This window comes from Nicotiana sylvestris, chromosome 12 (assembly GCF_000393655.2).
Source record: "Nicotiana sylvestris chromosome 12, ASM39365v2, whole genome shotgun sequence".
In the NCBI taxonomy this organism is placed as follows: domain Eukaryota; kingdom Viridiplantae; phylum Streptophyta; class Magnoliopsida; order Solanales; family Solanaceae; genus Nicotiana; species Nicotiana sylvestris.
This window is the reverse complement of record NC_091068.1, coordinates 92026373-92170551: the sequence shown is the minus strand read 5'-3', so window position 1 is coordinate 92170551 and position 144179 is coordinate 92026373. Positions and strand designations below refer to the sequence as shown.

The 144179-nt window shown below is 37.8% G+C and overlaps 1 protein-coding gene, 1 long non-coding RNA gene and 1 pseudogene across 2 annotated transcripts; all 3 read left to right on the top strand.

The window, feature by feature from the left end:
* Positions 1 to 32342: 32342 nt before the first annotated feature.
* On the top strand, positions 32343 to 32954 carry LOC138883376 (uncharacterized). The gene has a single exon (XM_070164058.1). The coding sequence runs from the start codon at positions 32343 to 32345 to the stop codon at positions 32952 to 32954; it is 612 nt and encodes a 203-aa protein (XP_070020159.1).
* A 9392-nt stretch (positions 32955 to 42346) lies between these two features.
* On the top strand, positions 42347 to 44187 carry LOC104215642 (uncharacterized). The gene is made up of 2 exons (XR_708260.2): positions 42347 to 42704; positions 43867 to 44187. It is a non-coding gene; the product is annotated as an uncharacterized lncRNA (long non-coding RNA).
* Positions 44188 to 61657: 17470 nt separating this feature from the next.
* On the top strand, positions 61658 to 120734 carry LOC104245189 (tRNAse Z TRZ4, mitochondrial-like; annotated as a pseudogene).
* Positions 120735 to 144179: the final 23445 nt, after the last annotated feature.

Below are 144179 nucleotides of genomic sequence, written 5' to 3'. Positions count from 1 at the left end.
GTTTTATGCTCAACTAAAATAAGCATCAAGTGTATCGTAACTGTGCGAGCTATTTGCTGTGGTGTAGCAGTAACATAATGAACAGATTGTTTACATTAGCTTACATTTTATTGAGGTTCTCAACACACACTGATGATGTCTTTAACCATGGCACCGGAAGAGCTAATTCAAGTCTAGTTTACCTGTGTAGATATAGTGCAGCTTGTTTTGCAAATTCAGTTATAGTGCAGTTATAGGCCTTCCAGGATATTAATGGAAGGCCAGTATTTACACACCTCCCTGTGTAGATACCTGTGTAGATATCTGCACTATTTGGTATTTTCATTCTTGAAGTTATGTACTCAGTTCCTCAACTGTATATGGTGGAATCTATCATAGCATACCATATTGTTCTTTGTCTCGTTTACTTGTAACTACTATGCATCTGTTGAGATATTGTAAATGACCACTTTGACGTTAGCTTCCTGTGGTTGGATTAATAACCAAAAATGGGTTTGCTTAGGCTGCTAGTTGATTCGATTTAATAGTTCGGTGTGTGTCGTGCCGAATAAAATCCCAACACTCATGGCCCTCATTTATTTATATCTTTCAAATCCTTAGAATTTGAGGCGTACCATTTAGCGAATTTTCCATGGCCCTCACAAAGTTGAAAATGCGTAGTTTCTTTGGGCGTGTTATTAAAAATTAATCTCCTTAAACTCGGGTGCGCATTGATGCGACCCAAATCCAAATCTCGATAAAGTCGAAATGTGTTGACAATCACGGGTGCATTGATTGCGACGGGGTTCGAAACGCGTTTTCATGACATCGTAATTCTTATAAAATAAATAATGATAGAAAAGAGGTTCACAGATTGAGATGAGCCTCACCACACAAAAATGAATAAATGTGCGTCCCTCAATAAATGGTTATTAAAAATGATTAGAATTTGGGATGGTCATTTAGCGAACTTCACGGTCTTGCCCAAAATAATATTACGTTAGAATCTTTAGGCGCGATTTTAATTACCTTCTTATACTCGGGTGCGCATTGATGCGACCCAAATCCAAATCTCGACAAAGTCAAAATGTGTTGACAACCACGGGTGCGTTGATTGCGACGTGGTTCGAAACGCATTTTCATGACGTTACAATTCTTTTTTTAAAAATAATTATAATAAAAGCAGTTCAAAATTAAATAAAAGGCACATAAGTTAACATGTATTAAAATCAAATAAAAATCAAATACAACAGTTAAGCGACCGTGCTAGAACCACGGAGCCCGGGAATGCCTAACACCTTTTCCCGGGTTAAGAGAATTCCTTACTCGGATTTCTGGTTCGCGGACTGTTAACAGAGTCATAAATATCCTCGGTTCGGGATTCAACCGGTGACTTGGGACACCATTAATCTCCCAAGTGGCGACTCTGAATAATTAATAATTAAATCCCGTTCCGATTGTCCTTTAAATGGAAAAACGCATTTACGCCCTTACAGGTGTAGTGAAAAAGGAGGTGTGACAATAACAGAATGAAATATAAGATAGAGGAGACGCCGGACCTGCGGACGCCTGCAAGGCTACCTCGGTGTCTCGGTGGACTGAAGGCTAGCTCCCGCGCTACTGCTGTTGTCCAATACATGGATCTGTGCAAAAGAGCATAGAGTATAGTATCAGCACAATCGACCCCATGTGCTGGTAAGTGCCTAGCCTAACCTCGGCGAAGTAGTGACGAGGCTAGGACCAGACTACCAAATAACCTGTGCAGTTCAAATATCTATATGTACAGCGGAAAAGAAATACCGGAGATAATCAGTCAATGTGGGAAGGGGAAACATGTTGGGGGGAGGTAACAGTTTCAAATAGAAAACCTCAATAAAAGAAAGAAACAACAAAGCCAGAATATCAACAAGAATCAGAATTCAACGATTTGCACGGCATCACCCTTCATGATTTTACTCTCGTCCTCACCCAAACAATATTTATAATAAAAATGTGCACGACATCACCCTTCGTGCTTTTACTCTCGTTCTCACCAAATCAATCATATCAAAATAATGTGCACGGTATCACCCTTCGTGATTTTACTCTCGTCCTTACCCAAACAATATTTATAATAAAAATGTGCACGGCATCACCCTTCGTGCTTTTACTCTCGTTCTCACCAAATCAATCATATCAAAATAATGTGCACGGCATCACCCTTCGTGATTTTACTCTTTTTCGTCACCACATAGTCAATTAATATCGGTGCGGAATGGTACATCGTACGGCACGACATCACCCTTCGTGCTTTACACTCCTTCCTCACAATAGCAAACAATGCACGGCATCATCCTTTGTGCTATAACACTCTTCCTCACCCAAACAACAATCACAAATAAAGGGGCAAGGGAATAGACAAATAATGGTAGAAATCCCAGCAAGGGAATACAATTAAACAGCTAAATCCCGGCAAGGGAACAATATCAATAAATCTCAACATCCTGGCAAGGGAGATAATCAACAAAGCAACAAACATCCCGGCGAGGGAACAATTCAATAACTCTTTCTCTTTCTTTCACTTCTGACATTATAAGTCATTTTACCACTTGAGTCAATGCTCCAAAGGGTTCAGTTATCTCATATACTTTCACAATTCGTATTATAACTTGAGCCAATGCTCCTCGAAGTTCAAAGATCACAATTTCATTCACATGCTTTTTACAACATATAGAAATCATCATTATGGCATGAAAGATACAAAAAAAATCAGAATATCCGCAATATAAAGACTCACGTCATGCTAGACACCAACGTATAGATACTCGTCACCATGCCTATACGTCGTACTCGAAAATTAGCACGTAGCAAATAAGACTCAACTCCTAATCCCTCAAGCTAAGTTTAGACCAAACACTTACCTCAAACTTCCACGGCCAAATCAATCCTCAATTTCCGCTTTTCCTCTCGAATTTGGCTCCAAATCGATTGTATCTATAAAATAATGACTTCAATACATCAATAAATGCTAAACAATGCGAACTCAATGCCTAATTATAGCTTTCCAAGCATTCCTCCCAAAATTTCAAAAATCGATCCCGGACCCGCTTGGTCAAAACACGAGGTTCGGACCAAAATCAAATCACCCATTCACCCACAAGCCCGAATATATAATTTATTTTTAAATTCGACCCCAAAACGAGGTCTAAATCAAGAAAAATAAAAAAAACCCTAACTCTACCCAATTCCCTAAGTTCTACCCTTAATTACATGTTTTAGTCCTAGAATTTCAATAGATGTTGATGAAAAAATGAAGGAACGAGTTAAAGATTACTAACCCACGAGTTAATGGTGAAAAGATGCTTCAAAAGTCACCCTAGAACTTTGGAGAAGAAGGAGTTTGTGAAGGTTTGTGAAAATCCCGTAATAGTTCTGTTTTGGGGTTTTTAAAATAATTGGGCAAAATTGCCCTTCGCGTTCGCGATGGTCCAGATCTGAAGACCTTCGTGTTCGTGACACAGGGGCTCTCATTCGCGGAGAGTAATCTCCTTGAGCCTCGCGTTCGCGTGCCATGAGTCGCGTTCGCGTTGAACAAATTTGTTGGCCCTTCCCCCTACACCCTACGCGTTTTCGAGAGAAGGGACGCGTTCGCGAAGGCTCTACCCCCCTCAGCATCGCGTTCGCGAAGAAGAAGATGAACTCCTGAGAATTTTGCCTTACGCGTTCACGAGTGAGGTCATGCAAACGCGAAGAACAAATTCCCTGTGCACAACAGCAGAAAATCTGCAACACTTCTAAGGCCAAAAACCATTCCGAAACACTCCCGAGCCCTCGGGACTCCTAACCAAACATATGTACTAACTCAACAACATCATACAAACTTATCCATGCGATCAAATCTCCAAACTATCCTCAAAAACAATAAATCAAACCTCAAAATCAAGAGTTTTTCCAAAAACTTCATCAAGTTCAAATTTAAGATTTCAAGTCCGAAACACATCAAACGACGTCCGATTTTAACCAAACTTTACAAAAACATCTTAAACATATATAAGACCTGTACCGGGCGCCGGAACCATAATACGGGCCCGATACCAACATGTTCTAATCAAATTTCATTTCAATTTTCCTTAATAATTTCAGAAAAATAATTTCCTTTAAAAAATTCACTTCTCTTGCTCCGGAACTCGGAATTTGATTCCGGGCATACGCTCGAGTCCCATATTTTCCTACGGACATTTCGGGACCGTCAAATCATGGGTCCGGATCCGTTTACCTAAAATATTGACCGAAGTCTAATTTATTCATTTTAAACTCAACACTTAGCAATTTTCACAGAATTTCATATTTAAGTTTTCCGGCTACGCACCCGGACTATGCATGCAAATCGAGGTGACTCTAAATGAGGTTTTCAAGGACTCGGAAGCACAGAATGGATAAGGAAAATAGGTGATGACCCCTTTGGGTCGTCACATTCTTATTCCCTTAAGAGAATATGATAACAATATGTGATAAGTCTGAAAGAAGACAAAATTATTACCGTGAAGTTATCAATGGATGTGGACGTGGCAATAGACGAAATTATAATCGTCATCATTGTGTAGTGAGAATAATAAGGATTCTCAAATAATCCTTCACTCTGTGAAAGTAATATTTGTTTGAGATGATATAAGAAAACAATGTCATTATTATGGCATGAATGATCATTGGTCACATACTTATTGTACGCCAAAATATTTTGGCGATGTAATTATTAAAGGGCAACAATAATGCAAGGAACAGATCTTGTATAGAATTTTGACCATGACCATAATGGTATAACTTTCTCTTTAAAAGAGATATTCACCATATGGATGTTGATGAATATGTGGTAGTACCAAATTAATTAAGACCTTTGGAAAAGCCAATTATTACTATTTTGGAGGAATAAAATTGATTTATCAATAAGGCATTATGTTGTAGTAACTAGTAAGTCTCAACAAAAACTTAATTGAGTTTCTAAGGTATTTGCGAAAGCGGTTGGTTATATTGAGACTATGAAAAAGAAAAGATTTAATATCTTCTATTGATACAATTTATAACGGGGTAATATGTATACAAAAAGCTACCCACTTTATTCTCCCGTTTGTAATACACAAATAAAAGAATGCCACAATAAGTGGAAGTTTATTGATATAAAAACTCATATCATAATAAACTTGGAGTTTATTGATAATTGCACACGTCATGGTATAAACCTGAACTTTATCAATATTGATAATTTATTCAGTTGGTATAATTGGTTAAGCCATGTTAATTTATATATGATGTGTAAAAATAAAACAGAATTTACATGGGTAAATATTAAAGAACTAGAAAATTCTGTACGAATTCTCTTGTGTTGTTCTCATTATTGGGATTGAATCCTATGAATACTGAAAATATCAAAGGTAAATATGAGCTCATTCACCTGCCATGTATACCACATAAGATGCATCTATGAGATGGTTACATGTGAGATTATTATTAACCCGCAATCCAGTCTTTGCGAGGTAACTTGCTCAATAATTTAATTTAGAGCATAATTTCCAGATTTTCTATTCAAGATAGTTTATCTTGATAAGTTGGTTTACATCACAACTGGTTTAGCAAGATAATTTATTGAGTGCTGCCACTTAATACTCAAATTATTACTTATGAGAACAAAGTTATCTCTATCAGTTTGATATACATTATATATGAAAGTATATTACATTCTTCCCTCACAAGTGATTCAGGGTTAGGAACCAAATAATTTCATCGTATTATTATTAATATGCAATGTGTATTTTGATTAGCACCATAACGCACAAAGATGGGTTTTCAAAATTGAGGAAGCAAATTAGTTTTTCTAACATGAGGGGGAGACAGGATAAACAGTTGAGAAAAAGTTACGTGGAATGAATTATCATTTGTACATCTAGATCCTCGAATAAGATAATATGAACTTGAAGTTCATAAAAAGATAATTCATCTGCAATATATTGCAAAGCATACCAAACGCATTTGCTGACCTAAAGAAAGTAATTATATTCCCACTGAAAATGCTCCTATTAGAATAAGTTCTAGAGGACAAAGTCTATGGTACGCTTAAAGCGTATAGATAAATCAGTTTCAAATAAAATTCTTGATAAAGAAGATGAGCAAATGATCATAATAAGGAGGCAAGTGATCTGGAAGATCACATGACATAACACTTCATAGAATCTCAAGAGAGGTTCAGGTACCTGAAAATATAAATGAAGAAATCTCTATGTTATGTCTTTATGAAAAAAAAGGTTGGAACCGATATAGAATATTCGTTGATGACATCTATGATAGTGCTAAGAATAGATGAGGATCTTAAGTCTGTCGAATACAGACATGTCGAATACAGACACAAAAATATTGGTCAAATGAAAGAAATAAAATTCGAATAGAATTGGCTTCATATGAAAGACATGTAGTTTTGGCCATATAGTTCACACACTTGAAAGTATAAAGTCAATGGTGTGTGCAATCACTTTTATCTATCTTATATGTCTAGCATGACATAAAAACTTGATATGCATCTAAAGTATATTATATGGCTTATATGACTTAACTTATATGACAATCCATGAAGAATTTAAATTGCTTAAAGCATATAAAATTCTTGGTCATGAAGTACTACATCCCAAGTACAATTTGTGCACATTTGTATTTTGATATAAGTATAAGCATGATAATGTGATAGCGAAAATTTTCAAGGTACAACATATTCATTGAAGTAAATGTCACGCCCCAAAACCGAGGGGCGCGACCGGCGCTCGACCGGGTAACCCCAGTTAAGCGGACCTGGGTGCCTTTCCTATCCCACGTGTTACCCCGCATTTTCATTATTCGTTAACCAAGTGAAATAGCCATTTATGATTTAAACACATTATTAGGAGATTTACATAATATACATGGTTACTTAGCGTGGTTTACAAGTTACACTGCCCCAATACAAAATACATAACTACATAACCCACATTTTCTGTCTACGGAGCCTCGGGGGATACAAAAGAGTGTTACAATACTTGCCGGCAACAAGGCCTGGCTATACCTTACGCAAATAACAAAATAAGACTTCCGGGAGAAAAAGCGGCATAAGCCACGCAGGGCCCCGAAAGGAAAAAGGGGCTCACCAATACAGCTGACGGAAAGTGAAGGAGTGCTACTGTTGGTGGACTGGAGTACCTGCTATAAAACCACCTGCAATCATAACACGAATGTAGCGCCCCAGGCAAAAGGGACATCAGTACATTTGAATTGTACTGGTATGTATGAACAGACTTTACCCCAAGTAAAATCAAGAAATACACAGGTAACAAACAGTAATAGAATCAAAAATCCAATGCACATGAAAGGAACAACCAAAGCCAAACAAGTTCCACAATCTCTCCTTTCCCCTTTCAACATTATTTCATCACATCAATGGTTTCACAACTTTCACATATTTTCATTTTAATAGTGATTTCAATCACTTTTCCACCCTTATTACCTCGGCCACCCTTATCACTACAACCCACACCTTATAACTTCGTGTTGCGACGCACAACCCGATCCTATTGGACAATCAAATTTCACACGACAACAACAATAATTCACAAATAATTTTCATAACATCAATACCATTTCCATCATATGCAACAACCCGTATACAATTTAAGTCACAACGATAATTGCTCGCGACAAGTCACGTATGATATTACCACAGTTGTTTCAATTGCATCAATTACAATTTCTTTCCATCATTTGTTACCCAGTTCTTACCACATGAACACATTCACACACACACACTTGGTTTGTTGCCATTTACTTACACCATTATATCGCGAGACTTAACCAACAACATTCAAAGCATAATAATCACAAGAATCATCATTTCAAGGAAGCACAAGTTCATATCAACAATTCATACATTTGGGCCAAAGACACCATAGATGTCACCAAACAGTAATTCATGTACAAGGTGTTGTCGTAATCGTTCAACTCATTTACGTCATTTCACAATACCATCTTTCATTACTTACCACGCAGGGTTTTAGCCATTATACACATTCCCACATTTGGACACATTAATGTTCTTTCATTCGTTAACACATACTCCCATATCGTCATCCTCAAGCATTTACAAGCTTAGCACATAATAAGGTAGGCACATCAAATCACTTTTCACAATCACATATAACACGGTGGTGTGGAAATCAACTAAGACAATCAATACACATATTTTCATACAAGGTACACATACCGTATGCTCGTCACAACAAGGGGATTTTACAAGAGTTAAAGTTAGCCATACATACCTCAAAGAACTTTTCCTTAAGTTACTACAACGTTCCGAAAATTCTAGCAATGCCAATCTATTTCGAGACATAACAAAATTTAAAACAAATTAGGAAGATATTCATAATTCTAGCTCATTTGAGCATTTTATCAAACACCATATGTGCGTTAAATCTTTATGGTCCTTTTATAGGGGATTTCATCAACCCACAACCCATACTTTACCATTTTTAGCTAAACAATGTTTCTACAACCTTTGACAACACATGCAAGCAAGATAACAACTCCAATACCCACAAATATTTTTTATAATTACCCATCTTTAGCTAAATTTGAAATTAAAGGTTAGGGTATAGAATATTACCTCAAGGATGAAGGCCTAATGTGGTTTTTCTTGTTAATCCTTTAAGATTTGAGCAAGAGTTGTAGAAGAATTGATGAGGGGTACTTTCTCACTCTAGGACACTCTCTCACTCTAAAAATATCTGATTTTTGCTCAAGAAATGGTCCGATTTTTGCACAGCCGCGCCGCATGGGGCGCCACATAATGGAAAATGTGTTTAGAAACAAAACTGGAGGTGCTCTGATAATTTACACAGCCGCGCCGCATGGAGCGGCGCATGGGGCGGCGCGGTAGTGTAAAATTCTGCGCTGCCTTTGGTAATTTGGTCATAATTTTTGGTAGGAGTGTCCGAATGACGAACGGTTTGAAGAGTTGGAAACTAGACTCAAAGAACTTGTATTTGATAGGTTGTGCATCACACAAATCGTTATATAACTGGAGATATGATTGTCCAAATTGAGGTCTTGTGCGCACTCATTTGCAACTTTCGTCTCTTATGAAATTTTTCATCTTGGCTTAGACTTAGGCTTCTCCTTAGACCCCAATTAACTTCTACTATGACTTATACACTTATTAACATATCCAATTAATATCCATAATCTCCTTAATCCTCATTTGCATGCAAGATAAAATATTTGGCTTACCTTGGCACCACGAAATCTTAAATTACTAAGCAAAATTTTCTGGGGCTTTACAGTTAATATGAGTGATTTATTCACCAAATCTCTGCCGACGTCAACCTTTAAGAAGCTAGTGCACAAAATTGAGATACGAAGGCTCAAAGATGTGAATTGATGCTCTCATCAGGGGGATAATACGCGTTGTGCTCTTTTTCCCGTACAAAGTTTTATCCCACTGGGTTTTTCTTGCAAGGTTTTTAGTGAAGCAACCAAAAGGTGTATTCTTAGATATGTGTACTCTTTCTCCTTCTCTAGATTTTTTTTCCACCGGGTTTAATTTTAGTTAAGGTTTTAACGAAGCACATTATTTATTGGATAGACATTCAGGGGGGGGTTATAAATAGAATTATATTTAAGGTGAATGTATATATTTAGAGAGATTTTAGGGCTTGTTACTTGGTGGCTAAGTCATTTTTTCCCTATAAATAGAGAGGTTCTATTTTATTGTAATTCTTTCCAAATAAATAAGAATTCTCTCTCCCCACTTTTCTCTGCAATATTCTTCTTCTTCTTTTATTATTTCATAACAAAAATAAAGTTTTGACGTAGCTAAACAATATAATTTGACACCACTTAGCATAAGGTGGCTCCAGTCACTGCTTACCAACGAACTCAAGATCTTCAAATCCCTAGTTTGACATGTGAATTCCGGTGGACCTAAGGTATTGAATATGTGGGTAAATCTCAATATATACGCAATTTTAATTTAATCTTTTATTCTACCATCCGAAAGGAAGTCTTGGTGTAACTGGTAAAGTTGTTGTCATGTGACCAGGAGGTCATGGGTTCAAGCCGTGGAAATAGACTCTTGTAGAAATACAGAGTAAGGCTGCATACAATAGACCCTTGTGGTCCGGCCCTTTCCCGGATCACGTGCATAGCGGGAGCTTAGTGCACCGGACAGCCCTTTTATTCTAACGTCTTAAATTAATTAGTTGTTTTTTCAATTTAAATAAATAAAGTATAAATAAGAGATTAACAATTTAAAAATGAACTAATCATAGAAAGAGCAAGATCTTAAGCTGGACGCCTTACCCAGCGACTGGATCTGTATGTCGAGAAAAATTAGGAGAAACAAGAAAGTTGGGAAGGAGCCAAGGCCGGCTCTAACATTATAAGCCTGCTCCTAAATTTGGGGGAGCCATTTTTTAAAAATAATAGGTTTATAGGTATTAAAAACTAATATTTAATACTCTTAGTACAAAAGTAGAATTTTTAATATAAAAGGAAAGAAAGCTTTTTATATATATAAATAAAGTAATAATTTGACTTAATAAAGTAATAATTTGACTTACTTAAAAATGGGTAGATGAATAATTCTTCCAATGTTTCAAATTTTTACTTTTTACTCATTCATCAGACAACATGTAAAATTCTTACTCTCCCTTTCTTAATTTGCTCAAGTCAATCTTTCATTTTCCCAACATCTTCGTATTTCAAAAACCCTACATATTTTTTATCTTTCTCTTTAATATTCTTACGCACATTCTTTCCCCAAGATTTTATTAGTTTAAGTGTTCAACAATACTTTTAAGCTTTCAATAATTGTATGCTTCTATCGCTCTATAATATCTTATCTAAAATCAATAATATCTCAAGAAAGACTAAATGGATATGCTATAATATTAATTGAAAAATATTTATTAGAATCGATTATAAAAAAGATTATTAACAATTTTATATCTCAAAAGGCTAGAAGAATAGATTTCAAATAAAAATATATTTTATAACTTCCTTTTAAAAATTTAGGCCTCATATTAAATTTTGGTTTTAGGCCCCACATGTGTTTGAGCCACCCCGGAAGGAGCAAATGGAGTAAAAATTACGTGAGGTAGCCACTTTTTAAAGTGGTATTTACTTTTTATCCAGCATTGTGGTGAGCAAAATTAGCAACTAGTCTATTAAAATTAATATGAAAAGACGGTATTACCCTTTCTTCTATCTCTTGACTCCGCCTTGGCCCAACACATCTTCTTCGCTTCAGTGTCAAAAGTCCTTGCTCTTTGTTCCTTTTCTCCTCCTCAAGATCGACCAGATGAGCCCATCTCACTAGCCAACCCAGTTCCCTCTCTCTCTTTCTTTCTTGGGGATTAGGTGACAGACTATATAACTCAACATCGACCAAATGAGAGATACTATACTCTTAAGAAATCTCAAGCTTTTCTATCTGGTTTGCTACTTGGTTTGTAGTTTATGTGTTTTTTGGTCTAGAACAGACTCTAAAGTAGAGTCATAATTAGTAGCAATTAAAAAAGAAATAAGATAAACAAGAGATCTTAATTAAGAACTAGAAGTTTCCTAAATTTCAAAATGAAAGTTAAGGACAATAGGTTCTGAACTTACAATTACAAGTTTAAAAGTTAAAGACAATAGGGTCTGAAGTCCTGAATTTAAAATAACAAGCTCAAAAGTTAAGGACAATAGGTCGTGAACTTGGGCTAAGAAGCCCAAAAGTTAAGGACAATAGGTCTTGAACTTAGACTAACAAGCTCAAAAGTTAAGGACACTTGGTCCTCAACGTAGACTAACAAGCTCAAAAGTTAAGGAAAATAGGTCCTGAACTTAGACTTACAAGTTCAAAAGTTAAGGATAAGTAGTCCTTAACTTAGAGTTACAAGCACAGAAATTAAGGACATGTGGTCCTGAACTTCGAGTTCCAAGTTCAAAAGTTAAGGACATGTAGTCCTGAAATCCTGAACTTAGAGTTGCAAGTTCAAAAGTTAAGGACACTTGGTCCTGAACTTTTATGAGCAAAAGGGTGTTTTCGTCCGGGCAGGTAAAGTTTATTAAAGCAGTGGCTAAAGACTAAAGACATTTTAAATAGTGGCTTAAAAATAAATACAGGTGTTATTAGTGGCTAACGGTGCACTTCCCCGCAAATGGAATGACAAAACAAATTACCAGGGAAAGCATAACGACCCAACTCGTTGTAGGACCAAGGGGGCAAGTGCATAGATAGTCGATTATGAGACCTCATATAAGTCGTAGCCCAAGTTTATAAATTTTTGTAAGTTTAGCTACATCATAATCAATTTCTCACATATGTGATCGAAGTTTCAAAATTTCGCATCCGAATTTACAATTTTTGCCTAAAATTGGGCATATTGGTGGTGCAAATGATCTTCAAACATTTGTTTTCATGACTTCGCATATATATCTCAAATAATTATACATGAACTTGTGATGATCCGATAGGTCATCTAGAACTTTATCCTTAATTCTGTATTTTGAAACCTCAAATATCTCCTTTTAGCCTTCCTCATTTTGCGTGCGCAATCCATGTCTTTTTCTAAAAGGCTTTTATGTGAAAAATTGATTAAAACGTGAATTCGTGCCTTAAAATTCATTTGAGTTGATATTGGTCGACATTTTGAGAAAACAGACCTAAATTCGTATTTTGACAGTCCTGATGGGTCCGTATCGTGATTTGAGACTTGAGCGCATGCTCAAAATTGAATTTGGAGGTCCCTAGCTCGAGTTATCACGATTTGTTAAAAATTTGAAGTTTAAAGAATTTATAAATTTGACCGAATTTTGACTTTATTGCTACTGGGTCCGACTTTTAGTTTCGAAACTTGGTATATGTTCATTACCGTGTTTAAGACTTGACAACAAAATGTGATGTAAAACGGAGTTGATTTGAGGTGATTCAAATGTCCGGTTGTTAAAATGGATGTTCTTAAGTTTCTTTGAAAAATTCATTTCCTTTTGGTGTCTGATTCGTAGTTCTAAGTGCATGTTTGGTTTGGAGCACCGATGGCTTGGGTGAGTTTCGAATAGTCCACGGAGTGATTTCGGACTTGGTAGAATAGTTGATGCCTCATTTGTTACGGGTGTTTTGTTGCAAGTCTCGCATTTGCGAGATCTGGCTCGCATTTGCAAGATCTGGCTCGCATTTGCGATTGCAGAGTCGCATTTGCGACTCAGCATGTTTCTTGGCAATCTTCGCATCTGGGAAGGGGTGGTCCGCATTTGTGAGGGCTTGGGGTTCACATTTGCGATCAAAATATTGCATTTGCAATGACTGGGTTTCTGAGAGGAGTTCGTATTTGCGACCTCTTTCTCGCAATTGTGAGCAAAATATTGCAATTGCAACATTCGCAGCAGGGTAAAAGCTGAGATAGACTAGATTTTAGCTCATTCTTTCAAATTCTCAACCCTAAACATCTAGAGGTGATTTTTCCAAGAAATTTTCTTCCTAATTTCTTTGGTAAGTGACCTTAATCTACTTTATTTCAATTGCCCATTATATTTCCTGAGTTTTCATCATTAAATCTAAGAGTTTCATGATAGAAATTGTGGTTTTGGATAGAATTAGGGATTTATATAAATTTGGAATTTAGACCTCGAATTGAGGTTGGATTTTGAAATAAATTACATAACCGGGCTCGGGGGTGAATGGGTAACCGGATTTTGGTCCGAATTTCGGGTTTTGACCAAGCATGCTCGGGGTTGAATTTTGTGGACTTTTTCAATAACGATCTAAATTGAACCTCTTTTATTCGTAGGTAGTTCCTAAGGCGTATTTTGAATCGTTTGGTTAATAATTTTCTATATTTGGTTGGTTCAGAGGCTTGTCCAAAAGGCAAGCCCATGCAAAGGCAAGGTCATGGTTGAACTTTGAGTGAATTGCGGAGTGAGGTAAGTGTCATGGTTAACCTTGACTTGAGGGATTAAGATTTGTTTGCTTATTTTTTTCATGTTTAAATGTGTGGGTACAATGTATATGTGAGGTGACGAGTACTTATGCGTTGTAATTATAATAACTTGAATATATTGCAAAGTATGCCAAACGCATTTGCTGACCTAAAGAAAGTAATTATATTCTCACTGAAAATGCTCCTATTAGAATAAGTTCTAGAGGACAAAGTCTATGGTACGCTTAAGCGTATAGATAAATCAGTTTCAAATAAAATTCTTCATAAAGAAGATGAGCAAATGATCATAATAAGGAGGCAAGTGATCTAGAAGATCACATGACATAACACTTCATAGAATCTCAAGAGAGGTTCAGGTACCTGAAAATATAAATGAAGAAATCTCTATGTTATGTCTTTATGAAAAAAAAGGCTGGAACTGATATAGAATATTCGTTGATGACATCTATGATAGTGCTAAGTATAGATGAGGATCTTAAGTGTGTCGAATACAGACATGTCGAATACAGACACAAAAATATTGGTCAAATAAAAGAAACAAAATTCGAATAGAATTGACTTCATATGAAAGACATGTAGTTTTGGCCATATAGTTCAAACACTTGAAAGTATAAAGTCAATGGTGTGTGCAATCACCTTTATCTATCTTATATGTCTAGCATGACATAAAAACTTGATATGCATCTAAAGTATATTATATGGCTTATATGACTTAACTTATATGATAATCCATGAAGAATTTAAATTGCTTAAAGGATATAAAATTCTTGGTCATGAAGTACTACATCCCAAGTACAATTTGTGCACATTTGTATCTTGATATAAGTATAAGCATGATAATGTGATAGCGAAAATTTTCAAGGTGCAACATATTCATTGGAGTTAATGTCACGCCCCAAAACCGAGGGGCGCGACCAGCACTCGACCGGGTAACCCCAGTTAAGTGGACCTAGGTGCCTTTCCTATCCCACGTGTTACCCCGCGTTTTCATTATCCGTTAACCAAGTGAAATAGCCATTTATGATTTAAACACATTCTTACGAGATTTACATAATATACATGGTTACTTAGCGTGGTTTACAAGTTACACTGCCCAAATACAAAATACATAACTACATAACCCACATTTCCTGTCTACAGAGCCTCGAGGGATACAAAAGAGTGTTACAATACTTGCCGGAAACAAGGCCTGGCTATACCTTACGCAAATACCAAAATAAGACTTCCGGGAGGAAAAGCGGCATGAGCCACGTAGGGCCCCGAAAGGAAAAAGGGGCTCACCAATACAGCTGACGGAAAGTGAAGGAGTGCTACTGTTGGTGGACTGGAGTACCTGCTATAAAACCACCTGCAATCATAACACGAATGTAGCGCCCCCGGCAAAAGGGACATCAGTACATTTGAATTGTACTGGTATGTATGAACAGACTTTACCCCAAGTAAAATCAAGAAATACACAGGTAACAAACAGTAATAGAATCAACAATCCAATGCACATGAAAGGAACAACTAAAGCCAAACAAGTTCCACAATCTCTCCTTTCCCCTTTCAACATTATTTCATCATATCAATGGTTTCACAACTTTCACATATTTTCATTTTAATAGTGATTTCGATCACTTTTCCACCCTTATTACCTCAGCCACCCTTATCACCACAACTCACACCTTATAACTTCATGTTGCGACGCGCAACCCGATCCTATCGGACAATCAAATTTCACACGACAACAATAATAATTCACAAAGAATTTTCATAACATCAATACCATTTCCATCTTATGCAACAGCCCGTAAACAATTTAAGTCACAACAATAATTGCCCGCGACAAGTCACGTATGATATTACCACAGTTGTTTCAATTGTATCAATTACGATTTCTTTCCATCATTTGTTACCCAGTTCTTACCACATGAACACATGAACACACACACACTTGGTTTGTTGCCATTTACTTATATCATTATATTGCGAGACTTAACCAACAACATTCAAAGCATAATAATCACAAGAATCATCATTTCAAGGAAGCACAAGTTCATATCAACAATTCATACATTTGGGCCCAAGACACCATAGATGTCACCAAGAAGTAGTCATGTACAAGGTATTGTTGTAATCGTTCAACTCATTTACGTCATTTCACAATACCATCTTTCATTACTTACCACGCATGGTTTTAGCCATTATACGCATTCCCACATTTGAACACATTAACGTTCTTTCATTCGTTAACACATACTCCCATATCGTCATCCTCAAGCATTTACAAGATTAGCACATAATAAGGTAGGCACATCAAATCACTTTTCACAATCACATATAACACGGTGGTGTGGAAATCAACTAAGACAGTCAATACACATATTTTCATACAAGGTACACATACCGTATGCTCGTCACAACAAGGGGATTCTACAAGAGTTAAAGTTAGCCATACATACCTCAAAGAGCTTTTCCTTAAGTTACTACAACGTTCTGGAAATTCTAGCAATGCCAATCTACTTCGAGACATAACAAAATTTAACACAAATTAGGAAGATATTCATAATTCTAGCTCATTTGAGCATTTTATCAAACACCATAAGTGCGTTAAAACTTTATGGTCCTTTTATAGAGGATTTCATCAACCCACAACCCATATTTTACCATCTATAGCTCAACAATGTTTCTACAACCTTTGACAACACATGCAAGCAAGATAACAACTCCAATACCCACAAACATTCTTTATAATTACCCATCTTTAGCTAAATTTGAAATTAAAGGTTAGGGTATAGAATCTTACCTCAAGGATGAAGGCCTAGTGTGGTTTTCCTTGTTAATCCTTTAAGATTTGAGCAAGAGTTGTAGAATAATTGATGAGGTGTACTTTCTCACTCTAGGGCACTCTCTCACTCTAAAAATATCTGATTTTGGCTCAAGAAATGGTCCCTTGAATCTATTTGACGAAATAAGGTCGTTTTATAACAAAAGCCCGATTTTTGCATAGCCGCGCCGCATGGGGCGCCACATGGAGCGGCGTGGTAATTGAAAATGTGTTTAGAAATGAAACTGGAGGTGTTGTGATAATTTACACAGCCGCGCCGCATGGGGCGGTGCATGGGGCGGCGCAGTAGTGTAAAATTCTTCGCTGCATTTGGTAATTTAGTCATAACTTTTGGTAGGAGTGTCCGAATGACGAACGGTTTGAAGTGTTGGAAACTAGACTCAAAGAACTTTTATTTGATAGGTTGTGTATCACACAAATCCTTATATAACTGGAGATATGATTGTCCAAATTGAGGTCTTGTGCGCACTCATTTGCAACTTTCGTCTCTTATGAAATTTTCCAACTTGGCTTAGACTTAGGCCTCTTTAGACCCCAATTCACTTCTACTATGACTTATACACTTATTAACATATCCAATTGATATCCATAATCTCCTTAATCCTCATTTGCATGCAAGATAAAATATTTGGCCTACCTTGGCACCATCTTAAATTACTAAGCAAAATTTTCTGGGGCTTTACATTCTCCCTCGCTTAAGATCATTCGTCCTCGAATGAGGATCAGGTTTCATTCATTAGCCATCCTTATGTAACTTCTGCTTTTTCACAGTATGAAATATATCATCAGGCCCGAATTTGGCTAACTCCTTAAATTTTCGAAAATTTCGCCAGAGTTTCCTTTGTAACTAGACCTATCCACCTGTCATAGGGCCCCAGATACATATCCTAACAGCATATACATGTTTCATAGACATAACATAACTTGTACAACACCAACCATGGCCGCATAGGCAACATACATAGTCAAAATGGAATAGTTTAACATAGATCAAATCAATAGATAAGAGTTAATAGGAATCAAATGCATGAAAGCTATTACATAACTATTCAAACAAATGTGGGTACTTCTTTCTCATTTCTTCCTCGGTTTCCCAAATGGCTTCCTCAATCTTCTGGTTCCGCCATAACACTTTTACAGAGGCAATTTCCTTAGTTCTCAATTTCCGGACTTGCCTATCAAGAATGGCAACTGGAATTTCTTCATAAGATAGTTCTTCATTAACCTCAATAGCTTCAATCGGCACAATAACGGACGGATCTCCTACTACCTTCTTCAACATAGATACATGGAAGACCGGATGTACCAACGACATCTCGGGTGGCAGCTCGAGCTTGTATGCCACCTGACCGATCCTCTGAATGATTCTATACGGTCCGACATACCTCGGACTTAACTCCCCTTTTCTTCCCGAATCGTATGACTCCCTTCATGGGAGATACTTTCAAGAACCCCCAATCATCTACTTTGAATTCCAATTCTCTTCGACGCACGTCTGCATAGGATTTCTGATGACTCTAAGCAGTTTTCATCCTCTCCTGAATGACTTTAACTTTTTCCATAGCATGATGCACAAGATCTGTCCCTAACAGTTCTGCTTCACCAACCTTGAACCACCCAATCAGAGATCTATACCTCCTTCCATACAATGCCTCAAATGGGGCTATCTAAATACTAGCGTGAAAGTTGTTACTGTAAGCAAACTCAACAAGCGGCAAATGGTCATCCCAACTACCTTTGAAAGCTAGAACACAAGCTTGCAACATATCTTCAAGCGCCTAAATAGTCCTCTTTGCCTGACCATCAGTCTACGGATGGAAGGCCGTACTGAGATTTACTTGAGTACCCAAACCTTGCTAGAATTTTGTCCAAAAGTTTGCTATGAACTGAGCCCCTCAATCCGAGATAACAGAAACTGGAGTGCCGTGAAGTCTGACTACTTCCTTAATGTATAACTGAGCATACTGTTCTGCAGTATCGGTGGACTTGACTGGCAAGAAGTGTGCTGATTTCGTGAGCCTGTCCACAATCACCTAAATTGAGTCAAACTTGTGCATGGTGCGAGGTAATCCTACCACAAAATCCATATTGATCATTTCCCATTTCCATGTTAAAATTTCTATGCTTTGTAACAATCCTCCAGGCCTTTGATGTTCAGCCTTCACTTGCTGATAGTTCGGACATTTGCCACAAAGTCCACCACATCTCTTTTCATGTTATTCCACCAATAAACTTCTTTGAGATCATGATACATTTTAGTAGAACCTGGGTGTACGGAATACCTAGGAGTGTGAGCTTTTGCCAACATCCTTTCCCGAAGACTATCAATATCTAGAACACATAGGCGCTCTTGGCACCGTAGGGTACCATCATCAATGCCAAAAGAAAAGATGTGATATTGTGTATATGAATTCCCTCCTTCAGATGTACCAACAATGGATCATTGTATTGCTTTTCTTTGACCTCCGCTACAAGCAACGATTTAGCCTTATTCTACACAATTACTCTCCCTTCACTAGAGTTTGCAAGACGAACTCCTAGACTAGCCAACTGGTGAACCTCCCCGGCCAACGGCCTTTGATATATCTCCAAGTGAGCTAACTACCCATAGATTTTTGTCTAAGAGCATCCGCCACAACACCGGCCTTTGATATATCTCCAAGTGAGCTAACTACCCATAGATTTTTGTCTAAGAGCATCCGCCACAACACTGGCCTTTCCCAGGTGATAGAGAATCTCAATATCATAGTCCTTGAGTAACCCGAGCCATCCTCTATGTCTCAGATTTAACTCCTTTTGTTTAAAAATATATTGAAGGCTCTTGTGGTTCATAAATACATCAACGTGGACCCCATACACATAATGTCGCCAAATCTTTATACAAAAACTACCACTGCAAGTTCTAAACCATGTGTCGGATAGTTCTTTTCATGATTCTTGGGTTTCCCAGAGGTATAAGTGATCACCTGGCCATGTTCCATCAATAGTGAACCATCTATATCACATTTCTCTAGCAACTTGCTCTTCCAAATTCTCAACAAAAGACATTACTGGATGAGTTTTCTTATAGAACCTTCTATTTCAAAGGAATAACATCTTCTAGCATGCGCACACACCTTAATATCATTAACATGCACGACATTGCATCAAGTGTAATGTAACATTGTGCTCAGACCTTTCCTGGTCAACCTTTCCTCCTTGTGTGCCTTACAGGATTTAAGAAACCACTCCACTTTCCCTTGTAAACATTCTCGTGATCTCTCTTTATTGTTCAACACCACCCAAAACGCATATCAACACCCTTCGTACATATTCAATTTAGAAAGCACCACTGGCCCGAACAATATATTGGTACCATCTTTTCTTTCTAAATGGAATATTCATTCCCATTCTATTTTGCTCATAGTGCATAATTGATAGCCTTAATTTGCCACACACTTGTCTACCTCCCGTGAACTTGTAATATCATTGTGCCCGGTTTAATGGGTTTATCATATCGCAACTTCACCACCAGTAGTCTTACTTTCCATTATATGTAGACATGAATTATCTCTAGCTCTTTAGTTACCATTCAGTGTCACCCAAGTCGATAGCATTACGGTTAGTCCTTTATACCTTCTATTAACACTTGTGCTCCAGGCGAGTCCACCATTCTGATATGAACTGTTTTGTGATAACCATGGACATCTCAATTTATAGATTTTCTCCCCATTTCTTATCACCTCATTCATCCTAGCTAATGAATAGCCATGCACTCCTCAATGTGCTACATGGTCTTTTTCCTTAGTTATTTCATCATGCTCACCTCATAACTCTTGTGAGGATATCCGTAGGAAAGTGTGTTCATCCACATATCACTTAACACTTATTTGCTTGTAAGGTTTCCATCAAGCCCAAATACTATCTTGGGTTATTATAGCATCACATTGATTTCTCCCACTCATTACACCTTTCTTAATGTCTTGGAACTTTAGTTGAATCGCAATTCCATAATTAACCCATTCTAAAACTTCGCAAAACTTTCACCTTTGATCTATAGTACTTCTTTGGAATGCATTGTCCCAAGCCCTCTAACAAGTATAGAACCCCTTTACAAACCTACTCTTAGTTTCTAGGATCGTTGACCCTATCATTCACATTGCCATGTATGAAGAATTTACCTTCCTTAACCTTCTACCTTTTTGGAGGTACTAGTGGTCTATCATTAGCATATCCTTTCAGATACCATTATCACTTTTCTAGACTACGCCTGTCTTCAACAAAAATATTCAAACATCAAAGCTACATGGTCTTACTCTTGTTTCATTGTATTTAAGTGGACTTGCTATGGCCCTTCCTCCCCCACTTAGGGCGAATGTCCCGGATTTTGACACAAGTCTTGAATTTAGCAACTTCATGGACATATGTTTCATTTCTCTATCCCTCACATATATATTCGAGTATTAGGGGAGATTGAAGTCACAATGGTATTAACCTCATAAGTCTTTTGCTCTTATTCAGCCACACGGGCTTGGGATTCCAATTCCTCATACCAATATCCTTTAGGAGTGTAACAAAACTTCATACACTTATTGGGTTCTTATAATATTTGTAGCATAAGGGTCTTCTCATTATGGGTTCAATTGACTCTCATTTCATAACTTCTTGTCTCCTAGGAGAGACTTGCACTCCCATCATCAATCTCCTGGTCATGTCTCCCATATATTACGTGCTTATATAACCAGTTTTCTTTCATACCTTAGGATCATTTACATACTTCTCACACTACCCACATGTGTTATTCAAGCTTATATAGCACTTGTCAATTCAATGTTTCTTTGGAGGTTACAATCATTTTTAACACTTTCTCGAATAGAGTATGCTTCTGGTACTATGTACGTACCTCATATATTTGTACGATTCGTTCAACATAACACATATGCCATCTCCTTAATATTCAGGCCTTTTCCCACTGGTCATTCCGTATGACAACATTACTTGAAATAGACGAAAGAGCATCTAAACTTACCTTGAATCTCAACGCATGAGTTATAAGACAATCTTATAGTAAAGTTTTATCGCACGATCTGGAGTGTTGAAGAAGGGTAACATTCCTAAATGTCCATGTAGCCTCCAACTTATAGAAGTGGTCGACAACACACCGATAAGAAGGACTCTACTAGACATGGCTCCGAGACATCCTGAGACACTATAAAGCTTAGGCTCTGATACCAAGTTTGTCACGCCCCAAAACCGAGGGGCGCGACCGGCGCTCGACCGGGTAACCCCAGTCAAGCAGAAATGGGTGCCTTTCCTATCCCACGTGTTACCCTGCGTTTTCATTAGCCGTTAACCAAGTGAAATAGCCATTTATGATTTAAACATATTCTTACGAGATTTACATAATATACATGGTTACTTAGCGTGGTTTACAAGTTACACTGCCCAAATACAAAATACATAAGTACATAACCCACATTTCTTCTCTACGGAGCCTCTAGGGATACAAAAGAGTGTTACAATACTTGCCGGAAATATGGCTCCGGCTATACCTTACGCAAATAATAAAATAAGACTTCCGGGATGAAAAGCGGCATGAGTCACGCAGGGCCCCGAGAGGAAAAAGGGGCTCACTAATATAGCTGACGGAAAGTGAAGGAGTGCTACTCTTGGTGGACTGGAGTACCTGCTATAGAACCACCTACAATTATAACACGAATGTAGCGCCCCCGGCAAAAGGGACGTCAGTACATTTGAATTGTACTGGTATGTATGAACAAACTTTACCCCAAGTAAAATCAAGAAATACACAGGTAACAAACAGTAATAGAATCAACAATCCAATGCACATGAAAGGAACAACCAAAGCCAAACAAGTTCCAGAATCTCTCATTTTCCCCTTTCAACATTATTCCATCACATCAATGGTTTCACAACTTTCACATATTTTCATTTTAATAGTGATTTCGATCACTTTTCCACCCTTATTACCTCGGCCACCCTTATTACCTCGGCCACCCTTATCACCATAACCTACACCTTATAACTTCGTGTTGCGGCACGCAACCCGATCCCACCGGACAATCAAATTTCACACGACAACAACAATAATTCACAGAGAATTTTCATAACATCAATACCATTTCCATCATATGCAACAACCCGTGTACAATTTAAGTCACAACGATAATTGCCCGCGACAAGTCACGTATGATATTACCACAGTTGTTTCAATTGCATCAATTACTATTTCTTTCCATCATTTGTTACCCAGTTCTTACCACATGAACACATTCACACACACACACACACTTGGTTTGTTGCCATTTACTTACACCATTATATCGCGAGACTTAACCAACAACATTCAAAGCATAATAATCACAAGAATCATCATTTCAAGGAAGCACAAGTTCATATCAACAATTCATACATTGCCAAAGACACCACAGATGTCACCAAACAGTAATTCATGTACAAGGTGTTGTCGTAATCGTTCAACTCATTTACGTCATTTCACAATACCATCTTTCATTACTTACCACGCAGGGTTTTAGCCATTATACACATTCCCACATTTGGACACATTAACGTCCTTTCATTCGTTAACACATACTCCCATATCGTCATCCTCAAGTATTTACAAGCTTAGCACATAATAAGGTAGGCACATCAAATCACTTTTCACAATCACATATAACACGGTGGTGTAGAAATCAACTAAGACAATCAATACACATATTTTCATACAAGGTACACATACCGTATGCTCGTCACAACAAGGGGATTCTACAAAAGTTAAAGTTATCCATACATACCTCAAAGAGCTTTTCCTTAAGTTACTACAACGTTCCGAAAATTCTAGCAATGCCAATCTACTTCGAGACATAACAAAATTTAACACAAATTAGGAAGATATTCATAATTCTAGCTCATTTGAGCATTTTATCAAATACCATATGTGCGTTAAATCTTTATGGTCCTTTTATAGAGGATTTCATCAACCCACAACCCATACTTTACCATCTTTAGCTTAATAATGTTTCTACAACCTTTGACAACACATGCAAGCAAGATAACAACTCCAATACCCACAAACATTCTTTATAATTACCCATCTTTAGTTAAATTCGAAATTAAAGGTTAGGGTATAGAATCTTACCTCAAGGATGAAGGCCTAGTGTGGTTTTCCTTGTTAATCCTTTAAGATTTGAGCAAGAGTTGTAGAAGAATTGATGAGGGGTACTTTCTCACTCTAGGGCACTCTCTCACTCTAAAAATATCTGATTTTTGCTCAAGAAATGGTCCGATTTTTTCACAGTCGCGCCGCATGGGGCGCCACATGGGGCAGCGTGGTAATAAAAAATGTGTTTAGAAACAAAACTGGAAGTGCTCTGATAATTTACACAGCCGCGCCACAGCCGCGCGGTAGTGTAAAATTCTGCGCTGCTTTTGGTAATTTGGTTATAACTTTTGGTAGGAGTGTCCGAATGACGAACGGTTTGAAGAGTTGGAAACTAGACTCAAAGATCTTTTATTTGATAAGTTGTGCATCACAAAAATCCTAATATAACTGGAGATATGATTTTCCAAATTGAGATTTTGTGCGTACTCATTTGCAACTTTCGTCTCTTATGAAATTTTCCAACTTGCCTTAGACTTAGGCTTCTCCTTAGACCCCAATTAACTTCTACTATGACTTATACACTTATTAACATATCCAATTGATATTCATAATCTCCTTAATCCTCATTTGCACGCAAGATAAAATATTTGGCTTACCTTGGCACCACGAAATCTTAAATTACTAAGCAAAATTTTCTGGGGCTTTGCAGTTAATATGGGTGATTTATTCACCAAATCTCTGCCGACGTCAACCTTTAAGAAGATAGTGCACAAAATTGAGATACGAAGGCTCAAATATGTGAATTGATGCTCTCATCAGGGGGATAATACGCGTTGTGCTCTTTTTCCCGTACAAAGTTTTATCCCACTGGGTTTTTCTTGCAAGGTTTTTAGTGAAGCAACCAAAAGGTGTATTCTTAGATATGTGTACTCTTTCTCCTTCTCTAGATTTTTTTTCCACCGGGTTTAATTTTAGTTAAGGTTTTAACGAAGCACATTATTTATTGGATAGACATTCAAGGGGGGGTTATAAATAGAATTATATTTAAGGTGAATGTCTATATTTAGAGAGATTTTAGGGCTTGTTACTTGGTGGCTAAGTCACTTTTCCCCTATAAATAGAGGGGTCCTATTTCATTGTAATTCTTTCCAAATAAATAAGATTTCTCTCTCCCTACTTTTTTCTTCAATACTCTTCTTCTTCTTTTATTATTTCATAACAAAAGTAAAGTTTTGACGTAAATAAACAATGTAATTTGATACCACTTAGCATAAGGTGCCGTCACTGCTTACCAACGAACTCAAGATCTTCAAATCCCTAGTTTGACATGCGAATTCTGGTGGACCTAAGGTATTGAATATGTGGGTAAATCTCAATATATACGCAATTTTAATTTAATCTTTTATTCTACCGTCCGAAAGGAAGTCTTGGTGTAACTGTAAAGTTGTTGTCATCTGACCAGGAGGTCATGGGTTCAAGCCGTGAAAATAGACTCTTGTAGAAATACAGAGTAAGTCTGCATACAATAGACCCTTGTGGTCCGGCCTTTTCCCGAATCACGTGCATAGCGGGAGCTTAGTGCACCAGATAGCCCTTTTATTCCAACGTCTTAAATTAATTAGTTGTTTATTCAATTTAAATAAATAAAGTATAAATAAGAGATTAATAATTTAAAAATGAACTAATCATAGAAAGAGCAAGATCTTAAGCAGGACGCCTTACCCAGCGACTGGATCTGTATGTAGAGAAAAATTAGGAGAAACAAGAAAGTTGGGAAGGAGCCAAGGCCGACTCTAACATTATAAGCCTGCTCCTAAATTTGGGGAAGCCATTTTTTAAAAATAATAGGTTTATAGGTATTAAAAACTAATATTTAATACTCTTAGTACAAAAGTAGAATTTTTAATATAAAAGGAAAGAAAGCTTTTTATATATATAAATAAAGTAATAATTTGACTTACTTAAAAATGGGTAGATGAATAATTTTTCCAATGTTTCAATTTTTTACTTTTTATTCATCAGACAACATGTAAAATTTTTACTCTCCCTTTCTTAATTTGCTCAAGTCAATCTTTCATTTTCCCAACCTCTTCGTATTTCAAAAACCCTACATATTTTTTATCTTTCTCTTTAATATTCTTACGCACATTCTTTCCCCAAGATTTTATTAGTTTAAGTGTTCAACAATACTTTTAAGCTTTCAATAATTGTATACTTCTATTGCTCTATAATATCTTATCTAAAATCAATAATATCTCAAGAAAGACTAAATGGATATGCTATAATATTAATTGAAAAACATTTATTAAAATCGATTATAAAAAAGATTATTAACAATTTTATATCTCAAAAGGCTAGAAGAATAGATTTCAAATAAAAATATATCTTATAACTTCCTTTTAAAAATTTAGGTCTCATATTAAATTTTGGTTTTAGGCCCCACATGTGCTTGAGCCACCCCGGAAGGAGCAAATGGACTAAAAATTGCGTGGGGTAGTCACTTTTTAAAGTGGTATTTACTTTTTATCCAGCATTGTGCTGAGCAAAATTAGCAACTAGTCTATTAAAATTAATATGAAAAGACGGTATTACCCTTTCTTCTATCTCTTGACTCCGCCTTGGCCCAGCACATCTTCTTCGCTTCAGTGTCAAAAGTCCTTGCTCTTTGTTCCTTTTCTCCTGCTCAAGATCGACCAGGTGAGCCCATCTCACTAGCCAACCCAGTTCCCTCTCTCTCTCTCTCTTTCTTGGGGATTAGGTGACAGACTATACAACTCAACATCGACCAAATGAGAGATACTGTACTCTTAAGAAATCTCAAGCTTTTCTATCTGGTTTGCTACTTGGTTTGTAGTTTATGTGTTTTTTGGTCTAGAACAGACTCTAAAGTAGAGTCTTAATTAATAGCAATTAAAAAAAGAAATAAGATAAACAAGAGATCTTAATTAAGAACTAGAAGTTTCCTAAATTTCAAAATGAAAGTTAAGGACAATAGGTTCTGAACTTACAGTTACAAGTTCAAAAGTTAAAGACAATAGGGCCTGAAGTCCTGAATTTAGAATAATAAGCTCAAAAGTTAAGGACAATAGGTCCTGAACTTGGGCTAAGAAGCCCAAAAGTTAAGGACAATAGGTCCTGAACTTAGACTAACAAGCTCAAAAGTTAAGGACACTTGGTCCTGAACTTATAGTTACAAGTTCAAAAGTTAAGGACACTTGGTCCTCAACGTAGACTAACAAGCTCAAAAGTTAAGGACAATAGGTCCTGAACTTAGACTTACAAGTTCAAAAGTTAAGGATAAGTAGTCCTTAACTTAGAGTTACAAGCACAGAAATTAAGGACATGTGGTCCTGAACTTCGAGTTCCAAGTTCAAAAGTTAAGGACATGTAGTCCTGAAATCCTGAACTTAGAGTTGCAAGTTCAAAAGTTAAGGACACTTGGTCCTGAATTTTATGAGCAAAAGGGTGTTTTCGTCCGGGCAGGTAAAGTTTATTAAAGCAGTGGCTAAAGACTAAAGACATTTTAAATAGTGGCTTAAAAATAAATACAGGTATTATTAGTGGCTAACGGTGCACTTCCCCACAAATGGAATGACAAAACAAATTACCAGGGAAAGCATAACGACCCAACTCGTTGTAGGACCAAGGGGGCAAGTGCATAGATAGTCGATTATGAGACCTCATATAAGTTGCAGCCCAAGTTTATAAATTTTTGTAAGTTTAGCTACATCATAATCAATTTCTCACATATGTGATCGAAGTTTCAAAATTTCGGATCCGAATTTACAATTTTTGCCTAAAATTGGGCATATTGGTGGTGCAAATGATCTTCAAACATTTGTTTTCATGACTTCGCATATATATCTCAAACAATTATACATGAACTTGTGATGATCCGATAGGTCATCTAGAACTTTATCCTTAATTCTGTATTTTGAAACCTCAAATAGCTCCTTTTAGTCTTTCTCGTTTTGCGTGCGCAGTCCATGTCTTTTTCTGAAAGGCTTTTATGTAAAAAAATTGATTAAAACGTGAATTTGTGCCTTAAAATTCATTTGAGTTGACATTGGTCAATATTTTGAGCAAACAGACCTGAATTCGTATTTTGACAGTCCTGATGGGTCCGTATTGTGATTTAAGACTTGAGCGCATGCTCAAAATTGAATTTGGAGGTCCCTAGCTCGAGTTATCACAATTTGTTAAAAATTTGAAGTTTAAAGAATTTATAAATTTGACCGAATTTTGACTTTATTGCTACTGGGTCCGACTTTTAGTTTCGAAACTTGGTATATGTTCATTACTATGTTTAAGACTTGACAACAAAATGTGATGTAAAACGGAGTTGATTTGAGGTGATTCGAATGTCCGGTTGTTAAAATGGAAGTTCTTAGCTTTCTTTGAAAAATTCATTTCCTTTTGGTGTTTGATTCGTAATTCTAAGTGTTATTTAGGTATTTTAATCGCGCAAGCGACTTCGTATATTATTTTTGGACTTTGTGCATGTTTGGTTTGGAGCACCGATGACTTGGGTGAGTTTCGAATAGTCCACGGAGTGATTTCGGACTTGGTAGAATAGTTGATGCCTCATTTGTTACGGGTGTTTTGTTGCAAGTCTCGCATTTGTGAGATCTGGCTCGCATTTGCGATTGCAGAGTCGCATTTGCGACTCAGCATGTTTCTTGGCAATCTTCGCATCTGGGAAGGGGTGGTCCACATTTGTGAGGGCTTGGGGTTCATATTTGCGATCAAAATATTGCATTTGCAATTACTGGGTTTCTGAGAGGAGTTCGTATTTGCGACTTCTTTCTCGCATTTGCTAGCAAAATATTGCAATTGCAACATTCGCAGCAGGGTAAAAGCTGAGATAGACTAGATTTTAGCTCATTCTTTCAAATTCTCAACCCTAAACATTTAGAGGTGATTTTTCCAAGAAATTTTCTTCATAATTTCTTTGGTAAGTGACCTTAATCTACTTTATTTCAATTGCCCATTATATTTCTTGAGTTTTCATCATTAAATCTAAGAGTTTCATGGTAGAAATTGTGGTTTTGGATAGAATTAGGGATTTATATAAATTTAGAATTTAGACCTCAAATTGAGGTTGGATTTTGAAATAAATTACATAACCGGGCTCGGGGGTGAATGGGTAACCGGATTTTGGTCCGAATTTCGGGTTTTGACCAAGCATGCTCGGGGTTGAATTTTGTGGACTTTTTCAATAACGATCTAAATTGAACCTCTTTTATTTGTAGGTAGTTCCTAAGGCGTATTTTGAATCGTTTGGTTAATAATTTTCTATATTTGGTTGGTTCAGAGGCTTGTCCAAAAGGCAAGCCCATGCAAAGGCAAGGTCATGGTTGAACTTTGAGTGAATTGCGGAGCGAGGTAAGTGTCGTGGTTAACCTTGACTTGAGGGATTAGGATTTGTTTTCTTATTTGCTTCGTGTTTAAATGTGTGGGTACAATGTATATGTGAGGTGACGAGTACTTATACGTTGTTGCCGGGTTAAATCATGCGGGTGAGACTTATTTTCTTGTAATTTATTATCTTCTTTACTTATGATATCCATGCTTAGATTAGTTTATTTCTTATTTGATCGTTCTTTCCGCATTTATGAATTAATTGTGATGGTTGAGTATATTTGGAAGTTGAGGTTTAACATCTTGGAACCATTATTGACGTAAGGTTTATTATTGTATTATCTATCTCCCAATATTTTATATTCATTATTACATGGTAAGGGAGAGTATTAAAGCACAAAAGGTGATGTCGTGCCGTATTTATTATTTTATGAACAGGCTGAGGGTAAAAGCACGGAGGGTGATGTTGTGCCATTGCTATTCATTATGTTTATCCATTTTCAATGGTTGATAATTTATTTGACTGTCTTATGTTGTCATTCTTATTGTAGTTATTGTATCTTGTTCCCCATTCACATGTCCCCTCTCAATCATACGTATTAAATCTCTATTTGTTGTTATATTGCACGTATATCTACGTTTGTATAGGTTTAATTACGCGAGTGTCCTGTCATTGCCTCGTCACTACCTCTTTGAGGTTAGACTCGACATTTATGGAGTACACTGGGTCGGTTGTACTCATACTACACTATGCACTTCTTGTGCAGATTTTAGTACTGGTCCCAGTTGTACGTGAGGTGCATCAGCTCATATTATCACCTTTGGAGAATCGAGATAGATCTGCTGGTATCTGCAGACCTTGAAGTCCCCTTCCTCTTTCCTCATTTACTGTTCATTTCATCTGAAATAGTTGTATTTATTTTAGACTGTATTTGTAGAACTTCTAGAATCTCGTGCATTTGTTACTCTAGATCCAGGTTGTACTTAGATATGTAGGTTATTATTCCACTTCGTACTTTATTCTAGTTTCATTTTAGTTTAATTGGTTTATTTATTTGAATTGTTTAAAAATTGGCTTAAGAATTACTTTAACGTTGGCTTGCCTATCGAGTGAAATGTTAGGCGTCATCACGGTCCCTGAAGGTGGGAATACTGGATCGTGACATGTTGGTATCAGATCACTAGGTTACCTAGGTCTCATAAGTCACGAGCAAGCTTAGTAGAGTCTGGAGGATTGATACGGAAACGTCTATACTTATCTTCTAGAGGCTATGAAGTCTAGGAACAATTTCACTTCTATTCTTCTCTGTCGTGCAATTTTATTCTATCATTTATGATTGAACTCTTCAATTCTTTTTCTCTCGCAGATGGTGAGAACACGTACTATATCTACAGCTAGACAATAGCTGAAGCACCTAGTGGTAGCTCCTACTAGGGGCAAAGGTCGAGGTGGAGGTCGCGCCAGAGGCCTAGGTAGAGGCAGAGCTTAGCCTAGAGCTCGAGCAGCAACACCAGCGCCATCAGTGGAGCCTAAAGTAGATTTTGATGAGGAGGTTCCAGCTCAGACCGTTCCTGTTGGATCAGCTCAGGTCCCAGAGGGGTTTATCACCACTTTAGTGCTTCAGGACACTTTAGTCCGTTTAATGGGCCTTATGGCGTGTGTGACCCAGGACGATAAACTTTCGGTGGCACCAGCCGTCTCTTAGGCTGGGGAAGGAGCAAAGACTCTTGTTACTCACATTCCGGAGCAGATGGCTCCCTAGTATCAGATTCCAGCAGCCCCGCCAGTTGGGTAGTTCAGCCAGTTGTTGCGTCACAAGCCGGTGACAGGCCCGCCATGTCTTCTGAGGCTTTATTGATATTGGACAAGTTTACTAAGCTCTTTCCAGTTCACTTCAGTGGCCTTCTGAGGACCCATAATATTATCTTGATCGCTGCCATGAGGTGCTGCGGAACATGGGTATAGTTGAGACCAATAGGGTCGATTTTGCTGTGTTTCAGATGATGGGTTCTGTCAAGAGGTAGTGGAGAGATTATATGTTTACCAGACAAGCTGGGTCACTTGTACTTATTTGATATCAATTCTCACAACTATTTCTAGAGAAGTTCTTCCCTATTACACTGAGAAAGGATTACCGCAGGCAGTTTGAGCGTCTTCAGCAAGGCAGTATGCCTGTAACTAAGGTACGAGACCCGTTTTGTGGATCTAGTGCGTTTTGTCCTTATCTTGCTTCCTACTGAGAGGGAGAGCATGAGGAGATTTATCGATGGACTCACCTACACTATCAGGCTACAGATGGCCAAGGAGACCGGTGGTGATATTTCCTTTCAGATGACTGCCAATGTTGCTAGGCAGATCCAGATGGTTCTTGCTTAAGAGATGAGGTAGGGGTCTGATAAGAGGACTCATCATTTCAGTGGGTTCAATGGTGCCTCGTCTGTAAGCATGGGTACTTTTGGTAGAGTCCATCCTTTCAGGCCGTTTCAGTCAGCGCTCTAGGCATCTCATAGTGCATCAGGGAGTCGCGACCCTTATGGGTCTCATCATAGTGCACCACTAGCTCCTATTAGTGAACCTCCACTCTAGAGTTTCAGGGTGGTTACCCAGGTCGACAGAGTCAGTTCTAGGGTAAGCAGACACAACAACCGAGGGCCTGTTATACTTGTGGTGATCCGAGGCACATTGTTAGATTTTGCCCACGGGCACCGGGCAGCACACAATAGTAGGGTTGTCGTGCCATGGTTCCTGCACCAGTTGCTTCACTGCTCGCTCAGCCAGCTAGAGGCAGGGGTCATGCAGCCAGAGGTAGAGGTCAGACCATTAGAGGTGGAGGTCAAGCTATGCTAGCAAGTTAAAGGTTGTCCCAAAGACGTGGTTCAGAGTGGTGGGGCCCAGGCCCAGTGTTATACTTTCTCAGTTAGGCCTGAGGCTGAGTCATCTGATACTGTTATCACAGGTATTGTTCCAGCTTGCCATAGAGATGCTTCAGATCTATTTGATCCAGGCTCAATTTATTCCTACGTGTCATCCTATTTTGCTTCATATCTGGTTGTGCCTCGTGATTCTTTGAGTGATCCAGTATATGTGTCCACACTTATGGGAGATTCTATTATAGTAGATCGTGTCCATCACTCGTGTGTGGTTACTATTAGGAGTCTTGAGAGTAGCATAGACCTCCTACTTCTTGATATGGTAGATTTTGATATCATCTTGGGTATGGATTGGTTGTCATCTTATCATGCTATATTGGATTGTCACGCCAAGACGGTGACCTTAGCCTTGATGGAGTTGCCTCGATTAGAGTGGAGAAGAACTCATGTCCATTCTACCAGCAGGGTTATCTTTTATGTGAAGGCTCGGCGTATGGTCGAGAAAGGGTGTCTAGCTTATTTGGCTTATGTCCGCGATTCTAGTGCAGATGTTCCTTCCATGGATTTAGTACCAGTTGTTCGTGAGTTTCTAGAGGTGTTTCCTGCAGATCTGTCGGGGATGTCACCCGATAGAGATATTGACTTCTGTATTGATTTGGCTATAGGAATTCAGCCCATTTCTATTCTGATATATCCAGAGTTGAAAGAATTGAAGGAGGAGTTGCAAGATTTGCTTAATAATGGCTTCATTAAACCTAGTGTCTCGCCCTCGGGTGCGCTCATATTGTTCATGAAGAAGAAATATGGATTGATGAGGATGCACATTGATTATCGGTAGTTGAACAAGGTCACCATCAAGAACAAGTATCTACTGCCGAGGATTGATGACTTATTTGATCAGCTTCAGGGTGCCAAGGTGTTGTTGAAGATTCATTTGAGGTCTGGCTACCATCAGTTGAAGATTAGGGTATCCAATGTCCCTAAGACAACTTTCGGACTCGGTACGGACATTATGAGTTTCTTGTGATGTCATTTGGGTTGACAAATGCCCCAGCAGCATTTTATGGATTTGATGAACCGATTGTTCAAGCCCTACTTGGATTCTTTTATGATTGTATTTATTGATGATATTTTGATCTACTCCCGCAGTCGAAGAGTAGCACAAGCAGGATCTTCATATTGTATTTCAGACTCTAAGAGATAGCCAGTTATACGTCAAGTTTTCATAGTACGAGTTTTCAAAGAAGATTGAGGCAGTTCTAAACTAGACTAGACCTACTAAAGCTACAGAGATCCAGAGTTTCCTAGGTTTGGCGGGTTATTATTGCCGGTTCGTGGAGGTATTTTCATCTATAGCACCCCCATTAACCAGATTGACCTAAAAGGGTGCCTATTCAGATGGTCAGATGGGTGTGAGTTGATCTTTCAAAAGCTCAAAAATGCTTTGACTATGGCGGCAGTGTTGGTATTGCCCACAGTTTCAGGATCTTACACGGTGTATTATGATGCATTTCGTATTGGGCTCGGTGCAGTATTGATGCAGGATGGCAGGGTGATCACATATGCATCGCGGCAGTTGATGGTTTATGAGAAGAATTACCTTGGTCATGACTATTGGCAGCTATTGTTCATGCGCTGAAAATTTGGAGGCATTATCTTTACGGCATGTCGTACAAGGTGTTCATGGATCATCAGTGTCTACAGTATTTGTTCAAGCAAAAAGATCTCAACTTGAGGCATAGGAGGTGGTTGGAGTTTTTTTTACCCCGGGAAGGCCAATGTGGTGGTCGATGCCTTTAGTAGAAAAACAGTGAGAATGGGCAGCCTTGCGTACATTCCATTTGGCGAGAGACTGCTTGCATAAGATATACAGGCTTTGGCCAATCAGTTCGTGAGGTTAGATGATTTAGAGCCCATTCGTATTCTAGCTTGCATAGTTGCTTAGTCTTCCTTGTATGAGCGCATCAAAGACGGTCAGTATGATGACCCTCATTTGCTTGTCCTTAATGACACAGTGCGACACGGTGGTTCCAAGTAGGTTACTATTAGAGATGATGGGGTTTTAAGGATGCAGAGTCGTATTTGCGTGCAGGGGCAGATCCACCCCTTTACAATGGGGTGGCATGGCACCCGCAAGATGATAAAATTTTATATACCTACGTTGAAATTTTCTAAATTAGGTTAAATATCATATCTTACTACCCGCAGCCGTAAATTAGACAAATCTTTTTGAAAGATATTCTCGTGTGTAAAATTAAGTTGGGAATTATCTTGAACCTTGTCCGACTTTCCTTTTTCATGTGCTTTTTATTTATTTTTTTGTTCCAATCATTTTTCATTTCGGCTACCTCTCAATTTTCTATTTATCATTTCATTATTTTTATATTTTTCTTTTCTTTATTTTATTATTATTTATATGCGGTCTCTAAGAAGAACACTCAAAAGCGAAACTCCAAAATTATAAAATTTTATAAAATAAGCATTCCTGTTAATCTCAAATTTATGAGTTTTCATTCTCGTTATTCTCAAATTTATGATTTTTCTTCTTTCATATCCGAAAAGTTTGGGTCTTACTGGTAATTTTCGATTGAGATCATTTTTTTTCATCTTTTTTTTTATTATATCATAAAAATTTGTGTTATTCTATGGTTATTAAATACAATTTAAATCTCTTTACTATTAAATTATGACAAACATTTTGTAACCATTGCTTAAAGAAGATTAGATTTGTGATTTTAATTTTTGAGAACTTGTAGTTTATTTAATTCTATACTTGTGGAGTATGATTTATCTATTGAAGATATTTTTAAAAATTTCTTATTCTGCTTGATGTATTCCCTTATTGAAAATGTTATCTTACTTGTGTAAAAAAAAATTAAATTTACAAAAATAAAAAAAATGTAATTTTCTAGTGAAAATGTTGATTTTACTTGTGTTGGTATAATAAATGTATGATTCCTTATTCAAAATGCTAATTATGTCTATTTTAATATCTGAGATGTAATTTTTTTATTTGCAAATAAAAAATACCTATTAAGTTGACCCGAAGAAACATTCCTAAAAAATGTCATATTAGTCATTACAAGGTATACATTAAAAGAAATTATGGCACCCGCCACCTTCAAATCCTAGATCTGCCTCTGTTTGCGTGCCTAATGTTGATAGGCTTCGTGAGTTGATTCTTGAGAAGACCCACAGTTCCCGGTATTATATCCATTCGGGCGCTGCCAAGATGTATCAGGACTTGCGGCAGCATTATTGGTGGAGAAGAATGAAGAAAGATATAGTTGCATATGTAGTTCAGTGTCTAAATTGTTAGGAAGTAAAGTACGAGCATTAGAGACCGAGTTGTTTACTTCAGAAGTTAGAGATTCCTTAGTTGAAGCGGGAGAATATCACTATGGATTTTGTTGTTGGACTCCCACGTACTAAAAGGAAGTTCGATGCGGTAAGGGTCATTGTGGACAGGCTGATCAAGTCAGCACATTTCATTCTTGTGGTAGTTGCCTATTCTACAGAGCGGTTGGCTGAGATCTGCATCTGTGAGATCGTCCATCTTCACGGTGTGCCTGTGTCTATCATTTATGATCGAGGTACATAGTTCACCTCACACTTCTGGAGGGAAGTACAATATGAGTTGGGCACACATGTTGAGTTGAGCACAACATTTCATCCTCAGGCGGACGGATAGTCCGAGCGCGCTATTCAGATATTGGAGGACATGTTTCGCACTTGTGTTATGGATTTCGGGGGTTCTTGGGATAAGTTCTTTCTGCTTGCGGAGTTTGCCTAACATAGCAGCTACTAGTCGAGCATTTAGATGGCTCCATATGAGGCATTATATGGGAGACGGTGTCATTTGCCAGTCGGATAGTTCGAGCTGGGGGAGGCTCGGTTGTTGAGTACAGTTTTGGTACAAGATGCCTTGGATAAGGTCAATATTATTCAGGATCGACTTCGCACAAATTAGTCTAGGCAGACGATTTATGCCAACCGTAGAGTTTGTGGTGTTGCATTCATGGTTGGAGAAAGGATATTGCTCCAGGTTTCACCCATGAAGGGTGTGATGAAGTTCGGAAAGAAGGGCAAGTTGAGCCCTAGGTATATCGGACTCTTTGAGATTCTTGAGAGAGTGGGTGAGGTAGCCTACAGGCTCGCATTGACACCTGGTTTATCGGCAATCCATCTGGTGTTCCATGTGTCTATGCTTCGGAAGTATCACAATGATCCGTCACATGTGTTAGATTTTATCTCAGTCCAGTTGGACAAGGATTTGACTTATAAGGAGGAACCGATGGTTATTCTCGCCCGGCAGGTCCGACAATTGAGGTCAAAGAGTTATCCTTTAGTTCGAGTGCAGTGGAGAGGTTAGCCGATCGACGCAGCCACTTGGGAGTCCAGTCGAATATGCAGAGTAGATCTCCACACCTCTTCACTAGTCCAGGTACTTTTCAATATCCGTTCAAGGACGAACGTTTGTTTTAGAGGTGGAGAATGTGATGACTCAATAGGTCATCTAGAGCTTTAACCCTTAGTTCTTTGTTAGAAACCTCAAATAGCTCTTTTTAACCTTCCTCAATTTGCGTGAGTAGTCCGTGTCTTTTTCTGGAAGGTTTTTATGTGAAAAATTGGTTAAAATGTGAATTTGTGCCTTAAAATTCATTTGAGTTGACTCCGATTAATGTATTGAGCAAACGGACCTAGATTCATATTTTGATGGTCCCGGTGGATCCGTATCGTTATTTGGGACTTGAGCATATGTTCTGAATCGAATTCGAAGGTCCCTAGCTCGAGTCTATCGCAATTTGTTGAAAATTTAAAGTTTAAAGGTTTAAAGAATTTATAAATTTGATCGAAGTTTTACTTTATTACTACCGGATCCGGGTTTTGGTTCAAGAGCTTGGTATATATTCATTACTGTGTTTAAGACTTCTCTGCAAAATTTGATGTAAAACAGAGTTGATTTGACGTGATTCGGACGTCCGGTTGTTAAAATGGAAGTTCTTGAGTTTTTTTGAAAAATTTATTTCTTTTTGTATCTGATTCGTAGTTCTAGGTGTTATTTCGGTATTCTGATCGCGCGAGCGAGTTCGTACGATATTTTTGGAGTTGTGTGCATATTTGGTTTAGAGCCCCTAGGGCTCGGGTGAGTTTCAGATAGGCCACATAGTGAATTTGGACTTGGTAGAATAGCCGATGCCTCATTTATTACTGATATTCTATTGCAGGTCTCGCATTTGCGAGGACTTGGGGTTTGCATTTGCGACCAAAACATCGCATTTACGATGACTGGGTTTCTCAGAGGAGTTTGATTTTGCTACCTCTTTCTCGCAATTCGATGTTCGCAATTACAAACAAAATATCGCAATTGCTACATATGCAGCTGGGTAAAAGCTGAGATGGACGGAATTTTAGCTCATTTTCTCAACCCTAAACACCTTAGAGGCGATTTTCCCGAGAACCTTTCTTCCTAATTTCTTTAGTAAGTGACCTTAATCTACTTTCTTTCAGTTACCCATTACATTTCCTGAGTTTTTATCATTAAATCTAAGAGTTTCATAGTAGAAATTGAGGATTTGCGTAGAATTAGGGATCTTTGTAAATTTGAAATTTAGATCTCGAATTGAGGTTAGATTTCAAAATAAATTACATAACCGGGCTCGGGGTGAATGGGTAATCGGGTTTTTGTCTGAATTTCGGGTTTTGACCAAGCGGACCCGGGGTTGACTTTTGTCAACGTTTTTAATAATGATCTAAATTGAACCTCGTTCATTCGTGGGTAGTTCCTAAGGATTATTTTGAATCGTTTAGTTAATAATTTGCTAGATTTTGTTGGTTCGGAGACTTGTTTGAAAGGCAAGGCCGTGGTTGAAATTTGAGTCGATGGTGGAGCGAGGTAAGTGTCGTGGTTAAACTTGACTTGAGGGATTATAATTTATTTGCCTATTTGCTACGTGTTTGAATGTGTGGGTACAACATATATGTGAGGTGAAGAGTACTTATACATTTTTGTCGGGTTAAAGCATGCGGTGTGACTTGCTTTCTTGAAATTTATTGCCTTCTTTACTTATGATATCCATGCTTAGATTAGTTTATTTCTTATTTGATCGTTCTTTCCGCATTTATGAATTAAATGTGATGGTTGAGTATATTTAGAAGTTGAGGTTTAGCATCTTAGAACCATTATTGACGTAAGGTTTATTTTTGTTTTATCTATCTCCCAAAATTTTATATTCATTATTACATGGTAAGGGAGAGTGTTAAAGAACGAAGGGTGATGACATGTCGTTTATTGCTTCATTTATTGATTAATACATAGTGAGGAAGAGAGTTAAAGCACGAAGGGTGATGTCGTGCCGTATTTATCATTTCATGGAGAGGTTGAGGGTAAAAGCACGAAGGGTGATACCGTGCCGTATTTATCGTTTCATGGTGAGGTGAGAGTAAAAGCACGATGGATGATGTCGTACCTTCTTTATTCATTATGTTTATCCGTGTTAATTGGTTGATGATTTATTTGGTTGTCTTATGTTGTCATTCATGTTGTAGTTATCGTATCTTGTTCCCCATTCACATGTCCCCTCCCAATCGTACGTATTAAATCTCTATTTGTTGTTATATTGCACATATATCTACGTTTGTACATGTTTAATTACATGAGTGTTCTATCATAGCCTCGTCACTAACTTGTCGAGGTTAGGCTCGACACTTACGGAGTACATTAGCTCGGTTGTACTCATACTACACTCTGTACTTCTTGTGTAGATTTTGGTACTGGTCCCAGCTGTACGTGAGGTGCATCAGCTCGGATTATCACCTTTGGAGACTCAAGGTAGATCTGCTGGCGTCCTTAGACCTTGAAGTCCCCTTCTTCTTTCCTCATTTACTGTTCATTTCATTCGAAACAGTTGTATTTATTTCAGATTCTATTTGTAGAACTTCTAGAAGCTCGTGCACTTGTGACTCCAGACCCGTGTACTTAGATATGTTGGTTATTATGCCACTTCGTACTTCATTTTAGTTTTATTTCAGTTTAATTGGTTTATTTATTTGAATTGTTTAAAAATTGGCTTCAGAATTACTCTAACGTTAGCTTGCCTAGCGAGTGATATGTTAGGCGCCATCACGGTACCAAAGATTAGAATTCCGGGCCGTGACAGAACTTCAAATATATACGACTAAATTTCAGATATTTATGCATGAAACTTGAGACGTAAATGGCTGAACTTCGAGTATTTATGAATGAACTTTAGGCATCCATGCATCAAGTTTAATATGTATGATCTATCCATTCCATGACTTGGGATTTCACCTAAGCATTACTGCACATGTATTTTACTGTCCTCATAGGATCTAGACATCTAGTAGCCTACGGCCTACCTTGACTAATGGCGTTATCTTCTTTTACCCAAAGCCTCTCTTTGAGTAACTTTTTGAATTTTTTACTTTAATTACATGAAAACGTCCAAAAATTAAAAGAGTTCAAGAAATCAGGGGTCGACCACGGGGGCACGAATAAGCACAAAATTCATTAAACAAGTCATCGGAAATCAACTACATATTCAAGCTAATGTCACTAAGAAGAAGCGGAGATGTTGTGTCTGAAGTTTGCCGATACTCACTATCAGTTAAATATTTTGAAATAAAATAAATAGCATGGTCAAAACTGGCCGTCGGGTGAATTTAATGCCGGACCAAGCCATTTTTTTTAAAAAAAAAAAATCTCTTCTAATTTAGTAAGATTTATAGTGTTTTCAAACTTCTTCTCTAGCGTGACTCAAACTCCGGATCTAAAGATGTGAATGAAGGTATTTTACCAACTGAACAATTCTCACTTGACGGCCAATTCATTTGGGGCATTTGCATCTATACACGCTTTTTATCTCACGTTTTAACTTGTGCCCGCTTTGCAAAAAAAATTGCAAGCGTACCTGCTTTTTCGCATAACTTCAGTATACGGGGCTGAAGTAGCAAAGGCAATCGCACAAAACTTCAGCATTCTAGTAGTCGGGACTGAAGTTCAGCTCTAGAGCTGAAGTTTTTGTTTGCAAGTTTCAGGTCTAGAGCTGAAATTTTTGTATTTTAACTATCGAACTTCAGCTTTAGAGCTGAAGTTTTTGTTTTGTAACTGTCGAACTTCAGCTCTAGAGCTGAAGTTTTTTCTGGAAAAATAAGCTTTTTATGTTATCGTCCGCTTTAAATGCAGCAACCTCATTTTGTCTAACTCACACTCAGCTTTGCTCAGCCATTTTTATTGCTAAGCAACCGATATTCGAAAATTAAAAACAATTAGGAAATCCTTATGAGGATTTATCTTTATGATATGTTGGAGACGAAGTTTGGCTTATAGGTTCAGTTACAGCTTTAAAATAAGAGAATGACAACGATTAAGGGTAATGACGTGTAACGCAGTAAAAGAGAAATAACACAGAAAAAGCATTCCACTTTGAAATGAAAGCAACAAAGACTCAGACTACCAAGAACAGTAATGATCCCTAAGATGACATATTCAAAAGATTCAGTAGCTCCACCACACTGTACAATCTCAGACAACCACCAAGGAACTTGCATTCACAGGTTATATACATAGCCGTAACAGATTTCTTGCAGAAAAAGGGAGAAGGAGAAGTTTGAGAAAGAAGAGGCAGATATAACTTTGAGGAAGAGAATGAGGAGGAAAAGGGGGGGTTGAAGTTGTTTAAAAAGTGGGTACAAGTTAAAAGTTTTAAAAAATGGGTATAGGTTAAATTATTAGGGCGCCCCGTGCAATTTTTTTTATAATCCATTTCGACCCATAAAAGGAGGTACTTTGGGCTGATATGAGAATTAAGCCCATTTGATCTATCAACATTCAACATAAATGGTAGAAATGGCGTGGGGTAACCACTGTTTAAGCTAGTATTTACTTTTTATCCAGCATTTTTAATGCTTAGCAATAGTAGCCACTAGTCTATTAAAACTAATATGAAAAGACCGTGTTACCCTCTCTTCTATCTCTTTTCCCAAATGGAAATACAGTGTATTTATACTGTTTCATTTCCGCATCTAAGTTGCGCAATCGTGTATTCGGAACCTCACCTTCACTCATTGGTAAGGAAGGTCAACGAGAGCACCAAATGGTATGAACTTCTATTAATGCTACTGAATGTTAAATGTCTTTGGTTATAGTTCTTGTTGATAAGCTAAACAAGCATGAAGAACATAAGGGAATGATTACAAAAGCAAAAGGAGAATGGGAAGAGGTTCCAGATTTTAAAAAAAGATTAAGATATGACATTGTGAAAATAAGAAAAAGAGTGATGAGTAAACAGGAAATGCAATTCCTTCCCAAAAGTTAAGGACATGTAGTCCTGAAGTCCTAAAGTTAAATTCAAAAGTTAAGGACATGGTCCTGAACTTAGAGTTTCAAGTTCAAAAGTTAAGGAAATGTAGTCTTGAAGTCCTAAAGTTAAGTTCATTAGTTAAGGACACAAGTTCAAAAGTTAAGGATAGACAGTCCTTAACTTACAGTTACAAGTTCTAAAGTTAAGGACAGACAGTCCTTAACTTACAGTTACAAGTTCAAAAGTTAAGGACAATAGGTCCTTAACTTTGATTTCCAAGTTCAAAAGTTAAGGACAGACAGTCCTTAACTTATAGTTACATGTTCAAAAGTTAAGGACAAGCAGTCCTTAACTTACAGTTACAAGTTCAAAAGTTAAGGACGCTTGGTCTTGAAGTTTGAGTTCAAAGTTCAAAAGTTAAGGACATGTAGCCTTGAAGTATTGAACTTAGAGTTCCAAGTTCAAAAGTTAAGGACATGTAGTCATGAACTTAGAGTTACAAGTTCAAAAGTTAAGGACATGTAGTCCTGAAGTCCTGAACTTAGAGTTCCAAGTTCAAAAGTTAAGGACATGTAGTCCTGAAGTACTGAAGTTAAGGACATGAGCAGAAAGGTATTTTCGTCCGAGCAATTAAAGTTTATTAAAGCAGCGACTAAAGACTAAAGACATTTTAAATGGTGACTTAAAAATAAATACATATGTTATTAGTGGTCAACCGTGCACTTCCCCGCATAAATGTCTGGCCAGTGCATTCCACCACGACTTAAATCAGTTGAATCAGTCAATCCTACTCTTTTTGTAACTACTCCCTCATTTTTTGTCCTTATTTTCAGCACGTGTTGTTTGTACTACTCTCACTCTCCTAAAATTTATTGTTTTTTCCATTAATTAATTCATCTAGAAAACACAAAACCTTCATCTTCTCATCCTCTATCTTGAATCTTCACACATATATCCTGTGGAAAATACCATAGAAAAATCTCTTTCCAATCTTGTGTGAAACAGCACAGCACTACTCTTTTCCATCTTTCTTGCTTCATTATTCATTAATGGCTGCAAAAAGACTGCCCAGTAACAAACACTTGTAATATTAGTGAGGAGAAAAATACATGAACTTTCGTTTGAAGAATATGATACTAGCTAGTAAGCTTATTCATATAGAGCTTGAGAAAATGGAGATTCATTACCAATTTCCTATGGTTACCACCGGCCATTATCGGCACCGGCCGGCGAGCCACCGTTTGCCGCTCCCGGAGCTTATTCAGGTTCTTTTACTTTTTCTGTTTTTGTTTTCCTCTGTTCTAATTTCCTATTCGAATGTCTATTTTGTTCATGAAATTATAGTCCTGTAAAATTGTTATTGGGAAATTAACGAAAAAATAGACAACGCTTCTTTCTCTTATTTTTTTCCCCTTCACATTTTGAAATCATTTTTTGCTTGGCAATCTTACAGGAAAATTGATTCAGAAACAGAGGAACTGTTAATTTGATTCAGCTAAATAGAAAATATAACGGTGTGATCGTGAAACTTACTCCTGAATATGTCGGAACTATATAGAAACTTAGGGGTTTACTAATTTTTTAAATTTATATGTGAAAAAACCATAGTTCCATATGTGATGAATTCTCAATATCTATTGTGAAAAATTAAAGTATCAAGTTAATCTTCAATGATTTGCATTTTGAGTATCTATTTTGACAAAATTATCTAAAATTCTAGATTCTTATGCGCTTTTACAATACGTGTCTTACTTATATCTGACGTTGACGACAGAAGATTTCGAACAACTTATTCTCTCTTATTGAGACCTATTTGGATGAGATTGATATTCAAGAAGTAGATGAAATACCCTCTTCAATCCAAAGTTTGTCTCTAAATTTCATCAACTTGAAATTGTTGCAAATCTCCTTTGAGTTTTTTCAAGAAACATCAACTTGAAATTGTGGGCAAAATCCGTTCTTCTTGTTCTTTCAAGTTATGTTAATTTTGGGGCATAACTTTCTAGACATTTTTCTCATTTGATCAGTCACAAAATCAACTGAATAGTACGTAATTAGCTTCTTCATTCAAACTTTTGCTAAAAGTCCGAGTCATGAATAAGAATAACTTATACTCATCCTGTAGAGATTTTGAATAAATGCTAAGTGATATTATTCAAACGTTATTCTTTAAAAATTATAACAATGTGACCCTTAGAATATGAATCTTACTCCTGAACCTCGGTACTATTAATTTAAATATTAAGTTTATATGTGACATAGTTCTATTGTGATGAATTCTCAATACCGATTGTGAGAAATGTATCAAATTGATCTTTAAGTGTATCGATTTTGACAAAACTGTCAAACTTATCTCAAAATTTAAATTTTTATTTAATTTATTTTATAACACGTGTCTCACTTATATCTGACGTCAACTGCATGCAGATTATGAATAACTTACTCTCTCTTATTGACACCTATTTGGATGAAGTTGATGTTCAAGAAAAGTACATGAAATACCCTCTTCAACTGAGGAAATATACTAGATTTGTCTCCCAACTTGATAAGTTGAAATTCTTCAGTATGTAATTACACATTTTTTCATTTGTTCAGTATGTAATTAGCTTATTCATTCAAACATTTGGTTGTGGCTATTTGATAATATCAGACTGTTTAACCAAAGTATTCTCTTGTTTTGTGCCAAAACTTGAATAAAGAGGAGGTCACCATATATGTTCAATGCACTCCATTACAAAATTGACATTAGATTTCTTTGCTTTTCATATGATATTCCTGTGTAGTCAGCAGTGTTTGCTCATATCAACTTAAGTTAGCCAACTGAACCAAACAGTTTGTCAATTTTATGGGGGAAAAGGCCAGATTGTTGACACCCCCCCCCCCCCCCCCAAAAAAATCCAATCTAAAGAATCCATCCCGACATAGATCTATTCGATAACCTTTTTTTTTTTTTTTTTGAGATAATTAGAGATGCCTTGCACCAACGGTGTGGCAAAGTGGTCGTTGAAGTGGGAGATGAACTATGAGCTCTCAAGTTCAAATTTCAACTTAGGCAAAACATAAAGCACTTGGTGTTACTTTCACATTTCTCTAAGTATTGGTGGGCAGAGTTACCCGATTACATATTGTCACACCTCCTTTTTACACACCCGAGAGTATATGGGGAGTTTTTCCACTTTAAGTGACATAATTCGAAATGAGATTACTTATTTGTCAGAGTCGCCACTTGTGATAGTTCATTTGGTGTCCCAAGTCACCGGTTTATTTTAAAAATCCCAAATCGAGGAAATTCGACTTTTATTTTTAAAGTTTGCGAACCAGAAATTCTAAGTAAGAAATTCTGTTAACCCGGGAGAAGATGTTAGGCATTCCCGGATTTCGTGGTTCCAGCACGGTCGCTTAAACTATTAAAATTGGCCTATTTATCTGCTTAATTACATATTTTAACCTATGGTGCATTTTTAACTCTTTTAACCTCTTTTAATATTTAAAGAAATTATTTCAAGATTATTTAAAACACATCGCAAGCCACGTTACATGAAATGCACCCGTGATTCATGACACGTTCTATTTAACCTTGTTTGAAATTAGAATCGGGTCACATGAAATGCACCCCCGGATTTGGTAATTAAAAATTACGACTACGTCAAGGAAATCGTACCCGTAGCTATGACAATTATTTTAACGCGCCTAAAGCAAACTACGAAAGTTCAAGGCATATTCCATACTAATTTTTGTATTTATGTGAGAGCCATAGATTATAGGATTTTTATTTGTGTATGGCGCACCTCAAATTATTTTCTAAAGGAATTAGCTCTTGATCTAATTTTGGGAGGGGCATGTATTATAGGTTTCGTTTTGGGCATGACACACCTCAAATTATTTTAAGAAAAGATTTATATATTTTAAAAGACAAACTAAAGGTACTCCTATTTTTAATCTTAATTTGAAATTAGGTATCACAACCACGCCACGGGAACCGTACCCGTAGTTGTAATAATTTAGTTGCGTGCCTAAAGCAAACTACGGTGTTCAGGAATATTCCAAAGTTATGAAATTTATTTATGAAAGAAGCGAAACTAATTAACTAAGGAAAGACGGACCAAATTTATTCACTAGTTTATTGTGTATTGGGCTTGGCAATTTGAAATTATTTAAACCAGACCAATTCATGTAGGGTCACTTTAATGAATATCATATGACCATATTAGCCAAAATCCACAAACCAACTGAAAGTCCAAACCAACAAAAACTAAATTCGCTCAAATCTAACCAAAACCTAGCTTTTCATCAATTAATTTATCAACTTACATTAAAATATTGTCTAAATTATAACATGCTAAATCATGATAATAATTGAACAAAAGCATGCTTAGTATTCTAGTCACAATAAGACATTAATTTCAGAAATAGTCCATTAAAATAAAAGCACAACAAATATAAAGGAAAATAACAAAAAAAAATATGATATTAATATCTACAGGCATACAACGAAAAATAGTATCAAAGTCATGGAAAAATTTATCTATTTTATTTCACTTAATATAAGAGATAAAGATATAGAAGAAAACTGAACCTCAACAATTGAATCCTTTGTATTAAAGGTGAGCTTGGTTACAACAATCTCCAGTGAATCGAATCTGACCGGAAAACGAAAATAGGGACTGAACCTTGAGCCGTGAACCTCGGACAGTACCTTCGCCACGAACCTCAACGACTATTTCATGGCTGATTTTTGGAATGAAAATACATCTCTTTTTCGCTAAAGTGGAGGGATGTTCCGATGGAGATTTATGACTGGTTTTCAGCAATTCTGTAGCTGGGTTTGGCTGGGGTTTTGGACATATTTTCGCAGGTGTTTTGCTGGTTTTAAGTGGCTGTTTTTCAGCTGAGGTTGAGTAATTTTAGAGTAAGAATTTTACTAGTTCTCCCCTAGATTTTTTTGAGCTGTTGTTACGAGGGAGCAAAGCCGATCAAAGAGAGCCAATTTTCAGCTGCTCATTCCTATGCGTTTTCCCCTCACTTTCTTGTGCAGATCCCCTCTTTTTGTTGTGTGTTTGTGTGTGTTATATGTAGAGAGAATGATGAAGGGGTAAGTGGAGGAAATATTTTTGGGGAGAGTGGGGAACATGAGTGGGGAAAGTGGGTAGTGAGTGGAGAAAGTGGGGGAAGTGGGTAGTGAGTGGAGAAAGTGGGGGAAGTGGGTAGTGAGTGGAGAAATTAGGTAGTGAGTCGAGAAAGTGGGAATAAATTCAAACATGGTAAAAAATTAGATGCCCACAGGTGTCCCTCTTTGCTTGGAGACATGAAGAATTTTCAAGCAAAGATAAGGTGAGTCATGTGACTAATTTTTGAACAAATCCTTTTTTTTCAAAAGGAAAAATAAACAAAGGAAAGTGTGCAACCTGTCACACCTCCTTTTTTCGCCCCCGCGAGGGTACAAGGAGTTTTTTCCAATTAAAGGACAATCGAAACGGGATTTGTTTATTCATTTCAGAGTCGCCACTTGGGAGATTTTAGGGTGTCCCAAGTCACCAATTTTAATCCCGAATCGAGGAAAAGAATGACTCCATATTACAGTCTGCGTACCAGAAATCCGGATAAGGAATTCTGTTAACTCGGGAGAAGGTGTTAGGCATTCCCGAGTTCCGTGGTTCTAGCACGGTCGCTCAACTGTCATATTCGGCTTGATTATCTGATTTAATACATATTGAACTTATGTGCAAATTTTAACTTTTTACCTCTTTCTTAATTATTATTATTTTTTTACAGGGAATTGCAACGTTGTGAAAATGTATCTCAAACCGCGTCACAATCAATGTACCCGCGGTCGTCGACACACTTTGACTCCGTTGAGATTTGGATTTGGGTCACATAAATGTGCACCCGAGTTTAAGAAAATTAAATTATTAAAGACGCGCCTAAAACGACTAGCGTATCATCTACTTTGGGTAGGGCCGTGGGATTTTGCTAAACGGTCCATCCCAAGTCTAAGCAATTTTAAAGCAAATATTTACTGAGGGCCCCGCAATTTTGTATTTTTATTCGGCGAGACTCATCTCATTCTTATTTTTTAAAGGAATTTGCAACGTCATGGACATGCATCTCGGACCACGTCACAATCAATGTACCCGTGATTAGAGCCACATTTCGACTCCATTGAGATTTGGATTTGGGTCACATAAATGTGCACCCGAGTTTAAGAAGGTAAGATTTATTAAAATGCGCGCCTAAGGCCGTGGAGTTCGTTAAGCGGCCTATCCCGAGTTCTAAGTAATTAACACATACATTTTGTGAGGGCCCCGCAATCTGTGCGTTTTATTTGGCGAGGCTCGTCTCATTTTTATTTAAAAGGATAAACCTACAGTGACTACATTTTTTCTATTAAGTTCGTCTCTAAAATAAAAGAAAATCTCTTAATTAATTACATGCTGGAAAACGTAACTTATTAGTTATTAGTTTACGGCTAATGCGAATGGAAAATTGCGATCGAGTTTGTACAAAGAAAAACCGCTTTCATTCTATATTCTATTATTTAAATATACGAGAACATGAGATTGACACACCATAATATCAAAACAGATCAACTATTCTTCGATTAATTTAAAGTAACATTATTAGATGAAGAAGTTATACATATGCAACCTCATTACTCATTAATCAATCCACTACATTTTTATACAAAGAAAGGAAAATTAATATTCAAACACAAATCTAAACAGGAGGAATTCAACAGGAACAAAGCATGATTAATATTTCATTTTCGCTTCAAGCCGAGAGTGTACAAATGTGTACCTGGAAATGGCAGTACAAGAACAAAAGAAGGAGAAGTCAGCAACAATAATAACACAGCAACAGCAGGTTCAGCAAAACCGCAAAACCAGTAACAGAGTTTGCAAACCGGTGGAGTAGTAATCCCAAAAAAGAAGCTTCAAGCTTCGATGAAACAACAACAATTAATGCTGATTTTAAACAATGAAGGAAAGTAGAAGATTTTTTTTTCAGTTTTTGTTCTCTCCTTTAGTTTTGAAATTTCTCCAATTTCTATCTCTCAAAATTCTTCCAAAATCTCCTCCCTTTTAGTTTTGAAATTTCTCCAATTCCTATCCCTCAAAATTCTTCCAAAATCTCCTCCCCTTTAGTTTTGAAATTTCTCCAATTCCTCTCCCTCCCAAATTCAATCCCCTCATCCCCCCTTATATACAAAGCAAGACCCCCTTTTACCTCTTTCCTCTTTAACTTTTATTATTACCCACACTTTTACTTTAGTAAAAGTAGTCAACGTGGGCCCCCGTGTTCCCTCTTTTTGAAAAGTAGTCAAAGTGGGCCCCATGTTCCCTCTTTTTGAAAAGAAGACATCATTATCCACCTTTTCCTTTTTGCTTTTATCATTACGTCTTGTCCCCCACCATAATTAAATAATCTGCAATTGGTTAATTCCCGTATTACCCCTAAAACTACTGTTACTGCCCTGATTCAAAATCTGTTATAACTTCAAAAATCTGTCCAAATAACAATTATCGCACATTTAAATAGCAATTAACTATAAAAATCACACAATTTAGACGTTAAATGCTAAAAATGCAACGTACATTATTTTTATGATTTTGTAAAACAAACTTAAATAAATACTAAATGCAAATGCGACATATTTTTGTAATTTTTTATTAATTTAACCAATAAACACGCACAGACAGAAATACAAATAATTATCAAAAATGCCACAAAAATTCTAAAATTGCACACAAAGGAAAATTGTTTTATTTTGGATTTTTTGGGAGTAATTCTCTCATAGGGCAAAAATCACGTGCTTACAGCTGCCCCTCTTTGCCCGAAGACACGAAGGGTTTTCGTGCAAAGATAAAGTGAGCGATTTTTGCCCATCCGAGTACTCCGTGTGAAGCATTTTTTGAAAAAGATTTAACCGAACCTTTGCTTCAAAGGTTTCCTACATATCCCTGGCTAAAGGGGAATCAGGTTAATGTAGTTCGGGAAGTTTTGGTAGCTGGGACTACCATGGGACTGCAATGTTACTGTTGTTGCATGCTATTACCACTGCTTACCGATCTCCTCATTACACCGTGCTTAAAAGAAAACAAGAAGCTAGGCTAGACTACAGATCATAAGATCTCATCTATCTTCAACTTGTTCTTGTTGCCTTGCTTTCTTGTCGGCTTGTGTTTCTTTCGGTGCTTTTCTTTCGAGAATTTGGGGATGACACTGGCCTTTTGCTTTTCTGAATACCAGTTTTCATCATTTTGTTCGGTCTATTGGGGATATGGCCTCCTTCATTAAGCTTTTCGGTGGTTCCTCTGGGATACAGCTTTCTTCATCAGATTTGTTATGAAAAGACAGAAATGTATTCCCGCATTATACTGGTGGGCGACCTAGAACATGAAATGAAAAGACAGAAATGTATTCCCGCATTATACTGGTGGGCGACCTAGAACATGAAATGAAAAGACAGAAATGTATTCCCGCATTATACTGGTGGGCGACCTAGAACATGAAATGAAAAGACAGAAATGTATTCCCGCATTATACTGGTGGGCGACCTAGAACATGAAATGAAAAGACAGAAATGTATTCCCGCATTATACTGGTGGGCGACCTAGAACATGAAATGAAAAGACAGAAATGTATTCCCGCATTATACTGGTGGGCGACCTAGAACATGAAATGAAAAGACAGAAATGTATTCCCGCATTATACTGGTGGGCGACCTAGAACAGAAATGTATTCCCGCATTATACTGGTGGGCGACCTAGAACATGAAATGAAAAGACAGAAATGTATTCCCGCATTATACTGGTGGGCGACATAGAACATGAAATGTATTCCCGCATTATACTGGTGGGCGACCTAGAACATGAAATGAAAAGACAGAAATGTATACCCGCATTATACTGGTGGGCGACCTAGAACAGAAATGAAAAGACAGAAATGTATTCCCGCATTATACTGGTGGGCGACCTAGAACATGAAATGAAAAGACAGAAATGTATACCCTCATTATACTGGTGGGCGACCTAGAACAGAAATGTATTCCCGCATTATACTGGTGGACGACCTAGAACAGAAATGAAAAGACAGAAATGTATTCCCGCATTATACTGGTGGGCGACCTAGAACAGAAATGTATTCCCGCATTATACTGGTGGGCGACCTAGAACATGAAATGTATTCCCGCATTATACTGGTGGGCGACCTAGAACATGAAATAAAAAGACAGAAATGTATTCCCGCATTATACTGGTGGGCGACCTAGAACATGAAATGTATTCCCGCATTATACTGGTGGGCGACCTAGAACATGAAATGAAAAGATAGAAATGTATACCCGCATTATACTGGTGGGTGCCTGTCTTCAACAACTTTGAAAATAAAATGTCATTCCTTTCTTTAGGCTGGCGAGATTTCAACAACTTTTAAAAATAAAACGCCTTTCCTTTCTTCATGCGGGCTCCTGACTTCAACAACTTTGAAACTAAAATGCCATTCCTTTCTTTAGGCTAGCGAGATTTCAACAACTTTTAAAAATAAAACGCCTTTCCTCTCTTCAGGCGGGCTCCTAACCTCAACAACAACTTTGAAAAATAAAACACCTTTCCTCTCTTTAGGCTGGCGAGATTTCAACAACTTTTAAAAATAAAACGCCTTTCCTCTCTTCAGGCGGGCTCCTGACTTCAACAACTTTGAAACTAAAATGTCATTCCTTTCTTTAGGCTGGCGAGATTTCAACAACTTTTAAAAATAAAACGTCTTTCCTCTCTTCAGGCGGGCTCCTGACCTCAACAATAATTTTGAAAAATAAAATGCCTTTCCTCTCTTCAGGCGGGCTCCTGACTTCAACAACTTTGAAAATAAAATCCTATTTGAGGGCGGATGAACCCGACATATCCTATTCGAGGGCGGATGGACCCGACATATCCTATTCGAGGGCGGATGGACCCGACATATCCTATTCGAGGGCGGATGGACCCGACATATCCTATTCGAGGGCGGATGGACCCGACATATCCTATTCGAGGGCGGATGAACCCGACATATCCTATTCGAGGGCGGATGGACCCGACATATCCTATTCGAGGGCGGATGGACCCGACATATCCTATTCGAGGGCGGATGGACCCGACATATCCTATTCGAGGGCGGATGGACCCGACATATCCTATTCGAGGGCGGATGGACCCGACATATCCTATTCGAGGGCGGATGGACCCGACATATCCTATTCGAGGGCGGATGGACCCGACATATCCTATTCGAGGGCGGATGGACCCGACATATCCTATTCGAGGGCGGATGGACCCGACATATCCTATTCGAGGGCGGATGAACCCGACATATCCTATTCGAGGGCGGATGAACCCAAAATATCCTTTGAAAATGTCTTACCTCAAAACTTGCTGGGGATGAATTTTCCTTTTCTTCCTTACCCACTCTGGGTTGTCCGGCCCTTTTGAAACTTGGTCAAAACTCTGTCGAGGATGCTTCTACATCTCGATGATCCGCTGGGGATAACACTGCGAACCGCTGAGTAACCCTGCTGGGGATAACACTGCTGGGTAAATATGTTATCTTACTCCTTCCAAAACTACTTCCTTTTAAGTAGGATGTTTCATTCCTCTGCAAACTACTTCCCCCTTTTTCCTTTTTCTTTTTTTTTTTTTGTTAGCTTCTTCCTTCGAAGACTACCTCCCTTAAGACTCGTTTTGCCTTTCCCCGAAAGGAACCGCTGAGGATACCGATTTTCACCAAACTTGTGTCGGACTCCTCGAAGCTGCTGGGGATAACACTGTTGGGGAATTATTTACTTACCTGTTGGGGGATAAAATGTTATCAGCTGGGGATAACGCTGTCGAGGATAACACTGCTGGGGGATTCTGATTCCTTCAGAACTAGTGCTTCACTCTTCGGAAGGCTGTTGGGAATGATGCTGGCCTCTGCTTTTTCTGAGCTTACGTTTCATCCCTTTGTTCTGTCTACTGGGGAACAATTTCCTCCATTGAAACTTATTGTGTTGGGGGCAACACTGGTTCAAAGACCACTTCCCTTGAGACTGGTGTTATCTTTATCCTTCCTCGACTGGGTACCTGACTTCCAGAAAATTTTCTAAATGAAAGGAAAATTTTCTGCCCCGGTTTGACAGTCTCCCTTATGGCATGCATTTCTGTCATCAATGTCATTTCCTTTACCTGTTTCAAATCAAACAAAATTTGTTAGTTTAAAACGCGGTGGTTGGTTGTGGTACTCCTACTGGGATGGTTTTCCCTTTCTCCTTCCTTGCTCTGCGTTCCACAACTTGTTGGGGATGATATTATTTGCTGGGGATAATCCCTTTCTGTCGGGGATATCCCTCTTCTTTTGTGGCATAGCTCGGAAACTGGCATTTCCCCAACCTTTTAGTCTAGTATGAATTTCCCAAATCATGCTCACTGCTCTCCTTGCTTTATCCACGGGCCTCGGCCTTGAGGTTTAATAACCTTTGATTTCGGCTGGGATATCCCTCTTGACACTCGTTAATCCTTTTGTCAATTCCCTTTTGCTAGGGATATCTTTCTTGACACTGGCCTCGCGCTTGCTCCTTGCTGACTATACCACTTGGATGTACTAGCCAGATTTCATCTTGCATAATTGTAAAGCTGATGGCATATTTTGAAGTCAATTCTCACTTGTTCTGACCAAACAGACTCTACTGGGGAATTTTTCTATGAAAGGAAGAGATAAAAGGGAACAGAATAAAAAGACAAAGGAAAAAGATGACTCTTTAACAAAAGAAACTATAAATAAAAACTTATCAAACGCAGATACCGACTCTAATGGTCATGACATGCACATGTGGCCTATCCTCCGCCGTCAATCGTCTTTCAAGACCTTCAATTTGAAATTCCCCATCTGATTCTCAATCTTATTCGACTTGTAGTGCCCGAAGAGTTTTCACTATCAAGCCTCTCTCATTTTGGTTTTTCTCTCAGCTTTCATCGCCTTATGGTGTCCGTGAAGATTTTCACCGATAAGACTCTCTCATTTGTATCACTTTCCAGCTGGAGATTTGGAGTGTTGCCGGTATGACTCTCTCTGCTAGAGATTAGAGTCCTTTCTATTGTGGAACAGAGTGTTATGTTCACCGGTAAGACTCTCATTTGTCTGACTTGGCATCCTTTGAGGACTGATCAGAAGGTCTTTCTTTGGACCGTAATGTGGGTTTTTGGATAGGCTAGAAAGAAAGGGTATTAAAGGCTAAAAAAAAAAAACAAATCAATTTGGGGGTTCACGATTACAACCTTCGGAACCATATTTGTTTACAACAAGCGCAACCCTTGCCCCAGTTTCTTGCTTGAGGATTATTTATTTATTTATTTTTTAATTTTTATTACACCATGCACACTATGACCATTATGGCCATTATGCACCCTATGACCGAGCCGTGAAGCGCCTACGTATCCTCTTTGAGGAATCAGGTCAAACGTAGTTCCCAATTCCTTTTTTTCATTTGACTTTCCTTTGTTTTTTTTTTATCATTTTTCTTTTCTTTTTTCTTTTTTCTCTTTTTTCGTTTTGTTGTTTTCTTTTCTTTCTCTTTTTTTTCTTTTTCTTTACCTGCCATGCTTGTATTTTCTAGTCGTTGCTAGTGATTCCGAACGAGAGGTACGAAAGAAAAAAAATAAATAAGGCTCAAAAAAGGGGTAACGAAGGATAAAGTGTTTAGGTAGCAGAACAAAATGCCTTCGTAATTCCAGTCTTCAATACATGCCCAGTGCAAACAACATAATTTAAACAAAGATTTGTAGCCTCTTCTGATGGTGCTGGACTTGACAATTATATTCAACATTTGTTTTTTCATTTGTCCTTTGTAAAGCACCGTTGGGAGACACTCTCACCCTTGTTATCATGAACGACCCTCTTGCCAATTGGGCGAATCTTGCCTTTAACGGTTTTCTTTGTGTTTTACTCTCCCTAGTTCCACATGACTCGGGCTCCAAATAATCTCAAACCGTTCTTATTTCCTTTAAATGCTTTGATCACCTTCCTAGGGTTTTATGATTAACTTTTAAGATTAGGCCCAAACTGTGTGCGCATGTCATGTCACTAGAATCGGCGTTGAATAAAAACGATAAAAGGACTAAACAAAAGAAAACTAGAAATAATAAAAGACCGGATTTTGCATTAGATTATCGGTGAAATGGTTTGAATAACAAGACAAACAAAACAAACCAGAATAAAATCCTAAAACAAACTGGACAAAATTTAAACAGACCGCTATGACGAAATGGAAAGATAAGAAAGTTTGACGCAAGACAATATCCGAATTACAACCCTAAGAATAATCCGGACAACAGAAATGACAACAAAATAAGCCACCAAAAACTTCTCTCTTGCTAACCAAGGAACAAAGCGTCCTCCCACTTTATCAAAATTGGCATCTTAGCCACTGAACTTCGCATCAATACTGCCAAGACCATTACCAACTTCAATATCATCAACCTTAGTCAACAAGTTCCCAATAGGACTCGAATGCTTCTGTCATCCGGCCTGATCCCCGCAAAGTGTGCTTTTGGATCTTGTATTTACGGCTTACCACAAACCAACCACCTTCTTTCTTTGTGATTCACAACAAAGGTTAGAATGGACTCAGTCGGTCCTCATTATTAACAATATCTTTTCCTTTTTTTTCGATTTTTTTTTCATTTTTTTTCTCTTTTTTTTCATTTTTCATTTTTTTTTGTTGTGGTCGAATCTTATGGAGATTGCCTACGTATCATGACCCCGCATGAATCAGACCTTGCGTAGTTCGGCCCAATAAAAGATAAACATTTTTTCAATTTTCATATTAAAACAAACTGGGTTTCAAAGGTTTGAAGATGACCTACAAACCCGAAAATCAAACAACCTACATATTCTAATCAAAAGATTTACAAACGGCCAGTTTCTTTCCCCGTTTGACAAAGGCAACCAAACGGTTATTTTTGCAAACGTGGTCCCTTCCAAATTCCACATGAATTTTGAGGCCGGGGAGGATTATTTTATGACACTTTACAAACTTGTCCGTTCTTTTACGAAAATAGCCTTTCGACAACTGAGAGATACTCTAAGGTTATTTCGGCAAGAACGGTTTAAGATGCGGCCGAAGCTGGCTTGGCTTATTTTTGACAAAAAATCCAGACGGTGTTCACCTGACCGCTGACCTTTTTTTCAAATTACAATGAAAATGTGGTGTTGCAAACACGACCCTTCAGCGCCTCGGGGACGAAGGTTTTTAAGGCTGTGTGGGTCAACTGGACCAAAATCCCTAAAAAATGACCCAAGGTGGCTGTTTATACAAAGTCAGCATTCCGGTGTCCCTTTCGGGAACATTCTGCTAGTTTTGACAAAAACAGCATCACCCGACTTATTTATGACTCTTTTATCATTTTTTAAAAAAAATAGAAAACTCAACATTGCAAACACGACCTTTCAACGCCTCGGGGACGAATATTTTTAAGGCTGTGGGGGTCCACTAGACCAAATCTTAAACATGACCCGAAAAGTGGCTGTTTATGCAAAGTCAGCCCTCCGGCGTCCCTTTCGGGAACATTCGGCTATTTTGACAAAACAACATCACCCGAATGATTCATGACAGAATCAAAATTTTGACATGTTTTTTTTATTATTATTTATTTGTTTTTGGCTATTTAGCAAAAGGTGGGGTTGAACCCGATGAAGGTTGCCTACGTATCTCACATCTGGTGAGAATCAAACCCGCGTAGTTCGGGCAGATTGGATACAGGTGAGAATTAAAAATAACTAATTCAGAGAAAACATATCTTTTTTTCTTTTGCTTTTTCTTAAAAGGTGATGAAACATGTAAAATCTTTTGGATTTTCTTTTTCCCTTTTTTTTATTTTTGATTTTTCATAAATGATAAAAAGTGCAAAGAATTTTTTTTTTGAATTCATTTTTTTTAAATAAAAATGTAACAAAACATAACCGGGCCCTATTTGCTTTATCTTCGCACTTCACCCTCTCTTTTTTCTTTTTTCCTTTTCATTCACTCTAAATTATCATTGGTCCACCAAATGACCCTTTTACCCTTGAAGGAATGCAACATGTAGCACATAAGATGCATCAAGATGGTCTTTTTCATTTCAGGTTGCTAGTCCTAGACGGACCCAACCCCTGTGTTGAGTCCCCTAAGACAAATGCAACATGATGCAAATAATCGTTCCTACTAGGGATCCGGCATGAAGTCATGTTATTCTATGTTCAAAATCTGAGTCGGTGTTCTAGACTGTGTACCCGAGCGGACAACTCAAGTCGAGGAGGGGCAACTTACCGGGAACCAAAAGGCCATCCGGCTTCGTAACTTGTCCGAGCCTCTTTTTATTTCAGGGTATGACACTAACAGAATAGGGAGTCTCAACCAGTAAGCACATCCCCGGAGGTGAAGAGAGAAGGGTTCGGCACAGTTTATATATACAGTCAAATAATATCAAAACGGTAAAAGCAGCATTTAGCACATTAGGCTCAAACATGTAAAAATCAGATAAAGCCAAAACTAACAATTTATCTAAGCTCGAATTTCTAACCCTGAACCAGTGGTTCTGGGTTAATTTCCCCAGCAGAGTCGCCAGAGCTGTCACACCTCCTTTTTTCGCCCCCGCGAGGGTACAAGGAGTTTTTTCCAATTAAAGGACAATCGAAACGGGATTTGTTTATTCATTTCAGAGTCGCCACTTGGGAGATTTTAGGGTGTCCCATGTCACCAATTTTAATCCCGAATCGAGGAAAAGAATGACTCCATATTACAGTCTGCATACCAGAAATCCGGATAAGGAATTCTGTTAACCCGGGAGAAGGTGTTAGGCATTCCCGAGTTCCGTGGTTCTAGCACGGTCGCTCAACTGTCATATTCGGCTTGATTATCTGATTTAATACATATTGAACTTATGTGCAAATTTTAACTTTTTACCTCTTTCTTAATTATTATTATTTTTTTACAGGGAATTGCAACGTTGTGAAAATGTATCTCAAACCGCGTCACAATCAATGTACCCGTGGTCGTCGACACACTTTGACTCCGTTGAGATTTAGATTTGGGTCACATAAATGTGCACCCGAGTTTAAGAAAATTAAATTATTAAAGACGCGCCTAAAACGACTAGCGTATCATCTACTTTGGGTAGGGCCGTGGGATTTTGCTAAACGGTCCATCCCAAGTCTAAGCAATTTTAAAGCAAATATTTATTGAGGGCCCCGCAATTTTGTATTTTTATTCGGCGAGGCTCATCTCATTCTTATTTTTTAAAGGAATTTGCAACGTCGTGGACATGCATCTCGGACCACGTCACAATCAATGTACCCGTGATTAGAGCCACATTTCGACTCCATTGAGATTTGGATTTGGGTCACATAAATGTGCACCCGAGTTTAAGAAGGTAAGATTTATTAAAATGCGCGCCTAAAGCGATTAGCGTATTATTATTTTGGGTAAGGCCGTGGAGTTCGTTAAGCGGCCTATCCCGAGTTCTAAGTAATTAACACATACATTTTGTGAGGGCCCCGCAATCTGTGCGTTTTATTTGGCGAGGCTCGTCTCATTTTTATTTAAAAGGATAAACCTACAGTGACTACATTTTTTCTATTAAGTTCGTCTCTAAAATAAAAGAAAATCTCTTAATTAATTACATGCTGGAAAACGTAACTTATTAGTTATTAGTTTACGGCTAATGCGAATGGAAAATTGCGATCGAGTTTGTACAAAGAAAAACCGCTTTCATTCTATATTCTATTATTTAAATATACTAGAACATGAGATTGACACACCATAATATCAAAACAGATCAACTATTCTTCGATTAATTTAAAGTAACATTATTAGATGAAGAAGTTATACATATGCAACCTCATTACTCATTAATCAATCCACTACATTTTTATACAAAGAAAGGAAAATTAATATTCAAACACAAATCTAAACAGGAGGAATTCAACAGGAACAAAGCATGATTAATATTTCATTTTCGCTTCAAGCCGAGAGTGTACAAATGTGTACCTGGAAATGGCAGTACAAGAACAAAAGAAGGAGAAGTCAGCAGCAATAATAACACAGCAACAGCAGGTTCAGCAAAACCGCAAAACCAGTAACAGAGTTTGCAAACCGGTGGAGTAGTAATCCCAAAAAGAAGCTTCAAGCTTCGATGAAACAACAACAATTAATGCTGATTTTAAACAATGAAGGAAAGTAAAAGACTTTTTTTTTCAGTTTTTGTTCTCTCCTTTAGTTTTGAAATTTCTCCAATTTCTATCTCTCAAAATTCTTCCAAAATCTCCTCCCTTTTAGTTTTGAAATTTCTCCAATTCCTATCCCTCAAAATTCTTCCAAAATCTCCTCCCTTTAGTTTTGAAATTTCTCCAATTCCTCTCCCTCCCAAATTCAATCCCCTCATCCCCCCTTATATACAAAGCAAGACCCCCTTTTACCTCTTTCCTCTTTAACTTTTATTATTACCCACACTTTTACTTTAGTAAAAGTAGTCAACGTGGGCCCCCCCGTGTTCCCTATTTTTGAAAAGTAGTCAAAGTGGGCCCCATGCTCCCTCTTTTCGAAAAGAAGACATCATTATCCACCTTTTCCTTTTTGCTTTTATCATTACGTCTTGTCCCCCACCATAATTAAATAATCTGCAATTGGTTAATTCCCGTATTACCCCTAAAACTACTGTTACTGCCCTGATTCAAAATCTGTTATAACTTCAAAAATCTGTCCAAATAACAATTATCGCACATTTAAATAGCAATTAACTATAAAAATCACACAATTTAGACGTTAAATGCTAAAAATGCAACGTACATTATTTTTATGATTTTGTAAAACAAACTTAAATAAATACTAAATGCAAATGCGACATATTTTTGTAATTTTTTATTAATTTAACCAATAAACACGCACAGACAGAAATACAAATAATTATCAAAAATGCCACAAAAATTCTAAAATTGCACACAAAGGAAAATTGTTTTATTTTGGATTTTTTGGGAGTAATTCTCTCATAGGGCAAAAATCACGTGCTTACACAACCGAGTTCTGATTTTGGACAGTCTACATATCCCGGGTCATAAGGGAAGCAGGTCGCGTGTAGTTCAAGAAGAATGATGGAATGATTAGTTCGAGAGTCGAGTGAGGTTCGATCGAGGATCCGGTCTGCGACCCTGTTATTACATCAAATATAAAAAAAAACTAAACAAGCCTATCAGCTATGAGTTACAAGATTCCTATCTGTGATTCTTCTGAAGTTTGATCTAGAGTCTTGGATGGTTCTTCCTGCAGACTCTGATATGAATCTTAATGCTCGTTAGCTGCAACCGCTGGATCATTCTTCTTCAACTTTTCGGATCAAGACGGGACATGCAAAGCTTGTGACTATGTCTTGAGCAGTCCACATCTTTTCTCCGCTTCTGCACTTTGAGTTCAACTTCTTTTCTTTTTCTTCTTTTTCTTTTTTTGTTCGGGTTGAGTCTTCTTCTTATGGTCATCTAAAACCTTATTCCTCACGGTGAAAACCTGTTCAGGCACCAAAGCAAATAAACGAACAAAATTTTTCTGCCCCAGTTTTCATTAGGAAAATTTCGTGAGTTATTGTAACAAAATCTAAACTACCTCTTTATTGAAAGCAATAAAATCAGTATTGTGTATCCTTGGGAAAAGGGATTGGAGAGTGGAGCCTTATATCTATACTAAAAGTCAACTAAGGAGTGGAGACCCTATGTTGGCAAAAAGGCGACTAGGGAATGGAGACCCTATGTCTAAAAAAATCTCAAGTAGGGGTTGGAGACCCTATGTTGGCAAAGGGCGACTAGGGGTGGAAACCCTATGTCTAAAAACTCAACTAGGAGTCGGAGACCCTATATTGGCAAAAGGTGACTAGGGAATGGAGGCCCTATGTCTAAAATCTCAACTAAGGATTGGATCCCTATGTTGGCAAAAGGCGACTAGGGAATGGAGGTCATATGTCTAAAAATCTCAACTAGGGGTTGGAGACCCTATGTTGGCAAAATGCGACTAGGGGATGGAGGTCTTATGTCTAAAATCTCAACTAGGGGTTGGAGACCTTATGTTGGCAAAAGACGACTAGGGGATGGAGGCCCTATGTCTAAAAAATCTCAACTAGGGATTGGAGCCCTATGCTGGCAAAAGGTGACTAGGGAATGGAGGCCCTATGTCTAAAAATCTCAACTAGGGATTGGAGCCCTATGTTGGCAAAGGCGACTAGGGAATGGAGACCCTATGTCTAAAATCATAACTAGGGGTTGGAGACCCTATGTTGGCAAAAGACGACTAGGGGATGGATACCCTATGCCTAAAAAATCTCAACTAGGGATTGGAGCCCTATATTGGCAAAAAACGACTAGGGAATGGAGGCCCTATGTCTAAATTTTCAACTAGGGGTTGGAGACCCTATGTTGGCAAAAGGCGACTAGGGATGGAAACCCTATGTCTAAAAATCTCAACTAGGGATTGGAGCCCTATTTGGCAAAAGGCGACTAGGGAATGGAGGCCCTATGTCTAAAAATCTCAACTAGAGATTGGAGTCCTATGTTGGCAAAATGCGACTAGGGGATGGAGACCATATGTCTAAAATCTCAACTAGGGATTGGAGCCCTATGTTGGCAAAAGGCGACTAGGGAATGGAGACCCTATGTCTAAAAATCTCAACTAGGGATTGAAGCCCTATGTTGGCAAAAGGCGACTAGGGAATAAAGGCCCTATGTCTAAAAATCTCACCTAGGGACTGGAGCCTTATGTTGGCAGAAGGCGACTAGGGAATGTAGGCCCTATGTCTAAATATGTCAACTATGGATTGGAGCCCTACGTTGGCAAAAGGCGAGTAGGGAATGGAGGCCCTATGTCTAAAATCTCAACTAGGGATTGAAGCCCTATGTTGGCAAAAGGCGAGTAGGGAATGGAGGCCCTATGTCTAAAAAATCTCAACTAGGGATTGGAGCCCTATGTTGGCAAAAGGCGACTAAGGAATGGAGGCCCTATGTCTAAAAATCTCAACTAATGATTGGAGCTCTATCTTGGCAAAAGGCGATTAGGGAATGGAGGCCCTATGTCTAAAATCTCAACTAGGGATTGGAGCCCTATGTTGGCAAAAGGAGACTAGGGAAATGAGGCCCTATGTCTAAAATCTCAACTAAGGATTGGAGCCCTATGTTGGCAAAAGGTGACTAGGGAATGGAGGCCCTATGTCTAAAATCTCAGCTAGGGGTTGGAGACCCTATGCTGGCAAAAGCGTAAAACATTAAGATTGGGAATTCTAAACTACCATTTTTGTTTGAATTTTCTTCTTATTTTTTTTTCATTTTTTCATTTTTTTGTAAAAATGCAGGAACGAATTTGGAGGAGACTTCCCTTTTGGATTGATTATTGCTGCAAAGCTGTTTCTAGCACTTGCGCATTTCTTTTCCTTTTGGGTTGCACCTGCTTTCTTGCACGGTTGCTCTGGATTGTACCTGTTTCAATTTTTTCAAACAAAGAACAATTGTTAGTTTGAAACAGTGGTTGGTTTTGTGGCCTTGATCATTTTTGATCACTTGATCTCGGCCCAACTCTTTTAGTGAAAACCTCTCCTACTTGCTGGCTTTTCTGAAGATTGATCTCTTTCCTAAAATCGAGGAACTCAACTTTCCAAACTTTTCGGATAACGGTTCAACCGTGTGGGGCTTTGGCCCTTTCACCTTATTCTTCCTCTAGGGGCTTTTGTCTTTGGATTTTTTTTCATTTTCAATAACTCTGATTTTAGAGCATTGGCCTTCATAGCCAGTCGGGATCGACTTGATGCATCCGCTGAGGCTGGGTACTTTTCTTTGGACTTGGCTTTTATTAAGCAAAACCCCGTAAAACTAATCTTGCCACCTTTTCTTTGTATTAGTTTCAGAAAACAATTAGACCGAAAGGGATTCAAAGAAAGGTAAACAAAAGTCAAGAAAGTGAATTTAAGGAGAAGTGTCCCTTTCGGGGAGGAAAGAAGGACTTATCTGGGGTGCATGCAGACTTCAATAGACATGACATGCTTCTTGGACTGGATACCTGATCTGCACAACTATCCGACTTCTCATAAACCCATTGCGACCCGTGTTTTAAAACTGTGAAACTTTGCAAGGACTCTTTGAATACCAATGGTGGTGATAGGTTTCTACTTTTCGATCAACGACGCCCTTTGCGGGTTTTCGCCAATCGACCTCTCTCATTTCTCTTCTCACCATCGCCTTATAGTGATCTTTACGAGTTTTCACTAACAAGACTCTCTCATTTTCAATTTCTCTACTCACCGTCGACTTATGGTGCCCGTAGGTTTTCACCGATAAGACTCTCTCATTTTATTTCTCTCATCTTGATTGCATCGGATCCAAACAACTGCGTTCTCCGATTTTGAGCACTTTTCACCGATTGATCGGAAGGACTTGAACAAGGTTTGGGTAAAAAGAACTTGGATCGAATTACAACTTTGGAACCGTTCAGGCAGCATCATCGCCGAACCTTTATAACATCTGCCCCAGTTTCACTTTTGGGGGAAATTGGATTTTTGTTTTGGTGTAACTGAACCCCAGAGAGAGGCTGCCTACGTATCCTTTCGGAATCAAGTCGAATGTAGTTCAAGGAGTTTTGGTTTTTGATTTTCTTTTGCTTTTCTATTTTGTTTTGTTTTCTTTCTTTTCCTTTCCTTTTCCCTCTTTTGTTTTCATTTTCATTTTTTCTTCATTTCAAATTCTCTGTCTTTTCTTCCCTTTTTTTGTATTTTTTTTCTTTTCATTTTTCAATAACACTTTCAGGTTCCAAAGAGGGTGATCAACGAATGAGAGCTGGCTCAAGGGGTTTGCAAAGGGTTGATAGTGTTTGGGTAGCGAGAATGAAAGCCTTCGTCATTCCAATTGGAGAATATTAGTACTATATGGAAGATCTAACATAGTACCTTTTGACTGCATTTGCATTGCCAGTTATTTCAGGGACATTTCCTTCGATGTACCCCAAGTGCAACGCACCCTTTTGGCGGTACTCTTGTTACAATGTATGGACCTTTCCAATCCGGGAACCAATTTTCCTTCAGTTGTTCCAACTTTTTGTTTTATTTCCTTAAACTTTATCTTTATTGTGATCTAATCCTTGATTCATTATTTCGAGATCTGACAGCTTTCAGGATCTGGACATGAAGTCCGCAAGCATGTCATGTTATTGAAATCTGCATTTAACAGAACTAAAAAGTGAATAACAAAGAAAAAATGACAAGATTAAGAAAAGAGACATTCTTGGACAATGAAATATTAATTTCATTTGATTTTTTATTTTTCTGATTTTTTTTCTTTTTTTTTTCCAATTTTTGAAGATAGAAGGGTTTATATCAGAAAGTAAGACAATAAGGAAAACATTCGGATCACACCCTGAGATAATTCGGACGCAGAAAGGACAGCAAGACTGGATACTAAGACTCCCGTCTGATGGGGAACTTTCATGCTTGGCGACCATTTTTTTGGCTTTTCTTCTGTCTCGGCAATGGCTGCAACGGTTTTCAGTGCCGGATCAAATTCCTCAGCTTCACAAATCATTCGGACCATTGGCCCGATGTTGTGGGCAGGCAACAGATTGTTCATCACATCAGGAGCTTCTTCATTCCGAAAAATGATTTTTTCAGCTTCAATCAAATCTTCAACTGCCCTTTTGAGGGTCCAACAGTCCTCCGTACTATGTCTCACTGCTCCAGAGTGGTATTCACATCCAGCGTCAGCTCAGTGCGAGGGGGACTCGGGGTTTGGCCGGTTTGGGGCCACCGGCTGCAGCAGACCATGCATGACTAGCTTTTGGAACAAATTCGAGTATGATTCACCAATAGGGGTGAACTGATTCCTTTTAAAAGGCTCTCTTGGGCGAGGCTTGTACTGGGAATATTTGATTTGGGATTATATGGAACTTAGTAAGAATGGGCATTTCTGGGAGGTAGAGCTCGGTTTTGTGTATAATGTTGTGGCCGCGTGCAAGGTTGCACATTCATCACCGCATGCCAACAAAACCAACCACCTGAACAGAACCTAGCTAATTTTCTCACACCACAACCTTGTTAGTTTGAGACATTTAACATATAGGAAATCGCATGTTGGGATGCAATGAACCTAACAGTTAAATATTTTTACCATGTGTTTGAACGATTGTATGTTTCATCCCGGCCTTAACTAACTCTTTCAGTATGTACCTCTTTTCTTTTATTTCTGCCTTTTTTTGAACACTCTTGATTTTTTATCTCGTTTTTGCCGCTCTTTTATTTTTGGCACTCTTTTTTTCTCTTTTGTTTGTCACTCTTTATTTCTTGTCGCTCATTTTTTCGCTCTTTTCTTTCTTTTTCACTCAAATTTTTCTTTTCTCTCTTTTTTCAGTTTATTTTTCACTCAATTATTTTATAGCTATGATCGAATCCGATGGAGATTGCCTACGTATCATGACGCCGCATGAATCAGTTCTTGCATAGTTCGGGAAGATCGAGAATATAGTAAATAAACTAACTCTTTTTTTTGTTGGAATTTTTTGAAAGAAATGCTTTAAAAGAAGAATGGAAATATTTTTTGATTTTTTGATTTTGATTTTTTGTTTTTTTTGAAAGAAAGACTTCTAAAAATTCGTTTGCTTTTGATTTGAACTTTGAGAATTTTAAAAGTAAAAAGAAAATATTTTTTTTGTTTGAATTTTCATTTGTTTTCTCTTTTTCTAAAGAAGAAAGAATTTTTTTTTTTTGGATTTCGGATGTTGCCTCTTAATTTTCCAAAGAGGGACTTTTAAGAAAATATTTTGAATTTTTTGAGTTTTCTTATTTATTTACAAAAAGTAGTTCTAAAGAAAAGCAAAATATTTTTGGACTTCAATTTTCAATTTTTTTTTGACATTTACGAATGAAATACTTTTAAAGGCGGAAAAGAATATTTGTTTTTGATTTTTTTTTAATTTTGTTTTTGGAAAACTACTTCAAAACAAAGAAAACCCGTATGAAGTACTCCAGAAAGAAAGAAACTACTTTTTTTTGAGTTTTTAAAAAAATTCCTTTTTTTTTTTGAATTTTTTAAGAAAAGATTTCTAAAGGAAAATATTTTTGGATTTTTAAAATTGGGGTCTCAAAGAAAGACTTTTGTAAAAAAAAGGAAGTGAAGGATAATATTTTTGGATTTTTGAAAATTGAGGTCGGAATCGATGAGGTTTGCCTACGTATCTCACATCCGGTGAGAATCAGACTCGCGTAGTTCGGTAAGATTTGACAAAATAAAAACAACACTAACTATTTTTAAAACAAGATTTTCTTTTTCTCTTTTGTTTTTTTTTTTCAAAATTTCAGCAGAGTTTCGGTATTTTTTGGACATTGATTTTTTCAAAAACAGGTAATTATCTCTTTAGCCCTCAAATTGATTTTTCCTTTTCCAACTTTTCTCCTGTTATTCAGAAGTCGGTTAACATGCAAATCCGAAGCAAATAAATGCACAAGTAGCAAGTAGAATGCATCAGGATGGTCTTTTCATTTCGGGTATACCTATCTTAGACAGACCCAACCCCTGTGTTGAGTCTCCAAAGTCAAATGCACATGATGCAAACAAACGTTTCTACTAGGGATCCGGCATGAGGTTTTATTATACTAGGTTTAAAACCTGGATGTATTGTTCTAGACCTGGCTTATCCGAGCGGACAACTCGAGCCCGGGGGGGGGGGGCAGGGGAGCGTACCGGAAATACAGAAGCTTCACCGGCTTTGCAACTTATCTGAACCTCATTCTAAAATTAGGATAAGACTCTAACAGAAAAAAAGTCACACGAAGTGCACACTTCCCAGATGATTTAGAAGACTCAGAGAGAAGAGAGTTTCGCAGCAGTTTATATACAGTCCAAATAATATCAAAGCGGTAAAAAGCGGCATTTAACACATTAGGCTCAAACATGTAAAAATCAGATAACAAATAAAAGCCAATCATAACAGCTATTCTAAGCTCGAATTCTGAACCCTAAACCAGAGATTCTGGGTTCTTTTCCCTAGCAGAGTCGCCAGAGCTGTCACACTTCCTTTTTACACACCCGAGGGTATATGGGGAGTTTTTCCACTTTAAGTGACATAATTCGAAATGGTATTACTTATTTATCAGAGTCGCCACTTGGGATAGTTCATTTGGTGTCCCAAGTCACCGGTTTATTTTAAAAATTCAAATTGAGGAAATTCAACTTTTATTTTTAAAGTCTGCGAACCAGAAATTCTAAGTAAGGAATTCTGTTAACCCGGGAGAAGGTATTAGGCATTCCCGAATTCCGTGGTTCTAGCACGGTCGCTTAAACTATTAAAATTGGCTTATTTATCTGATTAATTACATATTTTAACCTATGGTGCATTTTTAACTCTTTTAACCGCTTTTAATATTTAAAGAAATTATTTCAAGGTTATTTAAAATACATCGCAAGCCACGTTACATGTAATGGACCCGTGATTCATGACACGTTCTATTTAACCTTGTTGGAAATTAGAATTGGGTCACATGAAATGCACCCCCTGATTTAGTAATTAAAAATTACGACTACATCAAGAAAACCGTACCTGTACCTGTGACAATTATTTAATTAACGTGCCTAAAGCAAACTACGAAAGTTCAAGGCATATTTCATACTAATTTTTGTATTTATGTGAGGGCCATAGATTATAGGATTTTTATTTGTGTATGGCGTACCTCAAATTATTTTCTAAAGGAATTAGCTCTTGATATAATTTTGTGAGGGGCATGTATTATAGGTTTCGTTTTGGGCATGGCACACCTCAAATTATTTTAAGAAAAGGTTTATATATTTCAAAAGGCAAACTAAAGGTACTCCTTTTTTTAATTTTAATTTAAAATTAGGTATCACAACCACGCCACGGGAACCGTACCCGTAGTTATAATAATTTAATTGCGTGTTTAAAGCAAACTACGGTGTTCAGGAATATTCCAAAGTTATGAAATTTGTTTGTGGAAGAAGCGAAACTAATTAACTAAGGAAAGACTGACCAAATTTATTCACTAGTTTATTGTGTATTGGGCTTGGTGATTTGAAATTATTTAAACCCGACCAATTCATGTAGGGTCACTTTAAATGAATATCCTATAACCATATTAGTCAAAATCCACAAACCAACTGAAAGTCTAAACCAGCAAAAACTAAATTCGCTCAAATATAACCAAAACCTAGCTTTCATCAATTAATTTATCAACTTACATTAAAATATTGTCTAAATTATAACATGCTAAATCATGATAACAATTGAACAAAAGTATGCTTAGCATTCTAATCACAATAAGACATTAATTTCAGAAATAGTCCATTAAAATAAAAGCACAAAAAATATCAAGGAAAATAACAAAAAAACTAAATAAATATGATATTAACATCTACAGGCATACAACGAAAAATAGTATCAAAGTTATGGAACAATTTATCTATTTTATTTCACTTGATATAAGAGATAAAGATATAGAAGAAAACTGAACCTCAACAATTGAATCCTTTGTATTAAAGGGGAGCTTGGTTACAGCAAAATTCCGGTGAATCGAATCTGACCGGAAAACGAAAACAGGGACTGAACCTTGAGCCGTGAACCTCGGACAGTACCTTCGCCACAAACCTCAACGATTATTTCATGGCTGATTTTTGGAATGAAAATACAGCTCTTTTTCGCTAAAGTTGAGGGCTGTTTCGATGGAGATTTATGTCACGACCTGAATTTCGCGCCCTCGGGTGTCGTGATGACGCCTACTATTGAAAGATAGTCAAGCCAATCAACTGAACTATCTACCTTGTTTCCATTTTTAATCCGATAACAGTTAAGAGCCAACAATTAGATAACAACATAATTGAATAAGAGGAAGGCTGCATTTTAAAGTTTTAATAATACTACTAATACCAATCCATAACAAATCTACCCAAGACTGGTGTCACAACTTCACAGACTGTCTAAGAGTACTACAAATAAAGGTCTGAAAGAATAAATACAACACTGTCTCTAGAAATTCATGAAAGAAACATGAATAGTAGATAGAAGAAGACGCCAAGGCCTGCGGTCGCCTGCAGGACTACCTCGGGTCGCATGATGAACAAGAAACAACAATCTCACTGCGGTCTGAAGTCTACAGCACTAGGATCTGCACAAAAGGGTGCAGAGTATAGTATCAGCACAACCGACCCCATATGCTGGTAAGTGCCTAGCCTAACCTCGGCGAAGTAGTGACGATGCTAGGACCAGACTACCAAATAAACCTGTGCCGTATGGCGCACAAAAATCATTGGAAGCAGATAACAATGATGGAAACAATGATCAATCGGTGATATAAAAAGCAGGCAGCAAAAACACCATAAATGTTTCTCAACAAATAATAAATACAAGTGCAATCAATTAATCAAGTCCTTCAAATATAAATCTTTCGCCTATAAATCCTTCAAGTAATAATCTCTAAGATAATATGCTTTTCAATAAATATATTTCGAATATATTTCCTTCAAATACATATCTTTCAAATAAGCATCTTTCGAATATAATTATTTCGAGTAAAGGTCACCTTGTGACGCCTCATTTCATAATCATAAATAATATAGGTCTCAGCCTACTTTCATATTTTTACGGCACCTCGTGCCTATATTTATATCACAACCACACAGACAACTCACGTGCCATTAAATAAAACCATAATATTTTCCCCGGCACCTTGTGCCCACATATTTTTATCTCACATTGCACAACAATATCCTCATGTTACTCAGTTCATAGGTTCCATAACCGAATACAATTAAGAATGTTCAAGGAGCTACATTCACTTAACATAAAGTAGAGTACAACTTCCAACCCAATTAGGAAACCAACAAAAAAAGATGAAGTTATTTTTAGAAATCGTTTGATAAAGAAAATACCCTTTTCGATTAAAGTACAATATCGAATGAATCCTTACCTTTAATACGAGAAATCAATGAATCAAAACACAGTAGAAATTCCTTTTTAAGTAATGTATAACCTCAAACGGTTTAAGAAAAATTTAGTTGAGAAATCAATTGTCTTAAAAATGTAACAATTGTTGAAATTTGAAGTATTGAACATAAAAAAAAAGGTAAGGCGAGGTATTGTAAACACTATGGATTCCAACACAAAGGATCACAACAGTAAAGGGATCTAAACAGTTAATACACTTGAATTGTTAATAACAAGTAAACACAACAAACAGAAAGTGCACGACATCACCCTTCATGCTTTAACACTCTCTCACCAAAACAATACACGGCATTACCCTTTGTGATTTAACACTCTCTCACCAAAACAATACACGGCATCACCCTTCGTGCTTTACACTCTCTCACCAAAACAATACACGACATCACCTTTTGTGCTTTACACTCTTCCTCACCCAAGAAACAAACACAAGGCAAATAGGGTAAGGGAATCTATAACATCGAAATAAAATCAAGTAGCAACAGAAAATCAGTAAATAAACGTAAAGGACAACATAACTCAATTATCAGCAAGAATCAGGAAAATCAAGGACAAGTGCATGGCATCACCCTTCGTGCTTTTACTCTCGTCCTCACCATAAGAATCAATATAAACTGCACGGCATCACCCTTCGTGCTTTTACTCTCATCCTCACTATTAAATCAATATAATCGACACGGAATTGTACATCGTGCGGCATGGCATCACCCTTTGTGCTTTACACTCTTCCTCACAAAATCATACACGGCATCACCCTTCGTGCTTTAACACTCTTACTCACCCAAACAACAATCACAAGAAATAAGGGCAAAGAAATAAATGAAATCACAATAAAATCCCCACAAGGGAACAATAGTACAAAATCAAATCCCGGCAAGGGAAATAATATCAAAACAATAACATCCCGGCAAGGGAGACAATTTCATGATTCTCTCTCTCTTTTCTTCTTTCACATTTACTTCACAACTCAATTCTCAACTTGAGCCAATGCTCTACCATGTTTAATTAACAATAATACTTCCACAAGTCATATTCCTCAATAGAAATTATCATATAGAGCATGTACAATTCGAAACAGAGTCACCATGCCTATACGTCGTACTCAACAAATAATATATAGCAAATAAAACACAACTCCTAATCCCTCAAGCTAAGGTTAGACCAAACGCTTACCTCGCTTTGCAACGAATTCAAAATTCCAACAAGCCTTTACCTCGCGAATTCGTGCCCGAAATTCTCAAATCTAGTCATAAACAATTCGATTTAGTCAATAAAAATTATAGAATCAATTTCATAGGAAACTACTACATTTTTCAATAAAAATCCGAAATTAACTAAAAATTCGCCTGTGGGGCCCACATCTCGGAATTCGATGAAACCCCATCCAACCACGAGTCAAACCATACCAAAATTACTAAATTTCAATAATATTTCGACCCTCAAATCCTCAAATCTATCCGAGAGGGTTTTCCAACTCTTCCAACTAAATTCACAGATTTAATGCCAAAACTAGTAATAGATTCGGGTAATCTAACCAAAATTAAGTTAAAAACACTTACCCCGTTGTTTTCTCTAAAAATCTCCTGAAAATCGCCTCTCCCCGAGCTCCAATTTGGTAAAAATGGAAAATGGGAACTTAACATTCTGTCCCGAATTTCCGTGGTTACTGTTCACGCGTTTACTGTGCACGGGACTGTTCACGGTACTGTTCATGTGTACTGTACACGGGTACTGTACACGGATACTATTCATGCAGGTGCGGTCACTGTTCACACGTGCGAAAAATGCAGAAACTGCCCAGAAAATTTCAGCAGCCTTTTTATATTCGTTAACCTTCCGAAATCCACCCGAGGCCCTCGGGACCTCGACAAAATGCATCAACCAGTCCTAAAACATCATACGAACTTAGTTGAAACCTCAAATCATATCAAATAACGCTAAAACCGCGAATCACACCCCAATTCAAGCCTAATAAAACTAGGAACGTCCAACTTCTATATTCGATGCAAAAACCTATCAAATCAAATCCGATTGACTTCAAATTTTGCACACAAGTCATAAATGACATAACAAAGCTATGAAAATTTTCAAAATTGGATTTTGACACCGATATCAAAAAGTCAAATCTCCGGTCAAACTTAAGAAATCTTTAGCCTTAGATTTTTAGATTCTGTTAAATGGCGATAATTTGATCTAGGGACCTCCAAATTCGATTTCGGGCATATGACCAAGTCCCAAATCACGATACGGAACTACCGGACTAGTCAAAACTTTTATCCGGGTTTGTTTTCTCAAAATGTTGATCGAAGTTAACTCAGTTGAGTTTTAAAGCTTTAGTTCACAATTTAATCCATTTTTCACATAAAAACCTTCCGGAAAATTATACGGACTACGCACGCAAGTCGACGATTATTGATACCTCTTTTCAAGATCTTAAAATACCGAGATGATTATTTAATTTAAAGATGAAATTTTGGATCATCACATTCTTCACCTCTAAAATAAACGTTCGTCCTCGAACGTACTAAGAATTATTCTCAGGTTACCAAATTGATGATTTTTACTTTTACACAAATATTCGCGGTTGATCCCACATTACCATATTCAACTTAAGTCTGACAATACTATTTCAATCGAGATTATTTCCTTTATCCATATTTGTAAACTTTAAGACCAAATTTCTTACACTCCAATCATTTTCAGAAAGGTCCGATTTTCACGTCAACACACGATATTAGTCTCGACTAGCTATAGCAACTCGTGCCTACGCACCCACCAAATACGGGGTATTATATTCTCCCCCACTTAGGGTCATTCGTCCTCAAATGAGAAGTAGAGCATGTCCTTAAACACATAATGTAACTTATCTCTTTCTTTACACATCTCGATATCCCAAATTTTTCTAACTCCCAACTTTTTCAGAAATTTCGGCAGAGTCTCCCTTGTAATTGGGCCTATCCACCTGTCAGAGTAACACCAAAATAACTCCTAACAACATGTACACAACCCAACAAAGCACCACATAGTATATATCGGTAACACTAATCTCTGCATTACAAGCATGACATTATCACAATGATATCTTGACATAAAACGCGTTATATGTATAACTATAATCATATCTCTGGTCTTAATAGTGGTACATAATCAATTACAAAATTGCCAATTAACTTCATGTTAACAAATTCTTGTTTCAAGCTTTCACTTTACTAACAACGTAGCATGAAGACCTCATAATTACTTACCCAAATTAATGATTCACAATTTAACGCCACCTGGGCACACACCTTGTAGGCTAAAACTCAATAATTACAATACAATTTGGCAAATTATGCACAGAGATATTCATACAAGAATTTTCAAATAAGCCTCATAGGCATGACTCCCTATAAGTACTATAGCACTAATTTTTAATTTCACAAGGGAGAATTTAAACACATAAATATATTTCACCACAAAGACCTCGTCTTTATATAACATCCACCACAGCTTGTAGCCTGGTTTAAATATTTCACATCATACAAAAGCACGAGGATCTTGTCCTCAGCTCCGTACACAAGTAATATGCACATTGTGCCAACTGAAATTTTCCATTTCCCTTCTTTCCTCTTCTAAATAATTTTCCGTTAAATAAAATCACAACATATAAAGAACCCTCATATCGATAGGGAATATAATTCACAATTGAAATCAATAATTTGGAAATTGCATCGAATTCAATGAAATGATTAACAAAAACTACTTTTAGCATCACAACTATTTTTAGTGACCAACACATAGTGATAGACATAGCTATCTCCATATAATCTCCCAACAGGAGTATTCACATAAGTAAATTTAAGATTACGAAGCCCACTCATGAGTAGAGCATATTAGGAGGACTTGCATCGATATTCATAACCGAATCAAGTTAAGGAAAGTGTTCCTTTATGATAACTCGAGTACGTACTTGTAACGACTCCATCTAGTGTAGCGACCTCAGCTATACCATAGCAAATATATCAATGGGTCAGGCCTCCACCTCTTAGGTGCCATCTACCCGCTTTTCCTCCACCCCTAATTGGTAGTGTAAGTAGAGTAGTATTGTAAGAGAGTACGTGGCACGTGTGCTCTGATGGAATAGATTTCTCCCAAGTCTATGCCAATTTCTCAAGATATTCCTAGTATCACCATTTTCATAACAACCCATCCGCAGTTCAACTACTCATACTGAATCTGTACCAGATAACTTAAATAACCATTGTAGGAAATGCCATGCCACTGGTACATTAGAAGATGACTGCCCCACGCGAGTGTTGTGATTAACTTAAACACTACGAGTATACTAAATATGTTTCCATGACCCCACAATCTGATCATTGATAGTGGACTCCCCTCACTTGGTGCAAAATCATAAGACACATTTCCAACAATCCACAATACTAACCTTCACCTCTCGTACGACACCAGTCATAAAACAACTCAAGCCATTTACTTGGCGATTGTCATCCTCATGACAATTAAACTCACTTCCTCCAGTGTCTTGGCTGCTAGTATGTACTCTTCGCTAATTAGAAATCCCATACGAACCACATAGTCCCTAATACCACTAACTATCTTTAGATCTACATCCACTTGTGATGATTACGTAACCAATTAAACCTTCTTAAGATTGTACTTATCAACCAGATGTCAAAATCTAATACACTCCCATGCACATAACTGAAAGATCTCTTTGCACTTCCATAACCTCGATTCTGAACGACACGTGGTAACAATGGTTGAGCAACCTTGGCTCTCTTATAACCCTTTTACGGTATCACCAACCATTGGCGTAGTGTGCAATTCCATACATTAGTGGATGCAAAAAAATGTAAGATATATGTTTCAAGCTGAAAAAATGCCGCACGATAAGGAATGAATGAAGTGAAATTTTTTTTCCTACTAGTTCTGTAGTGTGATGACCCAAAATGTCATCTTTAAATTAAATAATCATCTCGGTGTTTTAAGAACTTGAAAAGAGCTATCAATAATTCCTCAACTTGCGTGCACAGTCCGTATAATTTTCTGGAAGGTTTTTGTATGAAAAATGGATTAAATTATGAATTAGAGCTTTAAAACTCAACTAAGTTGACTTCGGTCAATATTTTGAGAAAACGAACCCGGATCCAAGATTTGACAGTCCCAGGAGGTCCGTAGGAAAATATGGGACTTGGGCGTATGCCCGGAATCGAATTCCGAGGTCTCAGGCCCGAGAAATGAATTTTTGAGTAAAATTGTTTTCTGAAAATATTTAAGGAAAATGGAAATGAAATTTGATTAGAAAGTGATGGTATCAGGCCCGTATTTTAGTTCCGGTATCTGGTACAGGTCTTATATATGGTTTAAGCACTTTCTGTAAAGTTTGGTTGAAAACGGACGTCGTTTGACGTGTTTCGGACTCAAAATGGAAAATTTGATGTTTTATGAAATTTGAAAGAATTTTTGGATTTTAAAGCTTAATTCGTGGTATATGATGTTAGTTTGGCAATTTGATCGCACGGTTAAGTTTGTACGATGTTGTTGAGTTAGTGCATGTGTTTGGTTAGGAGCCCCGAGGGCTCGGGAGTGTTTCAGAGGTGTCTCGGAGTGATTTCGGACTTGGGAAAATAGCAGAAAATTTGCAGAAATAGTACCTCGTGAATAGTACCCCATGAATAGTATCCCTTGAACAGTAAAAATGCATGAATAGTGCCCCCCGAAAATTCTGGGCAGTTAAAGGACGAACAACACGTTTTTTTTTCATTTTTTTGAGTTTCAAACTCGGATTTTGGGCGATTTTGAGGTGTTCTTCACGATTTCAACTCAAGTAAGTGTCCTATACTCGAAAGTGTTTATATTACATAAATCCATGGTTATTTTCATCGTTTAATTCGGATTTAAATGAAAGAAATCAAGATTTTTGCAAAATCTTCCAAAAATGAAAATTTTAGATTTGGAGGTCGAGTTGTTATCGGATTTTGATAAAATTTGTATGGGTGAACTCGTGGTTGAATGGGTTATTGGATTTTGTAAGTTTCGTCGGAATTCGAGACGTGGGCCCCACGAGCGATTTTGAGTTAAATTTCGGATTTTGTTGGAAAATTAGTATTTCCATATGGAATTAATTCGTATGATTTATATTGAGTATATTGAATTATTATGACCAGATTTGAAGCTTCGAATGAATTCGCGAGGCAAAGGCTTGTTGGAATTTTGCTACATGTTAATTGTAGAGTACGACGTGTAGGCATGGTGATGAGTATCTATACGTTGGTGTCAAGCATGTCCGTGAGTCTTGTATTATAATTGTTATGACTCCGTTGTGGTTTATTGCGCTTCATATGTTATTATCACCATTGTTCCCTTGCCATGATGTTTGTTAAATATTATTGTTGCCTTGCCAGGATGTTTGTTTGATATTATTGTTGCCTTGCCAGGATGTTTGTTTTGATAGTATTGTTCCCTTGCCGGGATGTTGTTGAAATATTATTGTTCCATTGCCGGAAAGTTGTTATATTGCTCTTGTTCCCTTGCCGGGATTCCTTGTGATTATTGTTGGCTTGTAACTGGGAGCGGGTGATACGCCTACCACAAGATATATAATGAAATGGGAGCGGGTGGTACGCCTACCACAAGATATATAATGAAATGGGAGCGGGTGGTACGCCTACCACAAGATATATAATGAAATGGGAGCGGGTGGTACGCCTACCACAAGATATAATGAAATGGGAGCGGGTGGTATGCCTACCACAAGATATAATGAAATGGGAGCGGGTGGTACGCCTACCACAAGACATAATGAAATGGGAGCGGGTGGTACGCCTACCACGAGATACATGAAATGGGAGCGGGTGGCACGCCTGCCACGAGATACATGAAATGGGATCGGGTTGCACGCCTGCAACAAGATGTGAAAAGAAAGTGAAATATGCTTTTGTTTCCCTTATTCTTGTTAGTGATTGGATTTTGATTCCTTTATAATTCTCTTGATATTCTATTTTTACTTTTTTTTATATATGTTCAATACTCCAAATTTCAACAATTGTTACATTTTTTTTAACTCAATTGATTTCTCAACTAAATTTCCTTAAACCGTTTGAGGTTGTACTTTACAAAAAAAGGAATTTCTACTATGTTTTGATTTATTGATTTCTCATATTAAAGGTGAAGGATTCATTCGATATTGTACTTTAATTGAAAAGGGTATCTTCTTTATCAAATGATTTCTAAAAATAACTTCATATTTTCTTGTTGATTTCCTAATTGGGTTGGAAGTTGTACTCTACTTTATGTTAAGTGAATGAGGCGTCACAAGGTGACATTTACTCGAAAGAATTATATTCGAAAGATGCTTATTTGAAAGATATTTTATTTAAAGGAAATATATTCGATATATATTCATTGAAAAGCATATTATCTTGGAGATTATTACTTGAAGGATTTATAGGCGAAAGATTTATATTTGAAGGACTTGATGAATTGATTGCACTTGTATCTATTATTTGTTGAGAAACATTTATAGTGTTCTTGTGGCCTGCTATTTACATCACTGGTTGGTCATTGTTGTCATCATTGTTATCTGCTTCCTATTATTTTTGTACGCTATATTGCACAAGTTTATTTGGTAGTCTGGTCCTAGCCTCGTCACTACTTCGCCGAGGTTAGGCTAGGCACTTACCAGCACATGGGGTCGGTTGTGCTGATACTATACTCTGCACTCTTTTGTGCAGATCCCAGTGTTGTAGACTTCGGACCGCAGTGAGATTGTTGTTTTCTTGCTCATCGGGCGATCCGAGGTAGTCCTGCAGGCGTCCGCAGGCCTTGGCGCGTCTCCTTCTATCTACTATTCCTGTTTCTTTCATGTATTTCCAGAGACAGTATTGTATTTATTTCTTTCAGACCTTTATTTGTAGTACTCCTAGACAGTCTGTGAAGTTGTGACACCAGTCTTGGGTAGATTTGTTATGGTTTGCTATTAGCAGTATTATTAAATCTCTACAATGCAGTCTTCTGTTTATTCAATTCTGTTGTTATCTAATTGTTGTCTCTTAACCGTTATCGGATTAAAAATGGAAATAAGGTAGATAGTTCAGTTGGTTGGCTTGCGTAGCTTTCACTAGTAGGCGCCATCACGACTCCCGAGGGTGGGAAAGTCGGGTAGTGACATGTAGCCTCTCGAAGATAAGTACAGACGTCTCCGTACCGATCTGCAAGACTCTACTAAACTTGTCTGTGAATTGTGAGACCTATGTAACCTAGGGCTCTGATACCAACTTGTCACGACCCGAATTTCCCTCCCTCGGGAGTCATGATGACGCCTATTAGTGAAAGCTAGGCAAGCCAACCAACTGAACTATCTACCTTGTTTCCATTTTTAATCTGATAACAGTTAAGAGCCAATAATTAGATAACAACATAATTGAATAAGCGAAAGGCTGCATTTTAAAGGTTTAATAATACTGCTAATACCAATCCATAACAAATCTACCCAAGACTGGTATCACAACTTCATAGATTGTCTAGGAATACTACAAATAAACTTCTGAAAGAATAAATACAACACTGCTTCTAGAAATACATGAAAGAAACATGAATAGTAGATAGAAGGAGACGCCAAGTCCTGCGGACGCCTGTAGGACTACCTTGGGTCGCTTGATGAACAAGAAACAATAATCTCACTGCGGTCCAAAGTCTACAGCACTGGGATCTGCACAAAAGAGTGCAGAGTGTAGTATCAGCACACCCGACCCCATGTGCTGGTAAGTGCCTAGCCTAACCTCGGCGAAGTAGTGACGAGGCTAGGACCAGACTACCAAATAAACTTGTGCAATATAGCGTACAAAAATCATAGGAAGCAGATAACAATGATGGAAACAATGATCAACAGGTGACATAAAAAGCAGGCAACAAAAACACCATAAATGTTTCTCAACAAATAATAAATACAAGTGCAATCAATTAATCAAGTCCTTCAAATATAAATCTTTCGCCTATAAATCCTTCAAGTAATAATCTCTAAGATAATATGTTTTTCAATAAATATATTTCCTTCAAATAAATATCTTTCAAATAAGCATCTTTCGAATATAATTCTTTCGAGTAAAGATCACCTTGTGATGCCTCATTTCATAATCATAAATAATATAGGTCTCAGCCTACTTTCATATTTTCACGGCACCTCGTGCCCATATTTATATCACAACCGCACAGACAACTCACATGCCATTAAGTAAAACCATAATATTTTCCCCGGCACCTTGTGCCTACATATTTCTATCTCACATTGCACAACAATATCCTCATGTTACTCAGTTCATAGGTTCCATAACCGAACACAATTAAGAATGTTCAAGGAGCCCCATTCACTTAACATAAAGTAGAGTACAACTTCCAACCCAATTGGGAAACCAACAAGAAAAGATGAAGTTATTTTTAGAAATCATTTGATAAAGAAAATACCCTTTTCAATTAAAGTACAATATCGAATGAATCATTACCTTTAATATGAGAAATCAATGAATCAAAACATAGTAAAAATTCCTTTTTAAGTAAAGTACAACCTCAAACGGTTTAAGGAAAATTTAGTTGTGAAATCAATTGAGTTAAAAATGTAACAATTGCTGAAATTTGAAGTATTGAACATAAAAAAAAAAGGTAAGGCGAGGTATTGTAAACACTATGGATTCCAACACAAAGGATCACAACAGTAAAGGGATCTAAACAGTTAATACTCTTGAATTGTTAATAACAAGTAAACACAACAAACAGAAAGTGCACGGTATCACCCTTCGTGCTTTAACACTCTCTCACCAAAACAATACACGGCGTCACCCTTCGTGATTTAACACTCTCTCACCAAAACAATACACGACATCACCCTTCATGCTTTACACTCTCTCACCAAAACAATACACGGCATCACCCTTCGTGCTTTACACTCTTCCTCACCCAAGCAACAAACACAAGGCAAATAAAATCAAGTAACAACAGAAAATCAGTAAATAAACGTAAAGGACAACATAACTCAATTATCAGCAAGAATCAGGAAAATCAAGGACAAGTGCACGGCATCACCCTTCGTGCTTTTACTCTCGTCCTCACCATAAGAATCAATATAAACTGCACGGCATCACCCTTCGTGCTTTTACTCTCATCCTCACTATTAAATCAATATAATCGACATGGAATTGTACATCGTGCGGCACGACATCACCCTTCGTGCTTTACACTCTTCCTTATAAAATCATACACGGCATCACTGTCACAACCCGGATTTCCCACCCTCGGGAGTCGTGATGGCGCCTACTAATGAGAGCTAGGCAAGTTAACCCTTAACTACCTTTTTCATTAACAAATTACTTTTTTTTCAATTACCAGCGATAACATGGAAACAACGAAATTAAATAAATAAGCGGAAGGCAACAATTTTTATAACTCAAGACTACGTCTATTACAACTTTCAATACCTCAATACCCAAAACCTGGTGTCACAGTGTTACAGACTGTCTGAGAGTCACTACAAACAAGGCCTGAAGAAAATACAATAAACTATTTCTGAACGAAAGAAAATGAAATAGGGAATAGAGATAGTCGGAGACGCCAGGGCCCGCGAACGCCTGCAGGTCTACCTTGGGTCTCCGGGTGGACTGAAGGAAGCCCTCCAACTACTGTCCGTAAGCTGCTCCGGGATCTATACACAGTGCAGAGTGTAGTATCAGCACAACCGACCCCATGTGCTGGTAAGTGTCTAGCCTAACTTCGGCAAAGTAGTGACGAGGCTAGGACCAGACTACCAAATAAACCTGTGCGATTTAAATATATACAACGGAAAGGAAAATGCAGGAATAACCAGTAAATGTGGGAAGGGGAAACATGCTGTGTATGTGTGTGGGGGGGGTAACAGTTCCGAATAGAAAGCATCAAGTAAGGAAAGTAACAACATAACTAGAATATCATCAAGAATCAGAAATCAACAATTTTCACTACATCACCCTTCGTGCTTTTACTCTCGTCCTCACCAAATCAATCATATAATAACAATGTGCACGACATCACCCTTCGTGCTTTTACTCTCGTCCTCACCAAACAATATTTCATAACAAAAGTGTGCACGACATCACCCTTCGTGTTTTTGCTCTCTTTCCTCACCATATAGTCAATGATAATCGGTACAGAATGGTACATCATACGGTATGGAATCACCCTTCGTGCTTTACACTCTTTCCTCACCATAGCAAACAATGCACGACATCACCCTTTATGCTTTAACGCTCTTCCTCACCCAAACAACAATCACAAACAAAGGGGCAAGGGAGTAAACAAATAATAATAGAAATCCCGGCAAGGGAACAAAATTAAACAGTTAAATCCCAGCAAAGGAACAATATCAATAATCTCAGCATCCTGGAAAGAGAGGTAATCAACAAAGCAACAAACATCCCGACAAGGGAGCAATTTAATAACTCCTTCTCTTTCTTTCACTTTTACTTCTCAACTCACTTTACCACTTGAGCCAATGCTAAAAAGGGTTCAATCATTTCATATACTTTCACACTTTGTAATATAACTCGAGCCAATGCTCCTCGAAGTTCAAAGGTTACAATTTCTTTCACAAGCTTTTCACAACATATAGAAATCATCACTAAGGCATGACAGACACAACAAAATCGGGATATTCACAATATAAAGACTCACGGTCATGCTAGACAACAACGTATAGATACTCGTCACCATGCCTAAACGTCGTACTCAACAATTATCACATAGAAAATAGGACTCAACTCCTAATCCCTCAAGCTAAGGTTAGACCAAACACTTACCTCAAACTTCCACGACCAAGTCAATCCTCAATTACCGCTTTTCCTCTCGAATTCGGCTCCAAATTAATTGTATCTATACATGAATGACTTCATAACATCAACAAATGCTAAACAATTCGAATCCATTGCCTAATTATAGCTTTCCATCATTCTTCCCAAAAATCCAAAAATCGACCCCAGGCCCGCTTGGTCAAAACATGACGTTCGGACCAAAATCAAATCACCCATTCATCCACGAGCCCGAATATATAATTTGTTTTCAAATCTGACCCCAAAACGAGGTCTAAATCAAGAAAAATAAAAAAGCCCTATCTCTACCCAAATCCCTAATTTTCTACCTTTAATCATATGTTTTAGGCTTAGAAATTCATTAGATGTTGAGGAAAATGGAAGAAAACAAGTTGGAGATTACTTACCCAAGAGGTTTTGGTGAAAAAGTACTTCAAGGAACATCTTGGAGCTTTGGAGAAGAAGAAGTTTTGTAAAATTCTGAGAAATCCCGTTTGCATTCTGTTTTTGAAACTTAAAATAACTGGGCGATTTAAAGCTACGCGTTCGCGACAGACCTCTCACGTTCGCGATGGGTCAGGCTTTTTGGACTTCGCGTTCGCGTCAAGGGGCTCGCGATTGCGAAGCTACAGCTTCTCGAGCCCTCGTGTTTGCGTGCGAATGAACGCGTTCATGATGGACAAATTGGGTGGCCCCTCCCCTGAACCCTACGCGTTCGCGAGTGGAAAGGCGCGTTCGCGAAGGGTCTCCCTCCTGAGCTTCGTGTTCGTGTCTCAACCTCCGCGTTCGCGAAGAAGACACTGGGCACCTGGGATCTTTGCCTTATGCGTTCGCGAGTGAGACCACGCGAACGCGAAGAACAAAATCCCTGGGCACAACAACAGAAAATTTGCAACACTTCTAAAGCCAAAAACCATTCCGAAACACCTCCGAAACACTCCCGAGCCCTTGGGGCTCCTAACCAAACACAGACACTAACTCAACAACATAATACGAACTTATCTGTGCGATCAAATCACCTAAATAACCTCAAAAACAATGAATCAAACCTCAAAATCAAGAATTTTTCCAAAAACTTCATCAAGTTTCAAATTTAGGATTTCAAGTCCGAAACACGTCAAACAACGTCCGATTTTAACCAACTTTATAGGAAGGACTTAAAAGATATATAAGACTTGTACCGGGAGCCGGAACCAAAATACGGGCCCAATACCATCGTTTTCTAATCGAATTTCATTTCCAATTTTCTTAAACATTTTTCAGAAAACAATTTTTACTTAAAAATACATTTCTCGGGCTTGGGACCTCGAAATTTGATTCCAGACATATGCCCACGGCCCATATTTTCCTACAGATCCTCCAGGACCGTCAAATCATGGGTCCGGATCCGTTTGCCCAAAATGTTGACCAAAGTCAAACTTATTCATTTTAACATCAAAACTTAGCATTTTCACAAAATTTCATATTTAAGCTTTCTGATTATGCGCACGGACTGTGCACGCAAATCGAGGCGACTCTAAATGAGGTTTTCAAGGCCTTAGAAGCAAAAAATGGATAAGAAAACAGGTGATGACCCCTTTGGGTCGTCACAATCACCCTTCGTGCTTTAACACTCTTCCTCACCCAAACAATAATCACAAGAAATAAGGGCAAAGAAATAAATAAAATCACAATAAAATCCCCACAAGGGAACAATAGTACAAAATCAAATCCCGGCAAGGGAAATAATATCAAAACAATAACATCCCGGCAAGGGAGACAATTTCATGATTCTCTCTCTCCTTTCTTCTTTCACATTTACTTCACAACTCAATTCTCAACTTGAGCCAATGCTCTACCATGTTCAATTAATAATAATGCTTCCACAAGTCATATTCCTCAATAGAAATTATCATATAGAGCATGTACAATTCGAAACAGAGTCACATTAATCATAGTATAAAACTCACGGGCATGCTTGACACCAACGTATAGATACTCGTCACCATGCCTATACGTCGTACTCAACAAATAATATATAGCAAATAAGACACAACTCCTAATCCCTCAAGCTAAGGTTAGACCAAACGCATACCTCGCTTTGCAACGAATTCAATATTCCAACAAGCCTTTGCCTCGCGAATTTGTGCCCGAAATTCTCAAATCTAGTCATAAACAATTCGATTTAGTCAATAAAAATTATAGAATTAATTTCATAGGAAACTACTACATTTTTCAATAAAATCCGAAATTAACTAAAAATCTGCATGTGGGGCCCACGTCTCGAAATTCGACGAAAGTTAGAGAATATGAACCCCCATCCAACCACGAGTCTAACCATACCAAAATTACTAAATTTCGAAAACATTTCGACCCTTAAATCCTCAAATCTATATGAGAGGGTTTTCAAACCCTTCCAACTAAATTCACAGATTTAATGCCAAAACTAGTAATAGATTTGGGTAATCTAACCAAAATTAAGTTAAGAACACTTACCCCGTTGTTTTCTTTGAAAATCTCCCGAAAATTGCCTCTCCCCGAGCTCCAATTTGGTAAGCGTTAGGAGGTGATTTATCACTTAGGAGTGTGATCAGAATTGGTTTTGGAGGTCCGGTGTAGAATTAGGCTTGAATTGACGAAGTTAGTATTTTGGCGATTTCCGGTTGATAGGCGAGATTTTGATCCGAGGGCCGGAATGGAATTCTGAGAGTTTTTGTAGCTTTGTTATGTCATTTGTGATGTGTGTGCAAAATTTCAGATCATTCGGACGTGGTTCAGTTGAGTTTTTGATCGAAAGCGTATTTCGGAAGTCTTTTGAAAACTTAGGCTTGAATTCGATGTGAATTGATAGATTTGGTGTTCTTTGAGGTGTTTTGATGATCGGAGCAGGTTTGAATGAGGTTTTAGGATGTGTTGGTGCTTTTGGTTGAGGTCCCGGGGGCCTCGGGTGAGTTTCGGGTGGCCAATCGGGCTAGTGTTGGTGTTGGATCATTGTAGAAACTGTTCAGCTGTTGTAGACGAAATTGGCCTTCACGATCGCGTGGGGCGAGTCGCGATCGCGTAGAAGGATTTTGGGGTGGTGTGCGTTTGGCCTTCGCGTTCACGTTTGAGGCCTCGCGTTCGCGGAAGGTGGGAGGCTGGTGTTTCGCGTTCGCGTGAGGGTAGGTCGCGTTTGCATCATGGAGTTGGCACGTGAAGGGTCGAGGAGTTGTTGCTCTTCGCGTTCGTGTAAGTGGGACCGCGTTCGCGTAGGTTGAGGAGTCTAAAGCATCGCGTTCGCGAGCCCTTGGTCGCGATCGCGTAGAAGGAAATCTGGTCAAGTTAAATTTGTGCATCGCGAACGCGAGTGTTTGACCGCGTTCGCGAGGAAGGAATATCAGAACTGGGAAGAAAGTTATAAGACATTTTATCCGCGATTTTGAGCCATTTTTCCTCCATAGCTGAGTATTTTGAGAGCTTTTTGAAGGTGATTGAAGAGGGATTCAAGGAGAATTAATTGGAGGTAAGATTTTTGAACCTAAAACGTGATTCTATTGTGAAATTAACCTAGAAATTCATGGAATTTAAGCTATAAAAATGGAAGAACTAGGGCTTGGGATTTTGAACTTTTGAATTGGGATTTGAAGGACCATTTGAGGTCGGAATTGAGAACTTTTGGTATGTATGAACTCGTGGAGCGATAAGGAATCTAATGATCTAAAATTTCTGAGTTTCGAGAAGTGGGCCCGGGGCTCGGGTTTTGCTAATTTCGGGATTTTTGATATTTTTCGATTGTTCCGTTTGGGATTTGTTCTCTTAGCATATTGTGACATATTTGTTATGCTTTTGGTTAGATTCGATGCACGTGGAGGCAATTCGAGGGGCAAAGGCGTCGCGAGCTAGAGTTGTAGCCGGTTCGAGGTGAGTAATTATTGTAAATGATGTCCTGAGGGTTTGAAACCCCGGATTGCACATCGTAGTGCTATATTGAGGTGACACGCGCTCGATGATGAGTGTGGGGTCATTTACTATTGGGGATTGTGACTTGGTCCGTTCCGATTGATTATTTTATCGCGTATTTGACTGAAACTTGTTTGTTATCATCATGATTTGGGCTGATTGCCATATTTGGGCTTCGTGCCAACTATTTGAACCCTCTGGAGATTTTTATCACTATTTCCTCACTGTATTGATTTATCACTTGAACTCAGTGCTGTTGATATTTACTGTTCTACAAACTCAGCCACTTTTACTCATATTTGAAACTTAAATGATATTTCTAAAAGATGTTTTGGGCTGAGAACTACTATTTTACAAATGCCCGAGGGGCTTGTGATGATTTTCGGACTGAGTGAGGCCGAGGGTCATATGTGAGGATATGATGAGCGATATGAGGCCGAGGGCCTGAGATACTTTTATACGCCATGAGGTGGCTTGAGTGATGTGAGGCCGAGTGCCAAGAGATGATGCCACGAGGTGGCTTGATATAGCGCTTGGGCCGTAAGGGCCCCCTCCGGAGTCTGCACACCCACAGTGAGTGCAGGTACCCATCATGAGCTAAGAGTGAGCCCGAGGGGCTGATACTGTTTTGAGAGATTGTTACCGCACTCGAGGGGCGGATTTCTACTTATTATTCATCTGCTAAATTACCTGTTTTACTTGGTTAAAGGGATTTCATTTGACTTCTTCACTGATTTACTGCTTTAAGTGATTTTTACTACTTGATATAGAATTGCTTTGTGCCTTTACCATTTTTCTTGCTTTCAGCCATTATTTATGATTATTACTCACTGAGTCGGAGTACTCACAGTACTCCCTGCACCGTATGTGCAGATTCAAGCATCGTAGAGTCCGCTCCTGAGTGCTGATCCTCCCAGTCCAGGTAGTGTTTTCGGAGACTACGAGGTAGCTGTTGGCGTCCGCAGCCCCCGTGCCTCCCTTATCTTACTATTTTCATGTCCTTGAACTTATGTATCGGATTTCGTATCTAGTAGACTGGTATCCTGATTTATTGGTTGTTCATGACTTGTGACACCCCGATTTGGGCTGTGTCGGGATGGTTTCTACTGTTGTTATCGTTATTTCCGCAAATTATGGTTATTATATCATGTTTTAGAACTATTTATGGTATTTAACTGTTTAAATGAGGTGTTCTGTTTTGGTCTGAATGGCCTTGTCTTCACGAGAGGCGCCATCACGACCGGATTCGGGGTTAGGGTTGTGACAAGTTGGTATCAGAGCCTAGGTTACATAGGTCTCACGAGTCATGAGCTGGTTTAGTAGATTCTCGCAGATCGGTACGGAGATGTCTGTATTTATCCTCGAGAGGCTGCAGAACATTTAGGAAAAACTTCATATTCTTGTAATTCTTGTCGTGCGAACTTGTGGTCCGAGTACTAAACTTTTGTTATCCTATTCTCTCACAGATGGTGTGGAAACGAGCTACCGGACGAGGTGGACGACCACCAGTACCACCAGCTAAGACCACCAGAGGTCATGGACACGGTTGTCGACGCCCCTTTTTTCTCTAACCGTGGGGTCAGAAATCGGGTATACGACATTGGGAGGACAACTCTATTCCCTTTCGAGAATTGGGTTTAGAAATTGAAGAGTCGCCACCTAATGATTATAGTGCATTAGGACACTTTTCAGAAGAGTTTGAGATGAAGAGACCAGAGATTAGGGTAAGGGCTAGAAATTATCCCGAGGGGAAGGTGTTAGGCACCCCTCAGGATCCACAAGTGTGGTTCCCGGCCATGCTACAATTGTGACTTTACAAGTAAACAATCAAGGCTCAAATAAGGACTTGCATACAACATTGCAATTAGGTTGAAACTTATGAAAGTAAGTAGAAAGAGAGAAAGGATTTGAAAAGTTTAAACAACTCTAAAGGAAGTGAATAAATAAAAGGGGGTCCTAGGTTTGTGATTAATATGGATCATTTCAATGCAATATCCAGCAATCACTCCTCAGAAGAGGGGTCGCACGTGATATTAGCGCACCGATCATCATATCCATATTCTACCCTTCCCACCCTGTTAAGGTATTAAAGCGCGGAATAGTATCATTACTTATTGCATGCTATTACCCGTCCCAATCCTATCAATCTCGGAGGCATTGAGACTACTAATCCTGAAGGGAGGGAGTTGGGGCTTTTATGGTTTTAAAAGGATAAAATTCTAGGGCGACAAACAAAACACATAAAGTAGATATGGGAAAACACATAACAGTTGAAAGGCTCAAATAAACCTCCTCAAGTCAGAAAAGCATAGAGTTTAGCATGTCTTACATGTACTGATTAGGTCTGAATTAAACTTAAAAAAATGCATGAGGCAGACTGATTTATTACATACTTCAGATAAGAAATCCGAATCAGACCTGCCTGCTGGTTGTAATTGTCAAAGACTGATGCACTTATGGCTTTTACCCTAAAACTTGCCTAGGTGAAACCTATAGGCATGATATCTAATAATGCAAAGTATACTGATTTTAAGGAAAAGCTTTACTGATTTTAGAAAAAGGGATCTGCAGATTTTAAGACGGGTTTTAGATTTGAAACGAGGCTGATTCAATTAACTGATCCTATAGGCATGGTTTCTAAGTGTCATTGATCTTAAACAGTTGCAAGAATCCTATAGACATGATATCTAGCCGTTACTGATTTTAAACGTTTATAGAAGTGCAGAAGTCCTATAGGCCTGGTGTCTAAAATACTGATTGTTATTTAAACCTATATACACGTTTGCCTAATGATAGATGCATATGCAGAATACAGAAAGTCCTATAGGCATGGTGTCTATATAAGAATGCAGAAAATCTTATGGACATGGTATCTATGTGAGAATGCAGAGTTTCAATGATTTATAAAATGCAGAACCTTAAAACATAGTAATTCCTATGGGCATGATCTCTAGATGAGATGCAGAATTTTATAAATGATAACCACTATAGGCATGATATCTACCCCTTGCATGCATAGTTCCCCACCTTTTTCCACTAGCCGACCCCAAATGTTTATTACAAGATTATTACAAACCAGAATTGATAAAAAAATAAAATAAAAAATTACATCAGAAAACTAAAAGTCCCAACCAAGGAGAGCCTGATTCACACTTCTGTCTGAATCATGAAGTAAACCAACTCCAAAGATCAAGTTCCAAAGCCTTTCTCTTATTTGGGATGTGTCAAAGTTCCCAAGAGTCTCAAAGGGACTTCAGGCAGTGCTTACACCCCAAATATATTTCAGAATCAAGGACATAGTGCAGTGTGGAAGGGCCAGCCCTTAAATGTCCAAGTTCAAATGGAACTCAAGGTCCCAAAGCAAGGCTCATAAGAGGGGGCAGAACTTAAAATCTAAGAGTAGGTGCAAGTGCAGGGGAGGGGGAGTGATAATCTGGTGGTCATGCCAAGCAACTTGAAGTACTGGCACACCCCTGACCAACTTTTCATTTCAAGTTGAGGAGTTAGGGCTTATTGAAAGCCAGGCTCAGGCCTGGGCAGCTATTTAAGAGGCTACCAGATCATAGGCCTTAACTCAACATACATAGGGGGTAAGGGTAGGGGATTCATAACAGAAACAGTAGACAAAGGAAAAATGGGCAAAGGACATGATCAGCAATAAAACATACTGACACCCTTTACTTGGGGTTAAAATTTCGTTCATGGACAATAACTCATGTTGCCATGCCCTGAATCCCCATTTACAAACACATAGAGGGTAAAGGTATATGGATCAAGCATTCGCAAGAAAGTAAAGCAAACAGCAGCATATGAACATGTCAAACTTTGCAGGTAATAGGCATAGATGTAAAGGTTCTAAGTAAACACATTAGGATGATTGCTAGGGACTGAATCAAGACATACCAGTAAAAGAGCAAGAGCAGGATGCAAAGACAAAGTAGTAGTAGTATATTTGCCTTGACTTTCACCCAGCTAATAATAAGCAGGAGCAGAGAACAACAGTAGAGAAAAGAGCAAGAGGGAATGCAGGTTTTGAAAGTAGTAGTAGTGTGTAAGAGTATGCAATTCGAAGTCTATTATAAAAAGTATTGAATTGTCCCTTTATATAGTGTAGAGAAGCAAGTAAGAAAGGTAAGAAAATAGTTTACAATCATTCACATAGAATTTCCCTTCAGCTAAGGGATTTGATTTCAAACGGGTAGAAGGTAATTAAGGAAAGATTTAATCAGAATCTTTTCCAAAGTAGTACAAGAAAGGAAAATACATAGGAACTATTTAAGGAAAGAGTTTGATCGCAACACGGTTTGTGCAAATAAGGAAAGGCAATCAATCAACACTCAGTAGAATCAGAATTTAAGTTTTGGTATGAACCCAACCAGAAAAGGTGAAGAAAGGTTTAATCAAAGAAAATCAGTAACAATCAATCAAACCCCATTAGAGGATTTCAGAATCAATCAATTAGTAGTTGACAAAACCCCTTTTGAAGAAAAAATTTCTCATATATAAAGCACACAAACATGTCAAACAAGAAAGAATTGTCATGCTAATTAGATAGAATCTAGTATAGAAAAGTTCAGAGTTATAAACAAAGAGGCTCAAATTCAGTACCTAGACTCAAACTTAGTTTTAGAGAATCCAGGGTTCCATAAAGAACCCTAGTCCGAGCACGAGATTAAATTTGCCAAAACCCTAAATCCTAGGGTTTTCGACTCGAATCAGATGTAGAGACGAGAAGAAAAATAACTGAAACAGGCTCAGAGGTCTTTTTCAGAGACTCATGAGAAAACAAACAGGTAAAATAGCAGGTTCGAAACAAACATAGTGAAAAAGCTAATTTGAATCATAAAGAACATGTTTTAAGAAAAGCTTGGAACTTAAACAAGTTCAGAAGACAAAGAGGTAGTGTAAACTTAAGGAAACAGTAGATGAAACATGTTTAGAAAGAACAAAGTCCAGAAGAAGGCAAATAAGAACTAAGAGCTTAGTAGAAAATACAGTAAAGGAACACAGGAGTAAATGAACACATAAGATAAACGTGTGAAAGCATGATATAGAAACCAGTAGAATAAAGAATGGAGCACAATAGAAGAACATGCAAAATAAGGCAAACATAAAGATACAGGAGAAGAACATGCTAGGTAGAAAAGAGAACATACAAACATAACATAGACAGATTCACACACAAAAAAAAAAGAGTCAGAAAACATTTTAAGATTTTTTCAGAAACCCTAAATCGAAGAGAAACAAATCTTGAAAGAAAAGATTGGGAAAAACGTTTCCAAACTCCAGTAGAACATAGATGTAGAATAGATATAAGAAAACAAACAGGGAAAGAACCTCGAATAGCTTAGGGTTTCGGAGAAACCCTAGAAATGAGAAAGGCTTGGAAGAAAGTCCGATCTAAGTCGAATGAGGTCAGAAACAGGCTCAGAAGAACAAGAGCCACCGGAGCAAGGTTGGAGATGGCCGGAATCTTCGAATCGGTGAAGGTATGAGTGAAGACCTTCGAGGTCTGGCCTCGATCCTTCGAGCATCAGGCATGCAAGAGCCGGAGGAGGTGAGTATAGGTCGTCCATGGGCCGTTGATTAATTATTTGATCAATGGCTCAGATTAATTCAGAACTGGGCCGGGTTAATTTAAGGATTGGGCTGGGGCGGATTTGGTTGGGTCTTGGGTTAATTGGGTTGGGGTTAAATTGAGGCTAAAATTGAAATCCGAATGGGCTATAATTGAAATGAAATGAGGCTAAATATTAAATAGTACCAGTCCAGTGCTTACGTCCCCTATTTTCATATGACACTTATCATTAAAATGAAAGCGACAATGGTGCTATTACTTACTAAAAACATCTCTATTGGTCTTTTAAGGTTGACATATGGGGTCCTCCAAATCTTGATTTATTGGTTAACGCAACAAAGAATTTTGTCCCTCCTGCTACCATGGTCAAATCACATATCATCCCACAAAGTGACAATGTTATGGTTCATGGAAATGGAGCTGCACTAGCTTCTTCTCTACATGCGGAGGAGCTGCAAGCTGAAAGCAAGTTCAAGGCAGTTAGTATATCAGCTATTCTCCTAACACCGCCCCATTTGGATGGATCTCATTTTAGTTCAAATGATACCTCCGTTGTATATATTTGTAACCTACATGACATCAGAGGGGAGTTTGACCCCAGAAAGGCTAAAGCTTGTGGGCTCAAAAAGGGGAGAAAGCTTGGACAACTGCAAAATGGGATCAGTGTGAAGTCAGATCTTCTGGATATCGAGATCAGTTCTACACTCATTAGAACTACATTATAGACTTCGTTTCTGCATTTCTTGTGCCTCTGAAGTTATTAAATTGCAGCAGACTTTCATTTTGCCTCATTCAGGTCCATCTAGATGATGTAATAGGCCCACCTATTCCTGGTCCCATTGTACTGATTGTTGACTGTCCAACAGAACCTCAAGCACAAGAGTTACTGTCTGCACAAGCTCTTAAAGCCTATTATTCAGATTCCCAAAGTAACTCCCCAGAGACCACCAAGGTTGTGAACTGCATCATTCATTTGAGCCCTGTTACTGTTGTCAGCAGTCCAGTTTATGAGAAATGGATGAGGAAATTTGGTTCTGCCCAACATATTATGGCAAAAACTACAAGGTCCATAACTTCTTTTCATGATTATTTTAGATTTTTCCATATCAACACTGGTTCATAGTCATTCTGTTACAGGAAGCATAAATAAACTCCAATTCTAGAATCTATTGCGAGAATAGCCACAAGACTACATTATTTGTGTCCGCAGCTTTTTCCTGCTCCTAGTCTTCTTTCTGTTCAGAATGATGATGTTGCAGCACCAATTATCAAGGTACAAGTGGAGGTTTGTTTTAAGCTCTAAAAGTTGATAGTCACTTGTGAGAACATCTTAAATATTCGATGAAAGCTGGTGATATGATACTTGTCGTTGCAGGGTTCAATCTCGAAGGTTTGTGGCATATCTGCTGAAAATATCTTAAAGGTATTGTTGACTCCAAGATTAATTTTTTCTGGGAAAGGTAACAGTATTAGAAATCATCAGCACTATGGATGTTCTGGAAATTATATTCACTTTTCAAAAGGAGCAAAAGTATACCCTTGCATGGCCATTCTTGTTATGAATTTTTCTTATCTAACCTGTTGAACAGTTCACCTTACGTCCCCCTAGACGTCTGGGATTGGACAGATCAAGTGTTCAAAATCAAATGACCTCCTCAGTGTTCATTAAAGAGTTACTTTCAGAGATTCCTGAGATTGCTGATGCTGCAAAGAACATAAGCACATTTTGGCACAAACCTAAAGAAGATGAGGTGGAACTATTCACCAGGCAGGACAGTGAAGTCATGACTGGAGATCCATCGTTGGCTGGACATGCTGCCCCTAGGTGTCTGGAAAATGTCCAGAGAGATGATCTGGAGATTGTTTTTCTGGGCACCGGTTCTTCTATACCTTCAAAATATCGAAATGTTAGTTCCATCTATTTTAATCTTTTCTTTAAAGGGGGCTTACTCCTTGATTGTGGAGAAGGAATCCTGGCACAACTAAAGAGAAGGTAATAGCATTGGACTCTTAGGATTTATTCTATATTGTTCAGAACCTCTTTTATCATTTTTCTATTTTATTTTTCACTCCAGGCCTTCTTTCAACCGCATGAATTAATTTGTTTAATAACATTGAACAGATATGGCATCAATGGTGCAGACAGTGCAGTTAGAATTCTTAAATGCATTTGGATTTCTCATATCCATGCTGATCACCACGCAAGTTTGGCACGAATACTTGCTTTGAGACGCGATTTGTTGAAGGGAGTACCCCATAAACCCATGCTGGTTATTGAACCCGAGCAGGTTGGGGAGTTTCTCAAGGATTATAAAAAACTAGAAGACCTAGACATGTTGTTCCTCGATTGTAGGAGCACTACAGTGGCTAAGTGGGATGATATGGAAGCTGATGCTATGTTTGACAAGGATCATCAAATGAGTTCTGAGGGCATGAATGATGAAAGTAGAGATCATATTGTGTTAACTTCTCTTTCCGAAGACAGTTCTCTGCTGTGCTGTTCGAAAAGAATGAAGCCAAGCACTCCAGTTGATGACATAAAATTGCTTAAGCGTTTCAAGAATGTTCTCAGTGAAGAAGGCTAGTGAGATTCATCAGCTTCCCTGTTGTACACTATCCTGAGGCATTTGGTATCATCTTAGAATCAGCAAAAAGAATGAATTGCGGAAAAGTAGTACCAGGTTGGAAGGTTGTGTACTCTGGTGACACAAGGCCATGCTCAGAAGTTATAGAAGCATCTCTTGGAGCAAAAATTCTTATACATGAGGTCAGTGCAAACTTGTGTAGATTTTTTCTATTCATCGGGCAGGTCACGTTAGGTATCAGTTATTGTATTGGAAAAAAATTGAATCTAAATATTGAAGATGACATGTCATGACACATGGACTGGTCAAAAGGTTAAAACGCAATAAATAGCCAAGAGGCATGGGAGACAACAGATATGAGGAGAAGAAAACAACATAGGTGTGGACCGTTACTCAAATAGGTACGAGTCTCATCCTATTCGAGTCATTTAAAGACCGAAGATTGGAAGAAGTTGAAGATACGAATCTGATGACGTAAAAGAGTCTAAATACAGTATTAAATATCAAATACGTTAGAGAATTTGAATTAAATAGAAATGATTATGTAACATTTCTTTTAATGTCATTTATTGCTCATAATTGCCTCATTAAGACAAAGGCATTACATCTTCTCCTAGAATCAACTATAAAAGGAGAAGGACTCAACATCTGTAAGGACAAGAAATATTATTGAGATTACACTGAAATACAAAATTACTTATTACTTTGTTATTCTCAAAAGTCTTTTATTATTTTCGTCTCCAGATTATCAGTAACCAGAATTTCTTTATATTTCTAAGCTTTGACCAAAGACTCAAATTTTTGGTTAAACAAATTGGTTCCGTTACCGGGAATCTGATAATCTTCTCTTTTAAGCTACATTCCAGCCGTTGTTATCATCATGTCAAACAACAATAATAGTGAAAACACCTTGGGAAACCATGAAAATCAAATCTATCAAAATCAAGGAGATTTACAGAACATTAACGTGGTTCCCTCCCCTCAAAATTCACCACTTCAATCTCGTGAAGGTACTCCTGCTCCTGAATCTCGTGTTGATCAACAAGAGCAATCTGAACATTTTGAAGGGATAGATGAAGCTTTACAAAAAGTAATTGATGCACGGTTTAACAAAGCTCTTCAGGCTCTAGTTAGTCGATTACCTGTTGCACCACCCACACCTACACCTAATAATAATATATTGGAGAATCCTCGTTCTGGCCTTGTTAATTCTGGAAATGGAGGAACCCCCAGTGAACCACAGGAAGGAGAACCAGGTAATTCAAATAATTCTCATTTGCAAAATTTAGTATTAACTTTGCAGAAATAGCTTAAGGAACTAGCCAGTTTTCCCTTTTTATTTTATATAAAATAATTAAAACAATTTTAAAAGCAAATTAAAAGTACTGACCCAATTAATAATATAAATATCAATTTAAAAATATTGGAACCAATTTTACAATTATAAAATGCTATTAATCTTAAAGTAGGCTATAATTGCAATTATATGCAATTTAGCTTCTAAAATACCAAATAAATTTGTGAAAATATACAAAAATTATATTAACTATATTTTGGTATAAATATGGGAATAAAATAAATTATTCACCAAAACTGATGATTTTGGGAATAATTATGGATTTTGCACTGCTAAAATAGACAATAAATTGATTTCAAAAATCTTAAAAATTAGGAAAAAATACCAAAACTCTTGGGGCATGCTTATATGTGCATGTAAATGCTATTTTGAAAGTATTTTGTATAAAAATACATAGGAAAATATTGGGTATCAACAGATGCCCCTCTTTACCCGGGAAGGATGAAAGAGTTGTCGGGTAAAGATAAGATGGCCAATTTTGACCGAAAGTGGCGATTTAAAAGGAGTTTTAACCGAGCTCTGGTTCCTGCGCTGCATACATATCCCTGGTCTCACAGGAATCAGGCCATATGTATTTCAGATCAATTGGCGGAATATGCCGATGGAGATTTTCGAAAGGAACGGACGCGATGTTTATGTTGCGAAAGGTGGTTGAAATCAAATAGACTGCGGGAACCGGAGCGGGATCGCTCCTGCTGAGACGGTTGTTGATAGTCGGTGTACCTGCAGGTGATCAATACAAACATATATCCTGCATAAACTTAAACGTGATGCAAGTTCCCATTGGACCATGAATAATGTCTTCGGACGGGTAGGATGATGTCCTCGGACCATGATGTTCTGGGCCATGAAGCGTATGATAAAGGATTCGCAGGCTATGAAATGACGTTCTCGGGCTATGAGAATGATGACTCTGAACTATGATGCCTTTGAATAATGATATGCAAAAGATAAAATGGGGTCCTCAGGCCATGGAATGGCATTCTCGGGCTATGCAAATGATGTCTCCGAACAATGATGCCTTTGGACAATTTGGCGATCTTTCAGCCCATGAAATGTAGAAGGTGGCGATCTTTCAGCCCATGAAATGTAGGATTCGACGATATTTCAGCCGATGCAAGACGTAAATAAAAGGTGGCGATATTTCAGCCATGCGAGAAAGATAAGATGGCGATCTTTTAGCCGATGCAGGATGGAGACAGAGCTTAGTTTCGGAAGGAAGAAAGGTAGCCTTATGCAAAATGCAGAAAAATGCAGGATGGAGATAATACTTAGTCTCGGAAGGCAGAAAGGTAGCCTTATGCAAAATGCAAATGGAGACAGAGCTTAGTCTCGAAAGGCAGAAAGGTAGCCTTATGCGATGCAGATGGAGGTAGAGCTTAACCTCGGAAGGCAGAAAGGTAGGCTTATGCAATGCAGAGAAATGCAGATGGAGGTAGAGCTTAACCTCAGAAGGCAGAAAGGTAGCCTTATGCAAAATGCAGATGAAGACAAAGCTTAGTGATGCAGATGGAGGTAGAGCTTAACCTCGAAAGGCAGAAAAGTAGCCTTATGTAATGCAAAAATGCAGATGAAGACGGTGCTTAGTCTCGAAAGGCAGATAAGTAGCCTTATACAGATGATAATGGAGGTAGAGCTTAACCTCGGAAGGCAGAAAAGTAGCCTTATGCAATGCAAAAATGCAGATGGAGACAGTGCTTAGTCTCGGAAGGCAGAAAGGTAGCCTTATGCAGTGCAAGAATGTAAAAGGATGATTAGTAGTAAGATCTCTTAGCTGATAGCCGATTACGACAATATAACTGCTGGGGAGATTATATACGGATAGCAATTGCGGACAAGTGATGATTCTGAGAAGTTGTATTCTTGAGAGTGCATAAATATACCTAATGATATTGCGAATTGAGTACCTGCATCCAAAGAAAAATCGTGAGTTCTGTAAGGGGAAAGGTTAGTTCGTCTTCCCTAGGCTCTTGACGTTGTGTGTTATTGGGGTAGCGTGGCTAAACAATAGCAATTCGGATAATAGTTATGCATGCTCTAGTAAATATATAATCAAAAATAGTTTTCTTTAGATGAACCAACGACTGCGACGTGGTTCAAGACATTGCAACCTCTTTTTCTCCGGAATTTTGAGGGTCCTCCTCAAAATTCTGCCCCAGTTTGCAGAGCGAACATTTCTGACGGTTGTGCTGAATGACTAAAAAACATCTTTGGAATTTTGAGGGTCCTCCTCAAAATTTTGCCCCAGTTTACTGGGCTGGCGCTTCTGGCGATGCATGAACTAAAATTAACTTCGGACTTTTGAGGGTCCTCCTCAAACCCCAGTTCCAATAGCGGGGAAAAATGGTATTTTTATTAAATTATGATCGAACCCATAGGGCTGCCTACGTATCCCCTCTTAAACGGGAATCAGGTCAGGCGTAGTTCAAATTACATCATTAAGGGAATCATAAGTGGTTACACATAATATCGTTTCACTGCATCTGAATTGATTGGCTTCGGCCAGACTTCTCCATCCATCTCTGCAAGAATAAGGGCTCCTCCAGTTAGAACCCGGTGAACCATGTACGGACCCTGCCAATTGGGAGAGAACTTCCCCTTGGCTTCATCTTGATGTGGGAATATTTTCTTCAACACCAGCTGCCCCGGTGTAAACTTCCTTGGCTTAACTCTTTTGTTGAAGGCTCTGGAACCATGTGCGATTTTATTTGATCAATGGCTCAGATTAATTCAAAACTGGGCCGGGTTAATTTAAGGATTGGGCTGGGGCGGATTTGGTTGGGTCTTGGGTTAATTAGGTTGGGGTTAAATTGAGGCTAAAATTGAAATCCGAATGGGCTATAATTGCAATGAAATGAGGCTAAATGTTAAATAGCCAGTTTTCCCTTTTTATTTTATATAAAATAGTTAAAACGATTTTAAAAGCAAATTAAAAGTACTGACCCAATTAATAATATATAAATATCAATTTAAAAATATTGGAACCAATTTTACAATTATAAAATGCTATTAATCTTAAAGTAGGCTATAATTGCAATTATATGCAATTTAGCTTCTAAAATACCAAATAAATTTGTGAAAATATACAAAAATTATATTAACTATATTTTGGTATAAATATGGGAATAAAATAAATTATTCACCAAAACTGATGATTTTGGGAATAATTATAGATTTTGCACTTAGGGCATGCTTATATGTGCATGTACATGCTATTTTGAAAGTATTTTGTAAAAAAATACATAGGAAAAAATTGGGTATCAACAGCGGTCGTGGTTGTGGCAGAGGCAGAGCAGCGAGGGCAACACCTGTAGATCCACCAGCTGCCCTACCTCTGGATCAGGCTCCAGCTATGGATGTTCCAGCAGCACCAGTTCAAGCACCAGCTGTGCCCATCGTGATTCCGGGTCTTCAGGAGGCCTTGGCACAGATCTTATCAGTTTATGCTGGCCTGGCTCAGGCAGTTTCAGCCACTATAGCAGCATCTACTTCACAGGCCGGGGGAGGCAATCAGACCCCCGCTACTCGTACACCTGAGTAGGTAGTGCAGGGACTACAGACACCGGGGGCACCTCTAGCCTAGCCGGTTGCACCAGCTCAGGAGTTCATTGTACTAGTTATGCCAGAGGATGACCAGCGTCGTCTCGAGAGGTTTGGTAGGCTCCAGCCTCCGTCATTCAGTGGTGCTAAGGGCGAGGATGCCCAGGGTTTTCTTGACAAGTGTTAGCGGATGCTCCGTACAACAGGGATTCTTGAGACTAGTGGTATGGAATTTACCACCTTTCAGTTTACTGGGTTTGCCTTTACTTGGTGGGTGGCGTATAAGAGGCGTATGCCGGTTGGTGCAGCGCCCCTTACTTGGTAGGAGTTCTCCACTCTCTTCTTGGAGAAGTATGTACCGCAGTCCCGCAGAGAGGAACTGCGTAGACAGTTTGAGTGGCTGAAGCAAGGGGATATGACTATGTCACAGTATGAGGCGAGGTATTCTGAGTTGGCTCGTCATGCCGTCTGGATGTATCCGACAGATCGTGAGAGGATCAGGAGATTCGTTGATGGCCTTAACTACCATCTCCGTATTCTTATGACCAGAGAGAGAGTATTGGGTGCTACGTTCGAGGAGGTGGTTGATATTGCTCGCGAGATTGAGACGGTTCGTTGTCAGGATCGAGAAGAGAGAGAGGCCAAGAGGCCTCGAGGATCTGGCATTTATTGTGGTGCTCCTTCGAGGGGCCAGTTCTAGCATGGTAGAGGTCGTTCTTTCAGGCCTGCTCAGTTAGCCCGTCCAGAGTATCGTGGGGCATCTTCAGGTCGTGGTTGTCATGGGTCTCAGAAGGGCCAGACTTCACTCTGCGCCCTCCCAGATCAGAGTTCATCTCGTGCCCCATCAACTCAGGGTTCTTCTATGCCGAGTGCATCAGCTAGTCACTCTGATGTGAGGGGTTCCCTTCAGTCCCCTTCTCCAGCACCTGGGAGTTGTTTTGAGTGTGGAGAGTTTGGGCATGTGTGGAGGCAGTGTCCTCGTTGTGTTGCTAGTTCGTCCCAGCAGAGGGGTCAGCCCTCGACTACTGCTCTAGTTACTTCACCACCTGCCCAACCAGCTAGGGGTGGAGGTCAGGTAGCCAGGGGTCGCACCAGAGGGGGAGGTCAATCAGGAGGCGGTCATGCCCGTTTCTATGCACTTCCAGGCAGGCCAGATGCCATAGCTTCAGATGCCGTCATTACAGGTATTGTTTCAGTCTGCTACAAAGATGCCTCTGTATTATTTGATCCCTGTTCCACCTTTTCCTATGTGTCATCATACTTTGCCCGTTAATTTGGGTATGCCCCATAAGTTTCTTGCTTTACCTATTCATGTATCTACCCCAGTGGGCGATACTGTTGTTGTAGACCGTGTGTACCGATCATGTGTGGTGACTATTGGGGGTCGGGAGAACCGAGTAGATCTATTGCTATTGAGCATGGTGGATTTTAATGTTATTTTGGGCATGGATTGGCTATCTCCGTGTCGTGCTATTCTAGACTGTCATGCTAAGACAGTCACTTTGTCTATGTCGGGTGTACCGCGGACCGAGTGGCGTGGTGTGACTGATTATGTTCCTAGTATAGTGATATCTTTCTTGAAGGCCCAACGTATGGTTGGGAAGGGTTGCCTTTCAGATCTAGCGTTTGTGAGGGATATTGTAGTTGAGACTCCTAGTATTGATTCTGTTCCAGTTGTGAGGGATTTTTCTGATGTTTTTCCTGCAGACCTGTCGGGCATGCCACCGGACAGGGATATTGATTTTGGTATTGACCTGGTGCCGGGCACTCAGCCCATTTCTATTCTGCCGTATCGTATGGCACTAGCGGAGTTAAAAGAATTGAAGGAGCAGCTTCAGGAACTCCTAGATAAGGGGTTCATTCGGCCTAATGTGTCACCTTGGGGTGCGCCAGTCCTGTTTGTGAAAAAGAAAGATGGCACCATGAGAATGTGCATTGATTATAGGCAATTGAACAAGGTAACAATTAAGAACAATTATCCCTTGCCTCGCATTGATGATTTATTTGACCAACTTCAGGGAGCGAGAGTGTTCTACAAGATTGATCTCCGTTCGGGCTATCACCAGTTGAAGATCAAGGATCCAGATATTCTTAAGACTGCTTTCAGGACCAGATATGGTCATTATGAATTTCTTGTTATGTCCTTCGGGCTGACCAATACCCTAGTAGCGTTCATGCATTTGATGAACAATGTATTTCGGCCTTATCTGGATTCGTTCGTTGTTGTATTCATTGATGATATTCTGGTGTACTCGCGTAGTCAGGAGGAGCACGCGGAGCATTTGAGAGTTGTGTTGTAGAGATTGAGGGAGGAGAAGCTTTATGCAAAATTCTCCAAGTGTGAGTTTTGGCTCAGTTCAGTGGCTTTCTTGGGGCACGTGGTGTCTAGTGAGAGTATTCAGGTTGATCTAAAGAAGATTGAGGCAGTTCAGAGTTGGCCCAGACCGTCCTCAGCCACAGAGATTCGTAGATTTCTTGGGTTGGCAGGCTATTATCGTCGGTTTGTTCAGGGATTCTCATCGATCGCATCGCCCTTGACCAAGTTGACTCAGAAGGATGCTCCATTTGTGTGGTTGGACGAGTGTGAGAAGAGCTTTTAGAAGCTCAAGACAGCTTTGACCACAACTCTAGTATTGGTTTTGCCATCAGCTTTAGGTTCATATACCGTATATTGTGATGCTTCGAGAGTTGGGATTGGTTGTGTATTGATGTAGGAGGGTAGAGTTATTGCTTATGCTTCTCGTCAGTTGAAGCCCCATGAGAAGAACTAGCCCTTTCATGATTTGGAGTTGGCTGCTATAGTTCATGCATTGAAGATTTGGAGGCACTACTTGTATGGCGTATCTTGTGAGGTATTCACTAATCATCGTAGTCTTCAGCATTTGTTCAAGCAAAAGGATCTTAATTTGAGGTAGCGAAGATGGTTAGAGTTGCTTAAGGATTATGATATCACCATATTGTACCATCCGGGAAAGGCCAATGTAGTGGTCGATGCGTTGAGCCGAAAAGCAGTGAGTATGGGGAGTTTGGCATATATTCTAGTTGGTGAGAGACCCTTGCAGTTGATGTTCAGGCCTTGGCCAACCGGTTTGTGAGATTAGATATTTCGGAGCCTAGTCGGGTGTTGGCTTGCGTGGTTTCTCGGTCTTTCTTATTTGATCGCATCAGAGAGCGCCAGTATGATGACCCACATTTACTTGTCCTTAAGGACAGAGTTCAGCATGATGATGCCAGAGATGTGACCATCGGTGATGATGGAGTGTTGAGGATGCAGGGCCGGATTTGTGTGCCCAATGTGGATGGGATGAGAGAGTTGATTCTGGAGGAGGCCCATAGCTCACGGTATTCTATTCATCCGGGTGCCGCGAAGATGTACCAGGATTTGAGGCAGCACTATTGGTGGAGAAGAATGAAGAAAGATATTATGGGATTTGTAGCTCGGTGTCTCAATTGTCAGCAGATGAAATATGAGCATCAGAAACCGGGTGTCTTACTTCAGCAGATGGTTATTCCTGAGTGGAAGTGGGAGAGGATCACTATGGAGTTTGTTGTTGGACTTCAACGGGCTTTGAAGAAGTTTGATGCTATTTAGGTGATTATGGCTTGGCTGACCAAGTCCGCACACTTCATTCCTATCTGTACTACTTATTCTTCAGAGCGGTTGGCAGAGATATATATATTCGGGAGATTGTTCGATTGCATGGTGTCCCAGTTTCCATCATTTTAGATCGGGGCACTCAGTTTACTTCCCAATTTTGGAAGTCTGTTCAGCGAGATTTGGGTACTCAGGTGGAGTTGAGCACAACTTTTCATCCTCAGACGGACGGGCAGTCCGAGCATACTATTCAGATATTGGAGGACATGGTGCGTGCTTGTGTTATGGATTTCAAAGGTTCATGGGATAGATTTCTACCACTTGCAGAGTTTGCCTACAACAACAGCTACCAATCGAGTATTCAGATGGCTCCGTATGAGGCTTTGTATGGGAGGTAGTGTAGATCTCCAATTGGTTGGTTCGAGCCTAGCGAGGCTAGACTATTGGGAACAGATTTGGTTCAAGATGCCTTAGAGAAGGTGAAGGTGATTCAGGAGAGGCTTCGTACAGCACAGTCACGTCAGAAGAGTTATGCGGACCGGAAGGTTCGAGATGTATCCTACATGGTTGGTGAGAAGTTCTTGCTGAAGGTTTCGCCCATGAAGGGTGTTATGAGATTTGGGAAGAAAGGGAAGTTGAGTCCGCGGTTCATTGGGCCTTTTGAGGTGCTTCGGAGGATCGGGGAGGTGGCTTATGAGCTTGCTTTGCCACCCAGCTTGTCTAGAATGCATCTGGTATTTCATCTTTCTATGCTCCGGAAGTATATTGGGGACTCTTCTCATGTTTTGGACTTCAGCATGGTTTAGTTGGATGATGATTTGACCTTTGATGTGGAGCCAGTAACTATTTTGGGACGTCAGGTTCGAAAGTTGAGGTCAAAGGATATAGCTTTAGTGAAGGTGCAGTGGAGAGGTCGGCCTGTGGAGGAGGCTACCTGGGAGATTGAGCGGGAGATGCAGAGCAGATATCCTCACCTATTTGTGGCTTCAGGTATGTTTCTTGACTCGTTCGAGGACGAACGTTTGTTTAAGTTGGAGAGGATGTGATGACCTGGCCAGTCGTCTGATGAATTATCTCTCCGTTTCCCCCATTTCTTCTTCATTATGCTTCATTATCTGTGTTTTATGTGAGCGAGTTGGGTAGTTTGCATTCGGAGTGGATTTGGTAAGAAATGAGATACTTAGTCTCTTTTAAGAAGGTTTAAGTTGGAAAAGTCAACATGGTCTTGACTTATGTGTTAGAGGGCTCGGATGTGAGTTCTGATGGTTCGGTTAGCTTTAGGATGTGATTTATGACTTAGGAGTGTGATCGGAATTGATTTTGGAGGTCCGATGTAGAATTAGGCTTGAATTGGCAAAGTTAGTATTTTGGCGATTTCCGGTTGATAGACGAGATTTTGATCCGAGGGTCGGAATGGAATTCCGAGAGTTTTTTAGCTTCGTTATGTCATTTGTGATGTTTGTGCAAAATTTCAGGTCATTCGGACGTGGTTCGGTTGGGTTTTTGATCGAAAGCGTATTTCGCAAGTTTTTAGAAAACTTAGGCTTGAATTCGATGTGAATTGATGGATTTGGTGTTGTTTGAGGTGTTTTGATGATTGGAGCAAGTTTGAATGAGCTTTTAGGATGTGTTGGTGCTTTTGGTTGAGGTCCCGGGGGCCTCGGGTGAGTTTCGGGTGGCCAATCAGGCTAGTTTTGGTGTTGGATCATTGCAGAAATTGTTCAGCTGTTGCAGACGAAATTGGCCTTCGCGATCGCGTGGGGCGAGTCGCGATCGTGTAGAAGGATTTTGGGGTGGTCTGCATTTGGCCTTTGCGTTCACGTTTGAGGCCTCGCGTTCGCGGAAGGTGGGAGGCTGGTGCTTCGCGTTCGCGTGAGAGTAGCTCGCATTCGCATCGTGGAGTTGGCGCGTGAAGGGTCGAGGAGCTGTTGCTCTTCGCGTTCGCGTAAGTGGGACCGCGTTTGCGTAGGTTGAGGAGTCTAAAGCATTGCGTTCGCGATCCCTTGGTTGCGATCGCGTAAAAGGAAATATGGTCAAGTTAAATTTGTGCATCGCGAACGCGAGTGTTTGACCGCGTTCGAGAAGAAGGAATATCAGAACTGGGCAGAAAGTTATAAGACATTTTATCCGCGATTTTGAGCCATTTTTCCTCCATAGCTGAGTATTTTGAGAGCTTTTTGAAGGTGATTGAAGAGGGATTCAAGGAGAATTGATTGGAGGTAAGATTTTTGAACCTAAAACGTGATTCTATTGTGAAATTAACCTAGAAATTCATGGAATTTAAGCTTAAAAAATGGAAGAACTAGGGCTTGGAATTTTGAACTTTTGAATTGGGATTTGAAGGACCATTTGAGGTTGGAATTGAGAACTTTTGGTATGTATGAACTCGTGGAGCGATAAGGAATCTAATGATCTGAAATTTATGACTTTCGAGAAGTGGGCCCGGGGCTCGGGTTTTGCTAATTTCGGGATTTTTGATATTTTTCAATTGTTTTCGCTTGGGCTTTGTTCCCTTAGCATATTGTGACGTATTCGTTATGATTTTGGTTAGATTTGACGCACGTGGAGGCCAATTCGAGGGGCAAAGGCGTCGCAAGCTAGAGTTATAGTCGGTTCGAGGTGAGTAATGATTAAATGATGTCCTGAGGGTTTGAAACCCCGGATTGCACATCGTAGTGCTATAATGAGGTGAGACACGTGCTTGATGATGAGCGTGGGGTCGTTTACTATTGGGGATTGTGACTTGGTCTGTCCCGATTGATGATTTTACCGCGTATTTGACTGAAACTTGTTTGTTATCATCATGATTTGGGCTGATTGCCATATTTGGGCTTCGTGCCAACTATTTGAACCCTCTGTGAATTTTTATCACTATTTCCTCACTGTATTGATTTATCACTTGAACTCAGTCCAGTTGATATTTACTGTTCTACAAACTCAGCCACTTTTACTCATATTTGAAACTTAAATGATATTTCTAAAAGATGTTTTGGGCTGAGAACTACTATTTTACTAATGCCCGAGGGGCTTGTGATGATTTTCGGACTGAGTGAGGCCGAGGGCCATATGTGAGGATATGTTGAGCGATATGAGGCCGAGGGCCTGAGATACTTTTATACGCCACGAGGTGGCTTGAGTGATGTGAGGCCGAGTGATGTGAGGTCGAGTGCCAAGAGATGATGCCACAAGGTGGCTTGATATAGCGCGTGGGCCGTAAGGGGCCCCTCCGGAGTCTGCACACCCACAGTGAGTGTGGGTACCCATCATGAGCTGAGAGTGAGCCCGAGGGGCTGATACTGTTCTGAGCGATTGTTACCGCTCCCGAAGGGCGGATTTCTACTTGTTATTCATCTGCTAAATTACCTGTTTTACTTGGTTAAAGGGATTTCATTTGACTTCTTCACTGATTTACTACTTTAAGTGATTTTTACTGCTTAATATAGAATTGCTTTGTGCCTTTACGAGTTTTCTTGCTTTCAGCTGTTATTTATGATTATTACTCACTGAGTCAGAGTACTCACATTACTCTCTGCACCGTGTGTGCAGATTCAGGCATCGCAGAGTCCGCTCTTGAGTGTTGATCCTCCCAGTCCATGTAGTGTTTTTGGAGACTACGAGGTAGTTGTTGTCGTCCGCAGCCCCCGTGCCTCCCTTATCTTACTATTTTCATGTCCTTGAACTTATGTATCGGATTTCATATCTAGTAGACTGGTATCCTGATTTATTAGTTGCTCATGACTTGTGACACCCCGGTTTGGGTTGTATCGGGATGGTTTCTACTATAGTTATCGTTAATTTTGCAAATTATGGTTATTATATCATGTTTTAGAACTATTTATGGTATCTAACTATTTAAATAAGGTGTTCTGTTTTGGTCTGGCTGGCCTTGTCTTCACGAGAGGCGCCATCACGATCGGGTTCGGGGTTAGGGTAGTGACAGTTCATGGGTACTGTACACGGCTACTGTACACGGATACTGTTCATGTGTACTGTACACAGGTACTGTACATGGATACTATTCACGCAGGTGCGGTCACTGTTCACACATGCGAAAAATGCAGAAACTGCCTAGAAAATTTCAGCAGCCTTTTTATATCTGTTAACCTTTCGAAATCCACACGAAGCCCTCGGGACCTCGACAAAATGCATCAACCAGTCCTAAAACATCATACGAACTTAGTCAAAATCTCAAATCACATCAAATAACGCTAAAACCGCGAATCACACCCCAATTCAAGCCTAATGAAACTAGGAACATCCAAATTCTATATTCGATGCAAAAACCTATCAAATCAAATCCGATTGACTTCAAATTTTGCAGCCATGTCATAAATGACATAACGAAGCTATGAAAATTTTCAGAACTGTATTTCGACCCCGATATCAAAAAGTCAAATCTCCGGTCAAAATTAAGAAATCTTTAGCCTTAAATTTTTAGATTTCGTTAAATGGCGATAACTTGATCTAGGGACCTTCAAATTCGATTTCGGGCATATGACCAAGTCCCAAATCATGATACGAAACTACCGGAATGGTCAAAACTTTTATCCGTGTTTGTTTGCTCAAAATGTTGGCCGACGTCAACTCAGTTGAGTTTTAAAGCTCTAGTTCACAATTTAATTCATTTTTCAAATAAAAACCTTCCGGAAAATTATACGGACTGCGCACGCAAGTTGAGAAATTATTGATACCGCTTTTCAAGGTCTTAAAATACCGAGATGATTATTTAATTTAAAGATAACATTTTGGGTCATCACAATTTATGACTGGTTTTTCAGCAGTTTTGTAGCTGGGTTTGGCTGGATTATTGGACTTATTTTTGCAAGTGTTTTGCTGGTTTTGAGTGGCTATTTTTCAACTAAGGTTGGGGTAATTTTGGAGCAAGGATTTTACTAGTTCTCCCCTAGATTTTTTTTGAGTTGTTGTTACGAGGGAGCAAAGCCGATCAAAGAGAGCCAATTTTCAGCTACTCATTCCTATGCGTTTTCCCCTCCCTTTCTTGTGCAGATACCCTCTTTTTGTTGTGTGTGTGTGTGTGTGTTATATGTAGAGAGAATTATGAAGGAGTGGGTGGAGGAAATATTTTTGGGGAGAGTGGAGAACATGAGTGGGGAAAGTGGGGAGAGTGGGTAGTGAGTGGAGAAAGTGGAGAAAGTGGGGGAAGTGGGTAGTGAGTGGAGAAAGTGGGTAGTGAGTGGAAAAAGTGGGGAAAGTGAGAAGTGAGTGGAAAAAGTAGGAATATATGATAAAAAATTATAGCGAGTACCCAATAGAATAACCGAGATGCACAGTGCATAGGCTAGCCCGAACACTACCATCTTGAATAAAATAGTTATAGATATTAGATACCTCTGTTTAGAATTTTATGAAAAGCCTTTTCCTTGTTATCATCTGTACTGTTTCACATACAAAGTATTTATGAGAATGAATAATGTCCAACAGGGTGGTCTAATGTTTGAGATATTAGAAATAACAATCTGAAGATTCAAAATTGAATTCTAATAACAACACTTGATAAGAGCATATTTATCCAAGCCTTGGCCTGGTGCACTTGTTTGTGACTGTAGAGGGCTGCTCTGTGAGTTAGTCAAGACACGCTCATGTTAGTTCAAACACCACTTTTATAAATGAAAAAAATTATAACAGAATAAAATTGATTGCAGTGCCACGAAATATTTCCTAACACATAATTAGCGGTGGCAATTTGAGCCCAAACCCATCCAACATGTTCAATCCGTCCATAGATTAATGGGTTGGACTACAAACATTTTAGCTCATGTTTCTATTTGGGTTGAGCTCAAGTTAACCCATTATTTTTTAGGGAAATTTTTGTTCCTATACCATGTAAGAAACTATATTACCAAATACGTTCATAGTTTGCATATTACCCGCCATGCTAATAGTATTTCTACAAAATATAGACAATTCATTAAATAAGGAATCATTGTAGTTGTAGCTTCCTTATTTAGGCGCGCTAATATTGAGAAATTAAATATTTTTCCAGATATTTTACAACGTAAATCACGCATTAATAATTATCGGTTGTTTCGAATAAAATTTTAGCGACTCTATTTTTGCGATACATTGTGTTCAACATTTTTTCTGGTCTCACAAATCAAAACGACTAAATCTTCTACAATTCTTCTACAACAAATGCAATTATATCCAAAATCCCAATTATGCTACAACTAAATGGGAATTGGGATAGCTATGGGAGATTTGGAGAATTTCAAGTCGATGGCATTGTAGTCGATGAGGATGCGAGTTATAGTCTATTGATTTCTACAATAGCACAACAATTAATGATCGATACATCCGAAAATATTATAAAAATCAAATACATTGTCAACGAGCATTGTCTTCCAATGGAAATTAGGAATGATATGGGTGTTCGTGTATACATGGAGACGAAAAAGGAAAACAAAAACTTAGCATCATATCCGCTATGTATAACTGTTCGCGATTTCAATATGGAATTGAGTATCACCAATGAGAACACAGTTGCAGGTTTGTGCTATTACATTTTGTATCAAATTCTGGTTGTATATCAATGTCCTACACTTTATCTACATTTTATCTACAAATAACCTACATGTCAGAGTAAATATATCTATCAGTATGGATTTTCACAATATCTACAAAATTTCTACATTTATTCTACAATAAAACTACATATCATTTGAAAAATTAATATGAAATACATAATTTTAATGTTTCTACAAATTATCTACAAAATTTCTACAAACTGTTCATAACAGTATTTATCTTTATTTTCATGCAGTCTGGAACACTAAAGTTACTTGATATGCCAACATCTCCCGTTATAGAGGAATATGAAAGTATAATAATAACAGATAGTACACCAAGTTTTATTGAAGTAGAACAAATATACCAAGACAAGTAAACAATTGCAACTGCAATGAAGCACTATTCTGTCATGCACAAGTTCCAATTCAGGGTTAAAAGATCAAGTGCTAGAAGGTATGAACATATGAATGGTCAAAGATCATTATTTTTTTAATTTTGTAGTTTATTTGTAAGTTTTTACTTCTTCAGTTTTTTCTTGTGATAATGTTTATCAGTATTGTAGATGAATTGTAGTTATGTTGTATATAAATTGTATAATGTGATCGTTTATGCTAAAACAATCTTCTTCTTTTTTAAATCTACATTTTAAACCAGTGTTTAAATTGTACTTATTTTGTAGCTACTGGCTATTATTTGTTAGTGAAAACTGTACATGGCACTTCAAGGCAACTAGCATAAATGATTCTGCAATGTTCAAAGTCAGAAATTTCAATAGCCAGCACACATGCTCTTTAATGGACAATACATTCATACAACGCAAATGTCACGACCCAGACCCCGATCCGGTCGTGATGGCGTCTCTCATGAAGACAAGGCCAGCCAACCAACCCATTTTGCCTTTTCAGAATAGTTAATATTAATAAACAGTTTTAGCATTATTAAATAACCACAGTCTAAACAAAAGTTTTCTTTATTAAGTGTAGAATATAACCCAAACACAACCCAAACTGGGGTGTCACAAGTTACGAGCATCTATTAGAGTATAAATACAACTGCAATGCCTGAAACATATAAAATTGGACTGATAAACAAAAGGAAGAAATGCGGTGCTGCGAATGCTGGCAATCACCTCACTAAACTCTGATAACTTAGCCTCCGACCAGCTCAAAACCAGCTACTAGGTGAACAAATACCTGCATCTACACACGAGGTGCGGGGAGTAAAGTGAGTACTTCAACTCAGTGAGTAATAAAGGTAAATAATAATTGAGCAGTAAGAAATCTCGTAAAACAAACCATCATGCTGTATAGAGCAGTCTAAAACCCTTTGAGTAAGAGTAGTGAAACTGTGAAATCCTTGGAAAAATATCTTAGCTCAGTTTAAACCTCTTTTAAGAATGACTTTTTCAACGGTTACGCAAATGAGTGCAAAATAAATAGTGCAGATAAGCATGGAAATCCGCCCCTCGGGCACAACACTCAATTAATAGATAATGACAGGCAATCAGATAGATATCACATAAAGTAGCACAAACAACAGATAATGGCAGACAAATGAAATAAAGTAAACACATAGAATAGTACCAGCACCGCTGCGGCGTGCAGCCCGATTCATATATCACTGCGGTGTGCAGCCCGATCCATATATCTCGTCGACGGCGCTCACTAGGGGTGTGCATACTCCGGGAGGGGCCCCTTACAGCCCAAGCACAATATAAAGCCATATCGTGGCATCAAAATCTAGGCCCTCGGCCTCATATCAGTATCAATATAACGCTGATGTGGCGCGCAGCCCGATCCCTTATTATCCTCACATCTGGCCCTCGGCCATACTCAGTCCAGAAATCACATAAGCCCCTCAGGCATTAGTAAAAACAGTAGTTCTCAGCCCAAAACATCATTTACTATATCATTTTAGTTTCAAAATAGAGTAAAAGTGGTTGAGTTGTAAAATAGTGGAAATCAGTACGACTGAGTTCAAGTAGTAGATCAAAACAGTGAGGAAATAGTGATAAAAATCCCTGGAGGGTTTAAATAGTTGTCTTGAAGCCCAAATATGGCAATCAGTCCAAATAATGATGATAACAAATAAGTTTCAATCAAATACGCGATAAAAACGTCAATCAGGACGGACTAAGTCACGATCCCCAATAGTAAACGACCACACGCTCATCATCAAGTGCGTGTCTCACCTCAATATAGCACTACGATATGCAAATCCGGGGTTTCAAACCCTCGGGATATCATTTACAGTCATTACTCACCTCGAACCGGCTAAATCTCTAGCTCGCGACGCCTTTGCCCCTCGAATCGGCCTCCACACGCGTCGAATCTATCTAAAATCAAAACGAATACATCACAATATGCTAAGGGAACAAAGCCCAAGCAGAAACAATCAATAATGGGCACAAATCCCGAAATTACCAAAAGTTGAGCCCCAGGCTCTCTTCTCAAAAGTCAGAAATTTTTACATCAACGGGTTCCTTATCCTTCCACGAGTTCATATATATCAAAAGTTCTCAAATCCGATCTCAAATGGTCCTTCAAATCCCAACTCAAAAATTCAAAATCCCAAGCCCTAGTTCTTCCATTTTTAGCTTAAATTCCATGAATTTCTAGGTTAATTTCACAATAGAATCACGTTTTAGGTTCAAAAATCTTACCTCCAATCAATTCTCCATGAATCCCTCTTCAATTTCCCTCAAAGAGCTCTCAAAATACTCAGCTATGGAGGAATAATGGCTCAAAATCGCAGATGAAATGTTTTATAAACTTTCTGCCCAGTTCTGATATTCCTTCTTCGCGAACGCGATCAAACTCTCGTGTTCGCGATGCATAAATTTAACTTGACCAGATTTCCTTATACGTGATCGCGACCAATGGCTCGCGAACGCGATGCTTTAGACTCCTCAACCTACACGAACGCGGTCCCACTTACGCGAACGCGAAGAGCAACAGCTCCTGGACCCTTCACGCGCCAAATCCACTATGCGAACGCGACCTACCCTCACGCGAACGCGAAGCACCGGCCTCCCACCGTTCGCGAATGCGAGGCCTCAAACGCAAACGCTAAGGAAAAACGAAGAACATCCCAAAATCCTTCTACGCGATCGCGACTGGCCCCACGCGATCGCGAAGGCCAATTTCGTCTGCAACAACTGAACAGTTTCTGCAATGATCCAACACCAAAACTAGCCCGATTGGCCACCCGAAACTCACCTGAAGCCCTCGGGACCCCAACCAAAAGTACCAACACATCCTAAAATCTCATTCAAACTTGTTCCAATCATCAAAACACCTCAAACAACACCAAATCCATCAATTCACATCGAATTCAAGCCTAAGTTTTCTAAAGACTTCCGAAATATGCTTTCGATCAAAAACCCAACCAAACCACGTCTGAATGACCTGAAATCTTGCACACACATCACAAATGACATAATGAAGCTACAACAACTCTCAGAATTCCATTCTGACCCTCGGATCAAAATCTCGCCTATCAACCGGAAATCGCTAAAATACTAACTTCGCCAATTCAAGCCTAATTCTACACCGGACCTCCAAACCAATTCCGATAACACTCCTAAGTCATAAATCACCCAACCAAGCTAACCAAATCATAAAAATTCTATTCTGAGCTCATATACAAATAAGTCAACTCTTGGTCAAACCTTTCAAATTCAAGCTTTCATCTGAGACTGTTCTTTCAAATTCCTTCCGATTTTTCTGAAAATCAAAATCAACGATCTACATCAGTCATAATACATAATACGGGGCAAGTCATGCCTGAGAGCTAGCGATCAAAGTGCAAAAGCTCAAAACGACCGGTCGGGTCGTTAGATCCTCCCCCACTTAAACACACGTTCGTCCTCGAACGTACCTAGAGTTGTTCTAAAAGCTAATCCGTAGCTGAATAACTTTAACATGCATATACCCGGGGGTGATCCCACATCACTCTATCTCATATAGGTCTAATAGCACATTGCAACTGAAATTACACAATCCAGTCTGGCCCATAAGCCATAGAACCACATTTCCACTTTCGAAACCATCAATACAATCAAAACCTCACACCTATACTCTGAATAGACCCGAACCAGCTGTAATAACCCATGCCTGCAACCTCGGGAACAATCCCATGATATACCACATAACTCAAACACTCGTAGCGACAACTTCTATTCACAGCAGCTGCCCACAATAACCGAATACTGGTAGAAAACCTCTTATCAACTAAAGTCTCATTCCAACACTTTCATATACTGCCAACGATAAATGAAACACGCAACAAACCATAACTATTTCTCATATCAGTTATTCATGAAGCCACTTCTCTTTTGGCAAATACCATAGCAAATTTCTGAGCCGAACCTCGATATTATCCTTCCAACATGCTGAAATCGAATTCGTTCATATTCATTAATGATCCCAACGATCTCCTCTAATCCAACACACTACTCCGGCGACATGACACATCAATACAGGCTTAAGCCACAACTTGGGCAGTACACGCACCAATAGGCAACAGTCCGAACATACTCAAATCGTGAAAATGACTTAAATGAAAGAGTTGTACCTCAAGCTCACCAGAACAACCACAACACAAGGCTGAGGACCCATCTCACATAATAGAAATAGAACACATGAATCTAACTCGAAAGATCATACCTCCACATAATCTTCGTTGCGATGCACGACTCTATCCAAACACTGCTCCACATGAACCACCCCAAGCCACTATGCTCGAAATCGACAACCACGGACAATTTGATGCCTGGAACCAAAGCAATTCATTACACCCACGGTGAAACAAGTAACATATACCATGCAAACCCGATAGGACATGGACGATACGCCACCCACCGAGCAATACCCAATTACTTTTCCCGCTCGACTTCCACTATGAACCCCAATAGAACCGCACCATATGTGCCCATAACCAACAAATCATAACGTCTTGCAACACAAAAAGGCAACTCATAGATCTCCCAGATCACTAGTAAGCTCAATAACGGTTGAATCAACCTATCCCTCAACAATACAATTTGGGGCCAACTAAGCCGACTCAGCTAGAACACGCATCCACATTGGCCTGCCAACGAACTCCTTATCAAGGAAGCCTGAAGCTGATCCTTCCACTACTATAACTCCTGCCGGAGCCATACAATATGGTTCCCAGCACCAAATCAATACCGAAATCAACAACCCTGCCCGGTAACATGCCCGGCCACAAGAAACACATCCGGAGAGTCGCTCAACACTGGAACTGAATTAGTGGTAGAATCCTCTGCACTGACATCCATCACAAAGGCTCGATTAAGAAAGGAAATCCTTCCCAACCGTTCTCTGGGTCTTTGAAATATAAACCACTCTACTAGAACATAATCTGCAGCACCTCGCCACTCAACCCGTGGCTTTTCCGGCATAGCCCATAGCGTAATAGTCCAGAATAACCCAACACTGAGACAACCAGTCTGAACTCCAACATCACATCCAACATCTAACATACCAACAAATAAAGATCCACTCGAGCCTCCAAATCCCGATAGTCGCTAAACAGTGCCGATACACATGATCCACAACCACAACATAGCCTGAATATGAGAACTTCCGTCTCCAAATCCACATGGCCCATGAATCACCATATCCGATCCCAATTTCACCGTCCGAATACATGCTACGCCTCAAATACCTAATCATTCCATGATAGATACTCAAAAATTTCCCTGTGCCACCAAGCAAACTCGAATATCACCAGTCGATCTAACAAGAAAGTGCCGCAATACTATCGAAGTACCATCAACTTAATCACATTGTCTTTTCTAAAACATATACCCTCGTCAGATCACCCCAATTAGCACTACCACTTCCTTAATCATCTGAAACTGCCCGTTCTGCCTAAGGATTCATGACTTTCCATTCAGAACTACCGTAACCTTCCACATGCAATTGTCAATCCTCCACAACCTACCGCATAGATCATACCATCTCAGGATAACATGAGAACTTAATCTTCCTTCCGAGCCACAAACATTTACGTACTCAATTGGTCAAGAACTTTCCATTGGTCCCAATCTAGAAGAAAAATCATTATACATCCCATGCTCCACATGCCCATAGAAAATATACAGCCCCAAACTATGGTAAAAAACATCAAGAACTCTCTGAGTTCCCTTTGCACAAATCAGACATGTCAGGAGTGAATCCTTCTAACTCGATCAAGCTAAGCAAGCCATCAAAACCTAAGAGCATCGCCGCAAAATACCTGAAAGGACTCATTACCTCGAATGCACACAAGGAATTAATCATATCCTTACCATACCGATTCGGTCTACTATCAAACTATTCTATCTATCTAAATTTCCTTCTGATTCACTTTCAACTTGATATTCTCTCTTACTGTAGCACCCCAATTCCTCAACCCAGGCTCACCACATGAGACCCAAGCACAAGACCACACTGTCTAAGACCTATAAGCCGCTGAATACTCACTCAATTACTCCCAAAAACACCACATTCCAGAACACTTTACTCTGAGGAACTTCCTGCGAATCTAAATTGCTTTCCTGATACTGATACATAGAATCCTATAATCAATATAGAAATATCACAAGTCTTGACCTCTTCCAATGAAAGCACAGTTTCTAACCTCATATACAACTTTAAGATACCCAATTGTTACATGTAGAACCTCGAACACATTAGAACCATTCTCCAGAGTCACTCACTCTCTTCAAACTACAATTAGCTTAATCAAACAAACGGAACCGCCCGTGCCTCATTAGCACTCTAACACCGCAAAATGAAATCCTCATCCCAACACATCCAAGCAACTTCCTGCTCTATGCACCGAGTATTCTTTACCAACAACAACATAAGACATCCCGTGATTTTTCTTACTCTATGAAGCATAATATAACCTTTGTCAAAAAATTTACTCTACTCGAGTCATCCTTGGTCTCAATTTCCGCAAGCCATAACTGATTCGCCCGGATGCCTCAAACTGGATCCAAGATAGCGCCTAACCGTGCAACCAACTACTCACAATAGACTCCCCCACTTGGCTCAGAGCCATATATCAAAATACACCCGATAACTCATAACATTTATACTCTATTGATGCCATAATACCATAGTGAGATTAAGCTCAAATCCTTTTGTAAGCTTGTGAAAACACAGATCATCTAGTACTTTAAATCTTCTGCAAATCTTGAATTCATCCCCGCAACAGTTAAGCCCACTCTCTTAAGCGACCTGAAATTTCAAATTTCGACACGTACTTTTCACTTACACCTGAGATCTTCTAACATACACATAAGGATCACACCACTTCAGAACACTCCATAGGAGATAACCACCTGCTTCGTCTCAATCTAAAATTTCTGTAAACCTTCCACCGTCATATACATTACACAGTTACTTAGTCTTCCTAAGTCTGGACTCGTACCGCAACATAAAATTTACTTCACTCTCAACTGGAAAACATGAAAAGATCCTTCACGCGCCTATAATTCAGGGCTATACTTCGAATCAAGATGGAATTCAAGCACCTAATAGTTCTTCTATCCTCCAGCCGGCCTTCCTCGTTACTTCCAAGTCGTATAGATACATCTCGCAGTACTAACATACTCACCACACAGTTATCCAGCCATCACTTCCACTAATAGGGACAATATTGAACATATAAGTGCAACACACTTGCTCACACAATCAGCACCTCGGTGCTCAATCCATAGGCAAAGATCCGGCCTCAAGTTCTCCAGACTGGCCCAACATCAAACTCACAGAGATCACATCTCGCCCCTCGATTAGGGAATCAAAAGCCATCAAGGTACATCTAATACTGAGAGATCATGCGCGCATGCAAATGCGTGGAAGGAATTTCAAGAGTTCCTTTTCAAGCTGGATCAAGGACGCACGATAAGAATTCAAAAATGTGAAGTTTTTCCTAAAGGTTCGGCAACCTCTCGAGGATAAATATAGACATCTCTGTACCGATCCGCGAGACTCTACTAAACCTGCTCATGACTCGTGAGACCTATGTAACCTAGGCTCTGATACCAACTTGTCACGACCCAAACCCCGATCCGGTCGTGATGGCGCCTCTTGTGAAGACAAGGCCAGCCAACCAACCCATTTCGCCTTTTCAGAATAGTTAATATTAATAAACAGTTTTAGCATAATTAAATAACCACAGTCTAAACAAAAGTTTTCTTTATTAAGAGGGGTATACAACACAAACACAGCCCAAACCAGGGTATCACAAGTCACGAGCATCTATTAGAGTATAAATACAACTGCAAGGCCTGAAACATATAAAATAGGACTGATAAACAAAAGAAAGAAATGCAGTGCTGCGAACGCTGGCAGTCACATCACTAAACTCTGATAACTTAGCCTCCGACCAGCTCAAAACCCGCTACCGGGTGAACAAATACCTGCATCTGCACACGAGGTGCATGGAGTAAAGTGAGTACTCCAACTCAGTGAGTAATAAAGGTAAATAATAACTAAGTAGTAAGAAATCGCGTAAAACAAACCATCATGATGTATAGAGCACTCTAAAACCATTTGAGTATGAGCAGTGAAACTGTGAAATCTTTGGAAAAACATCTTAGCTCAGTTTAAATCTCTTTTAAAAATGTCTTTTTCAACGGTTACGCAAATGAGTGCAAAACAAATAGTGCAGATAAGCACGAAAATCCGCCCCTCGGGCACAACACTCAATTAACAGATAATGCCAGGCAATCAAATAGATATCACATGAAGTAGCACAAACAACAGATAATGGCAGACAAATGAAATAAAGTTAATACATAGAATAGTACAAGCACCGCTGTGGCGTGCAACCCAATCCATATATCGTTGCGGTATGCAGCCCGATCCATATATCTCGTCAACGACGCTCACTGGGGTGTGCAGACTCCGGGAGGGGACCCTTACGACCCAAGCACAATATATAGCTATATTGTGGCATCAAAATCTAGGCCCTCAGCCTCATATCAGTATCAGTATAACACTGTTGCGGCGCGCAGCCCGATCCCTTAGTATCCTCACATCTGGCCCTCAGCCATACTCAGTCCAGAAATCACATAAGCCCCTCAGGCATTAGTAAAACAGTAGTTCTCAGCCCAATACATCATTTACTATATCATTTTAGTTTCAAAACTGAGTAAAAGTGGCTGAGTTGTAAAACAGTGGAAAACAGTACGACTGAGTTCAAGTAGTAGATCAAAATAGTGAGGAAATAGTGATAAAAATCCCCGGAGGGTTCAAATAGTTGGCTCGAAGCCCAAATATGGCAATCAGTCCAAATAATGATAATAACAAATAAGTTTCAATCAAATATGCGGTAAAAGCATTAATCGAGATGGGCCAAGTCACGATCCCCAATAGTAAACGACCCCACGCTTATCATCAAGCGCGTGTCTCACCTCAATATAGCACTACGATATGTAAATCCGGGGTTTCAATCCCTCAGGATATCACTTACAATCATTACTCACCTCGAACCGGCTAAATCTCTAGCTCGCGACGCCTTTACCCCTCGAATCGGCTTCCACGTGCATCGAATCTATCCAAAATCAGAATGAATACATCACAATATGCTAAGGGAACAAACCCCAAGCGAAAACAATCAATAACGGACACAAATCCTGAAATTACCAACACCCGAGCCCCGGGTCCACTTCTCGAAACTCAGAAATTTTTACATTAACGGGTTCCTTATCCTTCTACGAGTTCATACATATCAAAAGTTCTCAAATCCGACCTCAAATTGTCCTTCAAATCCCAACTCAAAAGTTCAAAATCCCAAGCCCTAGTTCTTCCATTTTTAGCTTAAATTCCATGAATTTCTAGGTTAATTTCGCAATAGAATCACGTTTTAGGTTCAAAAAGCTTACCTCCAATAAATTCTCCATGAATCCCTTTTCAATTTCCCTCAAAGAGCTCTCAAAATACTCAACTATGGAGGAATAATGGCTCAAAATCGCGGATGAAATGTTTTATAAACTTTCTGCCCAGTTCTGATATTCCTTCTTCGCGAACACGATCAAACTCTCGCGTTCGCGATGCATAAATTTAACTTGACCAGATTTCCTTATACGCGATCGCGACCAAAGGCTTGCGAACGCGATGCTTTAGACTCCTCAACCTATGCGAACGCGGTCCCACTTACGCGAACGCGAAGAGCAACTGCTCCTGGACCCTTCACGCGCCAACTCCACTATGCGAACGCGACCTACCCTCACGCGAACGCGAAGCACCGGCCTCCCACCGTTAGCGAACTTGAGGCCTCAAATGCGAATGCGAAGGCCAAACAGACCATCCCAAAATCCTTCTAGGCGATCGCGACTGGCCCCACGCGATCGCGAAGGTCAATGTCGTCTGCAACAGCTGAACAGTTTCTGCAATGATCCAACACCAAAACTAGCCCGATTGGCCACCCGAGGCCCCCGGGACCCCAACCAAAAGTACCAACACATCCTAAAATCTCATTCAAACTTGTTCCAATCATCAAAACACCTCAAACAACACCAAATCTATCAATTCACATCGAATTCAAGCCTAAGTTTTCTAAAGACTTCCGAAATATGCTTTCGATCAAAACCCCAACCAAACCACGTCTGAATGACCTGAAATCTTGCACACACATCACAAATGACATAATGAAGCTACAACAATTCTCAGAATTCCATTCTGACCCTCGGATCAAAATCTCGCCTATCAACCGGAAATCGCTAAAATACTAACTTCGCCAATTCAAGCCTAATTCTACACCGGACCTCCAAAACCAATTCCGATCATACTCCTAAGTCATAAATCACCCAACGAAGCTAACCAAATTATAAAAATTATGTTCCGAGCTCATATACAAATAAGTCAACTCTTGGTCAAACCTTTCAAATTCAAAGCATTCATCAGAGACTGTTCTTTCAAATTCCTTCCGATTTTCCTGAAAACCAAAACCAACGATCTACATCAGTCATAATACATCATACGGGGCAAATCATGCCCGAGAACTGGCGATCAAAGTGCAAAAGCTCAAAACGACCGGTCGGGTCGTTACTGCAAATCTACTGCCATGGTAGTTGGTTGCATGGTTATTTTAAAATATTCTAATCCTAAGACAATTTACACACCAAAAGACATACAAACTGACATGTTGTCTGAACACGGCATGAATCTAACCTACATGCAAGCTTGGAGAGCAAAGGAAAAGGCTTTACAACTTTTGAGAGGTCATACTGCTGACTCCTACAGCTGATTGCCTAGTTATTTGTATATTCTGGAGAAGACTTATCTGGGGTCTGTAGTTAAATTGAAGAAGACGTACGATGACTGCTTCTTATATGTATTTGTTGTGGTTTGTACGTCAATCAGTGGTTGGGAATATTGTAGGCCAGTTGTAGTAGTTGATGGGACCTTCTTAAAGTCAGCATACAGGGAAATAATGATAACAGCTAGTACAATGGATGCAGCAGGTATTGAAGTTTTAGTGTAGAAATATTGTAGCTTGTCTGTTTTTTGTAGTACTTGTAGATTTATTATAGATATATTGTAGAAAAGTTGTAGTTTGTATGTATATGTCTTCTTCTGCATTTTTCCTGCAGCCAATTAATTGCTTTTTGCCTCATAATATAGGTACCATATTACCATTGGCATATGCTGTTGTTGATTTAGAAAATGACGCATCTTGGAAGTGGTTTGTTGAGCAATTCAAACACACGTATGGTGAAAGACCAAACATTGTAAAGTCGTTGAATGTTGTTACAAAATATGCAAGAGAGCTGCCGATAGTAGAACTATTAGAGTATATGAGGACTCTTCTTGAACGTTGGACGAAAGAAAAGTTATTAAAAGCAAAGGGTACATTCACATACCTTTGGTTTAAATTCAACAAAGAGTTGGATGACAACAGAACATTATCGCACAAGCTTAGAGTAAGATCTGATAATTTATTGCATTAAATTAATTTATACATGACAATGTAGATAATTTGTAGATATTTTGTATTTAACCGTATATGAATTGTTTTTTGTTTGTAATGTAATTGTAGGTGAGGGCTTCAACAGACTACATCCATACAATACTAGATGGTGTGAGGCGCTATATTGTTTGTCTTGAAAACAAGAGATGTAGTTGTGGGCAATTCCAGCTTGATGAACTTCCTATTCCACATGCTTTGACTGCTTTAAGATGCAGGGATGAGTCTTTTGAACAATATTATTGTCCTTATTACACAAGGGAGAACCTCTTTCATACTTATGAAATACCAGTAAATCCCCTGCCTGATGAAAGCAAATGGAATGTGCCACAATATATATCTGAAGAAGTAGTAAATCCACCTACATGAGGGAAAAGGCAGCCAGGATGACCTCAAAAAGAAAGATACAAAACATATGATGAAATAAATTCAAAGAAGTACAAGGTTTCATGTGGCAACTGCGGAGAAGAAGGGCATAACAAAAGATCTTGCAAGAATGCACCCAAAAAGAAAAAAAATTTATGTAGTTAGCAGAATATTTCATAAAAATTGTTGGTGAGTTCAGGATAACAAAATTTGATGTGTAATTGTTGATATTTTTTAAGATCATAATGTAGTTAGATAGGTTTTTTTTTTTTGTATTGAGATCATACTTTCATAGAGTTATTTGTTTATGAATAGTTTCTATATATATTAGTATTAGTACCCAAACGGATGCGCGGACACTAATCATGTCAAATATTTAAGTTATTTGGATTGCATGTAAATAATCTTAAAATTTACACTTTCTCAGTAAATATAGATAATCATTGGATATTAACTACATGAAAACAATTAACCATTTCTTTTATTTTTCTTTTTCGATACCATTCTTGCCGGTGTCATTGGAACCTAAAAATAATCAAGAAGCAAAATAATAACTCATATTTGTGGCAAAACAATCAAATGTTGAGACAATGAATGACTCTTTGGATAAGACTTAACTCTTTTACTACTACTTGAACTCTTATTTGGTGCGTTGATATCTATTAAAAAATATTTCTTTCTTAAAATTTCAGTTTCTAAAATATTATTTTTCAATAATAATTATTTTTATAATAATGTAATTGAAAATATTATTCTTAATTCAAAACTCATTTTAATTGCTATCTAAAAATATAAAAAATTCTTTAGCTAGTGATTTTTTTTACTTCATTTTGATATTTGACATTAAACCATGTTAAATATCTGAGTTATTGAATTATATGTAAATAACCTTAACATTTAAACCTTCTAAATAATTATAGATAATCGTCAGATATGAATTAAGAAACACTACATGAAAAAAGACTAACATTTTCTCAATTCTCGTAGTGATAATTTTATTTTTGCATTATTCTCATAGGTGTCATTAGAACCTAAAAATAGCCACAAAGTGAAATAATAACTCATATTTTATAGCAAAACACAAAGGTTGACACGATATAAACGATTCTTTGATTACGACGTGATCTTATACTACGACTTGAACTCTTATTTTCTATGATTTTATCTTTCGAAAAATATTTCTATTTTGAAATTTCAATTTCTAAAAATTTATATGTATTATAATTATGATTATCTTTATAATGATGCAAGTGAAGATATTATCCTTAATTTAAAATTCACTTTAATCGGCTATCTAAAAATTTAAATGATTCTTTGGCCGAATTTATTTCAGTATGACTCCACTTTAAGTTTATCGATATCTCTAGCCCAAGAATTTAAATTTTTAATACCCTATATATACAAAAAATTTGTTCTTTGAATCATTAAATGTTAAATTTGTTGATTATTATTATTATTATTATAAAAAATTACATATATTGTCTTAAAATTGTCAAGTAGTTTATTTTTCGACACCATACTTGGTTTAACCTTAATGCAAACTACTCAAATTGCATTTCAATTCACATTCGAATATCATATCAGTTTGTTAGTAATAGTGATTTTTTAAAAACGACACATAATGTAAATTAAAAAAAAAAATATTCTAAGATATCCTTATCTTATAATCTATGTATTTGAGTTAAAAAAATATTTGAAATCGATGAGATTAACTTTCAAATTTTTTATACTCAACAAAGATGAAACATAAGAAGAAATTTGTTGTCATCTTTTATTTCTCATTTTTAAATCTTTCTAACATTTTTTTCAATGTTTATTTTCTTTTATCATATTTTTATGTCATTATTTCTTTTGTTACAAAAAAATAATTTATTTAACTATAAAAGGATGAGTTTTAATAAAAATTGCCTACATATGAACTTTAATTATATTTTTAGTCTTTGATTGAAGTTATTTCATATTTTTCTTTTGGCTTTATCTAATCAGCCTAAATAGGTGCTCACCCGACCACTTAAATTAAAAACTAAATGATGTATAATTCATATGTAATCCATATATAATATGTGTATAATCGTGTATTGTCGGTATATCATCTATTTATATTAGCTATAAAAAGTAAACAATAAATATGGCTTGATATTATGTAAATATTCCATAAGATTTCGGTTTTTGAGTTTATCCATGATATAACTTCTATTATAATAATTTTAAGGCTCTCTACGAATGTTCATAAATATCTTATCTTTTTATTATCTTTGAATTTAAAAAAGTAAAGAGTTTCTTCGAAATAATTTGTTTAAATTTAAAAAAAAAAATTCACATCATACCAATTTTTTCTATATATATACTCTTTGTTACACTTAAAAGTTGCTATAGTAACTATCAATTAGAAACCAATTTATCTCTTGTTGAGTTTGAAAAAAAAAACCTTTCACATAATCTAATGATTCAAAACTAATATTCTTCAACGAAAAAAATATTATACCCTTGCAATATTGGCTTGGCTGCAGCTAAATGAAGGGGTTTCAGCTTATACCCTTCAATTCCTTGAATGTGCTAATTGAAATTAATGATAGCAATTGTATAGCCGAAGTTTTGTTTTTTGTTTGATGTCCATTTATGCAAATTGACCCTTCAAACAAATATTCTTCAAGAAGAAAAAAGAAACAACTTTTTTTTAATATTGACTGATTTTGTGATGTTTCTTTCTCCAGCATGTATGTTTACTTTATTATATATGTAAGTAAACTTTTATTTGGTTTTGTAAACTCTTTTTTGTTATTTAGATAAACATAGTCGTGTACCCTTATATTACATTTATTTTAAAAGAACTTTATTTTATTCAAATCTATCTACAATGTTTCGAAGAACTACACTTATAAGATTTTAAATGTGAAAGAGTTTTATAGTTATATGGAGTAGTTTTTTTTTTGCTAGGGGCGAAGTAGTATTTAAATAATTAGAAAAAATAACAAAAGTTACTAACCTAGGCTCTGATACCATTTTACACCAGGATCTAGGTAGGCGGGCGGTAGTCCGCACGGCCATCCAGATCTAGCTGCTTTAGTACACTTTTAAAGGTTGGCGGTAGTCCGCACGACCAATAAGGATTCGAAATATACGGAAATTCTATTATAGTTTAATGACTGTATGGAAGGATCTATATCCTTTTACCCAAGCAAGGGGCCTGTCTAAGCCCGATACATACTCTTACTGAGCCCATGTGTCTAGCAGTTCTAACTGTGAAAGAGGTAGCCCTTTTGACAACTTCAGCGGGCTTTAATGTCACAGCTGGCTAGACGTAGCCACTAAGGCAAAGCCAATAAGAGTAGTACCAGAACCGACTGTACCACCATCTTGGAACCAAATCAAGAAACTATATTAAAATTTCTTTATATTTTGAAAGAGTCTGGATTCTTCATGGTTAATATGCAAGAGAAATTAGTTCTTCAACATAGATATGAATCTGTTTAGCCGGACATAGTCACGGCTAGGGAGAGAGACTAAAAATACTAAAAAGAAGAATAAAAATATGTACCTTGTAGGCCGAGAAGCAAGGCCCTGAAGATGAACTTCAAAACTTTTATTTATTCTTCAACTTGATTTACAAACTATAAACTAAACTATATACTAAATGTTTACAAAGGTGGTTGGTTTTGAGAGAGAGAAGGAGAGAGAGAAAGAGTAGAGAGAGAGGGGGGGTTCCGGCCTTCCTTCTTCAAATGAAGAAGCATCCTTATATAACAAAAAAAAGAATCTTGAATAGTAAAATGGGTCCCACATCTGGGTCCCTACACAGTGTTTTTACTGTAGATAAACAGTGTTTCTACTGTGGATGAACAGTGTATCTACTGTTTAAGTGGGTCCTGGCGGCTGATAAGCTGTCAAGTCTTCTTTTTGTCCAAATTGTGCATTTGTTGGAGGAATTCTTCCACCTTGTCGATATCTCTGTCAGATAATATCATTTCTGGCTGTATAGGTTGTGTATCTTCTACGAGGTCATCACCACTCGTTTCACTTCTCATCGAAGTGTCTGATTTTTCGCACTGATCTAGTGATTGGAGCAGATTTCTTTTCAATCCTTCTAAGTATTGATTTATCAAATCAATTTTATCTCCGTCTTGGATTGATATTCTCCGAGCAATATGTTTAACAGTGCTTTCTTCTATTATCCTCTTTTGAGGGGCCGTTACATATAAATGGACTTGTGTTTTAATAGAATCTAATAATTCTTGTCCATATAACGTCTTTGTTTTGGGATCAGTCTTCATCAATTTGTCCCAAAAATTATTGTAGAATACCCTATATAAACAAGGGATTTGTTCTTCCGTATAACCTAATTCCGGAGTCCATTTATGGATCCAGGGGATTGAAAATTCAATAAAGAAGTAGATTTGATCAATTTTTTCTAGGTAGCAGATATGATCTGCGTGGTATAACTCTGTTAAGAACGGCGAAGCTTTTGTCCATTCTTTGTATAACTTTAGAAATGGTTCGGGCAAAATCTTGGTAGTAGGACCGTGGTATGACCACCAGTTTAAAAACCAGTTAGGGATAGGTCCTGTAAATACCTTTGCGCATACTTTGATAAACCAAGTATGCTTATGTCTCTCATTGTTATAATAAAGCACCCTATCAAATGCTTGAATATAATCCCAATAAGTGAAATTCATAGGTGATTTATTAAGGCTTATCTGCCTTTCTTTCATTGTTGAAATACCCCATTCTTCAACAGATATAATCTGTTTGATAATGACTTTTGAAAAGTTATAAACATTTTCATTCGTGTTATAACCCGAAAAGTGCTGGAATTCTGCACTACCTGTACTGATCAGGATAGTTTCATAATAGGTGCGGGTTTTATATGATTCACCCGGATAGTATAATCCATTAATCAGATATCTCTGAAATATTTTCCACGGTTCTTCTTTTCTCTGAATCTCAGAGTTTTCAAGGAGAAATATCATTTCTCTCTTTGGTAACTTTTCATATGACTTGATATCGTCATTGTCTTCCTCTTTAGCAATTGAAGCAAAAGTATCACTTTGCTTTTTGGATGCTAAATAAGCCTGCAGATGTCCATATAACGGACTATCTTCTGGAATATCTTCCAGATGTATAGAATGTCCTGAGGATTCTCCTGTATGCGGCACCTTTGAGTTTATCAAACTCTTTTTTCCTCTTTGTATTACTGGAGAGTTTGATGAGGATCCGTATGACGATCCCTGAGAATAAGTCCTACTAGGGGAAGATCTTCCCCTACCTCTGCCCCTGGTGACCCATGAAGGGTCCATTCTGCAGAAATTGCAAATCATTATTAATTAAAAAGGATAGCATAATTCTAGTGCTGATATCATCTTGACCGAAGGGACACACATTTTCAATTAACTGAAGAATATCAATAACTTCTTGAAAATTAGAGTGTTCTTCTTCCCTTGTTTTAATTATGTCAGCCATAATTATATCAAGTATAACTTCTTGTAAGTCTCTATTTAATTTAATCACTTTAAGAATAGTGATCAATACCTTATCATCAAAAAACATGGTATAATAATTCATAATCTATTCTAAATATTCCCGGGATAGAAAATCCGGAAGGGAATTATCAATTCCTTTTTTGTATTGTATTTCAAAATCGAAAGGTGCTAGCTGAGCCTGCCATCTAGCAAATATTAATTTTGAAGCATCGTGCTTAAAATCTTTGTCAAACATGTATTTAACAGATTGAGCATCAGTTTTTATCAAAAACTTTTGGTTGTATAAGTCGTCTTGAAATTTTAATACACACTTAACAATTGTTAACATTTCATGCGCCACAGTAGCGTATTTCTTCTGGGCTTCGGTCCATTTACCAGAGTGAAATCTTATTAAGTATTCACTCTTATTATTGGGATTTACTTGTTTCAAAATCCCTCCATATCCAACATTAGACGCATCTGTCTCGATAATCTTTTGCCAAGTAGGATTGGCAAGGGTTAAACAAGGTAAAGATTTAACACGCCCTTTAATACTTTTGACTAACTCAGTATGTTGGTTAGTCCAAGGGTGTTTATGATCTTTCTTCAGCCGATCGTATAGAGGGGCTAGATCTCGTGACAAACTTTTATAAAAAGGGGATATATAATTCAGACTTCCCAAAAATCTTTGTAATTGAGTCCTGTCAGTGATAACATCAGGAAATTTTGAGGCAAAATCAATAGATCTTTGTATTGGGGTAATTTTTCCCTGGCAAATATTATGACCTAGAAAACGAACATTTGTTTGGAATAGACTCATCTTAGATTTAGAAATTACTAAACCGTTTTGTATAACAATTTTCTTGAAAATATCAAGATGCTTGATATGCATCTCCAAAGTTTTGGAAAATACTAATATGTCGTCAATATATACGATGATAAAATTCAAATATGGGTTAAAAATATCATTCATAATTTTTTGAAATTCAGAAGGGGCATTTTTCAAACCAAATGGCATAACATTCCATTCATATTGCCCAAATGGAACATTGAAAGCAGTTCTATAAGTATGCTCTTTAAATATTTGAATTTGCCAATAACCAGATTTTAAATCAAATTTTGAAAATATATTGGCGTCATATAACCTAGATAGCAAGTCCCTTTTATTAGGGATAGGATACCTAATCCATTTTAGATGTTTATTTAATGGTTTATAATTTATAACTAAGCGAGGAATACCTCGTTCCTTTTCTGCCGCATTATTAACATAAAAGGCAGAACATGACCAAGGAGATTTTGAGGGTTTTATCAAACCCTTTTGTAACAAACTATCAATCTCGTTTTTGCAGAATTCAACTAGCTCAGCATTCATCTGGCAAGGTCGAGATTTAGTAGGAATATCATCCTCAGAGAAGGTTTCTTCGTATGGAAGAGTTACAATATGCCTTTTCCTGTTCCAAAAGGCACTAGGGTGATCGGCGCAAACATCAACGGCCATTTTTTCAGCAATCAATTTAATCTTCTGCTGAACTTTTGCAGATTGTATAGTATCGAATATATTCATACTAAGAATTTCTAATTGTAATGAATCAACATGCCTTTGTTTCATATTAATCAAGGCATTAATATCTCTAGTTACGGGATCTGTAACAAAGGAATAGCTTATCTTTTTATCTTGATAAGTAGCAGAAAAACCATGTTCATCTATATTATTAAACGGATAAATAGCATTAATAAAAGGTGTTCCAAGTATGATTGGAGGGTATAACTGGTTTTTTACCAAAAAGAAGAAATGTGGAATACAGACTTTATTCTGGCAAATATGAGTATTAGGCAATTTGTACTCTATATCTAAAGCATGACCAGAAGCGGATTTCACCAAATGAGTAGTCTTTTGAAAATATCTAGTAGGAATCAATCCTTCCTGAATGCAGCTTACATCTGCACCACTATCAATCATAGCTATATCAGTTATAGAAAAATTATTATCAATCAAAATAGTACATTTAATATACCATTTGTGTGCAGTAATAATTTGCATCATACCTAAAAATAAATCAGATTTTTCATCAGAAATTTCTTTTCCTTTATCATTAGAAAAATCAGAAAATCCTTTAGTCGAAGATTCAGGTAGAGAATTATTTTTCTCAATTTGAGTAATCCGGTGATCGCAAATCATTTGATTTTGCTTAAGAGACTTAATATCTCTTTTCAAATTTTCGATTTCTTCTTTTAAATCATCAAAAGAAGTATCTCGACTAGGAGTACTGGACTTTTGAAGTCTTCTATTTATTTCAGATAAAGAATATGGTGCAAAGTGTTCAAATTCGTTTTTGTATTTTTCAACAGATTTTGAACTACTAGAACTTGAACTTGCAGCTAAAGTAATAATTTTTTCACGAAGTTTTTCATCAGTAACTTCTTTTAAAAGTTCTATTACATTGTCAGATGTAATAGTTTTTATATTAAGATCATCAAATTGTGATTTCAATTTATAAAATTCGTCACTATCACAAGCACAAATATCACCTTTGCAAGCAGTGCAAGCAGTATCAACATTTTTATTATTATCAGAAAAATCAATTAACTCAACTTCAGCTTCAGATTCAGTCTCTGAGTAATAGTCAGATTCTGATCCCGAAGTGTATAACAAGCCATAAACCTTATCGTGTAACTCATCATCGAGTTCTAAGGTTTTTAGCTTTTGAAGCTTGCAGTTTGGAGAAATATGACCAAACTTTCCACACTTATAACACTTAATATCAGCGAGATCACGTTTGGATCTATTCTTCGCAAATCGAGTAGATTTCCTGTTCGCTTTTCTAGTATCACGTTCTTCCTTAGGCCTATATCTAGACCTCTTTTTCTTATACGGGCTATCCGGGTTAGGGTACCTATGATATTTGGTTTTCTTCTTCCTATTTTGAGTGGAAGTTCCGGGTAAACCAAACTGGGTACAAAAGTCACCTACTTGGGACCTTTCTTTAAGCTTATCTATCTTAAGCTGTCTAGAAAGTCTTAGCTCATTACATAATTTAAGACCTTCTTCTGTACAAACACCTATAAGCTTACCATAGGTATAATTATTATACAGAATCTCTCCGCAACTACCCTTTAACACATTCCTTACTCTTTCAGCAAATAAGGAAGGGAGGCCGTCTATAAACTTGGCTTTCCAGTGTTCATATCTATTCTCGGGTAGTTCCATAACTCTACTCATAAAAGTATCTTTATACCATCTAAATTCACTAAGGGTCTTACATCTAAGTCCATTAAGTAAAGTTCGGACGGTCTGATGATTTGAGGTAAATCTACCATTGAAATGCTCTAAAATTGTAAGTATAAGGGTATAAACTGCATCTTCTCTACCCACTACTAGAGCCATTCCTATGTTATCAACACCTTCGTCGGTTGCTGTAGCATTTATAACGAAAGCCTTTTCCTCTACAGATAAATGATTATCCCACCAGCCACGAAGTTGGCCAGTAAATCCTGCAATAATCATTTTGCAAATAGTTCTATCTGTATTTTTAACACTTTTACAGATAGTCGAATACATAAGCATTCTGTGTACGAGAATGGTTAATTGTCTATCAGTTAGACCATCAAGATTCCATTCATAAATTTCGGAACCGTTATAAGACGTATTAGTCTGATTCCAATCTCGTTCCTCAATCAACACATCTTGAGGAGTAGGACGAGGATAATAATAGGTCTGCATTCTTGGTTTATCAGCATACCTATGATTTTGTTTAACAATCCCTTTGAGTTTATTAAACTCTGACCAAGTCTCAGTTTTATAATCAGAAACGGTCTCCATTTTATCAGCAAAATTTTTTGATAAATCAATAGGTCTAATATTTAAACCAGAAAGCTTTTTATCTAAAAGCTGAGCTAAGTCATCAAGAGATTTAAATTTAAAATCCTGAATCTCAGGAGGTCTTTGAATATGAGTAAGAATGTTTTGATCAACTGTTTTACTTCCTGAAGTGGAGGCAATATCAGTTGGTCCTTTCTTAGTACCCATTTCTTTTATTAAAATAGTCAAATCATCAAGTTTTTTATCAAGAGAACCAATATGTTCTCCTAAAATTTTAACATATAAACCCAAATAATTGTTTTGAGAAATCAATTTATTAATTTCTGCAATACTAATAGCTGCCACATTATCATCAATAAATTTTTGAAAGGCAGTGAAAGTAATACCAGTATTATTAGGTAAAATAAAGGGAGCCTGAGGAGGATAAATTGCTTTAGTAATATTACCACTCCCGTCTTTATAAGATCTTTCTAATACCTTTATATAAAGAGGTAAATAAGTTGTTATAAACCAAGGAACAAAATACATAATTTGATTATGCAAGGCACAAGCTTCATAAAATTCTTGAGATATATTATTTAAATCATCTTTACTATAAGTATCAAAAAACCATGTTTTAAACTGGTTCCATTTTTCACTAAAAAATTCCTTTTGAATATAAATACGGGCCCGAGAACCGGGGCTAAAATCAATTTGGTGTGGAATCATTAAATATTATTGGGGTCGAAATCCATCTCGGATAAAGAAGGAATATCCTTATCTGAAATATTGTCATTATCTTGAACAATATTTGTTTGAGGGTTAATCTTAACCCTTTCAACCCTTTTAACCTTTTGATCAGGCTTATCACTAGCAATAGTGTGTAAAAGTTTGTCACGAGATCTAGCCCCTCTATACGATCGGCTGAAGAAAGATCATAAACACCCTTGGACTAACCAACATACTGAGTTAGTCAAAAGTATTAAAGGGCGTGTTAAATCTTTACCTTGTTTAACCCTTGCCAATCCTACTTGGCAAAAGATTATCGAGACAGATGCGTCTAATGTTGGATATGGAGGGATTTTGAAACAAGTAAATCCCAATAATAAGAGTGAATACTTAATAAGATTTCACTCTGGTAAATGGACCGAAGCCCAGAAGAAATACGCTACTGTGGCGCATGAAATGTTAACAATTGTTAAGTGTGTATTAAAATTTCAAGACGACTTATACAACCAAAAGTTTTTGATAAAAACTGATGCTCAATCTGTTAAATACATGTTTGACAAAGATTTTAAGCACGATGCTTCAAAATTAATATTTGCTAGATGGCAGGCTCAGCTAGCACCTTTCGATTTTGAAATACAATACAAAAAAGGAATTGATAATTCCCTTCCGGATTTTCTATCCCGGGAATATTTAGAATAGATTATGAATTATTATACCATGTTTTTTGATGATAAGGTATTGATCACTATTCTTAAAGTGATTAAATTAAATAGAGACTTACAAGAAGTTATACTTGATATAATTATGGCTGACATAATTAAAACAAGGGAAGAAGAACACTCTAATTTTCAAGAAGTTATTGATATTCTTCAGTTAATTGAAAATGTGTGTCCCTTCGGTCAAGATGATATCAGCACTAGAATTATGCTATCCTTTTTAATTAATAATGATTTGCAATTTCTGCAGAATGGACCCTTCATGGGTCACCAGGGGCAGAGAGGTAGGGGAAGATCTTCCCCTAGTAGGACTTATTCTCAGGGATCGTCATACGGATCCTCATCAAACTCTCCAGTAATACAAAGAGGAAAAAAGAGTTTGATAAACTCAAAGGTGCCGCATACAGGAGAATCCTCAGGACATTCTATACATCTGGAAGATATTCCAGAAGATAGTCCGTTATATGGACATCTGCAGGCTTATTTAGCATCCAAAAAGCAAAGTGATACTTTTGCTTCAATTGCTAAAGAGGAAGACAATGACGATATCAAGTCATATGAAAAGTTACCAAAGAGAGAAATGATATTTCTCCTTGAAAACTCTGAGATTCAGAGAAAAGAAGAACCGTGGAAAATATTTCAGAGATATCTGATTAATGGATTATACTATCCGGGTGAATCATATAAAACCCGCACCTATTATGAAACTATCCTGATCAGTACAGGTAGTGCAGAATTCCAGCACTTTTCGGGTTATAACACGAATGAAAATGTTTATAACTTTTCAAAAGTCATTATCAAACAGATTATATCTGTTGAAGAATGGGGTATTTCAACAATGAAAGAAAGGCAGATAAGCCTTAATAAATCACCTATGAATTTCACTTATTGGGATTATATTCAAGCATTTGATAGGGTGCTTTATTATAACAATGAGAGACATAAGCATACTTGGTTTATCAAAGTATGCGCAAAGGTATTTACAGGACCTATCCCTAACTGGTTTTTAAACTGGTGGTCATACCACGGTCCTACTACCAAGATTTTGCCCGAACCATTTCTAAAGTTATACAAAGAATGGACAAAAGCTTCGCCGTTCTTAACAGAGTTATACCACGCAGATCATATCTGCTACCTAGAAAAAATTGATCAAATCTACTTCTTTATTGAATTTTCAATCCCCTGGATCCATAAATGGACTCCGGAATTAGGTTATACGGAAGAACAAATCCCTTGTTTATATAGGGTATTCTACAATAATTTTTGGGACAAATTGATGAAGACTGATCCCAAAACAAAGACGTTATATGGACAAGAATTATTAGATTCTATTAAAACACAAGTCCATTTATATGTAACGGCCCCTCAAAAGAGGATAATAGAAGAAAGCACTGTTAAACATATTGCTCGGAGAATATCAATCCAAGACGGAGATAAAATTGATTTGATAAATCAATACTTAGAAGGATTGAAAAGAAATCTGCTCCAATCACTAGATCAGTGCGAAAAATCAGACACTTCGATGAGAAGTGAAACGAGTGGTGATGACCTCGTAGAAGATACACAACCTATACAGCCAGAAATGATATTATCTGACAGAGATATCGACAAGGTGGAAGAATTCCTCCAACAAATGCACAATTTGGACAAAAAGAAGACTTGACAGCTTATCAGCCGCCAGGACCCACTTAAACAGTAGATACACTGTTCATCCACAGTAGAAACACTGTTTATCTACAGTAAAAACACTGTGTAGGGACCCAGATGTGGGACCCATTTTACTATTCAAGATTCTTTTTTTTGTTATATAAGGATGCTTCTTCATTTGAAGAAGGAAGGCCGGAACCCCCCCTCTCTCTCTACTCTTTCTCTCTCTCCTTCTCTCTCTCTCAACCAACCACCTTTGTAAACATTTAGTATATAGTTTAGTTTATAGTTTGTATATCAAGTTGAAGAATAAATAAAAGTTTTTGAGTTCATCTTCAGGGCCTTGCTTCTCGGCCTACAAGGTACATATTTTTATTTTTCTTTTTAGTATTTCTAGTCTCTCTCCCTAGCCGTGACTATGTCCGGCTAAACAGATTCATATCTATGTTGAAGAACTAATTTCTCTTGCATATTAACCATGAAGAATCCAGACTCTTTCAAAATATAAAGAAATTTTAATATAGTTTCTTGATTTGGTTCCAAGATGGTGGTACAGTCGGTTCTGGTACTACTCTTATTGGCTTTGCCTTAGTGGCTACGTCTAGCCAGCTGTGACATTAAAGCCCGCTGAAGTTGTCAAAAGGGCTACCTCTTTCACAGTTAGAACTGCTAGACACATGGGCTCAGTAAGAGTATGTATCGGGCTTAGACAGGCCCCTTGCTTGGGTAAAAGGATATAGATCCTTCCATACAGTCATTAAACTATAATAGAATTTCCGTATATTTCGAATCCTTATTGGTCGTGCGGACTACCGCCAACCTTTAAAGTGTACTAAAGCAGCTAGATCTAGATGGCCGTGCGGACTACCGCCCGCCTACCTAGATCCTGGTAAAAAATGGTATTAGAGCCTAGGAATTTTCATGATAAATATGTAATAGATATGAAAGATTCAACATAGATATGAAGCTTTTGGAATGGATCTGGGAGAAACAAGTACTAAAAGTACTAGACTTGAAGAGGTAGATATACCTCAAAACCTTGATTTATTAAATAAATGGACAATTCCTAAAGTTTCTGAACCAGTTTACGGTCCAGCTCGCAATCGTGCGGCTTCTTTACACACTATTGCTAGTGATAAGCCTGATCAAAAGGTTAAAAGGGTTGAAAGGGTTAAGATTAACCCTCAAACAAATATTGTTCAAGATAATGACAATATTTCAGATAAGGATATTCCTTCTTTATCCGAGATGGATTTCGACCCCAATAATATTTAATGATTCCACACCAAATTGATTTTAGCCCCGGTTCTCGGGCCCGTATTTAGATGTAAGACCCTTAGTGAATTTAGATGGTATAAAGATACTTTTATGAGTAGAGTTATGGAACTACCCGAGAATAGATATGAACACTGGAAAGCCAAGTTTATAGACGGCCTCCCTTCCTTATTTGCTGAAAGAGTAAGGAATGTGTTAAAGGGTAGTTGCGGAGAGATTCTGTATAATAATTATACCTATGGTAAGCTTATAGGTGTTTGTACAGAAGAAGGTCTTAAATTATGTAATGAGCTAAGACTTTCTAGACAGCTTAAGATAGATAAGCTTAAAGAAAGGTCCCAAGTAGGTGACTTTTGTACCCAGTTTGGTTTACCCGGAACTTCCACTCAAAATCTAAAAGCTGAGCTAAGTCATCAAGAGATTTAAATTTAAAATCCTGAATCTCAGGAGGTCTTTGAATATGAGTAAGAATGTTTTGATCAACTGTTTTACTTCCTGAAGTGGAGGCAATATCAGTTGGTCCTTTCTTAGTACCCATTTCTTTTATTAAAATAGTCAAATCATCAAGTTTTTTATCAAGAGAACCAATATGTTCTCCTAAAATTTTAACATATAAACCCAAATAATTGTTTTGAGAAATCAATTTATTAATTTCTGCAATACTAATAGCTGCCACATTATCATCAATAAATTTTTGAAAGGCAGTGAAAGTAATACCAGTATTATTAGGTAAAATAAAGGGAGCCTGAGGAGGATAAATTGCTTTAGTAATATTACCACTCCCGTCTTTATAAGATCTTTCTAATACCTTTATATAAAGAGGTAAATAAGTTGTTATAAACCAAGGAACAAAATACATAATTTGATTATGCAAGGCACAAGCTTCATAAAATTCTTGAGATATATTATTTAAATCATCTTTACTTTTAAAGTCCATGTAGTTGGAAAATTAATTTCCTCCCACCTGATAGGTCTCCTAGTGGTAACCTTGGACTTTGCAAAATTGGTTTCGACCAATATGGTCTGATCCGAAGTATCGTATAACTTACATCTAGGATTCAAAGTAGATAATAGTTTGAAATAAATCCTATAGGACAGACATATAAGTTCAGAACCAGGCGCATAATTATAACCATGCGTTTTCACATTTAAAGTCAAAGCATCAAGAATATTAACATCAGAAAGAGATAGTTGCAGATTGGGTTGAGTATTAAAATATACTGGACCATAGGCCACTGTAGATTCTATCGAACCCATTAGAGACTGTCTGAAATTCAGATTTCTAGCATCTCTAAGAGCTGCTAAAAAGGTCTCTGGTAATCCTTTAAGGGTTAAAGGTTTAAATGCAATTTGAACCATACCAATATGCACATAATGGTAATGATGTTTATATAAATCTATATCATGCTTGTTTAACAAACGAATAGTCTGTTCAGACGAATTTAATGCTAAAGACTGTTCAGTCGTTTTTATCAATTGTTTAGAAGAAAGTTTATCAAACCAACCATAATCATAAATGGTTTTTATAGAAACTTTAGGAATTGTCCATTTATTTAACAAATCAAGGTTTTGAGGTATATCTACCTCTTCAAGTCTAGTACTTTTAGTACTTGTTTCTCCCAGATCCATTCCAAAAGCTTCATATCTATGTTGAATCTTTCATATCTATTACACAATTACCATGAAAGGAGTTATATACTAAAATATTGTAGATCAAGTACTGTTTACATTCAACAAATAAATATAAAAGCAACAAAACACATTGTTAAATATTTTCTATAAATTATCTACAAATTCAACTACAAAAAAACTACAATAGCTGGAGCTGACATAATAACTAGATTATAATTCAACTAGAAAGAAGTTATATGCTAAAAATAATGTAGATCAGGTACTGTTTACATTCAACAAATTGAATGTAAAAGCAACAAAATGTTTAGTTACTGATTTTTACACTTTATCTACAGAAAAACAATAAAATAACTACATATTTTTGCGTTGACAGAATAACTGTATAAAATTTCAGTTGGAAAGGATTTATATGCTAAAATAATGAAGATCAAGTATTGTAACATTACAACAAGTGAATATAAAGCCAACAGAATGTTTCCATTTGAACTACTATAATGGATAAGAAAAAAAATAAAGGCTACTATAATTATAGCGCAAGTCTGCTACAATTAAAACACAACAATATTGTTCAAAAACTTGTATACCATCTTTCTTCTAAACTAGCATCAACTAAACAATTGTACTACATGTTTCATACAAAATATTATAACTACTTCTTCTTCCTCTAGACTCGTATTTTCTCATTCAAAGCTGGTGCACCTTTTCTCCTTGCCAATTTGCCTGTCACCTCATTTTTACTAATTGCCCCATGCTCCTGCTTCTTTCTAGCATAGTCCTAAAGTAGCGCTCCATAGCGTCTACGATGTTGGTCAATATCATAAAGGTCTTCTGCCAGAATTGATAACTCTCCAAGACTAATATAATCTGCAAAGACAGTAACAAATACACCACAGTCGCTGCAAAGATAAACAAATGTCAATATTTACCAAACGATTAGAAAAAAGGGTTAAATGTATAGAAAGAAAGAAGATTTTTATTACAGTGATTTTTCTTTTTGCTGTGGTATCTCTACGACGATCCACTGAATGTTAAGAGGGTCGGCAATAACTTTCTCGATATATGCCTTTGTATTCTTGAAGTTGATGTCTATACGCTTCCCATAAAAACCGGTGCATGACAAATACAAAGGGATAATAAAAGAAAACTTGTCGACACAAGATTCAACAATAGAGTGATTGCGTGAAGAGACCAAGGAATCATACACATAAAGTTGCATGTCTGCAATGTCAAAAACAACCAACACCCAGTGAAATTTTTCTACAATGTTGACGAGCATGATGACATAATCAACTTCATCTCATGCAACACTTGCGAGTAGTCTATACCCCAATATATATTCTTCTACAACGTCCTAGGGTTTGACAACAGAAAATATAAATTTGATCAATCCTAGTCTTGAACAAGCAATCTGTTGTAGTAAACCTGGTGTTGTTGTAGGGGGCATACTTGCTTCTTTTCCTCAAGTAATACATTATAAAATTAATGTACTACAACAAAACAGATTGCATTTATACTACAAGTTATCTTCAAATAATCTACACAAAACTACAAAATAACTACAATTACATTACAAATAGAAAACAAATCATCTACAATCAGAATACAAATTATCTTCAAAATATCTACAAATCAAATACATTGAATCTTACCGAATCATTGAGGACTTGTCCGGGGTGTGACAGGGAAAAGAACCACTCCTTCTTGTCAACCTTTTCCACTCCAAGATCTAACCATGGCTTAATTTGGTTGTCCTTTATAGAATACGGAGCCTTTCTCCTATATAAACAAATAGAAATTAAAATAAAATTGTTGAATGAAGTGGATGTGTAAAAGATGAATACTGGAATAAAAGTGTCAAATTGTGCAAACTAGCCTCTTTGAACCTGTGTCGATACCATGGTATAACCACTTGTTGAATTGATCCAACAACTTAGGATCTAGATTTTGACCAATAACACTAGTAAATGGGTGCTTGAGGTGAAAAATTTGAGGTCCAACCGAGGTGCTGCCACCAGAACTGTATAAAGGGAGATATGGTGATCGAGCATGCTTTCCTGGCTGCCTTGTTCTACCTTGATGCACGGGTGTTATTTCATCTTGTATAGGCTCGCCGAACTTAACCAACTGGGAGAAGTTATCAGGCAGCTCGAAATCATCAAGTGTAACCTCCTTCTTCTCACCTCCGGAGTCTTCTGAATCACCTACATTCACATACTCTGCCTCTTCACCTACATTGTCATCTTCCTCATTTTGTTGTTCTCTTTGAGCTGCTACTGTCACTCCGTGAATTGGAGATTGTGCATGCATATCTTCCCTCTCTGTAACACCATGTATATCTAGCTTAATAGAATGGTAAAAATATTGAAACATAAAGCAAATATCTCTAAATACAATTTCATACCTGCATTCTCTTCATCAACTGCACCTTCAAAATGTGTATATAAATCAACACGTACTGGATGATTTTCTTCACCAAGTGCACCTTCAACATGTTCTGTTTTTTTCATTAAAAATGTTAAATCATACTGTATAGTAGTGGCTTGAAAGTTTATGAAGATATGTAGGTGTGTTATAAGATCTACATAAATCTGTAGAGCTATGCCAATATGCTGTATTTATTTGTATATATTTTTTATATATAATGTAGTCAAATTGTAGATATTTTGTAGATAATTGAAGATAAATTGGAGTTATTTTGTAGATACTTGTTTTGCTGGTGCTGACCTGCACTGGTTCTCCACTAGTGAACTGAAATTACTGATTGTTCTTGTCTTTTGGTTGGTCAGTATTTTTGGTTGAACTCCCAACAAACTAAAAGTTTTATATTACTTAGGATATATATTTTAAAGGTGACATAAATAGTTTTGTTAATATGAATAAAATTCAAATGTTACCTTTGCATCAACTTGATCATTTCGACTATTTATCACCTGCAAAACAGTCTTGACTGACTCATTTATTACACTTGAAGGCTACCTAGTTCTTAAAATAAATCTTTCCTAAAATCTTCTAGCTTTTCATCGACCTACATATTAAAAAAAATACATAGTTAACTTCAGAATATGTCTTAACATACATTAAAGAACAGATGCACTATTATGTATACATCATAATGCTGTTTAGGAATACATGTTACCTTCTCAAGACCTCTTTTTAACTTTCTTATTTTACGAAGAATAGACTCCTTGTCCTCTTTTCCAATTGATTCTTTGGGTTCCAATGGAGGAGCATCAACTTTGGGATCCTCAGAAACATGTTCAACCTCTTCAATTATGTACTCAACTTTATCAGGCCAAGACATCACTGAAAGCTCTTCAGGTGATTCATTTATGTTGGTGAACTGAATGAGAAAAAAATAAATTAGCTTGATTAAGGCAGAATATGTAGACAAATTGTAGATATTTTGTAGGTAAATTGTATAATCATAAATAAAAACCATTTACCTTCATCCATTCAGGCTTGATCATTCTGTCTTCAATTGCAGCTAACCAAATCTGACCCTTACTAGCTGACCAGTTAAGTATGCGAGGGATTGAATTAGAAATCCTTGTAGCTATATCAGTGTTGACGGAGGAGCAACACTCATACAACCATACTTGCATGGCTAGTGGAAATCCTTAAATGAGATAAGAATGAACGAAACGATTTAGCTCGTGCCTAACTAATTCAATCAATTGTCTGTAAGACTGAATACCCCATGGAAATGTCTCTTATTGATCAGATTCCACCAAATAAAACCTAAAATGATCTACCAACCCAATATGGTCTTTCTCTGAAGGACAAATGAAGAATTATATGAGATATAGAATACATAACTTTACTGCATCCTCATCATTTACCTATCTTTTATTGGTTACAATCTGTTTTAGGTATGTCTTCTCCACTTTTACCTTGTTTGAAAAGTAACTGCTCATTATCTTACTGACATAATTCAAAGGGTAACCAAAGTTTGTCACCTCGGTATGACATCTAAGACCAGTTATTAATGCAAACTCTCTCAATCCAAAATTTAACCTCTCACCTTTTAACTCAGCTGAAAAATAGGAAGCATCGGAAGAATTCAATTCATACTTCATAAGAAGATGAATAGCTTGATTTTGCATGCATAAATTGGGAAATGACAGTAAATAACCAAAGCATGTCTTCTCGAATAGCTTCAAACTATTTGGAGACAAAAGCTCTTTAATTTGGCTAGGAATGCTAGGGTCACATAATGTCTGGAATCTAAGCACCCTATAATCAACATTATGGGATGCAAAAAAATGTCCATTCTTCACAAAATATAAATATTCTCACATTAATACAGTGCTTAAAAATCATAGATACATTTGCATTTTATCTACAAAATAACTACAAAAAATATACAAAATATCAACAATTTTAAACAGATCAATAAAGCTACAATTAATCTTCAAAATGAAAACAAATAATCTCACATTAATTCAGTGCTTAAAAAACATAGATACATTTGCAATTCATATACAAAATAACTACAAAAAATCTACAAAGCAGAAAAAAAACATATTATGTAGATTTTTAACAACTAAAACAAACGAAATAACTAGTGAAGAAATTACTAAATTCTTACCTTCGCCAATGACTATTTTCGAACATTTTTAGGAGATTTAACACTAGGGGCATTTTTGAATTTTTCTTCTTTTTGGGAGTTTTTGAACTGGGAGACACCTTCGCTTTCTTTCCAGGTTTACTAATAGATACATCTTCTACAAAATCATCATCGAACACTATCTCTTTTCCTTTCCTTTTCGCTTGTTTGATTGGCCTTAAAGATTCTCCAGCATCGAAATCATATTTTTGTTTAGTTCTAGCTTCAGCCCTGATTTGACGTGGAGAAAGACTATGCTTCTTATCTACAATTGCATGTGCAAATTTCTCATGCTTTTTGGGTGAATGTGGTGATAATACACCCAAATCGAAAGAAGGTATATCAGCATCTCTAGCTTTTTTAGGGCTGTGCTTTGAAGGTTTTTTCTTCTTCATTGAGAAAATTTAAAGATGAAGGTAAATGTGTGTATGAACTTTGAAGAATTGACTTCAATTTTGACTGTTCGTAGAAGAAAAAACTTGAAATTGGATGGTGGGGGTTACATATGTTTCTCTTATTTTAGTAGAGAAAATAATGGGAAAGAAACGTGGGTGAGGGTGTGGGTTTGGGAGAGAGAAACGTTGGGGGGGGGGTTTGGAGGAATATACGGTACCATTAATGTGCGGTTAAAACACATAATGGTATATAATTGGTAATTAGGTATACTAAATGTAATTATATCAAACCTTAAACATTGAGAGTAATATAGTTTATTATATGGCATAGGAATGTAAAAATTCCTAATTTATCCATAATTCATCACCTACACCACAATCCTAAACTTAGGAAAGGAATTAAAAACAGTGTAGCTTGCTTTAGGTGCAATTAATAAATTATTATGGCCATGGGTACGGTTGCCGTGACATGGTCACGATACGTAAATCCCAATTCGGGTGTGCATTTCATGTGACCCGTCCATAACTTCAAACACTAATAAAATAAACACGTGTTGTAAATTGTGGGTACGGTTCCCGTGACACGATTCACAACATGTACCAAAACGACAAGTGTACGACAATCATGACTTGTTCTTTAAATGATTCCATTAATAAATAAAACCGGTTATAAATTTAAAAATGCAAAATATGTTTAAAATCAGATAATTTGGTCAATTAATAATAGTTAAGCGACTGTGCTAGAACCACGGAATCCGAGAATGCCTAATACCTTCTCCTGGGTTAAAAGAATTCCTTAGCCGGTCTTCTGTGTTCGCGGACCATAAATAGAATTATTTTCCTCGATTTGGGATTTAAATAAACCGTGACTTGGGACACCATAATTATTCCAAGTGGTGAATCTGAATTCTAATAAATAATCTCATTTCGATTATTATCACTTTAATTGAAAAAACTCCCTTATACCCCTCTCGGGGTAGAAAAAGGAGGTGTGACAGCTCTGGCGACTCTGCTAGGGAAAAGAACCCAGAATCTCTAGTTTAGGGTTCAAAAATTCGAGCTTAGAATAATTGTTATATTTGTCTATTATCTGATTTTTATTACATGTTTGGGCCTAATGTGCTAGATTCCGTTTTTTATTGCTTTGATATTATTTGAATTGAATATAAACTGCTGCGAAACCCTTCTCTTCTAATCTTCGGGGAAGTGCTCGCTGGCGTAACTCCTTTTCTGTTAGTGTCATACCCTAATTTAGAACGAGGTTAGGACAATTTACAAAACCGGATGGCCTTTTGGTTCCCTGTACGTAGCCCCTCTCGGTTCAAGTTGTCCGCTCGAGTAAGTCAGGTCTAGAACAATACACCCAGGATTTAAACCTAGAATAACATAACCTCATGCCGGATCCCTAGTAGGAACGCTTGTTTGCATCACGTGAATTTGACCTTGGAGACTCAACACAAGGGTTGGGTCCGTCTAGGACAAGTGTATCCAAAAATAAAAGACCAACCTGATGCATCCTATGTTCTACATGTTGCAACCTTCAAGGGTAAAATGGGTCATATGGCGGACCAATAATGGTTGAGGGTAAATGAGAGAGAAAAGAGGATGAAGTGTAAAAAATAAAGCAAGTAGGGCCCAACTATGTTTTTCTTTCACATTTTTTTTAAAGAAAAAGACAAAAAAAACATGAAAAATCCAAAAAGATTTTGCACTTTCCCATCATTTTCCAAAAAAAAATCAAAAAAGAAAATAAAAAAGAAATGCAAAAAGAGTTTACATGTTTCATCATTTTTCAAAAAAAAAAGACAAAAAAATATATTTTCTCTAAATTATTTGTTAATTTTTAATTCTCGCCCGTATCCAATCTTTCCGAACTAGGCGAACCTGATTCTCGTCTCTCGAGGTGAGATACATAGGCAACCCACATAGGGTCCGGTCTTCCTAGTAAGTCTTAGGTTATTGGCTTCGAGGGTCGTAGCCAAATCTTGCATGTCTAGCCACTTTTGGCCACATCGATCATTTTGTAAAATATGGCTATTTTTGCAAAGTGGTTTGGTTAATTGTCTGGAGAATCTTCAATCCACAATTAGGTGTCTCTTTACTTTAAGGTTCGTCCTTGTCGAATTTGCATGTCTAGCGGCTTTTGGCCACATAGGTCGTTTTGCAAAATAGGGCTATTTTCGCAAAAGTGGTTCAGCTAACCCATGTCTTAGAGTCCTAAGTCCACAACAAGGTATCCTCTCTGTTAGGGTCCATTATGTTGAATTTGCAATGCTTAGCCATTTTCTGGCCACATAGGCCATTTCTACAAAATGGGTCATTTCGGCAAAGTGATTTTCCCATGTCTTTGAGGTCACCTTTGTCAAGTTTGCATTAATAGCAACTTTTTTCCACGTAGGCTATTTTGCAACCATGTCTTGTATGTGTCCAGTAGGGAGTGTTATTGTCTCACATAGTGTTCTCAATCTTTAACTCTATTTGGTTTTAGTTTTCTCATACATGTGTGGAACTACTTACCGGAGTTTGAGCATGACAGACACTCCAGAACCATCCAGTCAGGACCGCTGCATTCAGGAGCTGCTTAAGGAGATTATTTTTATATTTTGAGTCTGCCTTCCTTTTATGTTGTCTTCTACTTTCTAGTCCTTTCTAATAGTACTGAGTCTTTTAGGTGGTGTCAAAATCTATCATAGTCTAGCTGAGTTTGTCGAGTCTTTTATTATCGTATTCCTGATTCTGTATTCAAAAAAAGTTGTAAATGAATAATCCAAAAGATTTTTATTTTTTTAATTTATCCATTACTTTTCCCGAACTATGCGAAGATCTAATTCATGCGACGTCATGATACATAGGCAACCTACATAGGGTTCGATCGAATTATTATTTTTTATTTTATTAAAAGAAAAAAAAAGGAAAAAAAAGATGAAATTATGGGAGATGTGAGAAATAGAGGAAAGAAATGAGTGATAATTAGAAAAAAATGAAGGAAAATGAGCAAGCCAAAAAGTGCTAGAAAAGAAAAGAAAGAGAAGATTGAAATGAACAAATTGGGATGATGTCATATGTCCCTCTTACCCTCGAAGTCGTGTTAGAACCGATAACTGTGACTAGGTGCATTGCACATAATGTGAGATTATCTTATGTTAAATGCCCTAACGCTAACGTGATGACTTCATCTTCATCATAGCAGAAG

Excerpts from the sequence above, each read along its gene's own strand:
- LOC138883376 (XM_070164058.1), top strand. The coding sequence starts at position 32,343 with ATGGGAGATTCTATTATAGTAGATCGTGTCCATCACTCGTGTGTGGTT.